The 142,975-nt window shown below is 46.1% G+C and overlaps 5 protein-coding genes across 10 annotated transcripts in view; 2 read left to right on the forward strand and 3 right to left on the reverse strand.

The window, feature by feature from the left end:
• The first annotated feature begins 309 nt into the window (after positions 1-309).
• Positions 310-19,972, forward strand: ace (angiotensin I converting enzyme (peptidyl-dipeptidase A) 1). Of its 2 annotated transcripts, XM_076034570.1 has the most exons (26): positions 310-487; positions 660-1,076; positions 4,549-4,716; positions 4,818-4,905; positions 5,734-5,877; positions 6,895-7,086; positions 7,617-7,714; positions 7,901-8,070; positions 8,306-8,529; positions 8,670-8,814; positions 9,112-9,210; positions 9,964-10,086; positions 10,175-10,380; positions 10,590-10,726; positions 11,310-11,468; positions 12,275-12,362; positions 12,728-12,871; positions 12,951-13,142; positions 14,626-14,723; positions 15,134-15,306; positions 16,539-16,762; positions 16,834-16,978; positions 17,084-17,182; positions 17,350-17,472; positions 17,966-18,168; positions 19,455-19,972. In XM_076034570.1, exons 2-26 carry the CDS (start codon positions 843-845, stop codon positions 19,637-19,639), a joined length of 3,861 nt encoding a protein of 1,286 aa, XP_075890685.1. In that variant the 5' UTR covers positions 310-487; positions 660-842; the 3' UTR covers positions 19,640-19,972. The 2 variants fall into 2 exon arrangements, with proteins under 2 accessions (XP_075890685.1, XP_075890686.1); XM_076034571.1 differs by lacking the exon at positions 310-487 and having other exon boundaries at positions 563-1,076.
• A 1,565-nt stretch (positions 19,973-21,537) lies between these two features.
• Positions 21,538-63,397, reverse strand: itga3b (integrin, alpha 3b). Of its 2 annotated transcripts, none has more exons than XM_076034580.1 (26): positions 63,320-63,397; positions 35,343-35,470; positions 33,466-33,548; positions 32,565-32,811; positions 32,039-32,143; positions 31,748-31,952; positions 30,957-31,150; positions 30,400-30,488; positions 30,160-30,296; positions 29,503-29,589; positions 29,349-29,416; positions 29,076-29,230; positions 28,839-28,985; positions 28,617-28,714; positions 27,650-27,818; positions 27,416-27,490; positions 27,242-27,321; positions 26,770-26,847; positions 26,567-26,669; positions 26,182-26,361; positions 23,871-23,993; positions 23,493-23,606; positions 22,977-23,075; positions 22,765-22,890; positions 22,046-22,201; positions 21,538-21,676 (listed from the first exon to the last, which is right to left on the reverse strand). In XM_076034580.1, the coding sequence occupies exons 2-25, from the start codon at positions 35,359-35,361 to the stop codon at positions 22,091-22,093; spliced, it is 2,892 nt and encodes a 963-aa protein (XP_075890695.1). In that variant the 5' UTR covers positions 35,362-35,470; positions 63,320-63,397; the 3' UTR covers positions 21,538-21,676; positions 22,046-22,090. The 2 variants fall into 2 exon arrangements, with proteins under 2 accessions (XP_075890695.1, XP_075890694.1); XM_076034579.1 differs by lacking the exon at positions 63,320-63,397 and adding an exon at positions 50,169-50,572.
• Positions 63,398-64,932: 1,535 nt separating this feature from the next.
• On the forward strand, positions 64,933-67,964 carry dlx3b (distal-less homeobox 3b). The gene is made up of 3 exons (XM_076034572.1): positions 64,933-65,484; positions 66,376-66,560; positions 66,954-67,964. The coding sequence occupies exons 1-3, from the start codon at positions 65,142-65,144 to the stop codon at positions 67,266-67,268; spliced, it is 843 nt and encodes a 280-aa protein (XP_075890687.1). The 5' UTR covers positions 64,933-65,141; the 3' UTR covers positions 67,269-67,964.
• Positions 67,965-74,193: 6,229 nt separating this feature from the next.
• Positions 74,194-77,528, reverse strand: dlx4b (distal-less homeobox 4b). The gene is made up of 3 exons (XM_076034585.1): positions 76,942-77,528; positions 75,852-76,045; positions 74,194-74,606 (listed from the first exon to the last, which is right to left on the reverse strand). Exons 1-3 carry the CDS (start codon positions 77,261-77,263, stop codon positions 74,352-74,354), a joined length of 771 nt encoding a protein of 256 aa, XP_075890700.1. The 5' UTR covers positions 77,264-77,528; the 3' UTR covers positions 74,194-74,351.
• Positions 77,529-138,109: 60,581 nt separating this feature from the next.
• The window catches only part of kat7b (K(lysine) acetyltransferase 7b), a 9,776-nt gene continuing 4,910 nt past the window's right edge, over positions 138,110-142,975 (reverse strand). For 3 of the 4 annotated variants that reach the window (XM_076034584.1, XM_076034583.1, XM_076034581.1), the window contains 13 exons: positions 142,762-142,915; positions 142,424-142,672; positions 142,234-142,316; positions 142,011-142,094; positions 141,736-141,834; positions 141,501-141,611; positions 141,180-141,371; positions 140,957-141,046; positions 140,701-140,841; positions 140,516-140,609; positions 139,958-140,104; positions 139,759-139,865; positions 138,110-139,180 (listed from right to left, as the gene is read on the reverse strand). In XM_076034584.1, coding sequence (XP_075890699.1) covers positions 139,079-139,180; positions 139,759-139,865; positions 139,958-140,104; positions 140,516-140,609; positions 140,701-140,841; positions 140,957-141,046; positions 141,180-141,371; positions 141,501-141,611; positions 141,736-141,834; positions 142,011-142,094; positions 142,234-142,316; positions 142,424-142,672; positions 142,762-142,906 — 1,644 coding nt within the window. In that variant the 5' untranslated portion in view covers positions 142,907-142,915 and the 3' untranslated portion in view covers positions 138,110-139,078. The remainder of the gene's footprint in view (positions 139,181-139,758; positions 139,866-139,957; positions 140,105-140,515; positions 140,610-140,700; positions 140,842-140,956; positions 141,047-141,179; positions 141,372-141,500; positions 141,612-141,735; positions 141,835-142,010; positions 142,095-142,233; positions 142,317-142,423; positions 142,673-142,761; positions 142,916-142,975) is intronic. The other variant, XM_076034582.1, reaches the window with a different exon arrangement.

The raw sequence follows: 142,975 nt of genomic DNA on the forward strand, positions 1-142,975 counted from the left end.
TGGGGAGAAAAAAAAAACAAAACAAACACCGCCGAGACTGAGGTTTGATGTGAAACATTTATTTTCATACTCGTGAGCTAACGTGCGAGACGCGCCGTTGAGGAGCTGATGTTTCTCACGGGTTATGAATAGAACAGCTTCACCGTCACGTAGGCTGCGTTTCTGCTGCTGCCGCCGCCGACCGTTACGCAACTGTTGATCTCGCAGCCGCGCTCGCTCCTCTTCTTCTTCTTCTTCTTCTTCTTCTTCTCTTTACTCCTGTCACACACCCGCCTGTCTCACCCCCTACAACGCCCCCTCCCCTCTCTCCCGCCGCTGTCAACGATCTGACGGCGGGAGGGAGGGAGGCGCCTGCGAGGAGTCCCCTCCACTCGCTGGAGTATAGGCGGCTCTTCAAGGAGGCAGCGGAGCGGCGCTGCTGTGCCCGTATCTTATCTGCATAGAAACTTCAATGTTGTCAAGAAAGAAGAAAAATTGGATACTATAGGTAGATAGGGAGAGTGAGAGAGAGAGAGGAGGGTAGAGGAGAGAGTGGAACTTGGTGGCGGCAGCGGGGGTGTTGCTCAGTTACTGTAAGGTGGTGGTGGGGTGGGTGCAGGAAGGTGTGGGCAGGGTTCAACTGGCACTTTAAAAGAGGCGTCTGCTGGGCTCTCCTGCAGGCTGCTGGAGAGACGAGAGGTGCTGGACACAGCAGCAGCTCCAGGGGGAAGGAAGGAAGGTGCACAGCGCAGCGCTGTGTCTATTTTTATCCATCACTTTTCAGGGTTCTACCCCCCACCCGCCACCACCCCCAACCCAATTTGAGATCCTCCTCGCTCCAGTATCCGTGGTCAGCCGTGGAGATGGGTGTGGGCAGGTCGCCGTGCACGCTGCTGCTGCTGCTGCTGCCGCTGCTCCTGGGATTCTCAGAGGCGCTGCGAGAGGAGTGGAAGCCGGGGAATTATTCAGACACCGCGGCCGACGCGACTCGGTTCCTCGACGACTACAACAGCACTGCAGAGGAAGTGTTTTTCTACAGCGTGTCTGCCAGCTGGAACTACAACACCAACATCACAACGCACAACTCCCAGCTGCAGGTAGGACGTCCATCGGTCTGGACCCTCCACTTCCAGGGGGTGACACCTGCGGGGCGTGTGTCTCTTCTTTCTTTCTTTCTTTCTTTCTTTCTTTCTTTCTTTCCTTCTTTCTGTGCCTCACAGTTGGAGTAAAACTGGCCCGTTTTGATGTTTAGATCAGATGCCGCTGCTGGCATTTCCTCACCATGCATGCGCACGCACGCTCAAGTGTTTCTGTGGAGCTGCGCTCTGCTTGACTTGGACCTCGACCCTGTTACAGAACGACGCGCTCGGCTCCAGAATGGATCAGCTCCGGCGGCGTGATGTTTTTTCTTTTTCATTTCAGCTCTCTTTTCACAGCGTGTGCAACGCTGGGCTCTCTTTACGACCCATTCACCCGCTCCAGAACACATTCCACTCAACATTCCAACTCAATGATCATTGCTGCTCTGATGGCAGATGGGACGACATGGGCACACACAATAAAACACATAACCTCTGCTTGAATTTACAATCTGCCGTCATTATCCCAACAATATAAATGCCTCGCAGTGATTGTTCAGCTTCTAACAGCCTGGAGGATGTTTTTGCTGGATCAGTGACAGCAAAAGAGACGGAGTGGTCGCCGTCCCTGCAGAGGGTGAATGTAGGGCCGGGCAGAAGAGAACGTGCGCGTGGAGTCCACGTACACACGTCCAGCGATGCGTGCGAAGCATATGAGTATTACTCATGTAGGAAAAAAGGAAAATTACCCAAACAGCACACGTAGGCCAGAGCCTCTGGGCTGTTCTTCTTTCTTTCTTTCTTTCTTTCTTTCTTTCTTTCGCTCCCCCTCCGCGTGTGCTTGGACAGCTGTCACAACAGGATTTCAGCTCACTGTCCAGGCTCCGAGCCGCTGCTTCTCTCCCCGCACATTAAACAGGTGTAGCCGTGGCCCCCCCGCCACACTGGGCGCCGCAGGGTCGGGGGGGGGGCTGCAGAGTGCATTCTGCTCTCCAGGATACAGTGTGTCCGCCAGAATGTCAGGTGTAAGATGAGCGACAGTCAAGTTTGTGCGTCCGTTCAGTTGTTTTCTTTTTCTTTTTTTGCAGCTCAGGGACGGGATCAAAGCGGATCAGAGGGTTGAGCTCCATGCGATTTGGCAGCCTAGGGGGGTAGGGGACTGGAAGGGGGTCAGTGTGGCACTCTGGCTTGGTAGGAAGGAGAGAATTCCTAGCGCTGGCTGGCTGGCTGGCTGGCTGGCATTCCGCTCCTGCTTTCCTGTCATTAATTTGAGATTAGGTTCCAATGCTGTGCGCTCATTTAAAATGGACGTGCACGTACGTTAGCCGGGGGGGCGGGGGGGGGGGGTGACTTGTGGTGTCGGTGCAAATGAGGCTGGGGTGCTTTGGATATGAGGTGGATCAAAAAGAAAAAGCGATCAGCTCGCAGCCTGGGTGCAGCCGTGGATGAAGTGAGGAGGGAAAAAAGAAGAAAGAGAGATCAGTCAGTGAGTGACGCCCGTTGACGAGGCAGATGCCTGCAAGTGTCAAAGGCAGAGCGGCCGACTGGCTCAGCCAGTCAACTAGCGGTAGCCTGCAAGTAACAAATCTGAAGTAGTTCTTGCAAAGAGAATTTGTGTTTTAATGCATCTGCCAGTTTTTATCTCTGAAAGCTAAAAAAAAACCATTCCTCTGTTTTCTTTGTGTGCAGAGGTGATTGTAGGAACTGTGCGGCCACCAGGGGGCAGGAGGCATCTTGGCCCCCTGCTCACCAACCATCCACTGGCAGTGGTTCCGTCCAACACCTACCGATTATACTGAGAATACTGAAAGCTGCATGTAGCTGTGCCCCAAACACCCCGACAAACAAACTGATCTTCCACCTCCAAAGACTGAACTTGCTTCAGAAAATAACGCCAACAACATTACACTGAGATTATTATGGATGGAGGCCCTAGTTTATTTAATGTATTCATTTATTTATTCATTCAACCGTGGCTGTCAAAAAGATGGTTTATGTTGCCACAGATCAATAAGGGAGGGGCCACCAAGCAATCGCATGTCTTGGACACACTATTGTAGCATTCCATTCAGTGTGTGTGTGTGTGTGTGTGTGTGTGTGTGTGTGTGTGTGTGTGTGTGTGTGTGTGTGTGTGTGTGTGTGTGTGTAACGTGATTATCTGGACGGATGAATGGGTGGACCAAGACACGCTGGGAAAAACGATTGAGAAGAGAGAGATTGAGGAGAAGAGCGCAAAGGTTGGAGTTAATACTTCAACTGGCTGTCATCAGCAGCAGCCCTCCCACCCCCACCCATCCCCCCCAACATGCACACCCTTTATACCAGCTGAGGCTGGGGACGGCGGCTGATAAGAGAAGGCTTCACCGAAAACACGGCTGGAATGAGACGAATGTTCTGTCATTTGTCATCTTTTTTTTTTTTCAACAAAAACGTGCTCACCAAGTTAATGCTGAGCCGTTGCGTCCCCAGACGCTTTCCATCCTCCTAATTATGATAAAGCCAACTCAGTGAACTCACCAGCATCACGCAGAGTTTTACAGTTGCAACACAAGTGGGAGAGAAAGAAAACGTTGAAGGTGCACAAACACATTGCTGTAACAATGGCGTCGCTTATCAGGCTCAGCAGCAGTTTCATCACAGACTGAGTGCACACACTGAAAAAACCTTCCAGTGTGGCATAAAGTAAAGTGCGTTACATTCAGTAATGTCACATAGAACTATATCATCTCTGACTAGATCCTTTCTTGAAAAGCTGTTTTTTGAGCTGGTTTATTCTAGCTCTTGGTTCTCACCCAAGGATATCAGTGCTGAGTATCTCCTCCAGTAAGAACATGTGTTTGTTCATTGAGCTGTCAGAGGCACATGCTGCGTGACATATTAAAGAGCTAGTTACCGCCCCCAAAATAGACATTACAACCATCTGCTACTGGCCATTTTGTCAGTTCCATGATGACATTTTCCAACCTACGTAGCCATGGTGGCGTTTTGCAATCCCACCAAATGAATACCAGTTGTAACCACAGACGATATGAAAACAACAACAGAACAAGCACAACACGTCTCTATGCTCTTTGTGTCTAGAAAACACAGCCGCCCAACTTGACTTGAAACAGTGACTATTAATGCCAAGGTGTCAACAGGGAGAAGTTTAGGTGAACTGTCCCTTTAAGACACAACACTAGTATGAGTACATAACTGGATAGCTCAGTTTGTAGTATAGCTTGCGCATTATAGTGTTAGGTTAAATGTCTACAAGACCGATTAGCACATGCGCCAGCGAAGATTTCACAGTGGGACACAAGCGTTTGCCTTATTAAAAAAAATAAGCACGTTGATCATGAATTTAGGTCAATATTTTTCTTTCTTTTTTTTAATCACCTGGTGGCCAATATTTACATGATACACCCATAAAGCCATAATACTGGTTCGCCAACTAATTTGTGCTTGAACTCACTTTGCTTGTTTTACCTTGCCCTCTTGGCTTCCACAGGTGGCAGCATCCCTCGAAGAGCAGGCCTTTGCAGAAGCATGGGGCTCGAAAGCCAAGGCTGTGTTCACTTCGCCGACGCTCGACAAGCTCTCTGCAACTGATGAGAAGCTGATGGAAAAGATCAACAAAATTGGTGTTGCTAACCTGGTCCAGGCAGACAGAGAAAAGGTTTGTTTGCGTCCAATATTTTCTAATCAGGAAGTTTTTTTTTTTTTTTTTTTTTTAATCAGTCAGGTGCTTTATTTGAACATTATTTTCCTCTCCCTCAGTATAACACAATTCTCAGCCAAATGGAGAGCATTTATTCCACGGCCAAGGTGCATCCAGAACCAAATGTCACCTGGAGCTTGGAACCCGGTGAGATAATACTTGAATATCCAGATTGAATTTTAGAGCGGAATTTATAGGCTATCAGTAATATAATGTCTTTCATATATTTAGATTCATATAAATAAAGGCTGAACGGAACCAGGGTAATGTTGAGGGTATTTCTACAATAATGTTCTAGGGGAAGTCGAGAAAGAATAAAAACAAAAAAAATCCAAGAGGTTTAGATCTTAATCTGGAAAAGCAACCGGATGGGCAAAATACTTCAGAGAGGTCCCCAAAGGAAGTGTTGTGAATGGGCAAATGGGTTAGGAGCCATAGGAAAAGCATTTCATTAGCTCCCAACATAGGTTGGATGTGAACAATGACTCTTTTGTTGTTGCTAACAGTAACTGTGAGAGAAACAAAAAACATTGATGCCAACTCTAAGCATTGTGTCAACTTGAACACTTTGCCCTTTCACAATCTGTGTGCAGTGGTCTTAATGAAGATTACTGGTTTATTCATCCTGAAGACAGTAATGGGTAGGACAGGATCAAAGTGCGCACTGCATCTTCCCACCAGGGACAAAGTGCAATAATTTAAAAAAACACAAGCTGTCGACATTCTTATAATCTGAGGTTTTCCTTTTCCTCGCCTCAATTTCCTTTGTTTTGCCCTTGGAAAAACATCAATGTTGTTTTTGAATGAGGTTCATCTGAGCAGTTGCTGGTGTGTCTGTCCTGCCCTTTACCTTCATTAATTTATCTAAAAATGACGTCCGATTCTGCCGCTAGCGTCACTGCCTGTTATTGCTTGGCCCCCTTGACATGTTTCACAGCGATTAAGGTGGTGTTGATTTTATATTTAAATTTTCAGAACTCACGGAAATCATGGCAAACTCCCGCAGCTACAAGAAGCTGCTGTTTGCCTGGGAGGGCTGGCACAACGCATCAGGGGTACCGCTCAGGGAACACTACCCCAGTTTTGTGAAACTCAGCAACACTGCCTCCAAAGCAGATGGTAAGAATTTCACTTTTTTAAAGGCATGGTGTGTGCAATTTAGCGGCGCTTAGTGGTCAAAGAAGAAGAAGAAGAAGAAGAAGAAGAAGAAGAAGAAGAAGAAGAAGAAGAAGAAGAAGAAGAAGAAGACCTTTATTGATCCCACAATGGGGAAATTTGCATAATTACAGCAACAACAAAAAAGAAAAAAGAAATTGGCTACAGTGCAAAAGGTCAAGAATTATATTAACTGAAGATATAGACAAAAATAAAATATTTGTAAGTATGTACAGAAAAGAAAAGCGAGATAAAAAGCAAGATATTTACATATTAAACGTTTGAAAAGCATGCTGAAAGGGAGCGCCCGCTTGCGTGTGTCACTTTTGGTTACATAACCTGTTTACACTTTGGCTTCAGCTATTAAAAACTAAACTACAGTCACTAAATGACCAGCCCAGCAGAGAGCAGGTGACCTCAGTGTCACCCCCACACACATCATCACATCTTTATCTTACTCCTTAAAGTGGTCTCCATTTGGAAAATTGGTAGATATTTATCACTTTATCAGGATTAAACAACAATGGGTTGTGAAATTTGACAGAGGGGCCGGAGCAGGAGCAGATGGATGGAGTGTTTTGGTGAACCACCTCATAAGAGGGTAAAATATATGATGGGATACGTAGAAAACATGTGCTTTGATGTCAATTGAAATGGAACAAAAGCGTTATAACAAAATCAGTGTCTTTGAATCCCTATGGTACATGGCTCTTCATTAAAATGACTCTTAAAAGGCAGAAAAATGGAGGAAATACATCTATCTTATGACTTACTTAATATTAATATAATTTCTTCAAATTCGGCAGGCATGATTTTAATCTTGTTGTACATGTGTATAGTGACAATAAAGGACATTCTATTCTAAAAGGCTTAAGGGGCCACATATGGCCCCCAGGCCGTAGTTTGCCCATGCCTGGGGTAGCAAGAAGAGCACTAAAAACTTATTGAACAGAGCAAATCTTTTTTTTTTGTCTGCTTCAGGCTTTGCAGACACTGGAGCTGAGTGGCGCTCGTGGTATGAGACTGAGACATTTGAGCAGGACCTGGAGGAGATCTACAAGACAGTGGAGCCGCTTTACCAGCAGCTGCATGCCTTTGTGCGGCGGAAGCTCTACAACCAGTACGGCCCGAAGTACATTAACCTTAAAGGTCCCATTCCGGCTCATCTGCTAGGTACGGTCTATCTCTGTTTGATATCCACTGTTATGGTCTACTGGGATTGGGGCTGGAGGGAGCTGGAGGGGGCTGGAGGTGGTTGGGGGTGGCTGGAGGGGGCTGGAGGGGGCTGGAGGTGGTTGGGGGTGGCTGGAGGGAGCTGGAGGGGGCTGGAGGTGGTTGGGGGTGGCTGGAGGTGGTTGGAGGGGGCTGGAGGGTGGTTGGGGGTGGCTGGAGGTGGTTGGAGGGGGCTGGGGGTGGTTGGGGGTGGCTGGAGGGAGCTGGAGGGGGCTGGAGGTGGTTGGGGGTGGCTGTTCTTGCTGCATCACTGAGTGAAACAAACCTTCACCGCCTCAGTCATACTTGGAAATCATCAAGATGCTATCAGACAGGCATTAAGCCAACAGAGTCTAGGGGTGTTAAGCTTTGTGTCTACATGAGGGCAGGTCATTACATTATGTAATTGCATAGCCCTTATCTCACTACTGCAAGGCATCACGCAGCAAGTTGGGATTGTTTCTCAAGTGTCTTTTCTTCCTCACCCACAGGAAACATGTGGGCCCAGACTTGGAACAACATCTACGACATGATGATTCCATTTCCCAACAAACCCAACATTGATGTGACTGATGAAATGGTCAAACAAGTAAGTACACTACGCAGGCCGAGGTCCGAGCAACAGACAAGAAGAAAATGCTGAGCTTTGACCGCCATTAAATGCCCAGTTAATCTCATGGCAAGAATTTCCTCTCTTAACTAAACACGATCTCTCAAAATGTTATTGGCATTCATTGTGACCCATGTTTTTTTTTTTTCATCCACTCTTTTCTAGAACTATACTGCCGAGAAAATGTTTGATCTTGCCGAAGAATTCTTCACATCAATTGGACTGATGGAGATGCCTGAGGAATTTTGGAACGGTTCTATGTTGACTAAACCTGAAGGCGTTGAAGTGGTGTGCCACGCGTCTGCTTGGGACTTTTACAACCGCAAAGACTTCAGGTAAAATCTCTCTCTCTCTATATGTATGTGTGTATGTATGTATATATGTATGTATGTATGTATGTATGTACATATATATACACATACACATATATATATATATATATATATATATATATATATATATGTATATACACACGTATTCTTCAATGATCCAAAGTCCTCTAGTTCTTTTGCAGTTAACAAAATCTACGTCTTCAAGCCTTGAGTGGTGTGGTTCTGTTTCCCTTTGTAGGATCAAGCAGTGCACCGTACCGACGATGGAGCAGCTCTTCACAGTGCACCACGAGATGGGCCACATCCAGTATTACCTGCAGTACAAGGACCAGCCAGTGGGCTTCCGTCGCGGAGCCAACCCTGGTTTTCATGAGGCTATCGGCGATGTGTTGTCTCTCTCCGTGTCCACGCCCAAACATCTGCAAACCATCAAGCTCCTGGAGTCAGTGACCGATGACGACGGTAAACAGCTTGAGGCTAAAAGCCTCTGAAATACTTGTCTATTCATGAACAGTACATTGGAAACATCATAAAAGGGAGGGGGTCCTCCCTCACCCCCCCGCATACTCAGTATTTAAATGGTGATTTGTGTGTTTATTCAGAAACGGATCTGAACTACCTGCTGAAGATGGCCCTGGAGAAGATCGCCTTCCTGCCGTTTGGTTACCTCATTGACCAGTGGAGATGGGGTGTTTTCAGTGGTAGTATCCCAGAAGAGCAATACAATACTGACTGGTGGTACCTCAGGTAAGCTGTTTTTTTAACACAAATTTTTTACATTTCTTGACTATGCTTAACTATGGCATTACCCTCAAGTTGGTTGCAAAACATGACACAGAAGTATTTGTTTCATATTTCATTTTGTCCTTTTTCTTGTCTTTGTGCCACATTACGCCAACTGATATGCACTGATTAATTAAGTCTAAATCTAATATCTAGAGTTGTGTCCCAAATGTCATTTTGACATTACTATACTGCTATACATTTGTGGGAAGTGTTGACCCAAACTGTGCAATAATCTTTCACTTGTGTTCTTTTGAAAAGGACCAAATACCAAGGGATCTGCAAACCCATCGAGCGCACTGAGAAACACTTTGACGCAGGCGCAAAGTTCCACATCCCCGGGAACACACCATACATCAGGTACAATCCTGTTCCCAGTCACCTCTACAGTACACAGTAAACAGTAGAGCTGATATTGACATTATCTCTACTGATTGTTGATGCTTTTAATTACGTTTATTTCCAAGTAAATTAAACATTTGGTTATTAACTCTCTTGAAGAAGCAGATGACATTTTAAGACTATGAAAAATCTGGAGACAATTGTGACGAAACTAGATATATATCTGTACACTACACACACACACACACACACACACACACACACACACACACACACACACACACACACACACACACACACACACAAGATCCAGAGATCACAACATCCTGAACAGCACACATGAGAATGTTTGATGGGCTGGGATTTATATATATTAAGTATTGTGTGCTAAAAACAGGACTGAAATGCTGGACTGGCACTTGAATGCGGTTTCAAACAACACAAACCTCCTACAATAGCAGGAAGCTTTTTGCAGGCAGCTCGATGAAAAGATTCTGACCCCAACTGGTTTGTCTGATAATGTGTGGAAATGACAATTAGCCAAACAAACCCCCACCTACTTCAAAAGAGAAACTTGCACTGTTCTCTTGTGGCTGTTTCTTTGTTCTACTCTTGACTATTGAGGAATGATGTTTTTAGGAAGGTTTAAGCAGCACAAGGCTCATTGGGGGATTCCTTGTTTTGACACCACATGTCCAAAAGTTGCCCTGCCTAATGGATAAAATATGTCAAGGACTGGAGATATAACAGCAGCAACTCATTTCCCTGCAGATATTTCGTCAGCTTCATTCTGCAGTTCCAGCTTCACGACAAGTTGTGCGAGAAAGCGAACCACACCGGGCCCCTGCACAGATGTGACATCTACCGCTCCAAGGAAGCAGGAGCAGTTATGCAGTGAGTGACCAGAGTCGACATTCACTGTCCACCATGCGATGTGTGTGTGAGTGTGTTGGTGTAACGCATCCTAATGTCCCCTGTCCAGGAAAATCCTCCAGGCTGGCTCCTCCAAGGCCTGGACAGAGGTGCTGCTTGAGGCCATAGGCACCAGCAAAATGGACGCCAACTCACTGATGAAGTACTTTGCACCTGTAATTGAATGGCTGAAGAAACAAAATGTAAACGAGACCCTGGGTTGGCCAGAATTCCACTGGGTGCCACCCGTCCCGGAGGGCTACCCCGATAATATTGGTAAGAAGCATCGGTGCACTGAAAGGTTGTGCATGGAAAGAAATGCATTTGGATCACTCTGAGGGATGGAAAAAACCCAGACATGCTGAACTATGGCAAGGAGTAAAAGGAAGGAAGGGAGTGAGGGGAAGCTACCTTCTTGGCCTGCTGACGGTGTAGTTGACAATGTCCTTTTGCTGACCGAGTGATCTGTCTACCTGTTTACGCAGACAAGAACACAAATGAGGTCGAAGCAAAAGTGTTCCTGGACGAGTACAACAGCACGGCAGAGGAGGTGTGGAATGCCTACACAGAGGCCTCGTGGAGCTACAACACTAACATCACCGAGGCCAACAAAGATGAGATGGTGAGACCCTCTGACCAGACATCTGGCAGTGTTTCCAGGAGGACCACTGTCAGTGACGCACCTGCCTTGCTTAGTTTTATTCATTCAAAGTCAGTTGCAATATAACTAAAACACTTGCGTATTTTAGCAGAGTTCTGTGCAGGCCCCGAGAATCCAAGAAGAAGGCCCATTCATTTCAATGCTAACGCAAAAGCGTTTATTTGAAGGGAGTTTCATGGAGCCTGGATGTGTTTTCTCATGTCGTTGCATGCACGTGCTGCCGGTCGGGCTCTGTTAACAAAAGGGCAGAACGACAGGCAGAGAGGCCTGTGTGTGTGTGTGTGTGTGTGTGTGTGTGTGTGTGTGTGTGTGTGTGTGTGTGTGTGTGTGTGTGTGAGACGCTGTGCCCCAGATGAAATAACACTTACCAATTTTTCATGACCTCATATTATACAATAATGAAAATTGTGTATTGCCCATTTAAATATAGTCCAAGCCGGTCGTCGGTCTTTATGAGTCTTCATCCATCAGCCCGTTTATCTGTCAGACCAGCCTGCCTGGCTGAAAACACATCAACTAAAGAGCGTTCATTGTTGGTCCTCAGCTCCACAAGAGCCTGGAGATGTCAAAGCACACACTCGAGTATGGACTCAAGGCGCGGGAGTTCGACACCTCAGACTTCCAGGATGAGTCGGTCAAACGCATCATGAAGAAACTCAGCGACATCGACAGGGCTGCGCTGAACATCACCGAGCTGGAAGAGGTACGATAGCACCGAGACACACAGGCAGGATAAAGACACAGTGGCCCAACTGCTTTTGGCTAAAGGGTTCTGACTGCTGCCTTGTCACTCCAGGTAACTCTGCACTGTACAAATGAAGCTCATTTTGAGTTGAATTTTAAGAGGTAACCTGATGTGCAGGGCAGTAAACTCCCCCTGGTTAGCAAACGGTAAAGAAGCAGCTTTCACAAGTGGTGCAAATACACATTGGGGGTGAAAAGTCAACTGCGTGTGTGTTACAGGACAGTTAAGGTGTTATATTATTATCTTACTATACCTTTAGCCCTCAGTCCGGTTTGTGTGCAAAGCAAAACAACCTGCCAACATCATTATACTTTACGGGATCTGGAATGTTTTTGTTATAGCGTCACACAGCTCACTGAGATCATCTCTGTGTTATAATTCTCTGCTTTGCAACATTTGAATGTGTTTCGAAAGGAAGCAGCAGAAGCAATGTGGTCGCTTGTGAGATTTTTATTTATTTATTTATTTATTTATTTATTTAATTTATTTGAAGATGTCAGGCGAATGTTCAGCCACAGAAGTCTGCGTGAGGGGAACATTTAGTTTCGGTGCAAATGTTTTTAGCATCTGCATAGTTAAACAGAAAGTGGCTGGTGCACCCGTAAACAGCCAAACCAGCCGCTACTGTTTGCACTGGCGGCATGTGAATAGAGTCTCTTCACTTGCAGGATTCACACTGGACACTGTTTAAGTTCAATTCCAAAAAATGAGGAATAGTGAAGGTACTTTGGTTTGATTCAGAGCCTTTTTTTTCCTTTTTTCAGTACAACAAGCTCCTCTCCGAAATGGAGACCAAGTACAGTGTTGCTACAGTCTGCAGGGAGAATGGGACCTGCCACCCACTGGATCCAGGTAGGAATAGATTTAAATAATCCCTCCAGTCAAGGTCTGCTCCAGGTTTCCTCCCACTGGGGAGTTTTTCCTGGCTGCTGTGGCACCATGTTCAATCTGGAGGCATCAGTTGTTGTTTTTCTTTGACTGTGCAAAGCTCTTCGAGATGCATTTGGATGCAATTAGGCGCTTTTAAAATAAGTCAATTGATTGATTGAAGCAATCCGATGATAGTTGTTAAAAGAAGATGATGAATGAGACAATAAAAACTATGCCGATGCTGCAATAATTGCAACATGCTGCTCATTTGTAAGTGACAAGAACAGCTTAACAGCGGTGCCGGAGTGGCTTTGGTCGTTGTGCTAACAGGATGCGTCACTTTCTAGACCTCCAGAAGATCATGGCAGAGTCCAGGGATTACAATGAACTCCTGTTTGCCTGGAAGGGATGGAGAGACTCGGCCGGCACAGTCCTCCGCGGGGACTTCGAGCGATACGTTGAACTGGCCAACAAGGCCGCCACACTCAACGGTATGAGACTGGGGGAAGAGTCTCCCGAAGAGTCTGCCCTGCTTCTAGCAGCGACGCTAATCCTGTTAATTACCCACAGGCCACAGCGACAACGGAGCCTTCTGGCGCTCCCTGTACGAGACGCCCACATTTGAGGAGGACCTGGAGACCTTGTGGAGGGAGCTGGAGCCGCTCTACCTCAACCTGCACGCCTACGTTCGCAGGGCTCTCTACAAAAAGTACGGCGGGGAACGGATCAACCTCAAAGGGCCCATTCCAGCCCACCTGCTGGGTGAGTGAGGGGACCGAGGCGCACGTGCACTGTTCGATAAATAGGCCAAAGTACAAGATCCTTGTCATTAATCACGTTTCACTCGTGTGTGTGTGTGTGTGTGTGTGTGTGTGTGTGTGTGTGTGTGTGTGAGGTGGATCCTGAACTTTTCAAATTTTCAGGGGAAAAAGAGGATATTTGGTGTTTGGTGTAGGCGTATTTGGAAATGTTTTCATTTCACAAGATTTTTTCCCATGAGGCTGTGACTGAAAATCTGTTTTGCACTCAACACAACTGCGTGCCTCTACTTGTGGCTGGAGCTAGAGGCTGATAAGCAAAGCTGATAGCACACCAGCGTCCATTTCCCGTCATCAGTCACATCGTCACCTTTGCAAGTTTACAAAATAGAGGCAGACTTTTGATTTCTGGAGGAACTCGAGAACGCTGTCCAATTTTTCTGCCTCTATCCAGTATTTCTGACGCAGGTCTGAATGTCTGAACAACTTTCTTCTTCTCTTCTAGAAGGGCTGGCCGATTTTGGACAAAAATAAAATCCCGATTTTTTTTTCTCTCTCTCTGAAAACTCAATTTTCGATTTCAAATTTTTTGGGGGGGTAAAACTACAAAAGAAAACGGAATAAATTAGTTCAAATATTTTTTCTTTATTTTTAAATAAAAATAGCAAACAAATTTACCCATTGGGAATGAAGTGCAACTGAAAGATACCGTAAATCCTCCTTGGGTTTAGTAAGTGACAGCATTTACAGTCTTCTTGACCAAAGAAAGATGAATCCCTGGGGATTAATGAAGTGAGAACCCCACTTTCACCAAACTTCACTTGAAAATCAATAGGTTCTTCATAAACAATGATGAAATTCCCTTATTTGGGAGTAAAGTGCAAAACTTCCACATTTTGTAAAATAAAGGCGCACAGCCTGGAAACATGCAAGAGGAAAATCCATTTTTAGATTTTCCTTTTTTTTAACATCGTCTTGAATAACAAATCTGATTTCAATTTAAAATCGATTAATCGCATAGCCCTGCTCCCATGTTTTTCCAGCTTCCTGAACAGTACAACAATGACTACAAACTTAACTCCCAAACAAATCAAACCAGTCGTCAGTATGTGTCAGCATGTGAGAAAATAGACCAACTTGAAGCAAATTGCATTTCCGTATCTAAACCCTTCAAAAGTCAAACCGTCGTTTCTCAGCCTGGGCTCCACGATGGAATTTCAACGATCTGACTGGAGCTGTTGATGAGCAACCCGGCGATATTGTGTCTCTGGCTGCGGCTGCATTCGGATCAGGAGGATTAAATTTGCCCTCGGAGGAGTGAAGTGCAAGATAGGGCGCGACAGTTCCACACCACTGGGGACGGCACTGACTCACACCTCCAAATCCAATTTGGTTTAACGGCGGCTGAACAATGGAGCTCTTGTCTCATAACTGCAAGGCTCACTGAGCTCACTGATTCACCAGCGCTGTCCTCCGTCCTCTTCCAGGGAACATGTGGGCACAGACCTGGTCTGGGATAATGGACCTGGCAATGCCCTACCCAGACGCCACCCAGGTCGACGCCACTCCGGCTATGATGGCCCAGGTGAGCCAGCGCGGCCTCTGATTGGTCCCTTTTCAACCGTGGAGAAATCAAGCAGATACTCATGCATGCGTTGCTTCACTGTTGTTGTTGGAGCAGACCTTTGTTTGATACAGAGAGACTCTTTGAATTTGCTCCAAAGAGGATAAACAGGCAGAAGGAGACACTGAGTGCAAAGTCGTCATGATGCATTCAGACGTTGCGTACACGCGTTGAATGTTGAGACGAGACTCACTCCAACCCTTTCAGAGCTGCGCTCTGTTTAGCCTCTGTGTAGTTTTATTTCAAACACAGCCCTCTCTTGACCACGTGATAAAATACACCTCATGGCTGGCGTATCTGATAGTACATACACATGCAAACATAGGCACACGCACAAATCTTTCCACTGACACTCCCCTGTTTCCATGCAGAATTGGAACGCCACCAAAATGTTCCAGGAATCCGACCGCTTCTTCACGTCTCTGGGCCTCACGCCGATGCCACCAGAGTTCTGGGACAAGTCCATGCTGGATAAGCCGACCGACGGGAGGCAGGTGGTGTGTCACGCCTCCGCCTGGGACTTTTACAACAGGGTGGACTTCAGGTAAATCTGCCCTCTCGTATGGGAACCTTGTAGCCATGAGACATGAGAGGGAGGGTTTTAGTCTGCACACCAGACTGAAACAAGCCACAACATTGTCAAAAAAGAACAAATCACTCACAGTTCCAAATAGATGAGATGTCGATTTGTCACTCACTGTTCAGATTTCACAGTAACCTGCCAGTTAGAGGTCTAGTGTGTAAAATGTAGCCTGATGATTTTTATATTGGTAAAAGCTTAATATACTGCCTGAGAATATGTTGAGTGTGCACTCGCAGTACAATAACAGTAATTTGGTTTTCCTACCCTTAGACAGGTTCTAATTTATATATAAGAATATACATAGAGCAAGGGTCTTGCTCAAGGTTGCGCTGTCATATTTCAAAGGAAGCCTGGTGTGGACAATCCAGCTGCCTGACAGCACGTTTCCTAATTAAGATGACCGCTCGTGTCAGGCCACTGTAGTTCACTGGCTAACTCGGGAGCGGGAGGGTGAGCGAATGTGCGCTACATTTAAAAGTCCAACCACTAGATGGCAGAATTTTATATACACTGTACCTTCGACCCGTCACTGTGGCGTCAGCCTTCCAAGGAACTTGGCGTTCAAGTGCAGACGTGTCGGTTGATTGCTGCATCAGCTGCAGTGTCAGTAGCTGCGTTTCCATCACAGGTTTTGCGAAATATATCCATGTTTCTAAAATTGCCACAAGGGTACAATTGCGATTTGCAGTTGTTTCCGTTGAATGGTGCAAAGCGCATAAGCCGTATTTTAATTCTCTAGAGCCCACTTGGAGGGTGGAGGTACAAAACATTTTGCCATAAATCTGCATTTTGATGTTGTTTGCTGTCAAGAATGGCTGTTATATTTTTCTCTTTGATTACTTGTAAAAAATATTCAGTTTCCTCCTCCGTCCAAGCATAGCGCGCCATTTTCACTTGAAGTGAACTGGTCACGTGACCCCGTACGTCACGTCCGCTGACGCGTAAATGTGAAAAAAGTGTTTCCGTGACACTTGCGATATACCTCTTTATCGATACGTCAAAAAAAAAAAACACCTCACGAGAGCGTCAAAACCTTTTAGTTGAGAGGTTTGGTGAAATTATTCAAAGTTTAGGTGTTTCCATTTCCAGTTTTTTATTGCGTAATTTAGATTTGCGCAATTTTAGGGGTAATGGAAACGCAACTCGTGTCAGCCTTTTTCCTTCAACGCCCCCTCCGCCTCTCGTCCCCGCAGGATCAAACAGTGCACGGTGGTGACCATGGACGACCTGATCACGGTCCACCACGAGATGGGCCACGTGCAGTACTTCCTGCAGTACAAAGACCAGCCCGTGTCCTTCCGCGACGGCGCCAACCCCGGCTTCCACGAGGCCATCGGGGACGTGCTGGCCCTGTCCGTGTCCACGCCCAAACACCTGCAGAGCATCGGCCTCCTGGACAAAGTGGAGAGCAACATGGGTGAGTGTCCACCGCCCGCTCGCCCCATCGCCTGCACGACGCCGCGCTCACGTCTGCGCTACTTCTCCCAGAGAGCGACATCAACTTCTTGATGAGCATGGCGCTGGACAAGATCGCCTTCCTGCCCTTCGGCTACCTGATGGACCAGTGGAGGTGGAAGGTGTTCGACGGGCGCATCCCGCCCTCCGAGTACAACAAAGAGTGGTGGAACCTGAGGTGAACCTCACTTGTGTGTCTCAGGGCAATAAGATGAAGGCTTATCGTGTGGATACGGAGGGTTTATCTAGTTGTAGACGATGACCAGATTGTTCCTGGTTGCAGGATGAAGTACCAGGGTCTGTGCCCTCCTGTGGCTCGCACTGAGAGCGACTTCGACCCAGGTGCAAAGTTCCACATCCCTGCCAATGTCCCCTATGTCAGGTAAAAGAAATCATGATTTGACGATCTGTAATCAGTCGGTTTGACCGGGAACGGGGCAGATGCTGATAATTGCTGTAGACATGGAAGATACGTGTTGATGCTGATGTCTGAGCCTTAGAAGTCCGCCAGTTAATAGTAATAGTGGGCCGTCAACAATCTTTCCCCAGGTACTTTGTCAGCTTCGTCATCCAGTTCCAGTTCCACCAGGCTCTGTGTAAAGCCGCCAATCAAACGGGGCCTCTTTATACCTGCGACATCTACCAGTCGGAAGCAGCCGGAGAGCTGTTGGGGTTGGTGCACGCACGCACGCACGCACGCACGCACGCACGCACGCATGCACGCACGCATGCACGCACGCACGCACGCACGCACGCACGCACGCATGCACGCACGCACGCACGTGTTAAAAAGGATAGTTATCTCTGAGTTAATATTTATTCATGTTAACTACTTTTGTTGGTTTTAAAAAAAACAAACATCATAACTGAAACACAGGAACCTAGTGTCGGATTGCATTGTGGAAGCTTGAGTTCATAGTCAAAGCATGCCCGTGTTAAAGCATGAGAGACTTGTATTTTAAGACAATCCTACAATCGTGGCTGCATTAAGTGACGAGTCCATTTTGGCTTCGGTCCTTGTAGCCTGTACACACATGTCAGAAACAAGCAAAGCAAACTGTGCTCACATTAAAGGCTGAAGAAGTAAAAAAAAAAGGGAAAGACTGCGGAAACCAACTCTTTCTCTCTCTCTCCCTCTCCCTGTCCGCTGTGCCAATGTTCGCAGTAAAGTGATGAAGCTGGGCTTCAGTAAGCCGTGGCCCGAGGCCATGACCATGATCACAGGCCAGCCCAGAATGAGCGCCCTGCCGCTGATGGAATACTTCAAGCCACTCATTGATTGGCTGAAGGAGGAGAACTTAAAGAACGCAGAAATCCTTGGATGGCCCGAGTACAACTGGACACCTGGCAACGGAGGCGGCGGCGGCGGTAAGGAACCTTTGCTGAACGCAGAACAGACAGATTCATAAACCAAAAGGCATGTGCTCGACAGGGAAGTTGTGTTTTCTGGTGGATTTTTGTGCAGTCAGTTTTTCCAGACTGCAAGCCAAAGACATTTTTCTTTTTTCTTTTTTTTTTTTTTAAAGTTCCCCACAAAAAGAAAAGACTTGCCCAACGTAACAGCAGAGGAGCTCATTCTGTGCTTCTCTCTCCTGCAGCTTACAGTGAAATCAATCTGCCGCTGCTCTTGTTTGACTGATGAGATCCTGCTGAAGGGACGCGTGCAGCATATAGCCGACAGATCAGACTGATGAGATTCTGAGCAGCAGGGTGAAAAACAGCGAGGAGGAGATAATGGCAAACGCAGCTGGTGCCACGCTGATCTGGAGACAGTATAAGCGGGGGGGATGAAGAAAGTTGAAAATTGTTAGATTCTCATAAACCGCTGTGGCAAAAATAAAAATCAAACCAGACACATTTCTGTTTTTACTTCCCCGTTTGGTGCCAACAACAAACAGGATCCAAAACTTTTAGAGATGCATCAAAGTTATAAAGTTAATTTAGTTGAAAAGAAGTGTTGGAATTTTTGCTTGGATTTTGATTTGATTCATTTTCTACACATTTATATCCAACTTGCTAGTCCAGTGTGTAAGATGTTTAAGGGAGACGGTATTTATAGCAGCCAGGCAGGCTTCCTTGAAAAATGGCGGATCAAGATGACAGTTAGCTAGGAGCATTTATTCTTACATATATGAGAACCATTCTAAGTGTAGGAAAACCAAATTACTTTCATTGTACTGTGGGTACACACTTGTCTTCATGTATTTATGGACAGTATGTTAAGCTTTTACCAATATAAACATCATAAATGAAACCAAATGTTACTCTTTTCACTGGACCTTTAAAGGCCCAGTAAGATGTGAAAGTGGCCTATCAGCAGTGTCAATAACTAGACTATACACCCACCCACGCAGACACAGAGAGAACATGCAAACTCCACACAGAAAGGTGCCAGGCCTGGAATCGAACCCGCGACCTTTTTGCTGTGAGGCAGCAGCGCTAACCCCTGTGCCACCTCAATAACTACACTAATCGTTTATTGATCTAGATCAAGCATTTGTGTTGTCATAAAGAGCGACTCCACCAGTTCAGAGCGTAGGCCTGCTCACAGTTACTTTTTGCAATGCGGCTCCTTACCATTAGATGCCACTAAATCCGACATCGCGGCCTTGAAAGAAGCAGCGATCAAACTTTTCCGATTTGTCTGTTTGCAGCTCAAGATCCGGTTGACACAGTGGACTTCCTGGGAATGAAGGTGGACAAGTCTGGAGCTATGGCCGGCCAGTGGATCCTGTTGGCCATCAGCTTGGTCCTCCTATTGGTCACCATCTTTTTGGTCTTCAAGTACAGGAAGGCCAAAAAGTATAAGAAGTCTGCATCCTTGATGGAGCTCAAGTGAGCAGGACTGGAGGTAGCTGAAGTAAGGCCCAAGCTACCGTAACCTCAATGTGAACATCAGTGTTTTGTCTTCTGTACAGTACCATTGATTCAACTGATTCAGCCTCTGTGTCTGGTCTTGTCTATTTATTTTATGCACGTATTATTGATTTTATTTTTTTTGGCCCATGCAAAATAAGATTTATTGTAATTTATTTGCAAGTACCACTGCAGAAAATATTTTTCATGAATGTTTTTAAAATAAATAACTGCATAAGAGTTTATTTTAATGTTTGATCGTGTCTCCTCTGCGTTGGATGGACTGCATTTATATATTAAAGCCGTTAAAACCTCATTCATCTCATCTTGTGTGTTTAAAGGAGACAGCAAAACTGGATAGAATTGTCTACCTGCACCTGTTTAAACAACCGTGTAACACCCGTCATAAAACTTCAATGAACTTTGGTCACAAACTCAACTATCTGTGAAATTTCCGTGTCGTAATGTGGTCTCACTGAGAAAAACAAGCCGAGTGAGCGAGCCAGCAACTTGTTTTCTGTTTCTTCTCCCTTGGACAAGCACATTTTTGAAACCCAACAAATCAGGTACTTGGCAAAGGTGACTCACGAACCCAGACACACCCACACAAAACGAACTTTGACAAAGCACTCGTCACAAAAGTGTATAAAATACACGGATAAAATAAATGACAGGCAAGAATGGAACTGCGACGGGTTGTTAAAAACGCTTTAATTACACTGCAATCAAGCTGTAAAGAGAATCACCATCCACAGAGAGCAGAGCTGAGTTTCAGCAGCCCGGGATCAGGTGGCGGAGACGCTGCGGACGTGTAGCAAACTCTCCTGTCTGTTCACCGACTCTTTGTTCACTTTGCTCTCAGCGCTGCAGGTTGTTTCATCGCATTGGGAAATAATCCAGCTGTCTTTTGTTGAAAAAAAAAATAAAAGCGCTGCTCAGGAGCAATAAAACATACACACAGATAACATATCCATTCATTCAGTCAATCAAACATAAACCATCACTATGTACACTTATGTAAGCACGTCAAGGCTCACACGCCCTTTGGACATACATGGAGTCCAAGTATTATTTAATCCAGTGTGCGCGACCTCCTGTATCTGATATCTGATTTTATATATCTATAAAATAAAAAAAAGCAAAACAATAAATAAAAATCAAGTGACTTCGTTTCATCACATCATAAAAATCATCAAGAAGCAAAGAATTACCCCTCCCCCCCACACCCCAATGAGTGCTCAGGTTTCTGCGTACCTTTAACATTTTTCCCTTTCAATGATGTCATGTTGGTTTTGTGGCATACAAAGTTTTTTTTTTTTAATTTTGCATTCTAACCAAGATTCATGCAGGCAAATCTACTGGTTGAGATTTAGAGGCACCATTTTTTAAAGACAACAGAAGTGACAACTGGCCAAAGACAAACAAATAGAGAAAAATTCAACAGACGCAGCTCCTCCAATTAGCGAGGAGGAAGTGGAACACGGTGAAAAATGAAACACGGGTGGAAAATTAGAAAGGATTTCGAAAAAAAAAAAAAAAGGAAATTCATAAAAATATGACACAAATTACAATTTACTCACAAACGCAGCCCTAATGTCAATGTACAATGGCGCGCTCATGAAAAATACTTAACAAAATACAATCTCTGAATCAAATCAGTTTATTGCACTGAAAAAAATTAAGACAATTTAAAGAAGCTAAAAAAGAAAAAGAAAAAAAGAAACACTATCCACAGCTGATCCGTGCACTGGGCCTGTTGTCCGTGAGTCTTGACCAAGCCCAGAGGTCTTTTTAAGGTCCACGTCAAACCAGCGTGACAGCGAGTGCATCAGGGTCCCAAAGGAAAAAGGCCTCAGTAGTAATATTGCTGCATCTCCGTCCAGTTTGTGATCCAGTACTTTTTCCGTGAGTCCTCGGACTGAAAATCCAGATTGAACTGATAGCGCTCAGCCCTGCGAATTTTCACCCCCTGGTGCTTTGGCATTATCCGGTAGTAGACGGCCCTCCTGAAGAATCCGAGCTGTGGGCGGGGGGGGGATGGGAAAGGGGCGGGAGAGAGATGGAGACGTGAGAGAGATGAAAGAGGGAGCGCTAGCTATTGCTTGTCAAGGAGGAGAATCAGGATTCCATAGCTGAGAAGAAGAGTTAAAAACCCAGCGCTGAGGACACTTGAAGGGGGACAACAGCAGGCAGAGACGAGGGAGATATGAAAATCAGCGGCAGAACAAGCAGCCTGAAGTGAAGGCAGGAGCAGAGCCGACAAGAGAGGACAAAGTGGAGTGCAGCAAAAGACCCGAATCGCACCCCAAGCTCAGAGCTTTAGTTTGCAAAGAAGGATCCCAATTTGGATTTTAGTTTTTTTTTTTCGTTTGTTTGTTGTTTTTTTTACCCAGAAGCCCCACTGGTGTGTGCTGTCGGGGGACCAGTGGGGTCCTCAGTAGTCGTCGGTCAGCCTCTCTGTTTCAGAGGGCTGGATCTTCATCTCAGCCTTCTGGGCCTTGGCCTCATACATCTCCCTCCTGTTGGCCCTCTGGAAGAAGCCACACTGGGGGAGGAGGGTGTGAGGTTAGACCACCGGCTCCACACCAACGGTACAGATCAGTCAAAAGCATGTCAGCTAACCCACAGACAACGTGGCTGCTTTGGGTTCAAAGTCATATTTCACGTGGGGAGACTCTAAACAAGCTGGTGTGTTTCCAAATTGTCCTTCTGCTTCTGCGTGATGTAACTTCTAATCTGAGTGTGTAAGTGCAAAAACACACACACACAAAAAAACAGAAATCTAAAGTCATTTATAAATGAAAAAGTAAATTTGTGCACTCTAAGCTGTCCAAAAAATATTCAACAAATGCCACAATTGGTGACGTCTCAGAAGCAAACTATCAGGTTAGCTAGTAACCGCTAGCTAGCTAGCAAGCTCCAGGCACATTTTAGTGGCCATTTGGTTTCTGTGACAGATTTCCACTCTTGCTATTTCCTAACGCTACATTTGAACATTGCACATGATGTGTACATACGGTTTGGAACACAGCCCTTCACTCAAACACCCCAGTTTAAACTGAGTGTGGGTCTGTCTGACATCTGTACTCTGGTGTCAGCCAGCCTCACCTTCCACAAGATGAGAATGATTATTCCCAGGAGCACAATTCCTGCAACGGCCGCAGAGATGATGATCCACAGCGGGAGCTCGTAGGGAACCTCCACCCCCTCCACTGGCCCTATTTCTACTGAGAACTACCGGAGAGAGGGAGACTGTCATCATCATCATCATCATCATCATCACCACCACCACCATCATCATCATCATCATCATCACGCACCATGTGTGTCTGACTGTCCATCTTGATGGTGGGTACATCTGTAATGAGCTTCAGCGTGGCTTGACCTCTGACTGTGACCCTTAGAGCATTGGCATAGTCCTGCAGATACACAAACACACACGCAAACACACAAACAGCATTACAAAAAATCCAGATGTGCAAATAAACATGCAATAATGTAACAAATTAAATAAGAATTTAGATAATCTCCGAAAGTAAGTGGAAAAAATGAGTCGGCTTTCCCCTGTCATGCACATTTACAACTGGAGTCAATGGCCAGGGAGCAGGCTATGAATTAGATATACTTGGTTAGTTAGTTAGTTTAACGCAGGAGGAATTCAATGATGTATATTGTAAAAAAAAAAAAAAAAAGAATATTTAATTAAAAAACAGAACAAAACTGATCTGAGATCTTTATTGCTACTGTAAATAAACACAAATGTCCTTTTTTTTTTTTTATAAATACAGTGCACATCAAATGAACATGTGTGTTGCATTTAAACCAGGTGCGCTCACCTCCAGCATGGTGCTGTTCCACAGGCGCGAGCGGACGATGATCTTGGCCTCTTTAGTCATGTTGAGCAGCGGGCAGGTAAATGTCACACAGCGTGCCGTCTGTTTGGTGCAATCCTTTAAGAAATATCAATGAATTAAAACCTGCAAGTGTGCAAACATGGAGAGTGATAGCAATTTGTTTTCTGATTTTCTTCACAGAATACAAATGTAGAATTTTGGAGTATAAAGAAACTTGTGAGGGTGGCGTCCAGGAGCAGTAGTTGTTTTTTTTGGCTCTTTAGCAACTCGAGCTGTTGGGCCATTGGCACAGCTGTAGTTGATTTGCCCATTTTTGGCTCTGCTGGCTTTGTGAGTGCCTGTGAATCCCTCTTCACTCACCAACAGGTGGGTCTCTTTGCGAGGAGAGAGCAGGGTGATGGATTGCTGCGTCTCAGGATACGGCTGAGTGGAACCGTCGCCCAAGACCTCGCGTTTGCTGCGCTTCGGGCCGCTGTCTGACAACTGGACGCAGGGAGACACAAAGGAGAAAATGAGAGAGAAGCAGCGAAGACGCAGACGTGACATCACAGCGTCTGCTGTAATTACCGGTCCAGATGAAGGCATGAGCAATTTCTCCCTGACGCAGTGTTGTCATTTCTCGGGTCTATATGTGGCCAACATGCACCATGGCTTTCTATTTGCGGCTCTGTAAGTTTATATGTGGCGACACTGTAACTACTTTCTTTTCTTCCGAGATATATTTTCATGCCCAGCTGCGGTTTGGCTCGCAGAACGTTTCGACACAACTTTATTTCTGCTTGCGTTTGGTCATGCTTCCCCGGCTCTTTAGTCGGGATGAATTGCAGTTCATGTGACCGACCTGCTGGCTTTAAAGTTCGACAAGAGTTTGCTTGTTGGGTTAAATGAATAAATCTCACAACCTGGGAGGAAAATCAACAAAATGAGCTTCAATAGGCTGGCATGCCAGAACTCTGTAGGAATAATGGCATAATGCCAAAGTAGCATAACTTTGCTCAGCCTCTGGAGGTTCAAAACTGATGCGGCATGCGTCAAGAGTTTCTTCAAACAAGTGGGTTCCTTCTAGCATTAAAATAAGCCTGTGGTTTTTCTATTATTGGAAACTTTCGCAGTGTTTATGAGCAATGTGTGGGCAGAAGTAAAATAACAAAAAGACAAAAGCTTGTTTTTGTTGCAAAGTTTGTTAAACTAATTAAACATGAGAGAGTGTCAAGTATCAAAGGTCAGGTGATACATTACAGAATACACACATGGCTTTCAGCACACAAACATTCCCACTGTAGTTTACATTTTTCTCAGTTGCCTGTGTATCTGGTATGCATCTCTATTATATGGCACCTTAAAGGATAAAGGTTTACGCCTTGTCCACATGGAGAAAAAACATTCTCTGTGAACATGAAATCCTATCAAGAAATTTTTTGTCCACAAACACAAGGAAAAATAAATGTACATAATTCTCTTGGAATTTAAAGAAATTCATATAGACAGAGAAAAATAATAGGAAGAAGACAATGCTGACAAAAAAAAGATGCACCAAGAAAAGAGACGTTTTTCTGTTGCAACTACAAAGTAGAACTTTGAATGAATCCCACTGTGATTTATCATTGTTATTGTTTTAGGCATTGAACACAGTGTAAAATAGAGGCAGGGCTATGCTGTAATTTCTTAAAAAAACAACAACATGTATATGCAAGAGTAGCATTTAAAGATTTAGTTGCTTCATCAGGATCCACTTTCAAAAGATGTGTGCATTCTGGCTCACAAAACACCCATGTGAATGAAACACGCGTACAAGAAACACTTTGGCTGATCCTAAACTCTCCTCTACGTGGACATGAGCCGCGCATGTTGTGCAAGTGGACCCAGGAGGAGCTGAGACTAGCGGTGCGGGCTTTCTGACCACCCGCTGGTCCCGCAGTTAAATGATTTCACTCGTTATTGCAGCTTGTGTGATGTCTGCGTCGGGGGGCGTGCAGGTTACGTAACATATGCGTTTGCCTAACGTATCAATATTAGATCTCTGAGTCCACAATATTGTGTAATATTATACCCATATAAATGGATTTAAAAAAAATCCAATCATACGTGATTTCACCCGCCTCAGCCTTATAAAGTGAAAATGTCTTGACTCAGCTGAGTGGGTTAAAATTTAGTTTCTTTATAGGATATTCATAAACTTTATAGGTCATTTCTGTGGTTTTATATTTTTGATCTGATAGTGCACAGTTGTTGTTTTTTTTTGTTTTTTTTTAAATAAAGTTTGTGGTTTGATTATATGGTGTGCTTGGGGTTAGGGATTATTTTTCCTATACAATATTGCATTTGCTAGTCTGATAAATTTTATATTATCAAGATATTGAAAGCGTACCATTACTGTAGCTCAAAAACTGTGACGCATACTGAACAGTGAGAAAACTGTACCGTTGCATACATAATGCTAATGGCAACCCCTAACCCTGCCCTTAAACCTAATGCTAACCCAATCCCCAACCCTACCCTGACGCCCCTATCAGGACGATGATGGTGATGAGGAGGATCATTATTATTATCATCATCATCATCATCATCAATAGCCCTATGCAAGACTGCAATCACTGGAGAATGTTATGTGTAAATTAAAGACCTGAAAATTACATTGGGCCTTTAATACAGAGCCTATCAGAAGACTTACAGTGAGGTTCAGCAGGTTGACCATTTCTCCTGGAGGTCTGCATTCACTCTTGGACTCTCCTGATTCCACCACAATATCGGTCAGGTAGAGGAGCCACTTGCCGTTGGCGACCTCGTAGGGCCACTCAAACTCCACAGCCAGTGTGCCCAAGTCTCCAAGTGGATCTCCCCTCATGGCCACCTAATAGAGTCAGAAAAGGTTGCCAGAAATCCAGGACATAAAATAAAAGATGACAAAAGGACACTCACAGCTTTGACTTTAAATCTGCTAAATGTTCAGGATGCTAAGGCAATGAACCAGGATGGAGGTGAAATTTGGTTAAAAATGTGTGCATCTCATTGATGTAGTGTACAATCGTGAAGGTCTGACAGTGGAGGTGACTCACATTGAAGGTGAACTCTACCAGACTGCCCACGTCACTGGTGTTGACCATGGCTGACTCGCCCATCACCGTCCCACCAAACTGTGTCTGCACCACCGGATTCTCTCTGGTCAGAGTGAGGCAGTTTGTGACAAATGCTGGAAACTTTTCGCTCTCCGTGTCATTCGTGAACTCTCACTGCATTTACAATCAGAGAAGGAACTCACATGCTGAAGCTGGGTGAGATGATGTTTTCAATCAGCAGGGTGATGGGCAAAGTGGTCAGGTCATCCTGCTCGCTGACACTGAAGATGCGACATGAGCACAAAAGTTAGGGTTGTTTCCAGAACTAGAAGTTAATGTTGGCAACTGGTTGACTGGGTTTAGGAGCTGATCCAGACCACTCATTATCTGCCTAGTCAACAACTTCCCACTACATTTGATTCTGATTCCGAACCCGTGTCATGCTTATCCTTAACCTCCTTGCTCCCCCCATCGCTCATTTCTTCCTCCCCTTCCTTCCTATCCCCTTCATCCTTCCCTCAACTGTCCTCCCTTCTGCTCTTCATCCATACCTTCCTCATCCCTTTTCACCCTTCCCGAATGCTCTCATCCTAACGTCAGCCCTTCTTCTTCCCTCCCAATCAATGGCATTAATCTTGCTATCAATGAAGGTTCAGCGTGATTTCAAGCTCTTACGTGGACAAAAGCAGCTGCGACTGGATCTCTTTTGTGAACAGATCGATCCCAGTTGTCTCCCACTTGACGACCAGGGAAACCTGATGAAGGCAGCATGGTGCTCAGAGTACAAATCAATTAAAATAGTGAAAAAAAATAAAAAATAAAGATGAGAGATAAACCAGGGCAAGCTACCTTTTCGTTGCCTCTGAGTGGGTTTCCCAGCTCACAAATCACTATGTTTTGTCCAAAGCATTCCACATCATGATCCTGAACACATGGTCAAGGTAGGTTTAGTATTGAAAAAAGTCACAACATGAAAAGATAAACTAAGATAGACAGATAGACAGATAGATAATTGCTGAATGAAAATTTTATGAATGGCTGACAGGGAGAAAATGATGGGTGTGCTGCCCCCTGTGGACGTACCGAGGACCTGACACCCGAGTATACGAGTGCCCCTGGGACGGTGATGTTGAGCGTGGCCTGATGGGCGTCTTCGGCCAGTTTACCAGCAGCTGGAAAGTTGGTAACCTCCACCATCATCTTGATTATCTTCATGCTTTGGGTGAACTCAAGGACCTGGAATTTACCCTGCCTACACACAAGAATACATGATGGTTCTATTTCAAATAAGAAAAAAAACAAAAAAAAAACAGAAATTTCATTGTGTAATGTCATATGTATTGCTCTGTGTGGTGAATCAAAGAGTGAATTAGCATTCATCTTAAGCATTTTATCACCGCTTTCCATAAGTCATCTGCATTTGCAGATTCTGCCTGAGGGAATTACCCACAATTCATAGGCGCTGGCATGTCAGAATGAGGTAACCAGAGGCCAAGTCCAAATGCACAGAAAACCAACACAGTGCATAAAAGTAACTGGATTTTCATTATTAACTTTTATCCACTCTGTATAACTTGAGCTGAGCCAGCAGGATGTTAAAACCAGGCAGTGCGTCTGTGAACTTCCATGGCCTTGTAAAAAATAAACAAACATGACACATAGAATCCTGAACCCACAATGGAGCAAAACACATTGCTGAGTATTGCGTTTTTTTCTCGAAGCATTTTCAAGCCAACGATCATCAATATTTCTTCACTGCCACTCATAGTGATTCTGTCATATTGTTTTGTTTTCCTCTAAATCACAAAGTCAGCTCCTATGTTGCTATGTTATCAGCAATGTTAAATTGATACTGTGCTGTGCTACCCTTTCATGAATTCACACACCACCATGATCCTGCTGACCCAGTCAGTAAACGAGGAGCAGGAGAAAAAAATCACACACACAGAGGACATATTTACATATTTACAACAGCCTGGATGTGTCTTTATCAATACAAAGTTTTTAGTTTTTTTGCTGTGGTGGCTTTACAATAGAAACTATTACTTACTTGGGATACGGCCTGTCCCGTTTGTCAATAAACTGGGCCGTCATCTGCAGGTTGCTGCTGCATTTGTTATCCAAGCCACATTCCTTCAGGAAGTTAATCTGCAGGGAATGAAACCGCAGATGAAACACACGTCACAGACGGGAGTCGATCGATCAATACAATCTTCCTTCACAGTGATGAAGCTGGGATTGATGACAGTATTGATCATTTAATATTCCACACCTCATTTCTCTGAGTGAGTTTCTGCTCTTGGCTGAAAATTGGGAAGGAGTCCAGGTTTTGCAGCGCTCGTCTGGATTTGGGCTTCTGTTCATGGATGGATAAGTTGAGGGAAAAGACCACCGGGTCCAGTTTGTCCCTGACAGGCGCCTGGGGAACACGGTTCTCACATGTCTCAACGATACAAACCACAAGACTGTAAATGCAATACCACCAAAACTGACAAGCTCAAAATCGTACCAGTACAAAGAGTTGCAGAGTTTTACACTGGGCGTTTGAATTGGTTTTTGACGACGGCAAGCTCAAGAAGCCAGTGCTGGTGTCACCGTTGCCGTCCTTAAAGCGAACCCGAGGGTTTCTCCTCAACATGTCGGCCTCCACCGTGTACTTTATGGCTTTGCAGGGCAAAGACACAAAGCAGATTTCAGAGAATGTATTCACAAAAAAGATACTTGAAATAAAGATTTGAATTCAAATGATGAATGACGCGGTTTCAAAGTAATTTCAGCTCACTGATATTTTTCTTGAAGTCTTTGTTTCCATTACTCAGTGTGAAAGACAGACACATTTTTACCTCGATGCTGCAAAAAAGAGATAAAAGGACAGATATTTTTATTCCCAAACACTACAGATGATAAAAGAGACTGATTTTGTTAAGACATCTCACCATGGTTTGTTTTCAGGACAGTTGTTGGGATCTACAATCGGCGGCTCTACACTAAAACTCTTGGTTAAGTGGATGACTGGACGAGCCCTGAAATGTATGAAACAGACAATATGCTGGAATCAGTGTGCAACTAAATTATAGCTCAACCATCTGAAATAAACCCATGTATTACCGTCACAACAGAATATCTTCCCTGTTACGTTTCCTAGTTATCGTTTGAGAAAACATTTTTTTCAACAATATAACAAAATTAAAGGCCTGGTGTATAGCAGCATCTAGTGGTAAAAAAGAATATTACAAACATTTGCTATTTATTCTAGTCTGCTATCTACCTACCTACCTACCTACCTATCTAATAAGCTAGCCAGACGTTAATTGCTGTTTTCTGATGTCCCACTCATGCTCACATCTTTTCTCAACTCTCAAACTCAACCCATGCAACAAATTGACCTGCTCAACATGCAAATACAAATCATAATTATCAGTAAACAAAAAGTCTCCACCTGCTGTGAAAAGATGAAGCGTCACACACTTTCAGTATTAACAATGATTTGAACTGCTCTGACTTAATGAGTTAGAATAGCCTGGACCACTTAAAATGATGGGTTTTTAGTTTCCTACCAATGGTGCCACTCAGTTTATGTCCCGTGTTTGTACCTGAGCAGGGCTATGCTGTCGTCCAGGGAGCCCACCAAGATGTCTGGGTAGCTGTTGTCGTCCATGTCCAACCCTCCACTGATTGAGTACCCAAAGGTCTTAAACCCGCCGTTTCCCACCGACTTGCCCTCTATCACCTGCAGGGGGCAGTAAAGCAAAGGCGAGCAACACCGTAAACCAGACGCTTTTGGTTGCACCTTTAACGCGACGATATAATGTGCTGTATTGTGAGATATTCACCTGACTGGGTTCTTCTGAGATTCCCTTTTTACTCCCCACCCATATGTAGACCTTCCCTGTGTCGTGGAACGGAGCTCCCACTGCAAAGTCTGCACATGGTGGGGGGGAAAAATTGAATGCTAACACACAGGCAGGTGTGAGAGCAGGCATAGCACAGCTGCTTCACTTGATCCAATCACACACATGGCAACAAGGTGAGGTTAAAAAAAAAAATCAAATGACAAAAATGACAAAATCATAACTGTCTTCACGTCAGTTTGTTATTATGAAATAATAAATGGGCCTTTAAAAAATAATAAGAAAATGAATCCCCTAAACTCGTTCATAAATTAAAAAATGTAACTGATTGTTAAAGTATGAGATCTCTAGGTGGCAGCAAAATGCTACTTTGAGACAGGAGGCAGCACTTGCATACGAAACCACACACTAAGGCGGACAGAAATGCCATTTACCTACCCAAAATGTTGCTTTATTCTGCTGTGATTCATTGAAAAGAACAAGTTTGAAGGTGTGTGTTTAAATTAGTCGCCCCTAAACTGTACAGATGCTGCTCATACCCTGGAACCCGTCCTGGTTGATGTCACCGATGGCCGCCACCGCCATGCCGAAACCGGACGTCGTGGGGCCTTTCAGCACCACGGTGGCGCTCTTTTGAAAAGAGCCATTCTCGTTCATGAAGATGTAGACGGCTCCTCCCTGGAACTCCTTGCGGTCAAAGTAAAAGGGAGCGCCCACGATGAGGTCGTTCCAGCTGTGCGGGAGAGTCGAACACGTTAACATGTCGGGTCATGCAAAGCAGAGAATTTTTTTGTCTGATCAGAGATCCCCAGAATTCAATGCAGCAACATTTCCAGTGCTTTTAATTGCAGATCTTGAAGAGCTTCAAAGATCGTAAGTTGAGAGACGGTTTGTGTTGAGAGGGACCTAAGATGCAGCCTAAACCCTATCGCTGTTAACATCATGCAATAATCAGGTCATTCTGTGTTATTTATTGTTATTTGTTATGTGTTATTTTATTATTGTAAAATGAATTGTAAATTCAAAGAAGTTACTGTTAACTGTTACTGTTTGTGTTGTCTCACACATCAACAGCCGCAGCTACATGCTCCTCACCGACACACGCGTGCATCTCTTTTCCCTCCGTCACTGCTGTGTATTTGTATCGCGATCGGTCATGATGGGAAACCATTTCCCAGTTAAATGACTCTCAAGAAGCATTTCAAGTCACCCCGGAGTGAAAAACACGGGCCAAAAAAAGCTACTTTTTATTCAGGCCCGACCCAAATTTTCACTAAAAACCAAGAACACGATGAGAAGGAATAAATGGATGAGGGACGAGGAGGCTCACTCGTCGTTGTTGAGGTCGGTGACAGCCAGGCTGCTGCCAAAGTAGGATCCAACTTGTTGCCCAGGGATGGTGAGCGTCGGATCGATAATCTTGTCCGTCTTGGTCCCCAGTGTGACGGAGCCCTTGGCCTCGTCCCGAGGAGACCCCGTCACCACCGTGTAGGCGTCCCGGCTCAGCAGCTTCTTCTCCTCCAGCACGGAGTAACCTGCGGAGGAGAAGCGACTTAGGTTGTTTTCAAAAAAGATCTGAATAGAAATATAGAAAGAAAGAAAACACATGCGGCGTGTTTACCCATGTAACTGTAGCGTTTCTGTTTGGTGAGCTGCTCGAAGTCTGTGTCCACATAGTCCCAGGCGTTGGCTGGATCGGGGTCCCTCCACGTTACGTGGACGTTTCCTTCAGGAACGAGGCACAGTTAGAGGACAACCTCGCGTCTCGAGCAAAGCTTTCACCCAGACAGAGATCAATCCCAGCGGTGCGCCAAGCCGACACTAGGATTTAGCAGATTCGTACAGCCGGTGGAGGCGGAGCAGTTGGCTCGGGAAAAACCCCCAACTGATATTCAAGTAAAGCACAGAGTGCTTTCTGATTCTTTGCTGGTAAATGTTTGCTGAAAAGTCAAATTTGAAAAACTTAATAAAGAAAATGTTGATTTTAAATAGAGATGATGTACGGTCAAATTGATAAGTCAGGGCTCAATGAGAGGTCCGTCTCCCAATTTATCTTATAAATGAGGCAGGTCCGTTGTTTCTACACTCCGCAGGCTAGTGGAACCCCCCGCCCCCTCCCTCCCTGCCATTGGTGCCTCAGTGCTCACCTTGCCACAGGTAGCTGCCGGGGGAGCCGATGTAGACGTCGTTGTCCGTCATGCCTGCCGAGATGCCCATGTTGCACATGCCCTCGAAATGCATGTCCGAGTTGGGGTTGCACACCTCGTAGCTGGAGGTCTGCCAGTGGTCGTTCTGGTCGTAGGTCAGGTCGTTGCTGCGGACGTAGCACTTCCCGACCATCCTGCGCTGCTCTTCGCCGCCGCGGGTGATCTTCACGTAGCGGTGGCCGCACGCCTGGGATTAGATGTGTAAAGATGTGCAAAAAGATGTGATTGTGCAACAGGTTGAATGCCATGAGCACGATGACGATACTCTTAAAGGATTGTAGTGTTTTGTGTAGGCCTAATTGACTCAATAGCTGCGGCAACCTCTGCTGATGAGTTAAAAATGCCTTTGCTTTTGCTTTTATTCCATTATTCAAAATTGTTGAAAATGCAAGTGGAAATGCAAACAAAAAAAAAAACAAAGAAATTCATTGACAGGAAATTTGAGCAGAGAACAATTCAGTTCAGGTTGCCTTCAGTTTTCTTCTTCACTCAACTGTCATTCGATCGGCACAATGGCATGAAACAGGACATTTGAGCTTGTGTTGCAGTTTTACAGCAACAAACAAATTGAATCAGCTGATATTTATTTCAAAATCTTATTTACAACCTTTGTTAATTTTGTTAGGCCCGGTTATCTTGAGAGCGTCTTTGCCCCACAGTGCAACATCTGCTCGCTTCGCTCTGTAACAGGCGGCCCGGTGAGTCACGCTCGACAGCGAGATATTGGACCATAAAGCCTTTGAAACTCACCTACAAGCCTGACAATAAATGCAAGGCCACATAATGTGCCACCTGCTTCCTCCGGCTAACAGAATAAAACAAAGGGGGGACGTCAACTCACCAGCACGCGGCCCGCCGACAGGTTCCTCTGACTGGCCACCGTCACGCCCAGCCACATGCCCTCCACCATCTCAGACGGAGTCGCTGCGGAGGGATCGAGAACGGGATGTTGCATTTAGAGAAAACCTGGTATCCATTTCTGAACAGCGACTATGAGAAAGACAAACAATCCAGGAGAGCTCATGGCCAGAAATGTTACTGTCATGACGCGCTACGAAACAAAACAAAAAGAGAGTCCCCTCTATGATTAAGGCATAAGAATGACTTCTTCTGACTTCGGGAACAGTAAACCGTCATTGGGGCTGATAACACCCAGACTAGCCACAAAAATGCAGGCAACTTCAACCTGAACATCACAAGTGACGCCGAATCCTGTTATTACGCTTCTTACTTTTAGCCTGAGGGGAAGCCTCTTCACCTCCAGCTATAGCAGCCAACTCTATCAATTCATAGCCCCATAACCTTTCATTAAGAAATAGTTTCACCACAGGAGCTCCTGTAGTGACTGCAGTAAATGTAAAAGGATTTTTTTTTCTTTGATTTGTTTTGTGTTGACACACTTTAGCCTGAAAAAAGGAAGTAAGTTATATTGATTTCAGCCTCTGTCACAGATTTCATCACTTGGTTGTGTTTTTATGCATCACGTTTGGGTCAAATAACTCGCCATACTGAGAGCAAGTTGGCCTGTTAAAACTCATGAACAGAAACCATGTTGACTTCATTTTCCGTGAGGTTCAAATTCATAGTTTTGAGGGATGACTTGTAACCTGGTGTGACAGGTGAGTTGTCTCACATTTGTGGTACAGAGTAAATCGAACCTTCACATTCAACAATTTCAACTTGAAAAAAAATGTCTTCAGCGTTGATCTTTTAAGGCGGAAAGTCGACTGTAGCATTTAAGCTAATCATATTAGCAGCAGTCACTTCCTGTCTTTCTTCTTGGGTTTTTTTCTAGGATTTTATGGGGCAGCTGGCAACCACATATAAATGTATATGCATTTACACTAACAGTCAAACGTTTGGACACAACTTATGAATTGAATGTCTTTTCTTTCATTCTCATGACATTGCAGTTTCTCACTGAAGGCATCAAAACTACATATAAACACACATGGAATTATGTAGGAAACAATACATTTGAAATAACTCAAACACGTTTTATATTTAAATTCTTCAAAGTAGCCACCTTTCATAAAAAGCATATTTAACAGGTTATTTAACAAGTTTTTCTTTGCTGCATAATTACATATATCTTGCTCATGTATTTGATGTCTTCAGTCTCTATCTGCACTGTAGAAGGATGTAAAGATAAAAAAAAATGCATGAGAAGGTGTGTCCAAACTTTTGACAGTTAGTGTATACAGTACATATATATATATATATACATACAGTATGTATTTGTGTGTGTGTATACATATATGTACACACACACATACACACACACAAACAAACAAATGCACACACAACAATACAGTGCTACAATTGAAACAGCTCTTTTCTTTAGTGTGGCAGACGAGCCAAAGTTCAGAAACTTTGCCACCCTCATGAGCCGAATGAAATCTGGTCCCACAGTCTTCTCAAATTATAAGTTCCTGCCCAAATAGCAGCCTCCAAATCAGCTTAAACAGTTTTTGTTTGGTGCCAAGTATTAGCATGTTTGTACTCTAAACTGGGATAATTAACAGCCGTGCACAGCGTGACATTCTCGGCCTGCTTTTGTGTGTGTTTGCGTGCGTGTGTGTGTGTGTGTGTGTGTGCATGTGTGCGTTAATTCCTTTCTGTCCTCCTTTCCCTCGTCCTGTGTCTGCAACCTCCAGGTTCACATGAACGACTCACGAACGAGACCCAGGCAAGGAACGACTCTTTTTATGTGCTTACTTGAGGTGACCAGGTCCATCCTGGTGCAGTCGCTCCTGTCTGTGGTGATGGGGCAGGAGTAGACGGCGCCCGTTTCGTCCACATTCTGCAGCGACAGGGACTTTTCTTTGGGCGCTCCAGCCAGCAGCCTGAAGAACACACAGACAGGCAGACGGGAGTTAAGATAAAAATCGTGAGATCATATCGGAGCTTTTGTCAGCATCTGGGCCGACGCAACAGGCCGACGCTGCGCTGAAGGCTGATCCTTCCAGACTAAACAACGCTGCTGCTCCGTCGAAGTGAATCTGAATTGCAGCATTTCCTTAAATGTGGTTCACCCGGCTGAGCCACGTCATGTGACCTGGGAGTGAGTGGAGCCACCCAAGACAAGACTGAGGCCCCCCCACCACCACCACACACACACACGCGCTATTTTTTTTGATGGACAATCGGCACCTTTTGACACGCAACACAACTCCTGAAGTGGGAGGATTACTGCGGCCGCCATGTTCACTGTCAGCACAAGACGTATTAGCTCCACTTCTCGAATGGAGAGGTGCCGACAACCGTGATCGTGCAGTGCGGTGCTCGACTCGCTCCAGGCTTCCTGGAAGCGACTTCCTGGTTGGTGTCGGGCTGGACGTGAGGCTGGCGGGCAAACAAATGGCAGGAGGCGGCGACTTTACTTGCATGAGCTGATTAGGGAGGATTAATAAGGGCGACGGTGCCTCACTGATAAAATGACACTAATGAGTCACAGCTCTTAAATTCCTGCTCGGGGAGTGATAACGTGACGGGATGGTGATCTCACCGATGCAGTAGCGACATAAACATCCCAGATATTTCACCCTGATACCTTTGCCAGCGCTCACTGGATTGGCAGTGAGTCTTCTGAATCAGCGGTTCCAAACCCCCAGGCCACGGACCGGTACTGGTCCGTGGGTCATTTGGTACTGGGCCGAACGTAAATAATAATTAACTTCCGTTAAATTAACACCGTTTTATTTACTTTCTGAATCTGAACAATTTTATTTTGAAAAATTATGGATTTCTCTCTGTTACATCCATCTATGGCGCTTGTCTCGGTCACGTGAAACGTTACCACTAGATTAATCCCACAAACCAGTGAGCTAGCTAGCAACATGAGAAAGAAAGCAACATTTAACAGACAAGACCAGGAGTCCTACCACTAACTTCACTATCTTGACAGAAGATTTCTATGCAACAAGCCCACTCTGCTTAACATGCGCCGACCGGCTCTCTAATGAGGCAAGGAAGCCTTCAAAGCAGCTTCGCCACACAGAGACCGAGCACCTGCATTAAAAGACCGGCAGCTTTTCGAGTATTGAGAAAGAAAAGCGTACCTTGCTCATGTTATGTTGTTGTCGCAATGTTGGACGCTGCTAATAAAGTTCCAAACGTGTACACGGTGGATTCATGTTTATTATTATATTTAGAAAATACCATAGTTTTTATGCAGGTCCATGAAAATATTGTCTCACATCATGTGGTGCAAAAAAGGTTGGAGACCCACCGGGGCTCTGAGCCACGCAGACTGAGTGAGGCTCTACTCAACCTGACATGCACACTCGCTGCAAGCACGAGAAACAACCTGCGCGGCAACACACACGTTTCCCCCCTTTGATGCGCGGCATGGACACGGGGAGGCTCGGAGGGTCGGCCCGGGGTCGCCATCGCCCGCGTGTCATGTGATGTTGTTTCCGCCCATGATTGAGTTACTGATTTAAAACTTCCACGTGGGAGACGAGCAGAGCGCCGTCTCGGCACGGATTTCTTTGCCCTCATTACGACCTGGTAAAGAGGTCATTCAGGCCGGGGCTCAGTCACAGAGGCCTTCTTATGTTGTTACAAAACAGCAGCTTAACCGAGCTGCCCGCTCAACAATTCCTTTTTCCAACCCTGGGGCTGGCAGCGTCCGCATCGTGCGAAACGTAAAGGTGCAATTAACCCCCCGCCACGCCCCCACCACCCGACCCTGACACCCCGCCCTCCTCTCCCTCCTTTATCTGCTACCAGATGGGCATCGTCAGCAGCGAATCAATTATCTTGCCACAGTGATGACAAGCAGGAGGAGGCGGGATGCCCCCCGGGGTCGACAGTGTGCAGGAGAGCTGGAGGAAGAGGCCCTCGGCCGAGGTAATGACGCCGTGACGTTGACAACATCTGAGATTCTGCAGCTTCGTCTTCTCGGGGCTGACAGACGTGCGCGAGGAGCTGAGGCCCCGTTCTGCACTCGACAGTGAGAGCAGACACCAATCTTCTTGTTTGCACAAATCTTCTCCTTTTCCTTCTCCTTCTCCTTCAGCTGCAGCAGCATTTGCAGGCCGAGGTCAAGGCCCCTTACGGTGTTTTTCAGCTGCAAACTGCACAGCGGCTGAGAACATTCCCTCACAAGGTCAGCCAGTCCAGGGCTGGTGGGAACACCTTGTCGCGTATCTGAAGCGCTTTGAAGTGAAAGAGGTCGAGAGAGAGACAGAGAGGGGGGGGGGGGGGGGGGGGAGAGTTGCAAAACTCTTGGAGGCGAGTCGGCATGAACTTTGCACACTTGGGGGAAAAAAAAGAAAGAGAAAGAAAAAGTAGGGCACACACACACACACACACACACACACACACACACACACACACACACAATGATGTCACGTACATCCATTCTGCCGCCTTCACAGCACCATGAGTGTCTTTATGTGAGTTGTGTTTGCGTAGCAGCGCCATCGGGCCTGACGGACGGCGGGGGGGGGGACCTTCGCGGCAGCCGGACTGCTCAGAGTTCCTCAGCTCTCTGGGATCTGGCTCGTTCTGACCGCTGAACTTCCCCTCGGCCCCGACAGAAGCAGGAAGTTCAAGTTCAGGAGCCCAAGGAAGATAATCAATAAATACGCTGACGAGATTTGCTTACTTTGCACTTCTTTTTCATTTTCTGAAGTTAAATGTTTCACTAAAACATTTTTTTCCTTGACGGCTGTTGTGGTTTTCCTGTAGAGAGACTTGAGAATTTGGTTGGAGGTTGAACTGCAGTGCTAGCAGCTGCGAGGTGGTGACGCATGGCTCATGTCGACATTCGTGCCCCAGGGCTGCAGAAACCTGCCCAGGCTAGCGGCAACAAATTATGAACCGGCCTACTTGACTATCTCAGGCAGAATGTTTGTCTAGTCACCATCTGACTTTTCTCCCCTTTTCACAAACTCCTTAGATGAGATGAAACCATCGCGACCTGGCCCGTTTGAGCAGAAAACCCTCTTTAAAATGTTCTTGTTGGCTTGTCTGCAGGCGGAGTCAAGCCAGACTGGTCGCATGTCTAAACATTGAAAATGAAGGCCACCGCTAGCTGCTCCGGCTAACAAACTTGAGAAAGGTGGCGAGCGAGTGGCTTGAGTCTGTTTTGAAATAATAAAAATGTCAGTTGCTTTTAAATCAAATATGTTGAGCGCTGTTTGTTTAACCAGCGAGAGACTTTTAACAGCCTCGCAGTAGTAAAACTCCAAGAACCACTGGAGCTGCGAGACACATGCCAACGTTTAGAACATCCTGCAAGCGTGACGGTGACGAGCCAGAATTGAATTATTGTTTTTTTTTAAATATATCTGCGTCAAAACCTCCATTCATGACCTCAATTTTCAAAAGACGTCCTCAGTCCACTCTCCGCCTCTCAAAATGAAAAAAAATTAATCACCTGTGGTTGAGTCACACGAGCGTCAACTCGAGCATGCAAACACACCTCACATCCTGTCCCTCCCCGACTGCAGCAGCACCGTCCCTCCAACTCCAGCTCTGCTCATCACCTCCTCATAAACAGGCTGTCAGAGGCCCCGGGAGGAGAGAAAAGACGGGAAGGGAAGGGAAGGGAAAGGGAAGGAGGGCAAACGCCATCTGCATTCCTCCTCTGAGGACATGTTGAAATCTGCCCCCCCTTTCTGCCGAGCGACTGATCTTGGTGAACATTCACCCTGCCGTCGCTGCCGCCGCCTGGGAAACTCTCAGGGGAAGAGAGAGCAGCAGGAAGTTGTGTTTATACCGGCGCTGTTTACCAAAGCAAACAGGGGACAAACTATCTGCAAGTCTTAATCAGGGCTACACACAAACACACACACACACACTCTCGCGTCCCTCACTCTCTCACCCCCTCGTCCCTCACTCTCTCGTCCCTCACTCTCTCACCCCCTCGTCCCTCACTCTTTCTGTTCCCTCACTCTCTCTGTTCCCTCACTCGCTCACTCTCTTGTCCCTCACTCTCTCTCTTGTCCCTCACTCTCTGTTGCCTCACTCTCTCTGTTCCCTCACTCTCTCACCCCTCACTCTCTGTTCCTTCACTCTCTCTGTTCCTTCACTCTCTCTGTTCCCTCACTCTCTCACCCCCTCGTCCCTCACTCTCTCACCCCCTCGTCCCTCACTCTCTCTGTTCCCTCACTCTCTCTGTTCCCTCACTCGCTCACTCTCTTGTCCCTCACTCTCTCTCTTGTCCCTCACTCTCTGTTCCCTCACTCTCTCTGTTCCCTCACTCGTTCACTCTCTCACCCCTCACTCTCTCTGTTCCCTCACTCGCTCACCCCTCACTCTCTCTCACTGTCCCACCTGACTTGCTCCTGACTCACGATCTAAACCTCCCCCGCTTTGCTCTCAGCTCCGTCCACCTCTGACTCACAGCTTGGCCCTGCATGATGGGGCAAAGCTCAGGGCCTGTCGAAACCGCCGGCCTCGTCGACCTGCAGCTCCTCGCCCTGTCGGCCTGCTGCTACTCCTTCTCAGAGGAGGCTCTTTGAATTCTTTGACAGAAAGCTTTCTGAATTCTCAAGTGTTCCGGCGTGTTTGACTACGCCACACACGCTTGGAAGGCTGATGGATCACCGGCTCAGATAAAAGGCTGACTGAGGGCTGTTTGTTGCCGAGGGTGCGGCTGCAGGCCTCAGGGCAGGGAAAAAGAACAAACCTCCTGGTGCAGAACTTCAGGGCCTGTTTTTTTTTTTACCCCCCTACCGGGTCACTATTTCACATGTTGTTTATAAAAAACATAAAGGCAAAAAAAGGGGTTAATTGAGCCCCAAATAAACGCAAAGAGTGAGCGATGGGCATACTTTAATTCTATTGTCTATTAAATTGACACCTGGAATGACCAGTGCACGCCACATTTGTCAGCACACAGTTTTCAGTCAGATACATCCGCCTCAACACTCAAGTTCCAGGATGTGGTTCTACGATGTTTCAGCCTGGTGCGCAATTAGCAGTGACACGTCAGATGTAAAGAGACACAACACGAGTAGTGTTAAACATAAAAATAGAGACGCACACATGTACAGAAGCTGCTGTGCAACAGTCAACAGGCGGCAGTACAGGAGAGGAGTTGCTGACTGGTGAATGTCTGGGTTGAAATATTCACAAGGTTCAGACACATCACGAGTGCAAACTGGTTTACACAATAACTTGAGGTAAAAGAAAGAGTTTGCACAGGAAGATGTTTGGGGGGAGAGACGTCATCTGAAGAGATGAAGGTCATGGTGGCTGCGGTTCAAAACTGAGCAGGCAGCACTTTGCGTACTTCAGTTGAGGTCAGTGTGTGTGTTTCTTTTTAAATTGGTGAGGGCCCGACGTGAAGAAAGGAAGCCAGATAGGAGCGAGGTTGGCGTGATCCCGCTGCGATAGCCGGCGGGCTGCATGCCGCTGAGTCAGTTAGAGACAAAACACAATCAGGAGCAACATTAGCAATCAAGTGCAGACAAGAGCCGGTTTTTAAAAACACAATCAGCTCTCACGCCGACTGCAAAACTCTAGTCAATGGGTGACACACACACACACACACACACACACACACACACACACACACACACACACACACACACACACACACACACACCACTGTCTGTGTTTGAAAACCACACACACAGCGTCTCAGTAACACTCATCCAGTGAACGGAGATCACTTTGAACGCAGCCACTGGGTTTTCAGACTGACTGGGACGGTTCAACTCCCCTAATGAACTTCATGAAATGACTGAAAGCATGTTGGAGGTGAAAGACACCCCAGCCGCAGTGTTTTTATGTGCAGTCGGTGGTGCTTCACTTTTCAATACAGCAGCTGCCCCCCCCCCCCCCCCCCACACGATAAATCCGTCCTTTGTACATGAGGGAACAACGAGCACGCACGTTGCTATCTCATTATTCAGAGGGAACACGCCCGGCTGTTAACACACGCTGTCTGTGTGTGTGTGTGTGTGTGTGTGTGTGTGTGTGTGTGTGTGTGTGTGTGTGTGTGTGTGTGTAGCGGGGTGTACAGAACATGGCATGAGTGTTGTCCGGACAAACAGTGACACACCAACCTACTGCCAGTGTTGCTCACAGAGACCTGCACTCAAAGGAAGTGTGCGTGTTCCTGAGCCCTGAACTAGCCTAAAAAAAAAAAAATAGGTAATGCACTGCATGGTTTACTAAACTTAATGGTTTACTCATTTAGTTTGAGGTTTTGAACAAAGTTCTCCACGGTTCCTGAAGTGACCCAGGCAGCCACATTCAACTAATCTCGATGCAACTCTTCATTTACAAATCACTCAATAAGTTTCTGATTAAATCAGAGAAAGCACCATCAGGCTGGGTCATCCGTGTTTATAATGCCACAACTTTTACAGAATTCACAGGCGAACAGAAAAAAGCAAGTGACAGTTGGTGGTGAAGTCGGCAGGATGCACAGATGGTGGTAAATACGCAGCCTTGCATTAAGTCATTTATCACAGTTTTACAGCTGTAAGGCAACTGGCTGTTGGAGAGTGTTCACCTTTCATTATCATATCATTATCAACATCATGTATTTTATGACAAGTCTTTCCAACTGCCATCGCCAAGGCAAACAAGAAGTGCCCTCTTGCACTGACAAGTGATTCTAGGACAGCAAAAGGGAGAATTTTGGACAAATGCATTCATTCCATCATTCTATATAGACATATGTGGTATAGATATTCAAGAATAATAATTACAAATAATAATGAAATAACAATAATAATAAAAATAAAAATAATAATAATAATAATAATAATAATAATAACAATAATAATAATAATATTATTACAAAACACTGCCCACTAATTACAGTAAATCCTGTTAGTGACATTGTCTGTTTTGACTTCATTTAAAAATTGATTAAAAATAAATAAATAAATAAAGGTAAGAAACATATATTATTCTGAAAAACTTGAAAAAATGATTTGAAACATGAAACTTTAACGATGCCTGATATGGTTAAATTCTACATCACAGAGCTGTGACCACAGCCCCCTAAATGTGACCATTCTGTTGCCACAAAAAAACACTCGGAGAAGAAGATCCAGACAACAGCAGCAGCCATTTGCAACGATCAACAGAGGGTGTCAACAAAAGCAAACGCGCACAGAAAAAAACAAGTGAAGGATAAAAACACGTCGTCTCCCCAGGCCGTTTGTTGTTCAGCCACGTTTTCATCTTGCCGGCCGTCTGCGGGTTCACACAGCAGACAGTCGTTGATGAGGCGGGCTGATTGCCACATCAGAATGGGGAAGGGTGGAAATTAAACGGCTGGCGTCACTGTGATGAATGTTAATTTAGCGAAGGAAAAAAAAACATCCCTGGGAGGGAATCGCATACATTAGTGCTCATCAAAAGATGAAGGAAAGTGGCGGAGCGGGCGAGCCGCACCAAGTGAAATAAAAACACAGTCTGCCTTTGTGTTGGCCAGTGCACGCAGCGGCCCAAACAGGGCATCTCAGCTGGGCAAACATCCTGTTTGAAGACCACCATCTGCCCCTGGTGAAACAGTAACGACAAAGCAAACTCATTTGGTGGCGCGCCGGCAAATTAAACACAACGAGTCATCTCCCAGAAATAAACACACACTCTTTTAATCAGGCAGAACAAAAAACTTGTCCGGCGGGTTTTTGTGTTATTTCCCCCCTCGGGCTGCACTCAGCTGACACAGTACCAGGAGTGTTCCCTGGAATCCATTTGGACTTATCTTGCATATCAATAAAGGAAAACAAAAATGTTCATATTGTTGTTAAAAATGGAAGGTAAAAAAAATGACTCTTGTGAGGCCTGTGTCCTGCTGTAGCGTTGACTTTAACTGCACACTTGCTTTTTTTCTGGTCATTGCAAAGATGCCACCCAGTTCTGACGAGGACGACGACGAGGACGACAATGACAACGACAACAAGTATGACTACACTGGTCAGAAGCAGCTTGGCTTGCACTCATGTCCTGTGCTTCATCGTCTTCCATATCAGAGGAGTCGCTTCCTGCTTCAGATTCACTGAGCTGCATGGCCTGCCATTCAAACCACACCTCCCTAAGCTTCCAAAAGCCCCACCAATGAGGCCTCACTTCCTGCCTGTTCCCTCCAAAACCACCCAGAAGAACAAAGGGTCAGCCAGGATCTGTACATTCACTCCATTTGATTCGAGGAAACCCCTGATTGCGACTGTATTGATTATATAAGTGTTATATATAAGTGTCATTTTACTGAAGTTCAGTGAGCTACCAGCTAACCTAGCTTTTTCCCAAAAGACGCTGATTGGTTGTCCTCATGTCCTACAACGCTTTGGTTTGGAGCTTTCCAACATATGTTGGCAAAACTTTTGACTTGCAGTTTCAGTGATTTAGCTGCAAGGTTATAACCTGTGCGGCTAACCCCGCCTACCCAGTTAGCGTTTGGTGTTGCTACATGCATTACGCTGGGCTCCCCAGCTACGCTGCGCATGATTAACACACACAAAAACACGCTAGCTACCAAAAACCCAGCCTGACACAGCTGGACGGCGCCTCGACACATGTTTCTCAGTGACCCCTGTCGATGCAAACATCTGTCCCCCGCAAACTCCCACGGCATGGCTGCTCACTGGAGACTCATTGTATCAGCAACAGCATTTGACATTCTGACCCCAGCTCCAGGTGGGTTACCTCACAGCTGTAATGAACCAGGCGGCTTCGCTGCTAACACGCTGTCGTCGCACCATGGTTTCGGCCATCTCATGGTGAACCAGCGCAGCCAAACATTTTTAGCTACTTGCTCAGGCGAGAACATTAGCAGCAGTGAACCAGTGAGACAAAATTAGCATTTCTTTTTGCACTTTAAAAAGTTTTCTGCACGTTGCAGACCACATCTAACCATTTACAATGACCTCCACATACCAGGTGTAAAGCAATACTCCCCGTCAAGGATAGACAGATAAATGACACGAGGAGAGAAAGGCATTGAGCCAGATAGTTTTCCTAGCTCCAGGTAGCCCCTCATTAGCCCGGAGGCCAGAAAAGGCAGCTCCTGCTTTTTTGTCATGCTCTTGCAGGGCATTTATACAAGCCAGGGAGGAGGAGAGGGGTCCTCTTTCACTTGTGAAAAGGTGGAAACAGTCCTCACTGCCGGTATCTGTGATGAAAACGCCACCGTGGAGAATCTCCTCTGTGGAGATTAGCGGGGGGCACCGAGTCCCCGTTGGGATCCATTTCAGCAGGTTTATTAGGAGCCGTCATTCAACTCTGCGGCTGCACAGGCTGCAGCTGGAGTCATTACCACCTAATTGGATTCAAGCAATGAATACCATGTATATTAGGCCCAGTAACTAAGGACTAACTTGCACTTAACTTTAGGGAGGTCCTCAACCACAACAATGAGTTGACTCCTGATCCAATAAAGAGCTTTCAATATTATATTTTCGAATGTGAAAACAAACAAGTTTCTTCTCATTTCCATTAGTTTTTATGACTGTTACTATTTCTTAAAGGCCAGCTGGGTCAGAATTAGTAGCATTGAATGGTAAGAAAGGATATTGCAAATGATGCGATTGTCAATCACTGTTTTCTGGCGCCTCCCTCTATGCCAGGGTAAAACCTCAACACACCACAGTTGTTTCAATTTCATGACATTATCTACCTAAAAGAGACAAATATGCACTTTCGAACCAATTTCATGCCAATAGAGCTCTTTAAATGCCACACACTCTAAATTACAAGGCATTGAAATTACAAAGTGGATTCTTTTCGTTACAAAATTGGATACAAGACACTTTGGACTAATACCGGATACGTTGCAAGTCATTAAAGGTCAATTTTCAACTGCAAAAATGTATTTAAAAAGCCAAATGTCAAAGGGGTGTTTATATACCTGGGAAAATAAAATGTCCATTTATAAAAACAGTACAATTGGTGCATCCAACAAGAGGAACTCTGATGACAGAAGTTTCAATTTAATATAAAAATGGCAGGCAGTCATTACTTTGTTTTGAGCCGAGGAGGTGCTCCATGTAAACTCTGACTCAATCTGTGGCCCTGTTTGCACTTGGTCATTTCATGCGTTTTTCATATTCCGATCGGCAAAAAACACACAAAGTAACCAGGTGCAAACAGTCCAAATCCGTTTTGTCATCCGACTGGTTTTCGCATCGCATAAAACGCATTCGTCACGGACGTGCGAACAGAATGCGACTTCAGTCCACATTAACGACCGCCTACTCCACCCACCTCTCCCGTGTACGTACTTGGTCGGCACCCCACCTCCCGGCGTCGTCATTATAAAGTTACAAACAAGAAGCCAAAACAGATTAGACTTAGTTATAGACTCTTTTATTAGGATGCTAATAAATGTCATTCCGCATTAGCGTATTTTGTCAGCCGAGCAGCGGTCGCAGTTTCCCACATATGAGATTAAATGTGCGACGTTGCATCCGAAAATTTGCCAGCCACTGTTGATCCGAAAATAAAGTCGTCACCACTCTGTCCCACCAGTCGTTACTCCTCGTTCGGATCCATACGAGCTGCAGTAGAATTAAAACCAGTGACTTGATATAGTCCGCGAACAGGAAGTTGATTCTTATTCGCCGTCATGTAAAACTCGCCGTGGTTTTGCGCTTTACTGCCCCCAGTCGTTAAAAATGGAAATGACGCATGTGTCATTTGCATAGGTTGGCCGGGGGGGCGGGGGGGGGTGTAATGCGATCACAAATGGCACGCTCGAGACGCATGTTAATGCTACGTGCGAACAGATGCTTCGAGATCCGTTCTCGTGAATCCAATCACCCAAAACAGTTACAAGTGACCCAGTGAAAACAGGGCCTTAGATTTGCTGCCACAGGACACAGAAGGCTTGTTGTATTGTGCTTTGAAACAGGCCCTGTTTTCACTTGTGTTTGCCGTGTTTGCACTTGGTTACTTCGTGTGTTTTTTGCCGATCGGAATACGAAAAACGCATGAAATGACCAAGTGCAAACAGGGCCTTAGGTCTGAATGTATGCTCTTTCCAGAGGCGCATGAGGAGAAGAACTCAGGGCTGCTTTACACAGGATGCATGTTATCTCACTGCGCCTCACACTGACACAACTCAGCGCACTGATAGGGCCTGATCCACAGACCGGGAGTAGATCTATAAGCGGAAATATGTGATCACCAGCATGCAGACACAGACCCTCATCCGTTAGACCTACAGCAAAAACATCCCCTTGGTGAATTGAAGATATATCAAAGAGGTTCTTAACTCTTCACTGGATGGTCCACTGATAAAGGTTTTCGGAAAGCCCAGATCTATGACACATTAGCAGCTGTAAAACCGATCGTATCTCCAGGTCGCCTTCACAGGAACGAGACAGAAAAGCAGCCCCTCAACTTTGACGAACTTACTGGTCATCAGTGAGAGAAATGAAACCCTTCCTGTCTCCTTTCCCCCCTCGCTGTGCCTGATGTTGTTTTAAATTTTGCCGGGTTCTCCAACCCCAGCCCCCGCACCCCTCGCTCCCCTCCCGCCCCCCACCCCCTCCAAAGTAACGTCCTCCTCTCTCGCCTCTCTTGTCTCAACCTGAAACCTGGCAGGTTGTGACTGTGCACAGAAGGGCAATACATTCCAAGCATACCAAGGGGTCAGGGGACTAGAAGAGCCAATAGGTGGCCAGCTGACTGCCCAGTCCCCCCACCCACCCACCCACTGACAAGAAAGCTCTCTTAGGAAAAGAAAAAAAGGGGGAGAAGAAAAGTGGCAGGGAGGGCTGAGTGGTGAGTACCCTGTACAAATTGGCCTCAGGTAGCTCTGAGATTGCTCAGGTGCAGTCCGTCTTCATGAAGAGACTTGCTTCTTCAGTCAGTGTAACCCCCCCACCACTACTACCTCCCCCCGCCACCCCCACCGCCTCAATTTACAGCACATTTTTGGAATTGCTTCAGCTGAGCCAAGATACACTGCGAGATTTAGACTAATTAGATAATAGGCTGCATCTTAGGCAGGCTGAGGGATGTTTATTGCATTGAGGTGGGTGTGGAGGAGGCCTCTGTCTTTTATCCATGTGTAAAAAAAAAAAAAAAAAAGAAGGAAAAAAGAGAGAAGAAAACAAACTTGCACTGCCATGCATGTTAGAACCGGTTTTCATCTTGCAATTTTTTTTTCCTCTCCCCTAAATATTCACACCCCAGTTTACTCCGTTAATGAGGAACAGGGTAGCACGGAGCTGTGTGGTGAGGTGGGACAGAGCTGCAGCCAGACGACGAGGAGGAAACAGACGGGGCAGTAAAGTCAGTGCTGCTCAAACACGGGACACAATGTCTGCACGCTGCGGTGCTTCTTCAGAGAGTCTGAAGACTCCACAGCTGCATGGATTCGACCGCGGACGACAAATCTGCTGTTACTTTTCCGTTTACCTTTTATCGTAAATATACTAACGCGCCTTGCAAGAACTTGGACCAATTACCTAAATATTCAAAGTGGGAAACGGCTTTTAATGCGTCCATTTCAGTCAATGATCTCAAACAGAGAGAAGCATCATCGTCTCTCTTCAGATTAAAGATTCACTTCCCTAAATTCTGAGGTAAGTGTGAATGACTAAATACATCCAAAAGCAGTCAAGTGCAGGAGCTTGAGACGGTCAGTGTAAAACATTGCCGCAAAACATTAACTGATGACCCAAGTAGGTGGTTCTTATAGTGGAGAGGTTACTTTTTTTCCCCCATCAATGACCTCAATGTGTCAGGTGAAGGAGGAAGTTCAGACAGTAAAAGTGACTGACAAAAATAAAGCAAACACTTCTATACGTGCCAACATTCTGGCCCATGTTTGGTGTTTCAGACTTCTTAGTAAGAGCCCTTGATGAGCGGAGATGACTGAACTTGCAGAGACAGTCACGCCTTTTGGGAGAGACACAACTTGGTGACAAATGAGAAGATGGATTCAACCTCAGAGCTTCTGAAGTTACACCTCCAACAGACAATTAGACCTTTTTTCCAGGACTGAAACAACCAGGCAGAGCCTCGCTAAGAGCAGACGAGTGCACCGACCCATGAGTGGAGCCATAATGAGCCCCTTGAAGGTGAGCTTGCTGAATTTCTATCCTCAGGACGGCTTATCTGCTTTGTTTTAGTGCATCCTTTGGTTTGACCCTGTAAACGATATCTCTGCTTTTATCTCTTTGTCCCCCCATCTTTGCCACAACCCTGTGGAGCCGTGGAACCCTTCTAGGGTTGCCTACTGCAGACGGTAACTTCACCCCTCGGGAGACCTAGTGACGACCCCAAATTGATCAAGTGTTGGCTTGGTCAGCGCTGAATTACCAGCCAATCAATCGGGGAAATCAGTGAAACGCACTCAAATCTCTGCCGCTTTGGACGGAAACTGCAGTGACCCCCACACCTTGGCAGTGCCGGCGACGACGCGGAGGAAGTGTGGCCCTGTCAAAGTTGCAGGTTTTTTCTACCAGCACCGCTGCTTCAAAGCCAAGCGAGCACAGATAACAGCGAGTTATGTGTGCGCCGTGTGATCGCGGATGCGGAAGGATGAGGAGTGAGGGGCACTGTAATTGTCCCAGGGAAATCCTACACTAAGCGGTGATAACCAGTCTGGGACACTTTCATTAAAGAAACTACAGGGCGGCGTGGCGAGACAGGAAGTGCATGTCACATACACACTTGGAAGCTGCAAAAGCCTTGACACACCGACAATAGGTTTGGTTGAATAGTGAGTTCCAACAAATCAAAGTGGAGTTGTTCACGGTTTTACTATACTTGCTGTCGATAAAGTGCAAGTGTTACAGGTCAATGAATGACTTTATGGGGAAACACAAACCCACTTGTGTCTTGGGTGATTCGGAAAGTGGAGCAAGCTGAGCCATAAAGTGATGCTGAACTCCACAAATTTAGAAATAGGAAGGACGTCAGAATGTTTACCACAATGAACCATTAATTAATCCAGAGCATAGGAGGAAGTTCAAAAGAGGCTGAGAGCTGATTCACTGTATCTCGCTAAGGACTGAGAAATATTTAACTTCGTCCCATGAACACGGAGCTCGGACACCAGAGTGTGCAACCAATTTGTTGGGAGTCTTAGTTCAGGCAATAAAAGGCAGAAGTTAAAAGAGGAAGCTGCGCGAAAAAGGAAACATATTTTCTGAAAATCCTCAAACTGTCACAATCTGACAATCGTGTAATTTAGAGCCCCATCAAAACATTTTTTTTTTAAATATTCGACCGAACATAAGTCAACACGCTTTGAAAAAGCCCCATTTCGACACTAACAAGAAAACGAACAGATGGAACGAAAGCGCTGCGCTTTTTTTTTTAAACACCTGCAGAGCACCGGGTGCTACGCTTGGAGGTTAAAAAACAAAAACAAAAACAAAAACACACACACACTAGCAGGAAAACACCGCAACTGCTCAACAGGTAACCCGAGAGCCGTCTGCCGACAGGCGATGAACGCAGAATTCCGCAGAATCTCAATAATCGAATTCTAATGGAGCAGCAGCGGTCGTGGCGACGCTCGCGCCGAGGCAGGTGCGCGACGCGCTCCAAGTCGAAAACGCGGATGTAATAAGTTTGTCTCTCCGGACGCGAGCAGCCTTTACTTACAGGTACTTTTTGGAGCCCTGCGTCTGTTGATGCAGCGCCACGGAGAGTCCGAAGAAGCTGCCTTTGGTTGGGCCTTCTTTGAGGACGGGGAAGCGCTCGTCGATGTTAAATCCAGCGCACGGCGGCGTCCCGTGGTACACGGCCAGGAGCGCGCAGAGCAGGAGCCCGACCGGCGTCATGCTCGGCCCCGCCGTCATCCCTCTCGACTGGTCGGCGAGCGAAAGATCCGGAGCCGCTGAGCACCGACAGGTTGGTTTCTTCTGCTGCTGCCTCTCACAGGACCCTCCTTCCCATCGGAGAGGCTCCGCTCGGCCCGCGGCGCTCTGCGTAAATGGCGAGGTGTCTTCGGTCGGCGCAGTTCTCTGTTGCCCCACTCCTCCTCCTCCTCCTCCTCCTCCTCCTCCTCCCGCTGCTCTCCCCACCTCTCTGGCCCGCTCGCACTCGCTCCCGCTCCGAGGCAAGTGCACGTCCGCGGAGTGTGTGATTAGCTGTGACAAACCTCCGCATCCCCTCCCCCCCTCTTTCTCCCCTCGTATTTCTTTAAGCACTCACACGTACCTGTTCTGCCTGACAACAGTGAAAACACACACACACACACACACACACACACACACACACACACACACACACACACACACACACACACTTCCCCAATGTTTTGTGGCAGAAAGGTTCAATATCATCCAAAATCTACTACAGTTACAATCTACCAAAATTATCTACAATCGACAGTCAGCACTTTGTGATGTCACAGATGGAGGGATGGTTCATCAATACCTCTTCCAGGTAAGTGACTACACCTCCTCCAGACTGACATTGGCTCCACCCTCTGAAGGCCTCCTTGTTTTTGTCTCGACTTGGAAGGTCCAACAAAGCAGCAATTTCCGTGAAGTATTGCAGAGGCTCTAAACTGAGGGGTAAATACACTGAGTTGTTTCTGGGATAAGACGTCAGGCAAGGTGAGGTAATAAGATGCAGAAATGAGTGTGTTATGAAACCTTTCATTTTTAATGCAGAAACTGTGGGGCCTGAAAGTTTTCAAAGAAGCTGGTCCACAGACCTTTCAGTTTCGAGATGCAGAACATCAGTCTTGTAGAAAACTGAAGAAAGCAAGATGTATCAGCTTATTGAAGGAATCAATTAACCATCAGTTGTGGCAAAACCAGGAAGTGATTACTGAAGGCTTTTCTTAAAACAAACCACACACACAAACATTGATGAAGAGGGGAAAGAAAAAAAAGGAAGCAACAGGAAGTCTAGCTAATGCTAAAGAGATTAGCACAGACTCTGCAGTCAAAGTTGTTCTGCCAACAGGATGGAATTTTAACTTCTTGCAAAGACACATGGCGGAGGATGTTCTCAGTCCGAGAAGATGTTTTTCTTCAAACTTTTGCAATGTTTTTGTTGAATACCACGAAGCATCCCATGGGGCAAACACACACCTAGCGTTGCCTCTCGCACCAATTAGAAGCCAAGCGCTGTTGCTTATCTGATTCGATTGCTCTGAAAGTTACAGACAGACGGTTTGAGACTAATCACCTATTTATGGGTCTTGCCTTATCACACCATATACGTAAATATCTAAATGATGGCTTGGCTTTAGCTTAATGCAAGATAGTATTTGGGATTAAATGATCACAGTCTGACCTCCGTGCAGAGCTCGTCCAGGCCAGGCGGCCTACACCCTCTCCAATACCAGCTCCCTTGTGACAGCCACTCTCTTGTCCTTCGCCCCAGTGCCTATCACCTCCGGCTCGCGGCAGGCACTTCATTAAACCCTTAATCCCCACACAGAGTTCACATAGCAGGCCACAGCCAAATCCCTTCACACCCCTCCGCCCCTCAAACCCCCGAGGTTGCGTTTCATGTCCCCAGCGATGTCCAGTCTAAAATCTGCCGTCCCTTGACCTCCTCTAATTGACTCCCACTCTGGGACGCCTCATGCTTGGGGAGTTCCCGAACTATCTTCCCCACTGCTGAGAAATAATACCCATCAAATGTTTCTATGTGTCTTTAACTTCCCACTGGTCAAATGACTGACCAGGGATTCAAGATATTTTGTTTTGTTTTAGTTTCTTTTAAATACCCCTATACACAATACGATTTTGAATGTATCATGATACGAAGAAGCGTCGAATGGACAAACACCTCAACCGACTGGTCGGAGCACATTCCAGAGATCGCTACAGGACTTTATCTTGTCATCTTTGATGCGGCTCATATCTGTGTCTGTCACTGCTCCAAAAACATGCTGCCTACTCATTCAGAGTCCGACGGGTCAATTCATCTCAACATAGGCTTTGTGTTTGCCCCATTTTATTTAGTCCTAGTCAGCAAGAGTCTATCTATCTCTCTTGCTCTTACTTTTTTTTTTTAAGCCCAAAGGTGAGCGAACAACACGCCAGTGTGTACATTGTCAACATCCTGTCGTGGCCTTAACAGGATAGGCATCTGTCGCCGACGCTGAACAGATCAGGTGCGGTTGTGCACCGAGTGCGACTTCACCGCCTGACCGCCTCCGATGTGACACAAGACAACAAAACTTTCTGTCACAGAGGAATTCAAAGGAAGAGTGCAGTGGCCTCCTCATTCTTTTTTTTCACGACATGCTTGATTTTGAATTCCCTTGGGAACCCCGATAAAAAAGTGTCCCCTTGGGAGAAGTAACAGCTGCTCCTGGCAAACATCTTTCTCTCTCTATTAAAAGATAAAAAAGTTTTGCCTTCAGTTCCTGCGCAGCCTTACAGTCTGGAGACAAACTGTTCTGCCCTTTAAAATGTGTATTCCCCAGACCCCCCCCCCAACCCCACTGTAAGCCAACACCAGGCTCTGTGAACCCGACGGGACAAAGACCTGGGAACCGTCCGCAGCTCCGGGACCCCAACCCACAGTACACACAAGGAGGGTAATTTACTGTTTATCTGGCCGCTTCCTGTATTTTACCCAAAGCCACCGCCGTCCTCCTCCGCCGTCACACTGGCCCCGAAATTAGAGGAAACCCCTCTCGTCTGATTTTACATGTGTTTCCCTTTTTCCGCAACGCAACGCGCGTTTATTGTCAGAGTCTGAGCCTTCATGCTAATGCAGCTTTGCTTTGTGGCTTGTCAAATATCCAGCGTGGTGCTGCAGGCTCCTCTCAAGGCGCCCTTTGATGTGCGTTGGGACGGGATGGTTTGAGTGGGATGCTGTGCAGCATGCGGCTCCTGATGAGAATGTGCGATAACCCAAATGGACTGGCGATGAGCAAACGTAAAGACTGACGCCGTCTATAGGCTCCATTATTGTCCCATTAGCCTTATCTCCCGGCCTTGTTACTGCCCTCACTCAATAGGCTTTGTATTAAATCCTCGGCTAATAACACATATATAGAAATTTTCTGCCTTTTTCGGCGTGAATAAACACTTGTCAATAATAAAAAACAAAGAATCAGTGGCTGAAAATATCCAGATGCGAGCTTCCTGTTGAATTTTTGGTGAATCATGAATCGTGTTCGACCCCCAGGCCTGAAAAACATAACGCGGAGCAGCAGCAGCAGCAGAAGAAGGACATTGGTTGAATATGAAACACAGCACGCTCTCACAGCGAGACCTCGCCGTGCGCTGACGACAGGCCAAGGCGTTGCCATGGAACCGGGGGTTGCAATGAAGCCGTGCGATAGGAGTGTTGATCGCAAGACAGCAAGGTCTGTTTAGACTCCTGCCGAGGCTCAGATGACCTTTTCCCAGGAATTAAACATGACAAGCTCGGCACTATTTACTGAAACTCGTAGTTTATCAGAGGAGTTTATGAACATTGCAGCTCCCACCTCCCACTTATTTTCAGATCTTTAATTCTCTCCCAGTGGGGCAGTCAAAGACAACATTTTAAAAAGTACATTTAGCCCTTTGTTCAAAGCCACCCTTTTTCTTCTTTTTAAAAAAAGCCCAGCTTTAGTCCTCTGTTGCTTTGCCAAATCTTTCTAAAACTTCTGAAACTAGACAATAAGCAGGCGGTCTTGAGGCGGCCTCAGTAAGTAAAACTACTTTGGGCATTAGATGAAGTGTCAACGTTGGCAGCGCTGTCAAGCGCTTACAAATGAACAGCATTTGTAAGAAGGCTATTAAATGTGTAACATGGCTGCAAAGTAATAGCATGCTGCTAACAAATGTTTTTGCATGTTGGGGGTATAACCCCCTGTTGCCAGAGCTTTGCAAATGATGCACATCTCAAAGGTGTTGTCTTTACAAGTAAAGTAAAGTCACGGTTTGAGGTGCTTTTGTCTTGCGGCCACGAAGACTCTTCATTCCAAATCAAACAACGGAGCGTGCACCCGACAACATCTGCCAAAGAATCAACATGCGGAATTATTAGCTGAGAAGGAAAACTATTCCAAGGAATCCAGTCACTGGACCAGTTCTAAATCCCCATCTTGTGTTGGACATATGTTCCTGCTAATACTATACATGTAATGTGGAACAGCTGTCCTGGTGGTCATATGATACCTCTGAAACAAAGCTTCTCCATGCGAAAATTCAGTTTTTTACGACTTTTTGTGTGTTTCCGCCGTGTGATGGAGTGAATACATGTGTGCAGTGTGCCTGTCTGTATAAGGAAGGTCTGAGACACACAAGTCTCCAGTTCGTGCAAAGTGTAGGAATGTATAGCCCGGGGGCTGGGGTGTGTGGCCACCAGCTCACTCGCTCGCTCGCAGGAGTCTAGTGGCACCTGTTTTTCCGCCTGGCTCTGAGGCAGACTCAGCAATTGGGAGACAGCGGGTCGCACTCGCTTGTGTTGTGGAAACAAAACAGCTGCTACACAAACTCACGCTTTGGTGTCACCTGCGCAACAATGAAACCTCCACAATGTCTTTATTGCTGAGATGGACCTGAGTTTAAAGCTGGGTAGAGGGTGGTATTAGTTTTATGAGACACTGACAGCACAAGGCAGTGTTCATTAGCCCAGTTAGCATCAAGACTTGAACCAGGTGACGACTGCCCCGCCTCAATTTTAGCCAATTAAAATTACACATAAGGCTACTGGAATGCCTCACAAACTAACAGGCTATGAATTGGTGTAAAACGGTGTTGCATGTGTGGTTGGGCCGTCTAGGTAGAGTGAACTAAATATCCAAATAAAAAAATAAAAATAAGAAATAAATTTGATTTAGTGAATTCGCAACACTGTTAAGTATGTGATTAAGCCTTTAATAAAGGGATTTCTCATTAGGTTCGTAATTACAATGCAATTGGTTTTTATTTATGTTTGAATTTAACTTCTATCTGTTACTTCTATCTGTGAGTATGTGTGAGTGTGTGGACATATAGAGGAAAAATCTTTGGTTTGACCTGCTAGTGTCTGGTGTCAAGGTGCAAGAATAAACAAAACAACAAACAAGCACATATGGCTGAGCGTTGAATATTTCAATACCTTGGGAATCTACTCCCAGTTTTTAAGCACACCTAGGAACAAAAATAAGTCACTGGTGGCAAGGAAAATCTAGAACCACTCAGAAAATAAAGCACCCTCCAAAGCTCTTTGCATTTTTTTTTTTTAGACATAGCTTTAAATGTGATGGGAAGGCACAAAAGAGAAAATAATTCATTGAGGGCTGAAAATGAATCCAACTAGAGTGCCGTACAGGGGTGCCCTCACAGCTGTTTAATCATTAAAGAGGGAGTCACTCCTCGCAGCATTCCTCCATAAACACTTTTGTGCAGAGAAGGTCGGAGGTAAAGAAGGACCTTTGAAGGGAGGCCGAGTTTGATCTGGCTTTTTGCCCGGAGGACCGATAAACTTGGGCACAACCGTTCAGTCTGCAAGATATACTGTAGACACAGTAACTACTGAAACAAAGTGACTAATTTTCCCTTCCCTCCCTCCCAGGTAGCTAACATGTCAGCCTGGAAATACACCCCTGTTGGGGAGTAGGCGGGTTGAAAGAGCCGTGTATCTCTGGGGAACAACACCTGACTGACCTTTAGCCGCAGCTCAACCACAACAGTGTTGTTTTACTCAGACAATGCCTCGTATTCAGATAAGCTGCAGCTCGTACTAAAGGTCAGCTGCTCTTTTCCCCTCCAGTCAAGACACATAAAGTCATAACTTGATACTTAACCAAGTGAAGCTGAAAACCAACACCCACGGTTTACTGATGGTGTAGTTACCTCTTCCCAGGAATCAATTGAAGGAATCATATCAACGTTTTACTTCCGTTGCAGTTACCACACTTTATTCGCCACAGCCTTGTTCCTCAAAGGTATTAATCGTTGTGTGTTGGCAATATTGGCTAACAATTGTTTCTGCATGTTTCTGCATGTTTCAGCATGACAAAACAGGAGATTATGTTCCTATCTGCGTCAGCTTGATGTGATTTTTGAGAGTGCCGCTGTTATTCAGCTGGGATAATGGGTGAACTCGTGGACCTGTGTGTGTGATGCATTGTGGGCAGGCGGTTGGGCGAGCGCTGCGACTGGGCCTAATGCAATCGGGTGGACAGAGAACAGAAAAATGGTGCAATCTGGAGGACGATGGCAAGTAAATCTGAGCAGCTCCCGCCGCCACTCTTCCTCCCTCCCGCGGCAGTGTGAGCTGCTGTGATTTAAAGCGCTCCCGATACAGAATCCCTTCCTGTCTGTCGAGAGTACCGTATGCGAGCGGCTCCTCTGGTCATCCCTCAGACCTCCTGCAAACACGGATTTCTTTTTGAGTCTTTTTCTGCCTTTTTTGCCGGCTTGTACAGCCTGCAGATCAACAGCATGGACACGAAAGAATGGGTTTGTTGTCTCACGACATGTGTGCTGGGTTGTCACACTGTCAGATTCAACTGGCAAATGTTGTGATGTTCAATACAGCGAAAACTTCGAAACCGTCTTTGAGCACAGAGGCAAAGTTTTCATGGCAACAAATGTGTCTGGAAGTGTGTGAAAACTGCTGGGTCGGTGCACGCTGCGTGTCTGTGTGTGCCCTTCTCAGCCGCCTGTGTGAATGCAGCGCCAGGCTCTTTGTTTCCTACCACAAGCGGGGCTGCGCTCTACCGACCTGCACATTTTCCACTCAATTGAATGGCCCCTGCAAGATCATTAAATGTCCATTCACGGTGGCAGGGACTCAGCAGTAAGGGCAAAGGCAGAGGGGCCTGTTGTAGGGGGGAGTGCGGTCCCTGAAGCAGTGGGTGGTACAGCCTTCAAGTGAAGCACCTGAGACCAGCACTGTCATGATTTTAAAAAGAAAGAGTCCAACAGAGTAAACCGGATTTTGTTCTTTTGGTGGACATCAGAACTTTCATTTCCTTTTCAGGTTATTGAAAGATGCTCTAGATGCCAGTGGTTTCCCAAATCCTCTTGGCTTTATCTCACATATCCATCGGACACAGAGCCCATAGAATGCATTTGATACCAGGAGGCAAAACTTGGAAGACGGTAAGGCGAACCCTCTTTGATGTCACGTTCAGATGAGATTAGGATTGCCAACTGACAAACCAGATTTAGAATCAAAGTAATGTATCCCGTATTGAGTTTGTCCCATATTTCCTTGAGAATCAAAAATAAGCAGTAAACTCTCCTTCCCCCATCGGATGGATGGAAGGATGTACAGATTGGGAGTTGGGAGTGTTCCAGAAAAACAGGACGCAAGATAGGCAATCCTAGATGGGACGAGTGTTTTGTGAGTTTAGCTAGGTGATTAGCTAGTGCAATTCCATTAGCAGCTATATTAACCCAACTCCTGCCAAAGTGCAGATATATAGAAATGACATCAGTTCTCATTCTAAACTGATACTGCAAAGTCAACTAACCTCTTTCGCTATTTAATTATTCTTAAGGTGTGTTCACTCTGACGTTTCTTTAGCCGGTACTTCAAATTGTAAACGTTTATCTACAGATTAGGCAACACATTGTGAACTGAACTCTCAGCTGACTGAATACATGGAATTTTATTTCATTAAAGCTGCCTCTCTCTGTCTTTTCAAGCCTCTCCACATCTGTCAACAACGCCCTGCCTAGGGGAAATGAACCCTCACAAGTTGGCTACTTCTGGCTGGTGTATATCCCCCAGTTTCCTGGGCTAAAGCTTGTGTCCTCATCACTTCCCCGAGGACACAAGCCAGAACTAGAGAAAGAAAGAAGCGAGGAAGGCAGTGAGAGGAGATTCATCGCCTGGAGGCAAATATTTAAAGAGAAAATTAACTTGTGGTCAGCCGGATTGGCAAAGTCTGGAATCGGCTGTTTCAAAATGACTTCAGGAGACGCCTGACTCACTCGGCTCTGTTTGATTTGAGGGGATGGGCAGGCAGTCTGTGTGAGGTGGAGGTGAGAGACCACGTTGGAGTTCTTGTGTAAGCTGAGCAGGCGAAGAAGGTGGGGAGGGTGGAAGATGAGCGGGAACTCCCAAAATCTGCCGTGCTCGGGCATGCCTGCAGAGATGACGGCTCTCTGGGTTTTGTTAACAAGCCCACCAAATGACTGGGTGGATGTTTCACACAAGAGTTTTCTGTGATTTTCTGCTTACACAAGATTTCCACTCAAAGGCACATGAGCACATTTGTTCTCGGCACTTGAATTTGGTTTATTGCTAACAAAAGTATCAGATACTTTTTCCTTATCGTAAATTCCAAAGTTTCTAACTTTTTTTTTAACTTTTAAAATGCATACTTTTATTGAATAAAGAAAATCGTTATTCATTTATGAAGATCACTCAGTACTTCTTTTTTAGCTCTCACCTCCCATAATGACAGAGCGTAAGATCACACAGATTGCGTGAAGGTCTCCTGACATGGACCACTTTTTGCTCCTTGATGGAGATGAACACTAGTGTCGGAACGGCTGTGGATTTAGTCGTGAGATAATCAGCAGATTGAGGGGAGCAATTTCATCCCGTCCTCACTGTGGTTTTTGGTCTGAGCCAAAACAAACATGCGCGGATCAGGGTGGAGCTTCCTGCTTAGAATCCTGGGAGAGGGCATCTCAACCCAGCAGAATGGGGACGAGACTTTCTGTAGCCAAGGATACACGGCTGCTCCGCCGTGATAACCGCCAACAGTGACGGCAACACAGGGGTGAGAGGTCCTGCGCCATGCTGCTCTGTGCCTGCAAATGTTGAGGTTGCAACATTAAAAAACAAAAAGAATAGTAATAATACTAATGAGTTGCTTCTCTTAAAACACAAACAACTATTCAAACTTATTTCCAGAGCACAAAGCGTGCCATTGCACTGTCTGGCAGCCCCGCGAGAGTGCAGCCCGAGTGAATACGCAAGCCTGAGAGGAGGGTGAACAAAGGGGCGGTAATCAAAGAAGTCCCTCTCCTTCTTTTGATGGCTCCCCAAACAGCTGTTTCCACGGGCCGCTCTTACCCATCCACTCTTGGCAAAAGTGGGCCCGTAGAGAATGAGCGCATTCTTGTCGGCGGGGCCGGGGTTGCCAGGACGAGACACTTGTGCGGATGCCTCAGTTGCTGGGGTCCTGCGTTGGTCTGCCAGCTGAGTGGGGAAAGAGATGGAGAGGAGTCGCAGGAGGGGATGGGGATGGTGCTGCAGGAGCATGGGAGTGTCATTCAACTTCAGAAAGAGAACCAAAAGGAAAAAGAAACCCTGACCAATCGCAGCAAAGATACGAGTAAAAGTTGAAAATACGGTCCACTTATGGTTACACTTTGGCGGATTTGTGTAAAAGAACCAAACGCACAGACCAGTTGGTTGTCCCGATGCCACTGTCCGCCCACGCTCCAGTCGGGCCAGACCGCTCAATTAGCAGAGTGCACTGTTGCAAATGCTGATTGACATGGAATGCCGAGCAGGTCAGAGGACGGTTGTCTCCATCCAGGAGCGTGTTTTGTTTGTGCTCAGCCGTTGCGTGAACGCACGGCCGGCTGCAGACTGAGTGCACGGTGAAATTTGCAGCCACGGCTGAGACGCCTGACTTGCACTGACCATGAAGGTTGCATGTTCAATACCCACCCGGGGCCTTTCTGCATGGGTAGCGCTATAGCACTTTCTTGCCACTAGATGGTGCTAAATCTTACACAGTGGGACTTAGAGAGTATCTTTCTTTAAAACACCATTTCAACAAGATGCCACCACATTACCTGTGCCAGGCTTTCATATGGACTCAGATCAGCCAGCTCATTTTTGTGTAACCATGGGATGCGAAATACAAAAACACCCAGAAGGGTTGCTGTGGAAGACTGAACCTTTCCAACCCAAAGGAGAACAGCTGCCATCAAGATTGGAAAAAGAAAACATAATCTCAGACGATCTGAAGGGACACCAGTGCAGAGGAAACAAGCCGTACTCGGCGGGGTGCACACAAGGACTGCTGGCTACGATGACAGAGAAACGGGGGCCATTGGTTCTCCTTTGAAAGCAGCAGCAAGCCGATTGCATTGGATCCAGCAGGAGAACCAGCGGGGGGTGGAAGCAGAGCTGCAGGGAGCTCGGAGCTTCAGAAGGTGTTTGGACTGTGTTTGTGTGCATTTTTTGTGCATTTGGTGGGAAGAGGGCATGCCCCTTAACATCTGGCAACATGTGTCTTCCATTACAGTTTGGACTCATTCGACAGCTGTGGACCCTGGGGAGCGTATTACCCAGACCTTACCTGCTCTCTTTCCTGTGCTCCCCTGCAAGTGAACACACACACACACACACACACACACACACACACACGTTTGTACAGGTCGCTGACCTGACAAGGAGCAGCCTGAGAACAGCGAAGCCCCAATCGCATGTCTCTGGGCCAACTTACAAGTCCACCGGGAGGCTGGAAAGACCATTTGTCCTGGAGAAATCCTACATCTAGTCAAGTATTTTTAGTCTGGAGGGATGGTAAATTGGAGTTATACATGTTAAGCCAGTGCCTGGCTGATGTGTTTAGCAGCTTGGGCCTAACAGAGACAGAAATCCGGAGACATTCAGATGTTTACGAGAGTAAAACTAATTTTTTCTCTTGGTTGACTTTTCCTGTCTGCACGCACAGATCTGCGTCACAGATGCGATTCAGGGACATTAACTCGTTGGCTTTTTTCTCTTGTTATCTATAATCAGCTTTGAAGATTGAGGAAAGCAGGGAGGAATGGCAAAGCGCGGAGTTAGCAGTTAACAGACTTCCAAGCCCTCCCGCTCTGTGAGCGGAGCGGCCATTCAGTCGGGTCGCCACAACCTCTAGCCGGTGGCGCTTTTGTTATCTGGAGGAGCCCGGCCTTGAAGTTTACAAAGGCAGATTAAATTGCACTGATGGTTGCGGGGGCGTAGGAAGTCGTGAGGAGTGGTTTACTTGGTGATGTCAGCACAGACCCCACCCCCAAAAACCGCCTTCCTCTCCTAATTAAAGTTTAAACATCCTCGCCAGTGTAGGTGTGCATGTGTGGGATACCGTAGTCATTATTGCAATGATGGAGCCCCTGTCACATGTTTATGTGGTTAGGGAGCCAAACATCACAATCAGCGAACCTATAGATGTCTCCATGGTCAGGTTAGTCAGTGTATATAGTAGTGTATAACTACAACATAAGGGAATACAAAGGAAGGGAAGAGGAGAATATGTCACGGCCTCAGCCATTGTCACCCTCTTGAATTTTTGCCTCGTTATCCACGAGATGACTGACCAGAAAACTTGACAAGTTGTCAATGCAATGAAAAGTACTCGCACTGCATGCAGCACAAAAAGAATGCCTCTAGTGTAATGTACCGGATGTACATAAGAGATCTGGCAACAGAGTAGTCCCTGCTTAGTCCGTAATTATCATTGTCTCCTCTTCCATGTTGGAACCAGGCCAGTTGCTCCACTTTTACTCACTGCAGTAGGAAAGTACAAAACACATCCCTGAAAGCCGTCTCACGTTACCGTGTTCCATGGGTTCAATTGGCTGGGCGTAGAGAGTTCATCTGACCGTGCGCAGGATCGATTTTCACGCGCCAATAGAACATTTTCTGAGAGGACAAAAAGGAGTCGAGAACACTAGACATTTAAAGACGACGAGGGAGGTTTTTAAAATGCTCTGTCTGTGAGTTTGTGCATACAGGCTGCCGGGGGGTAGTCTCCCCCGGTGTCCGGTGTCTGGAGTGAAATGTGTGAATCAAAGACATGCAGATTACGGGGTCTGGCCTGTGAGGGCTTTTCCAGGGCATAATCGGAGGATCTGACCCTTCTGTGCAGCTGGATCGCCAAGAGGTTGCAAGCCACAAGACTCACGCATCCATCTTACCGGCCTCCAATCCAGAAATGTGTTGGAACTTCGTTCAGTATATCATAATCCATCACATAGCGAAAACAGGAGGTGGCTCCTGCAAGCCACCCTTGAAAGGCAAAGACAGAGCAGTGACCCCAAGACTGACTGAAAGCCATAAGTCGCATAGTGGCATAGATGCATTTATACGAGAAGAAAGAACGGCTTTGAAAGCATTTCTTGGTAATACGGATGATCACACTTGAATGTATTTTTTCCATTTTCAGGCCTCAGACTGGCCCACATTAGTTCAAAAACAATTATAATAAAACAATTCACCAAGAAGAAATGCACTCAATATTCAGATTATATGCTGTCCAAAATATTACAATTTTAATATCCATATGTATGGACGGGGATTGTGCAACTTTGCATGTATTTTGTTACATGTGACAAATAAAGGCCTCGTTCAGTCATTCATACATACATACATTCATTCATTCAACTTTTGGACAGAATGCGCATACGTTCATCAAAATCAGAGACGTGGAGATGCAGGAGGGGGAAAATTTACACAACTCTGCCACCTGCTGCTTGTGATTGGATATTACAATCATGTGATCTATCGCACAGGACCTGGGAGGTCAAAGCCATTTTAATGACGATGATGATTAAAAAGTAACTGGATGTGCTCGTTCAGTTGAGAGATTGTTGGATATATATTGTTAAATTTCACTTTGGTTGTGCTGGTGAAACCATAGGTTAGTTAACAAATTGGGAGTGCGGTCACCAAGTGCCTCCGAGTTCAGGATGCAGTTCAAGTTGTTTCAATTCAGGAGAATGTATGGCTGATATGGGTTGTTTCACTGGTTTTTCCTTCTAGAAAAAAAGTAAACCCAAACATATAAGGCTTAGCTTAGCATGGTTAAATTGAATTCCAAACGATATAAATATTACAAATTAAATCAACCAGAATGCCACAACATTAACAAACAAATATATGAAACAAGAACTTACGAATAACACAGTGCCAAACGATTTGGTAGACGGCTGCAGGTGCAGTGAGAGGAAGACACACCTGCAGCCACTCATATTTATGCCTTCCAGCAGGAAGGATCAGATCCACCTCTTCCTGTTCTTCCTGCACCTCTTCCTGTTCTTCCTCCTAATCTTCCTGCTCTTCCTCCACCTCTTCCTGTTCTTCCTCATCTTACTGTTCTTCCTCTTCCTTTTCTTTCTCCTCTTCTTTCTCCCCCTCTTCTTTCTCCTCCTTTTCTTCCTTTGACTCTTCACTACATATATTTTGAATTAGAATAAAACCGAGGACAGTGCAATACATTTTCTTCCAGTTCCAGATATATTTTCGAGTTCGAGATAAATCAATTTAAAAGACACTTGTTTCTATTCAAACACTCAGCTTCACGTCTAATTCGGTCAAAACGTGCTTTAAATAAACGTCTTACTTCCATTATAATTTCACAGCAGCAATGCACAGAGCGACCGAAAGAGGGCGGTCGTTTATCACACATGGAGCTCCAAATAGACAATTTGTTCCAGTCTTTTATATATGTCGGAATATACGGATTCTATTCTGTGAGAAGAAATAATTCTTCTCATGGTGTGGTAAGAAAAAACGAGCTCTGTGAAACCTTGTCCCTGTGGGCTGAGTTCTGGCCGTTATAGAAACTGTGGACATGACTAATATAAGTAGATGGTCTGTGTGTGCATGAGCACAGCAGGGGGCACTGCGTACCGCGTTTTCAACTGACTGCGCCGCAGCATTAGTAAAATTTAAACAAGTTGGTAAAATACAAACCAAAAAAACAACTACTTTTCTGTATTTATCTTGTCATTTATTTGAAAGGAATTTGTACATTTAAGATCTAATGTTTTCACTGCTGGCCCCTGTCTTCCCTTACCAAGGGTCTAACTTAGTGCACTTAGTATACATTTTTCCTCCAACAATGATTGCAATAATGCACGCACATGCGCAGACGCAAAACACGGAGCGTGTCCGTGGAATTTACCCACTGGCGCTATCAGTTGAGCGAGTCTTTAACCTATCTCTGCCATCTCTTTCACATCCAGCTCGCTGTCCGCCAACACCTCTGAATGACAAAGGGGGCCTATGTGGGGGGGCTAGGGGCTGGAGGGGGCGACCCCTTACATATGGTGAATAAAGTTCTGCTCTTAAGGCGCTGTTAAGAAAACATTGCATTAAACACAAACGCACACACACGCGCTTCAAGGGGGCTGCAGAAACAGGGCTTTTCACGGTGCTCCTGAAGCAGCTGATGCTGTATTGTCTCTGTGCGCCGACACTGTGACATGTCAGATGCAATTCCTGTACGGCATTTACGGGACAGGTGATTTGACCTCGCAAGAATGTTCATACAGCAAATGCAAATCATGAGAGACAGGGAGTGGGGAGAAGAAGAAGAAGGGGAAAAAAAAAACACAACACTGAGGAATTCTTGCGTACGGACGTTCTGGGGCTGAAGTTTTAGCGGCCAGGCTGCTGGATGGAGGGGGATGAGGTGGAGGGCAGAGTTGGTTTGGAGGGGGGAGGGGTTGCAGCCAATCAGAAGGCAGCTCCCTGTCCAGCGCTCTATAACTGTGTCACAAGGACTGAGCGATGCCACAACCGAGTTTCTACAGCCGGGAAGACTTTCAGAGGACTATATAGGCTGCGCCTCCGAGCGCGCACACGCATACACACACATACACACACATACACGCACTTGTGCTTCTCCACTGCGTTTCCTGCTCGCGCGAGGAAAGAACACGCCAAGTGGACTTTCCCTGCGCCCAACTTCGGAAGGAGGGTTTGCCTTCAACCATGAGCACCGGACAAACGTACGAGAAGAAGATCGCGTGTATTCTGACCGACCTGCCGGGATCTATGAGCTGCCACCCGAACTCCAAGGACTCCCCAACTCTGCCCGAGTCGTCGGTGACGGACATGGGCTACTTCAGCGGACAGACGGCGCACGGCCAGCACGAATACTACCAGAGTCAGGCGTACGGACAGCCCATGAACTCTTACCACCACCAGTTTAACCTGAACGGAATGGGAGCCGCGGGAGCGTACGCCACCAAATCTGAATACCCCTACTCTAACGGCTACAGACAGTTCGGACATTACAACAGAGACCACCTGCAGGCCTCGCCCCCCAGCTCAGGTAAGCGGTGACTGGAGACGTGCGGCCGGGAATATCTGTGGCTGTGTTTACGTCCGTCGCGCTTAATGTTATGTGCGCAATTCGGTTCAAGATAAAGAGTCGATGAAAACAAAGAAAACACGAGCCACTGTGGGAAAAGCAAATAAATTAAAATACTACTCCCGGGTAAAGTTTTTTTATTTTATATATTTTTTTAAATTATATAAAATCAGAAATAGTGAATTAGTTAGTCTCAGGTAAAAGGCGTGAGCAATTCAAGTGAAATGGGGTCAAGTTAGTTTTTAGAACTTTTCACGTGTTCGCCTCTGCTTAAATCACATCACCTTCAGTGAAATATTCACATGTACATATTCTCTTCATTTTTATGCAATTTGCAGCTAAACAAGACAAATAAACAAATAAATAAATAAATAAAAATCCACGCTCTCTTACTGGAAGCCTGCCGCCAGCATGTCTGGGAAGAGTGGGAATTACCAGCTGGCCATAAAACGATGATGATTTAATCAAAGCCAGTTATTTTCGCCCCATCGATTTTAATGTCACGCCAGGCTTTTTACGTTAGTAATTTAAGAAAAAAAAATAATGATACAATAATAAAACTACCCTGTGGGAATTATTCAAATCTTTAATCATCCTGACGCCTTACTTACTCGTGCAAGTCATTAAAAGTTGTCGTTGTTTGTTTGTTTGTTTTTTTAACAAATGAACATCCGAACATTTGTGAAATCACTAATTTTTACAATTGTTTTGCCAACATTGAAATATGAGGGTCACTTTAATACATTTTATCGTTGCGGTTTCGCTTTTGAAATACGTTTTTACGATTTCCCTGCTACTTTCCTCACTTCAAACAAATTCCAAATGTTCTGTTTTTTTACTTGTTTATTTTAGTGAAAGAGGAGCCAGAGCCTGAGGTCCGCATGGTGAATGGAAAGCCAAAAAAGATTCGCAAGCCGAGGACCATCTACTCCAGCTACCAACTCGCTGCGCTTCAGAGACGCTTCCAGAAGGCGCAGTATCTCGCCCTGCCCGAGAGAGCCGAGCTCGCGGCCCAGCTTGGCCTCACTCAGACGCAGGTAAGCGGACTCAAAGTAGTGCGGTGCCTTTTAAAGCAAAATAGAATAATGTCAGTTCTTAAAGAATCAGCGTTTCAATATGACAAACCAAGCAGTTGTTTGGTGCCGTGCGTCCATGCGTAATTACGCACAGAGACGAAGATATTCCGTGCCACTCGGACACATTTTAATCATCCACTTTTAATACAAATATACCGATACCAAGTATTCAGTTTTATTTATAAATATACGTATTTTATGTGAAAAATATCCCTAGTTTGTTCGAATCTTTAACTACAACATAAGACTTTAACCAATTAAAAAAAATTAGAAATAATATTTCATCAGGTGTTATTTATTCATTTTAATTTTTTTGCACACAATATCTAACGCTCACACTCTTTGCGCTCCCAGGTTAAAATCTGGTTCCAGAACCGGAGGTCCAAGTTCAAGAAACTGTACAAAAACGGCGAGGTCCCGCTGGAGCACAGCCCCAACGCCAGTGACTCCATGGCCTGCAACTCTCCGCCGTCCCCCGCAGTGTGGGACAACAGCACCCCGCAGAGCACCCCGATCAACAGAGCTCAGGTCCCGCAGCCGACGCACAGCTCGTCTCCGCCCTACCTGGAGGACTATAACAACCACTGGTACCAGCAGGGATCGCACCTACAGCACCCGGGCACCGTGCACCACCCAGTGCCGCAGCAGAGCGTGGGAGCTGTTTATTGACAATGACTCAAGAGCAAAATCTCCAAGTTCATATTTTATTTGAAACGAGGTCTGACCCACAGTGACTCTGCAGAGCAAATATTGAGTGGACAGCGAGCAGGCCTAGAAAAAAAAAAAAAAAACAGCCAGCTTTTGGTTTTTGGATGATCAAGAGTTTGTTTTTTGTTTTTTTTTTGCTTTTTCCACCCAGAGCTGTTTTTCCTATTCTCAAAAGCACATAAGGGATTTTTCTGATCACTTGTGGCCACGTGTATTTAACGGACAACCGGCGTGTTTATTTTTAAATTATTTATCTCTCATGTTCTACTTCTTTTATTTCCCTTTTTTGTAAATGAAACAAATATGCAACTTTTGAAAAACAAGTAGCCTGAAAAAAATGAAACAAATGTTGACAAAACTGTGCAGTTGATCCGTGCTACGCTCAGAAATGTGCAAGCGAAACTTTTTCGCCCCAAAATAGTAAACATTGAAACCAACAAACAAACAAACCGAGAAACACTCAGGTCAATATTTATATGGATTTGTACAAAAAACGTCGAAGGCTGTAAATACGTGTTTATATGCAGAACCACTATGATCGTATGAGTTTTAAAACGGAACGACTGCACTGTGGTGCTTCCAAAATCCTTTTTTCATGCTCATGTAATTTAGTCCACTTGTTGCCTTCTTGTCAAACGAATAAAGGTGTTACTTGCATGAAGTGTGTCTTAGCGCATTTTATCGACTGGCGTGTGCCCAGTTGACTTTACTTGGACGTCGTGGTCGAACCCGAACTGAAGGAAACTGGCGAAGAAGAGAGAGAGAGAGAGAGAGAGAGAGAGAGAGAGAGAGAGAGAGAGAGAGAGAGAGAGAGAGAGAGAGAGTTCAGGATTGAATCCGTGTCGATCCAAAACATGAAGCGCAACAGTTGTTTTTTTTTTGTTTTTTCTCCTTTTCCTTTCTGTCTTTATTCCGCAGCAGCGCTGTGGAGAGACTTCTCTCCCTTCCCTCTGCCAACGCCGGGAGCTGCGTGCGAAGCGCAGCAACGGGAGGCGTCACACGAGCAGACATGTTGGAGTCACTCGGTTTTATTACTATTGTGTTGCCAGATAGCGAAGACAGAGTTCCCTCTGCGCGCGCGCACACACACACACACACACACACACACACACACACACACACACACACACACACACACAGTGGTGGAGGAGGGGGTGGGGGGGGGGGGGCGGCGAAGACACAATACAATGTTGCCGGGGGGGGCAGAAGCCCTGCCAAGTACACAAGACAAGGCGGGAGGTTTGAAATGTTTTACATTTTTCATTGACTGCCTTATAAGTTATAGAGGGAATGTAGTGGCTGAGGAGCACATTTTTATTTTTTATTTTTTTGATGTAAAGAAGACAGCAGCAGCAGCAGCAGCGTCAGGGAGGCGCGAGCACCGGACACCACCGTCCGCGTGAATGAGCTAAAAGAGATGTAAGAGGAACATGACAACTGCCCCGGTAATGACTGTTATGACAACCGCAATAATGAGACGGTGACATAAAACCTCCCTTCTTCTGCGTCTGCACAACCAGCGGCTAATGACAGTGGGCCGTAAAGCCGCGTTCGGCGACGCAAAGCCGCGCATGCACGTATTAAATGTGCTGCGGAGGAGGAGGAGGAGGGAGGAGGAAAAAAGGCAGGCTGCGTGATGGAGAGTGTGCTGATGATGGCTATCGCCTCCAAATGGACCACCACGGCCCGTCATTACGCACCCAGAGAAAATGCAGTGCCGCGTGTTTAATGCAGGAGTCAACTTCACTACTGAGTGGAAGCAGCGATTGAAAGTGTTGATGGATGAAAATCTGTTGAGATGCTTCACAGTGAGGTTCTCTCAGTACTGAGGTTTGTGTTATCAGAAGATGCAAAGATCTCATAGGTGTTCTATTTGATGTTATTATATATAGAGACTTTTCATTCTTACCTTATTATTCTATTCTTTAACATATTACACTGGCATTGAAACATAATGACGCCAAATGCTTCTGTAGAATTACCTGCACAAAGAAAAATTCTTGATATTGTGTGTAATGAATATAGACTTTGACAATATAACAATGATGTTGTGATAATGTTTTTATTCTCCTCATTCTTTCAATAAATTGGATTGATTTATTTTTTTTTGGACGTGGCTTTTTACATTCTGAAATTTCCATTTTGTCATTTCACATTTGCTCACATCTGTTCGACAAGTACAAACAAATGTTTGTGGACCGCCCACTTGTTGAGAAAGACAATGCACTCATTGTTTCAAACATGAACATGGATTTTGAAACAAACCAAATGCTGAAAGAGTCAAAAGATGTTAAAATCTAAAAGGCAAAACATGGAGAGAAAACATAATGTCATAGATTTGACTCCTGTTCTGCAGAATTTCCAGTTTACAAAAATGAGATTGTTATTGCAGTCACCTAAAATTTGATATACATTTTTTGGGGATTTTTTTTTAATTCTTCACATCAACAATAACTCTTGTTTTATTTTCAAAAAATGGTTTATTTGGAAAAGAACAACAACAACCCACTTTCCAGATTTGTACAGAAGTTCATTTAACACGCCTCCAACATTTTTTCCACAAATCACTAAACGTGTCACAGTCCCTAAAGAAGAGTTCTATCCAGGCTCGTCCCTCTCAGAGCCTCTCCAGTTGTCTGCAGCGTCTCTCATCGTCTCGGGCCACTGTGCTGATTTGACAAACGCAGCATGATTACTATTGCAGTTTTTTTTTTTTTTTTTAAATATCAATGAAATCTCACCAGGGGTCCGTGTGACCTCCCCTCGGTGGCTCCCACAGCTTGTGTGGCCCCTGCAGCTTCACTTGTCAGAGGAAACACTTGTGCCGAGGACAACCGCGTGCATTCTGTTGGTGTGTGTGTGTGTGTGTGTGGGCTGTCGCTGGACTCGTCCGTGTGTGTCATCTTGAAACATTAACTCATCCCAGCCGCCATGGAGGTGAACTGTTGAACTTGAATGTGATCCTGCGTGGCACGACATCACAGCAGCCCTAAATAGAGCCGGGGCCGAGTCCCCCCCGACCAACCCCCACCTCACAACAGCCACCAGTGTGTGTTGTTGTCGTTGGTGTGCAGCGATACGGCAGGAGGCGCAGGCCATGGAAAGAGCTGGTGGGCAGCAGCTGTCCAAGTCTCTGGCCGGGCATTAGCATCACTCACTCTCTCCATTTCTGCTCTGAAGCAGGATGAAATGAAGGCAGAATGGCATCCCTGACAGCTGTGGACTCCTGAACCCTGGCTGACCTGCAGGCCAGGCCTGGACCGGGCAGTGTCATTTCCCTGGTGTGAGTGCTGCTCCTGTTAAGAGCTCACCTTTTGCCAAAAAACGAAAATCGTCTCCTGCGGACGTGAGAGTTGTGGAGAAACAGACCTCAACAGCCCCCACGTTGAACCCTTTCTTTTGTTTTTTTAAACCTTGATGCCAGTGGAGAAGCATTGCATGATTCATTACAAACCAAAACAACAAGGGGAAAAAACTACACTTGAGATCTCCAGAAAACAACATACCCCAATTTAGCTGTCTGTTTACAGCCTCCAGTGAAAAAAACTGGGTTTCGGGTTGATTGTGGCTGCCTTGGACTTCTGCATGTTTGGGGAGAGACAAAGACCTAATAGTGTGGAAGCAATGTCTCAGTGGTGGTCCTCACAAACTCGGGAGATGGACGGAGCCTCTTTGTGATGTCACAAAGGGCGTTTTCATGCACCTTTGTATGTCAGGACTGTTTAATCTACTGTTTTGGCTCTAATCTGGTATTTGCATAAATTCCACCTGTTAGTGCTGTGTGTGTGTGTGTGTGTGTGTGTGTGTGTGTGTGTGTGTGTGTGTGTGTGTGTGTGTGTGTGTGTGTGTGCCCTGTTGAAGCCCCTCCAACAGGGTATAGGCTTCTCACAATTATGCCAAGACGTCAGATTGCTCAGGCTAATCACGATCATTTCCCCGTTGATGGTCCATCCAGAACCAATGTGGGATTTAATCGCTCAGCACTGTCCTGCCATTAACACCCATCAAGGTCACCTCGCATCTGATAAACCCCTCAACGTTCCTACAGTCGGGCTCGACTTCATCGTCACCCTTCAACTTGTCCATCGGCCTCCGATCTGCTTGTTTGCTCTGCACGCGGCCTTTACTGCCTGTGGGATAGTTCCCCCCCCCGACCACCACCACCACCACTGCTGTCTGGAAGCTTCTCCTGCGACTCGGCCAGCCATTATTCTAATCTAGAGATGTGAAATTGCCTACAATTTTCCCAGAGTAGTTCTCACCTCTTCTGTCTCTGCTAACATGGCACGTAATGGTCAGGAATTAGGGGGAGAATAAAGGGGGGGGCACAGCGTATTTCGTGCGTAGATATAAAAGGAGATGCTAATGTTGTGCCACATGTGTGTGTGTGTGTGTGTGTGGATATGCAGGCACATAGTCGTGTAGGAATGAAAACTGGAGGCTCTGCTGAAGAAACACCACGGGAGGCATCCCATCTCCTGAATGAGGCTGAAGGTCTCCAACCAAGGTAGGATCAGAGTGTGTGTGTGGGGAGGGGAGAGAGTGAGGGAGAGAGTGAGAGAGAGAGGGGGGCGGGGGGGTCACTTTACGTCAGGCACAGTGATGGACAGCATGGTCACCACGTGGATGATATATCCATAGGTTATTTGTACATTTATAAATAGCTTCATTGTTTTTTCAAAAGGCATAAAAATTGCTGTGTTGTATTTTGTTTTACTATCATCAACACCTTGCGTATGTGTGTGTGTGTGTGTGTGTGTGTGGCTGAACCTAAAGTGAAGCAACACCAGGAGTCTTTGCACTTGAAGAATGCTGCAACTGTGGCCGACTGTTGCTGTCAGGTTCAAAGCAGATACACAGAGCTGCTCGGCATTGACGATGCAGGAGTGGGAGGCTGGAGTAGAGAGAGGAGCTGGTTTTGGATATTTGTCCAGAGGAAAGGTGAGGTAAAGCGGACATTGTTAAAGCTTTAAAAAGCTGCTGCAGTCAAATTGAATTTGCCTTTTTTTTTCTCTCAAACTCTGGTGTATTTTTTGATGTTATTTTGTTCTATATAACACTGTCTAATGTGTTTTCAGAACACTTATAACCTTATTATTATTATTGTTATTATTATTATTATTATTATTATTAATAATAATAATAATAATAATAATAATAATAATAATAATAATAATAATAATAATAATAATAATGTTATTACATGTGCATGATTTAAAACTGCCATCCAATTTTGTCAGAGATACCTGTGCACATGTCATGCAGGTTTATATAAGGCCAGATTTTACCATCAGACGTCCTTTCAGGCTCTTCTATTTAACTGAGCCAAATTAAAGACATGGAATTGGATTCCCAATTTAGTATTCACTGTTGTTTCGTTATTCTCAGTGCTGCCTGTGCCTGCTGGCTGGGATTTAACTGAAGTCGGGGTTTTTAATCTCAATGGGCCTCCTCCCGGGGAAACGTTAAATCAACATATAGAAAAACAGAATACATGAGTGAGACATGATACATTTGGACGCATTGTCATAACCCTTGCTCTCATGAAAGGGCATGTTTATAAATTAATCCAGATGGTTTTAATATAAAGGTCAAGGATTTGACTTAAAATACAGGCTCTTGTTGCATCACAGATTAGTCAACATGTCCTTTTAAATAAAGTGTTTAAATAGATTATATAAATAGATATTTCGTGTGTGTCGTTCACATAATATTTTTCCCCAAAAAGCCATGGTGGCATGCGAGTAATGAAACAGATACATAGAAGAAGAAGAAGAAGAAGAAGAAGAAGAAGAAGAAGAAGAAGAAGAAGAGGTCGTGTCGTGCTGCTCTCCGGACTCTACGCCCTCATTAATCAAGGAGCGTCGTGTGCCGCCAAGACTAGCAGGACGTGCTCCCAAAGATACAGAGGACCAATTCTCCGTGTTTGAACTGTGAGCACGCCAGCATGTGCAAATCAGCCCAGACAGCGATAAATCAGGCGCAGTTTACTGGCGGAAAATCACGGCCATTTGACTGTGTGAGCCGGTGAAGGTTTGTGATGGAGCCTCACATGACACACGAGTGAACGAAAACGTCGTCCAGTCGCTTTGTGTGGATCCTTTATCCTCACGGCGTTGCTTTAAAAAACAGGTTTTATTTCAAAGAAAACAGCTGCCCCCCCAAAGTCACGTTTAATTGCGTCAGTGTCCGTCTCTCATTCTCGCCGCCTTTGCCAATTTATTCGTGCGTAAAAGCGCAGAACTGCTGTGCGTAAAGGAAGGGAGGGATTGATTACAGGGGCTATTCCTCTGATTATTTTTCGTCGGAGGAAGGTATTCTGCTTGATTGTTACTTCGATATCTCCCTCAATAGGAATAAATGCATTTGAAAATAATTGATTTTTCAAAACAGTGAAAATTCCATCAAGAATTTGCTAAAATGAGAAATTTTCTCACATGGAAAGAAAAATTATGTCCTCGTCACTGCAGTTGATTTTTGTACCGTTAGTAGAGTCAACATAATATAGTTACCTCCACATAGAAGCAAATACTCGAGTGGGCAGGACTGGCTGCTCTGACAAACATTTAAACATCTCACGGAAGTAAAATAAAAAAAATAAATAAAAAAAATCTAGCTACTTAAATCTTAAATGAAACGTCATGACGCCAAATCCAAATGATTTTTTTATTTGTTAAAATTCTCAACAAACTGTCGCATCATGCAACTGAAACTTGTGTGGTAATTCAGTAGACTCACGTACACTTTGAGGACTCGTTTTAAACTCAACACGTAAAAAAAAGAAGCACATTTTAGTAAGTTTGTAGCCGCGCACCTGAAGTTGAAAGGACATTATGCAACCCTAAAAAATAAAACGTATATTTTCATGGCTACTATTTTTTATATATATATATATAATTCACACGATTAAAAAGTTAGTCTCAGATCACTCGTTAAAAAACAAAGCAAAAAAACAAACAAAATAAATCCCCGAAATGTCGTTTTGAGATCAAGTTCAGTCGAGAGCCGAGCAGCAGCTGCGCGGCCCCTCCAAAACAATCCAACTCACATCATCTGAGGCCTTGGCATGGCGTCCTGGTGAGGCTGGTGGTTCGGGTACCAGTGTCCATAACTGTTCATGTAAGTGTTGGGATGCATGTGGGCTCCCTTGTTGGCCATGGAAACCTCCCAGAGCTGCGGCAAGCCTGGCGAGCAGGGCGAGATGGAGCTGGTGCTGTGGAGATGTTCCCCCTCCGAGCCGCTGCCGTGCTTCATGATCTTCTTGTACTTGGAGCGCTTGTTCTGGAACCATATTTTCACCTGGAGGAGAAAATACGGCCACATGTTCCAGAGATTTATTGTGTAAAACAATTATGTAAATGGATCTTATTATGCTATTGCCTATTATACTTTACGGGATACGCTAAAAGAGATAATTTGAGTGCAATAAAAATATATCCCCCCCCCCTCTCTGTTGTTTCTCCAAATCATGACGCGTGGCACTTGAGACTCGTAGTTGAGTGACATTTACCGTCCACTTATAAGATTTCTTTTTCGTTGTTTGGTGCGTGAGTGTGACGGCAGCAATCCCTTAAAGACTCAGGGTTGTGCTGCTTTTCGACTGAGATCAAAAACGTTATTTTGAAGGGATTTATTTATTTGACCACGGAAGAGTGGCGAGGGGGACGAGAAAAGCTCCGATAAAATACCAGCACGGGAAATATGGGCGTAACTGGCAGATGACTGCTTAGATAAATGTGCGATTTTTATTATTATTATTTTTTTTTTACCCAAGTGCAGTGACACATTATCAGTCAATCAACTTGTTTGGGCATTGGAGGAAAAACAACAACACATTTATAAAGAGTGAGTAAGTAAGTAAATATAGATTCACAGTTGTTCTCTTTGAGATAAGCACGTGTTTTTTATTTTGTTTCATTTCCACATCGCACGTTCCGGATATAATTTTAACTCCCTGCTGAAGAAAAAAAGAACTGCCGTCTGAGAAAACACGCACGTGCACGCCAACAAATAAATAAAAAGTTGTTTTACACTTGTAATAACATCTTATCAACTGTACAGTAGCCTAGAATGTCCATCCTCCTCCCCCATCCTTTCCCCTTCTCCTTCTCACGCTTCATTCACCGAGAGATCTTCGGGGATGAGGAGTGACAAAGGAAATACATCCTTGAAATTAAGCACGGTAAACAAGCCTTGCATTAAAGGATCGGCTTGCAAATCACGACAATTTGGCGCTCATTTGATCTCCACCAGCGCCGTGATCCTTAAAAACACACCCCGAGCAGCGGACACCAAGTTCCCCCAACCAGAGTCTTCATCCGCGCTCTGCGTACCAATATCAGGCCCTCACCTGCGCCAGTAACCGACCTTATCTAAAAGGGATTAATGCGAGTTTAAAACATTGGCAGCGGAAGTATATTAATGATACTCTGGTGCGAGGAACAACCTTTTGCTTGCACAATTCTTAGCCTGACCCCTATATTTCCCTGCTCTGACCTGACCCACCCGGGATACATGGGTGCAGCGTGGCTCTCGGAGTCTCACCTGAGTCTGGGTGAGTCCCAGTTTGGCCGCAAGGTCGGCGCGCTCGGGCAGGGCCAGGTACTGGGTCTGCTGGAAGCGCTGGTGCAGAGCCTGCAGCTGCAAGCTGGAGTAGATGGTTCGAGGCTTCCGGATCTTTTTCCCTTTGCTGTTCAGACGCAGGTCCCTGTTCTCGATCAAGGTTGACCTGTCGCGATCTAGAGGACACACACACACACACACACACACACACACACACACACACACACACACACACACACACACACACACACACACACACGAAGAAAAAAACAATTAGATAAAATATGCCGACTTTTGACTGATAACAAATGTTAAGAGGCTGCAGGTCAAACGTTCAAGGGTCTCAGAGGGGAAAACAAATGGGCCTAAAAACACGACGACAGTGATAAATGGTTAGAACGTTGAAGAAACGCAGTGGCCGCAGACTCCCAACCAACAGGCTGCGCATTACATGCAATTAACGCGGCGGCAGGCTCTGAAAGGCAGCTTCAGCTGGACAGCTTATCATTAAGAGGTCATCAAGTTCTACGACTCCAAATGTCCTGATTACTGCGCCAAGCTCGCTTCGCTTTATTAGCTCGGGTGTTTCACGTGCTTTTTACAGGCTGTTTACATTCGTCCTGGTTATATCATTTAGGACAAAATACTTTGAGGGACTCTGATTTAAATCAGGCCATAACCACAGTAGTGACAGGTAAGACGGAAACTCCTTGTCACTGTGCGCAATGCCAGAAAGTAGTTTATGAGAGGTGTATTCTCCACGTCCGTTCGTTTACGTAGATTTTGATCAAATAGACTGAGGTGCAATCAAATAATCTACTGCCAGGACGCAAGAGAGAAAGAGAGAGAGTGACCCTGAAAGAGGCAGCGGCGGAACTTCAGGCCTGGTTTGGACCCTAATTAGCCTACACAGACTTCAACATTCATTTTGAAGTTCACAGAAAACAAAAGCAACTAACATCATTTACGCTTTAGCTTAGTTTCTTATAATTCCCTCACGCCGGGCAATATGGCGTATTTTGCAGCACATCATTTATTTACTGTACAAGTGGCAGAGAGGTCGCACACCTACCCGAGGCTTCCAGCCTGCTGTGGGTCAGACTGCTGCTGTTGCTGTGGCTGCTGTGCTGGTAGGACATGTACGCGGACGACGGGTGCGTGTTCACCGTGGCCGGATAGGCGTAGCCCAGGGAGCGGCCGTAGGACGCGCTGCCCGAAAAGGGACTTTCATGCTGGGCTTGGCCGACACTGTGCAAGCTGTGGACCGGGTATATGTGGGACAGGCCCGAGGAGTGCTGCTGGTGCGCCGGGTGTCCGTGGCCGAACTCCAGAAAGGCAGATTTGGAGGGATCCGAGGCATTCAGACTGTCAGGCATGAAACCCATAGACATCATTAGCTAATAGGCGAGTCCATAAAGCCGTCGCTCTGAAGGGGGTTTCATGAGTTGCGCCGGGCAGAGAGGAAAACCTGGAAGAAATCCACACGCGGGTCCGACGCGGCGGAGATAATTTCGCGGGTTTCTGCGTTCATGGTCGAGCACCGAAGCGAAACCTCGAGGGCGAGCGAGAAGCTGAGAGAAAAGAGACAGATATCCTTCTTCACATCAGTGAGGGAGCTGACATTGTTCTTCAAACACCTCCTGCCCCGCGCAGCCTCACAGTACACGCTGCCTTCCCCTCTGCGAGCTCGCTGATTGGTCGACAACAGCCAGCTGTCACGGGAGCTCACCTTATTAACATATGAGGCAGACTGCCGCGCTGCGGCCAGCGGGGACCTGCATGTAGGAACTGATCCCCGTCTTTCTTGAACAATCGGCGTTTAGTTCTGCACGATGCTATAATAATAATAATAATAATAATAATAATAATAATAATAATAATAATAATAATAACAATAATAATAATAATAATAATAATACGTAAAGAGCTTTAACGAAACAAACTGTACTTTTCAATAATAAATGGCTGGTTACAATGTTGTAGTTTTTTTTTATTTTTACTAAGACCAAACTTTAATAATAAAAGAAAGAATCATTAGAGTATGTACAAAAGCCTAGCCTCCATAAAATAGCCACCAAGAAATGAAATTTGTTGGATATTAATTTACAACACACAAATAAAATTAGGCCGTTAAAACAGACCGTTATTTAATTTGAAAAAAGATAATTGTGTATTAAATTATATATCAATGTAAGCTGCCAAAATGTTCTGAACAAAACATATTTTTGAAAAAAGGAGACATTTTTTTATCCAAACGCGGCAGAAATCTGAAATATCACACAGTGGATTTTTTGATATAACAAAAAGAAAAACGCATAAAATAAAACATCGATTGGTAGGGCAAATCATTTGGTTTCGGTTCAGCTAAACAGCTTCTCAGTATCCCAATATTTCATTACTCTCGCGAATTGATGTTTTATTCATTAATAATTCAGCACTCACAAAACACTGAAGGCAATGCTGCGCTTTACAATTTACTAATTAACGTGAATAATATAGTCAACAGCTCACCTGTTTAACAAATGTGACCTCCACTGCACCTGCGAGGAATAGAATTTAAATTTTAGATTTTACGCTTGAATACGATTTCAAAGGGATCTATTTCATTCAATTGAATTTAAAGTCATTAAAAACTAATAAACGTGTGTGTGTCCCTGATGTGTTTCACTCTGGTGTGCGTTTCATTTGCTCATAACCGTCATTTGAATTAAACTTAAGTAGGTTCACTTGCAGGAGGCCCCTCCCCTCCCCCCATCTACGGTGGTATTATTGTCAATAATTGATAAAAAAAAAAAAATACAGTATATACAGTACAGATATATGCATATATGTTGACAATAATACCACCGTAGATGGGGGACGGGGGGGGGCGCCTCCTGCAAGTGAACCTATGTATATATATATATATATATATATATATATATATATATATATATATATATATATATATACATATATATATATATATATATATATATATATATATATGTATATATACATATATATATATATATATATATATATATACATATATACATATATATATATATGTATATATATATATATATATATATATATGTATATATATATATATATATAAATATATATATATATATATATATATATATATTTATTTATATATATATACATATATATATATATATATATATATATATATATATATATATATATATATATATATATATATATATGCTTTATTATTCATATTTACCGGTTCAATTATTTACACCATCATTGAATCTGCTTCTGTGGTTGCATTGCAGTTAGATCAGTTTGAGTCTAGTTTATGATTGGTTGGATTAGTGGCATGTGCCTTAGAGACCAGGAAGTGGGGTTTTTGTTAATGATTCGGGAGCAAAAGTTCTGATTAAATGCCATCTGTCTCCGTCCTGTCGTTTCTCTTATGAAGAGTGTCCAACTACCACTTATCAAACCCTCATGTTACACAACCAAATCCCAAACGCTGAACTGGGCCTTTAAATTATGCAATATAATTAACATTTAGGATACAATGTGCATAATATATCATTAGAAATGTCGAATGTCAGGATTTCATACATCAATCAGCCCGTTTAACCGTCGATTCTTGCTTTATTCATATTCAATCGGCAGGTTTGTTTTTCACCGCGGTGTCTTTCCTCCCGCCATGCAGCATATTAACCGGTGAACCCGCCTGCAGCGTGGGGCACAAATACTCACGTCTGCTCGTGTCATTGCAACCTGCCAGGAGTGAACGGACGCTTGGCCCGCGTACAGTGCGGCGTCAGCACCACCCGCCAAGGTGCGCGGGGACACAGAGCCTCGCTGTACTCACATTTCAGCCTCTACGCACACACACACACACACACACACACACACACACACACACACACACACACACACCCTGGCGGAGTTGAACACACCGCAGGTAGACGGAGGGAGGGAATCGTGCGTGTTGATGTGTTTGCATGCACACACACACACACACACACACACACACACACACACACACACACACACACACACGAACGCATGCACATAAATAACAACAACAACAGCCCATCCTCTAATGGCAGCAGCAGCAGCAGCAGCAGCAGCAGCAGCAGGTTTCATTCAGCTGAATAGGCCGCCGTAGGATTTAAAAAGCGTGCGCGCGCGCGTGTGTGCTTGGCGGCTTGAGCGCCGTGCTGACTTACCGTCCCAACCCCGTCATTTTGGTCATGTCCCGCACCCTGCCTCTGCAACTACTGGGAAGCCAGCAGCAGCAGCGCTGCAGCCTGCAGGCCTGCTGAGGGCTGGACCGCTTCCCGACTTCCCCCCACAGAGGCCTCAGCCCAGAGAGCAGCCAGCCCGCCAGAACACAGCCACAAATTATTATCATAGTAACAGTTTCGCTCGCAATAAAGAGCGAAAACGCGGCTCGGCCTGCATCTCGGCCATCAGCGGCTGTAAATCCTCACTGGGGTGGGGGAGGGAGTTAGGGTGCGTTTTGCGGGGTCACAGGGGGGAATATGGCAATTCCACTTTGCCACTAGCGCTGGGCGCACGCGGAACAGGTGTTGCGTTTTTTTGTTTTGTTTTTTTGTATTGCTTTGTTTCGTTTCAAATCCGCACGATCGAGGCTCGCCGGCTGCAGAGGATCGAGCGCATTGCAGAGAAGGTGCGCAAGGTGAGGGCGACGAGGCGCTTTAAAAGGCTTGTAATTATCCCTGCGTTGGCGGCGAAGAACAAGGACGAGCCCTGCAGCAGTCATGGGGCCGGTCGGGATGAGTCCTCGCCTCGCCGCGGCTGCGCGTCACGCACGCAAATGTGAAGGGGAAGGAGACAAAAACAGTTAAACTCCCGAGCGCAACCCAGACTTACTGGCGTCTGCAGCATGGGCATCCGCCTGCAGAGGTGTGTCTGATAGGTGTGTGCGTGCGTGCTTGCGTGTGTGTTTTCTACCTCTCAGACACACACAAACACACGCCTACTCGCAGCAGCAGCAGCAGTAGTTGAGTTTGTCCGTCATGCAGCTGTGAGGCAGAATGACAGCTTCTCTCGGATGGGAAAAAGTGCCCTGGCTGTGATCTTCTTCTATTGGCGCACCGTGTTTTACAAGTGGTCCACTGTAGCTGAGGGGGGGGGTCTCTCTCTCTGTGTCTCTGTGTGTGAGACACTACCGCTGACAGTCCACATCCCCGACAAGATACCACGATTTATTATCCCAGGCTCACCACATAATAGGCTACGCATGAAAAAAAAATATAAGGCCACATGTCCCATTTCAACAGCGCGCCACGACGGGCCTGGAGATCTGCGGTTTCACACAATCACCCGCGCAGAAATTGAGCACAGAATGAGAGGACTGGCCGTGAGAACTCACTCCAGAGGCGGCGAGTCGCCTTTTTTCCCTTTTTAAAAAGTCACTTGTGCCATCAGCGCTGCCGCTGAACCACTGGCCCGTGCACGAATGTAGTTTTTTCTTCCTTTCTTTGACTGATTTGTGCCGCAGGTGAGAGGACGAGCAGCAGCAGCAGCAGCAGCAGCAGCAGCAGCAGCAGCAGCAGCAGCAGCAGCAGCAGCAGTCTTATCCCTCCTGCAGGCATCGAGCATCTCCGAGGTGAACCAATGTGTGCGCGGCCCGCGTCTCATTCCTCAAGTGCAGCCTCGTCGCCGCGTGGCCCCCTATGCGTTGCAGCGGAATCCTGTGAAGGGTCCCGCAGAGTTCAGCCGTGTTAACTGATCAACATCACTCATGTGTGAAGGTTCCCGTGGATGCACAGGCTCACAAGTGAAAGCAGCGCTGAAAACTCACTTGCAGCGCTGCTTGTTTTTGGGTGAATGGTTTAAATACGCTCCAGCCATAAACTGGACTGCCTATTTTACTGATAATTGGATGCTGCTAAAGTGGACTGACAGTTTGAAGAGGAGTGAATCAAATTGTCAGAAATTATTGACGTGTGGTGCGGATTTGTAGCTTAATACCTATGTGTTTCTTCAATTAATTTAACATTTTTTTTAGTTAGTTAGATCTTGTGTTTTACTGAGTGTGAATGTTTTATGTGTTTTGTTTCTTAAACATTACGAATCAAATTTAAAAAATACTTTCAAGAATTAATTATACAAATGATTTAATTGTTTAATGTTTTCTGCTAATTTATCTTTTCCAATTGTGACATGACGGAAACAATTAGGATATACAGTAATTAGAAAGCAGAAATCTGCCAGTTAATTTTAACTTTTGTAAAATACCATTTTCCCATTATTATTATTATTATTGTTATTATTATTATTATTATTATTATTATTATTATTATTATTATTATTATTATTATTATTATTATTAGTTGGTGCTGCTCGTTATTAAAACAAACACCTGAAAAAATATCTTGTGTTCATGGTGACAGTTAAAGTTTTGTTTGTTTTAGGATCCTCTCAAAGCGACTTTTTGTTTTTACTCCGCAATTGATATTGCGGATCAGATGTCATGTCAGAGCAGAGTTACCGCAGCGAATTAATCCGATGCGTCATCATTTCTTTGGAACAAATAAAGACGCCACTGGCCGATTGCAACGACACATTGAAACAGCAAATAAATAAATAGATACATAAATTACAATAGTAAAACAAAGAGAAAGGAACAGATTAAACGGAAAATAGAGGATGTAGAGGATGAAAATAAAAATACAGTATAAGACCTGCCGAGCGGCTTGGAGCGAGCAGAAGTGCGTGGGAAATGTGGGAGTGTGTTTGCTCTTTTGGCTGCAGCTCCGAATTCATCATTGGCATAATTGTTGCCAGACAGCGGATGACAGCAACATCGCCCACTGCCGCGGACTGTTAGACTTTTAATTCATCGCTTGAATGTAGAAGCCTTGGCAAGTCGGGAGACAAAAAAAAACGTCTGGAATCCTTTTGCAGTAATACGCGCGCGCATGCAGCAGCGCTGCAACCTGAGCCCGGTGTCACACGGGGCTTCTGATTTAAAACGCTTAAACGCAGTTTTGTTTTTTGCCCCTCTTTCCTCCCCTTTCATGAGCCGGGAGATCCGATGCACATTTGGTTCCAATTCTGCCAATGCGGGAGCTGGCGTGCACCGCGCGCACACTCACACGCTGCCAATGCACACACACACAGTTTCTGCAAAAAACGGCGCATGATCACGCAGTCGGATGCGGGGGAGCGCAGCTGATGGACAGGCAGTGGGGGCGGGTGGTGGTGGTGTGTGTGTGTGTGGGGGGGGGGGGGGGGGCATCCTGGTCTGCAGCCGTCTTGTGCGCAACATCAGTGCGCCTGCGTCACATCTGGAAACAAAGAGGCCAGTCTGGGTGTACCAGTGGTGTTTACAGCTTTGTTGTTTTTTCACACTGCTCGCAAAATGTTGCCCAAACACACATTCCAGTCTCACCAGCTCAACAAGGAGACAGAACGCAGGGAGTAATGGGAGGGGGATGTTGGGGGGGTGGGGTGGGGGTGGTGGACGCTATATTTTTCCACTGTAAATCTGGGCCCTTCAGCTGGAGGAGGGCTCCAGAGGTGCAGGCTGGCACTGGTGAGGCAGCTTGTCTCCGTGTGAGCATCCTGACCGCCCCGCAGGCCGACATGGAATATGAGTTCAGCTGAGGTCAAGAGCACACAGGGAGGAGTGGCTTTATGAGCTGTCAGAGCTGCCCGGTTTGTTAACTGTCTGTTTACGATCATGCAGGAAAACAAAAAAAAAGAAGAAGAAGGAGGTGGAGGAGGAGTAGGAGGAGGAGGAGGGGGTATCTGATGTTACATTCCTGCAGCATCTCAATGCGGTTGGCTGAGATGAAGCAGGAAAAAGTGTACAGACAATGTGTTTTTCGGGTCATAAATATCCCAGAGAAACAATAAAAAACAGTTCACAAAAGCCCATGAAGCCACCACAGAGAGACATGGACCATTCAACAAGCTGCAGATGTTGGGGGGGGAAAAAAATCCAAATATGGAACGTCTATACAGTATATTGTGTTTTCCTGGAGTGTTTAAATATACTGGACAATGACGACTTGCCCCGAGGTGGGGTTTACACTCACACACACACAGCCAATCAACGCACAATGACACGGGGTTCAGGCCCGTCGCGTTAAGACAGAAGGTCCCAATAAAAGACCGGTTTACCCGGTCTGGGGATTATCCATCTGGAGGGTTAGGGTTACCTGCCCCTCCGGGTAACGTAAATCCCCCCTTTTGTGGTCCGCGGGGCAACAGTTTTAGGATGCCAGAGGTGATGGCAGCGACAAAAAAGACAAGAGTTTGTCCCGCTGGGGAGGCCACTTGGCCCTGGTTGCAGGTTAAGTGCCAGCGCAGTGTGTCATCTCCTCTCAGAACAAGAGAAAAGGTGGAATCAGGTCCCTGCTATAGACAGCCCTCCAGTGTCAGTTCCCTCCTGGAACACAAAGTTGATATTGGTCCTGATGCAGAAGTTTGCAGGGCGGCGAGGTCAGAGCCCTTTCTTTATGGCCCCTCAATGGGAACAACTTGACGGGATCAAGTTCGGCCGCTGACAACAAGCTTGGGCTCTGTCAAGTGTTAAGTTCCATTGTGATCAACATCGGGACACAAAGTCCCTGCAGCTCCCAGCCAGTGCGGCTCTATCTGCCTATCAGATGACAGTGTCTCTCAGGGAAAGAGGAAAAATACTTGGCAGAACTGAAATTAAGATAGGAACCTGCTGGATTTATAATCCAGCAAGGATGTTTGTAAAAAAAAAAAAAAGAAATAAAAAAAGACAGAAAGAAAAAGATGCAGATTTTGTACTGTAAAGATTTTTCAGTAGATGGCAAGAAAAGAAGAAAAATATATTCTTCTTTGAAGAAGCATGTATAAAACATAAAGAGAGGGGGAATATTAGGAGAATGATTTGATTTGATTAGAGTGCGTTCACTGCTGATTTTGTTGAGTGGGGATTAAAAAAATATGGGTGAATAGATTTTTTTTTTACCCTAGAACAAATTTACAAAGAGTCTAATCATCATAAGTGGTCGGAAGAACTTATATAAAGAAACAAAATGGCATTTACTTTAAACTAAAGTTCTTCAGGAAATCTGCATGTTTTGGAACTGAGCAGCAGTAATTCACTTGCACTTTCTGCTTATCCCTGGCACGTTTAATATGAAGCCCAATACTGTATGAACGGGACAGAATAATCCTTGAATAGGGTGGAAATAAAATTTTGAAATGTCCTGTGGGGTCCAGATTAACTGCTTGATGAGGAGTTAATGTGGAATATGATTATGTTACGTATGGTCAAACTCAAAGAGAGGTGCATGAACACTGCCTTCACAAAGGAATAGGCCTGCACATTTTCAACCGACATAGGTCAGGTGCCATGTTTGCACATCCAACACAGCACTATCAGCTAATGTGTGCACCATAATGTGTAATTCTTCTATTCTATCTATCTATCTATCTATCTATCTATCTATCTATCTATCTATCTATCTGTCTGTCTGTCTGTCTGTCTGTCTGTCTGTCTGTCTGTCTGTCTGTCTGTCTATCCTTGAAACACGTGACAGCATTGGTTGGGAACACCGTGAGCATCTCCTGCAAAGAGGAGCGGCAACATTTTTTAAAAAAGCAGCCGTCACCTGAAACCGCAGCGCGGCCTCGTGTTTCAAGCCTGCTCCCCTGACGTCGCTTCTGTCATGAGCATTTTGCAGCAGTGCTTGGGGTGTTTGACCTTGTCATATTAGAGCGTTTGTCACTGGAGGGCTGGAAGACCAGAGGGGGGGGAGGCCGGTGGTGGGCACTGGAGTTGAAAAAAAGAGAAAGAAAAAGAAAAAGAAAGGCTCCTCCGCGGATCATGGGATTGTCAGTGTCTGTCTGAAGGCTGCCAAGAAACATCAAAGCCTGCCAGACTCGTCTCGTATCATCTTTGAACCTTGGTGCAAACACGCCCGGCCGCATTCTTGCCCCGCGCCGCAAGTCACTGTCACGGAAAGAAAACAACAACAAGGGCGATGAAAACACGAGCTCGACCGTACCAAGCCGAGGCCGAGAGGAGACGTCCGTTGAGGAGGCTGCGCTCGCAGAGTTTACCGGCTCGTCCGATGCGTCACACTCGGAGCCTGAGTCTGAGTAAGCCTGCCAGCCCGCCCGCCCGCCTGTCCATCAGGTGAGGAGTGGTGGAGAGCAGAGGAGGAGAGTCCGCCTCCCGTCAGATCCCCGGCCCGGGATTGATGGCTATGAAAGAGCTACCTGAGGCGCACATCAAAGTCAGACAGGATACATACGCCTCGGCGTATTAGCCTTTCATCTGCCGCCCTCGCTACATGACTCATGACCCTTCACCCGTCTATCTGTTTGACCTCTGGCTGACGAATGACACTGTCTGCACCGCTTGCTTTTCGTTCCCCCTCCCCCATCGTCGGAACAAGAATGAACAAGTCCTGCGAAACCTATCGAAAAAAAAACATTGAAGGAAAAGAAACGGAAGGACGGTGAGGGGGGGGATGAGGAAGAGGAGCGTATTTTATCTTCTTCATTGTACAAGGATCTCAATTGCCCCACACACGCAGGACTCTCCTTGCAGAAGAGGGCGCCTTTTTTTCTTTTCTTTTCTTGGAGGGCTATTTGCATTCCAGCAGTGAGAGTGAGGACAATTAAGCCATTTCCCCTCCAATCTATCTCCCTCCAGCCTGCCATCCAGGCCAGGCTGCAGATCAATGGCGAGGTGCAGCTGCGCAATCCATGTGTGCCAGGCTGCAAGGAGAAGATTGGGGTTAAAACCCCTCATGGCCCTCAGATTGACTCCATACCTGAGCTAACAGCGCAGGCGGGCCGGCCGGCAGCTGCTGTTGCCGAAGAGAAAGAGGCGGGAGAGCAAAGTTCCTGCCGCCATGTGCAAACGCATTACGCCCTGCCGTCTCCTGGCTCCGGGTCACTGTTTATTTTCCTAACAATCTGAAGCGAGGTGTCTGTATTTTGTTTCCGTGCCTGGGCCCGCGGCCGCCGAGGAGAGAAGTGGAAGTTCGCTGCAGGTTCATTTCAGCACCTGCGCACGTAGAAAACGAGGCTTTCCATCACACTCACACATACACACACACACACACACACACACACTGGTGCTTTCCCCTCCACCTCAGGGCTCCTCAGACTGGCCACTCCAAAATCAATTAGCCACGTCACAATTCACACACACACACACACACAAAAAGTGGCGGAGTTCTGCTTTCAGTGACCGGGCCGGGGGGGCCCTGAGGTGTTGGAGTCGTCTGAGCTGAAAGATGCGGTTGGAGTTGTGAAGGATCAGACCAAACAAAGAGTCACAGATCTCCGGCTGCACCTGTGCAACTGGCTCCTCCAGCAGCGCCGCCAGCGAGAGTCTTCGGTCCAAACGGCCGTCCCGCTCAGAACTTAATCTCGCCGCTCTCGGGCCTTCGCGGGGATCCGCTTGCACTCTTGCCCACAGCAGAGGCCCAGGCCCCGATCGTGGACGTTAACGGCAGAGCGCCGCCGTGTGACATCCCCGCTGCCGCTGCCAGGTCCAGGTGATCAATCATTTACACGCGTAATTAGGAGCGGGTGTCAAAACAGAAACCGTACACGCACTCGGGGGGGATCCCGAGCGCAGCGGGCTGACATCAGACTTGCCGGGTGGTGGCTGACGTAGCCACACACACACAGGGAGTGAGAGAGAGAGGGCGACAGAAAGGGAGGGACGGACGGACGGAGCAGGGAGGAGAGGGATGAAAAAGGAGATGCGCAGGTTTGCTGACACGGCACTACTCTCTCCAGGCGCATCGAGTTCTGTCAAGAGCATCCTGCGACAATAACGCCTCTAATGCCGCTAATCCCCGGCCCTGATCCCTGTGTTTTCAACACAATCCGTGCACTTCTGAAGGCAAACGCAAACATCCTCGGTCGGGGGAAAGCCGTGTTGACTCGAGCTCATCCCAAAGGGGAGCCCGGAAAACAAAAGAAAGAAAAGCGGGGGAGGGAGGGAGGAGGGAGACAATGAGGTTTTTTTCTTGAGAAGAGGGGAGTGGGGGGGAGCCACAGACGCCCTTTGATAGATCTCCTTCCACAAACAAGTCAAATCACTTGTGCGGAAGTCAAGTGGCTCGGCGCTCTCCGGAGTGGCCAGATTCAGGTCATAACAAGGGATTACACTGCGACAGCAAACACATGCCGGTGTAAAGTGACGCTTTGAACACACACACACACACACACTCACTCACATGCACGATAAAAGGGCCAAGGTTTATGGAGATGGAGAGAGAGAGAGAGAGACGCCATGTATTTACTTTTGTTCCAGTGGCTCTCATCTTCCTCCGACCTCTCCTCCGTGGGCTCACAAGTGGAGCACAGCCAACTGGTTTGGCACCGGCAGGCGGAGAGAAACGCGACACCGCCGCAGTTTTAATTTGCGGCCGTGACAGACGTCCTTCCCACGGTGGTGGTGAACCGGGCGTGCGCGGAACCGGGCAGAGGAAGGCAGAAAATACCAATGCCCTCAATAATCCACCTGTCACCTGGGGGCCGTAGGCGTGGCGCCGCGAGGCTGTGTGGGGGTGGTGGTGGGGGGGCCGAGGGCGGGGTGTGCAGGCCACCGTGACTTATGTGGACTCATCCAGCACACACCTCAGTGCCCAAGGGGTGAGTGGGTGTGTAAAGAGCCTGTCTGGAGGCCTTTTCGTTTCGAGTTTCCCAGCACAGAGCTGGCTGATCTTTGAAGAGGCAGGTCCAGTAATGAATTAGAGTATTGTCTGCTCGGAGGGAGAAGCCCCCTGGGTGGGACATCACATCAAAGAAGGTCCCCGTCTTTATTACTTACAGCGCCGGGTCAGGTATGCAAGTGGACGGAGCAGAGGGCAAACACACTGACCCTTAAAGAAAACACTCGAGGTGACTGTCCGGGAAGAAGCGCTTCTGTTGTTGTGATCTGGTGGAGACTAGGCTAATGCTACGCTAACTCACAGGGTGGACAATGATGGCGTAGAACCATAATTGTTTATCAAAACCTCAGTCTGATTTTTTTCTTTCAGTTTTGAAAAATGTTTTTTCACTTTTTCTGCCTTTACAAAATTAAATTGCAGCTGAACTGGGGAGCTGCTGGAGGGGTTGCTGCTGCCTCCACCCTGCCATGTAAATTCATTCACGGAATAGAAAATATCTGGAGACTGAACAGGATCAAATCCAATCTGAGAACAAACAATGGTAACGAAAGACACTTTCAAATTTAGCTGCTCAGCTTTTTTGAGGAGATTCCGTGATGACCTGATGAAGAATTTATGGATAAACACACACACACACAATGTATTGTTTTCACTTGCTTGCCTGGGATTAGAGAATCCACATCACTCTCCCGATTGAAACGCGTCAACGTAGCTGCAACCGGCGGCCAAGACGAAGTACAATTGAATGCAGTCAGTCAGTGCTCAGTCCAAAGCTACGCACTGTATAATAGCTTTGGACAACACTTCCCCCATGTCAAATCATATTAGTGTAGTTGTGTATAACTCAGAAACAAATCTATCTCCACGGCTGACTGACAGACAAAGGTGGAGGCCAATGAAGGCGGTAAAAATATTCAAAACTATTCCTTTGCCCCCTGGTGGTGCTGGACTGCAGTACAGCCCTCTGTCAAAGCTGATGTGTGGCCAAGTGTTCTTTGACCTTTCTTTAATAACTAATTTTAAGGATTATAACAGGTTAAACTTAGTGAATGGTCACTCTGGAATTTTAGATCTGCCCAGTTTGGGTTTCTATTCTTTCACCGTTATGGAAACATGAGCAGAAATGTGTCAGTAGTCATACTTTGTTCCAGTGCTTTTCATGCAATAATTTGTGTTCATTTGCACGTCATAACTTTTCCTGTATCCTGTGGTGTACCAGTTTTGAAATGTTGCTCGTGTTAAACAAACAGCAGCGTCCTCTGCCTTCATACCTCAAGCAACACAATGAACCCACCTCTCTCTGAGGGACTCTTTACATCAGGAAACTGAGTGTTTCCAGTGTGGGGACAAGCAGGAATGCACTGACCGCTCCTCCTCTCGGGTGGCTCCACAGCGTCCTGAGGCCGGGGCAGCCAGCCTCTCGCAGGGTCACTCTCCCATGACAGCGTGGAGCAGGGAGAACGACACGCCTCGGCTTTGATGTCCAAGTGGTCGGCTTAAGAGGATGAGGCAGGGACGCAAACACCTGGACAGAGTGGAACCAAGCAGGGGGGCAGGCGAGCAGTCACACCTGAAATAAACAAACACAGGCAAAAATATACAAATTGTACAATGTCTATCATGAAATGTACATATCTATATATGGATAGATAGGTAGATGGACAGATACGTATATATGTTTAAAATGTCATATCTAAGGAGATTCTGATCCTGAGCAAGCTGACCAGCTTTTTAAAACATAAATGCTTATAATTATTTGCACTGATGCCTAACAGCAAGAAAGCTGTGGGTTTTATTCCCACCTGTGGCCTTTCTGAGTGGTGTCCATGTTTTCCCTGTGTCTGTGGAGCGTCTCTCCAGGTGTTTCGGCTTCCTCCCACAGTCCAGGGACATAAATATTGGGCTGATTGGCAACTCTAGAATGGCCTCAGCGGTGAAGGTGGATGGTTGTTTGTCTTACTATATGGCCCTGCGATAAACAACCTGTCAAGGATGTCAAGCGCCTTCGACCCAAGATGAGTTTTGATGGAGTCCAGCACACACACACACACACCCCAAGCGATGATAGAAAACCCCAAGATGAATGAAATATGGATGGATTATAACTAAATACATAGAAATGTGACTTCTGCACCATTTTTTCCCCAGTTGATCTCTATAAGTCGTCCACGCTGGGCCTTTAATGCCACAGCTGGCTTCAGTTCTGGCAGAAGACTTCAACGTTTCAAAGTGCAGTGTGGAAATCGCAGATATCCCGCAAAGCACAGCATGTTTTGAAAGATAGAACGAAACCACAGACGGGACGTGACTGGAGATTTTGTGATCTAATGATGAGGTGATGATGAAGTGAAATTAAATCCAGCCCCAGACGGCGTTGAGTCAGACCTCCGCGGCACCTTGGCCTTAACGGAACCGTCCCGGCAGAGTTCCTGCCCCCCCCTGCGGACGGGATGGACACACATCGCAGTCTCTCGATGTATTGGATTGTTTTGCTCTCGGGTTGCCCATTCCTCCCCTCTGCGTCCCGACAGCTGGGACTGCTGCTCACTCACCCAACCGTAATGTTATAATTGCCCTGTTCCTTTGGCCCTCTTCAGCCGCCGAGGCACAATGACTGACAGATTAAGGGTGGAGGGTGGAGGTGGGAGGGGGGTGGGGGAGGGCGAGGGCGAGGGGTGGGGCAGGCTGACAGGGTGGATCTGGGATTATTCCCACACCTGCCGCACTCACCTTGGCTCTGGGAATTACTGACCTGCGCCAGAGGGAACGGCTGAAGTGTTCTTAAGAAACTCAGAAACTTTGCATTTGTCAGGTTTAAAGGAGCTGCCTGGAGGACTAATACAGAGATGATGAGCTGCTAAACAAAGTGACCGATGTGAGCGAGTCCTCGCGCCAGGACGCTGCTCACTGACGGCGACTCATTCCAGAAACCTTCCTCGGATATGAAACACTGGAGCGGGACTCGGCTGCGCCGCAACACATTTCCAAACTAACATCATCCTCCCTAGGTCTCAATTAGCACTGATGACTTGCCTAAGGGGAGCCCTGTGTTTAAATCAACCAAGGAAATTATTGCTGGAGAGGCACAATAATTGATTCTGCGGGTCCCCAGAACCACAGGACAATTACTCATTACCGACTTCTGTTTGTCAGCTATGACAGCAGGCGCTTCAATAAAGCAGCGGGAGGGGAAAACAGAAGCCCTCGCAGGGGATCCGACCGGAAAAAACGGCGGCGAGTCGAAGAAAGTCGGCGGAGAGACTTTCATTCAGTGTTGAACGTATTTGTGTGCTTGTTATCAAAGTTTGCAAAATCCAAAAGTTGCGAGAAACATCTGAAGTTACGGCTCCTCTCTTGTAGGAAATAATCTGTCTTGTAAAAACATGAGCCCTCAAAAAAACAAACCAGAAAAAATTGCTGGGCCACTGGGAACCAGGACACAGGTGTTCTGCAGACATGTGTCACCTCGTCAGCTGGGACTAACGAAAGCACACACACAACACTGCACCCTCATCACATGTAGCATCTCTCACAGCTGCGAGCAAGTCGTTTGGATTTTCTGTTGGCAAACAAGCGAGATTTCCTCTGAAAACCAGGAACTAACCACATTTTTTCCCCCACTGATAAATAAATACTGGATCTCAGTGGGTTTCAACCTGAGTTTCTCCTTCAGACTTCCCAGACTGAAAGTCACCGTTTTTGCGGTGGACGTGGCCGGCGTCAGCCGCGATGTGCTTCCTGTGTGTTTGCCTCCGTCTGGAACCTCCAGCAGATCGCATGATAAAGTCTCGAACTGTGGCCTGTTTCTGTACCAGCTGCCTCCTCCTGGTCAAGCTGACTTGGACCTCATTAGACTTAATCTGCTCCCTTGGGCCTGCCTTGAAAAGAAAGAAGAAAAAAAGAAAAACAACAACCCTCCACTTGGCAACTGAATTTTAAAGAAAAACATGTTCGCAGTGAAATGTTCCTTTTACGTGCCGGAGCAGAAAAAGGCAAAACATTTATCAGATGTACGGAGCTCTGGCAGTTCTCCTTTGTGAATGAGGCAGAAAGGAAAGTCTCCTTCTCCAAATGTGGACCTTTCAGATAACAGGCCCCTTGAAAAGTGCCTGTGCAGACAAATATGCCTTGTGGTGGGCGGGGAAGCCGAGTAACTGCGCTGTTTTTCTTTGGGCGATGAGAGCTGACTGGGTTGCGGACCGCAGAGCCAGCCAAAATCATGCATCTGGAACCCACAGCTCCACCGTTAGCATATTTGTCGGTGGCCGCGCTGCGTACAGAGGCAGAAACCGAGGGCTGTGACCCGAGGACGGTAATCGACGGGCCTCAAGGAATTTCACCTGAAGCTGGGCAGACGCTACGAGCCGGCGAGAGATAGCGCAGGCAAAGTGGCCGGTTCCCGCGTCTAAAACCCCCCCCCCAAACACGCAACCCTGTCCGCTGGCCGCGTGGCACTTCAAACGCCACCATATTTCAGTGACAATAAGGCTGCAGGGAGAAACATCCCTTTTATCTGTAATCAGGTTTTAAAAGCAACGCAGGGGGAGTGAGACAGGCCTGTAATGATGGCAAATCTGCCTTTGGGAGACGCCGCCAAGCGCTGAAAAGCAAAGAGGAAGGAGGACGCAGGCGAAGCTCCGTTTGACCAGAGCTTGACTCCATTAGCTGCAGCTTTGTCACTTCAGGCCGCGGAGGAATGTCTGTTTCTGATGTTGGTTGTTTCAAAGAGGAGACACACCTTTAAGTGGACTTAAAACAAAACAACAACAACAACAACAAAAACGAGTTCAAAACACTTACGGCCAGATTAAAATACAAGAAGCGGTTCTGCGTTTAGCTGTGGTCAGAATGGCAGATTATGTAATCAAAGAGAGGCTGTTTTTAGCCGGGAGATTTTAGAGAATAGCCCCCCCTCCTCCCACCCGCCGTACCCTGCACCAGTTCACAGTTCGTCAGGAAGGCAGAATGGGACCCAGATAAGAAAATTGCCTGAAGGAGGCGGTATACAACGGGAAAGGACGCCTCCTGTCGTAAAGCACACAGGAAGAGGAAGAAGAAAACTTAATCATGGCCGTCGGAGAGCTGAGCCTCTGTGTAAAGCGCGCCGTCGTTCGGGTTGACACAAATACTGTACACCTCATCCTGTCATCCTATTGGTCAACACAAGTTATACACCAATACAGAGGAACAAGCTTGACTTCTCATCGAGCGTTCATTTATGATGTTGTCCAGTTCTAGACGATAAATTAAATCAGCCTGATACTGGAAGCCAAAACCAAATCGCGCGACCATCAGCCTTGATTTGTTCAGTGCTATTCCAGCATTTGCCTGTCAAAATGAATTCAAGCATTCAAGGAATTGGTCTTGTGAAAATCAGACTCCAGGAACTCCAGGCACAGGTGACTTTCCTCAGGACGCAAATGTTTTCCCTGCCCTGGACGGTGATTGTCATGCAGTCTTCAGCTCGGGGCTCTCCAGGCCTGGAGGGCCGAGAATGGCTCAAACAGTTTGTCTTCTATTGTTTCCCACAAGATTTAAAAGAAAGAAAAAAAACCTGTCTGTTTTGTCGTGTGTTTTCCCCTCCAGTACGTACTGACTAGAGCGCCAGAAGGAATGTCGTATCAAGAGTGGCCAACAATGGCGACAAAAAACGTCAACACAAAAGCCAAAAGGGCCAAACCCACGCAAGGTCCCTCCCCTGGATTCACAATGCAGCTTCTTACCTACATCCCGGCCCAGCCCGTGCCCCCCTGCCAAGTCAGGAATGCTGCAGGAGAGCGACCTTTTCACCCAAGGGTCCCACCTTGCTTTTCTCAGGAAGATTAGGAGGTGGAAGAGGAACTGGGAGTGACCGCTGGAGGTAAGCTGCAGGTCCCAGTAGGTGGGGAGTTCTCTGGTGGAGATGGACCACATACTGGATTTAGAAAAACCAGCAGGGTTGAATTTCATGTCTGTATCGCAGCGAGCTTGTAGGCGTTTTTATGCTTCAGTGGTTTGGCCATTATTCAAATATGTGAAACCAATGCGAGCTCCCCACAGCAGTTTTCTATTACCGAGCCATCCATTGTGGAGAAATGAGGGCAGCCTCATGGAAGCCTCTGCTCAGTCACAGCAGACCGTTAGCAAACATAAAAGTGGGATTGGTGATTTTATGGCCCCTCGCTTTAGAAGCTGGTTTCCGTTGACGGCTGTGTTGCTGTTGGAGAGCCGCCCGAGACCGGCATTTAGAGTCGTCTGTGTGAGCTTCCCCGGAGGAACGAGCTGCAGGAAGCAGCATCAGGTGTGTTCATCATCGAGAGGTGCTCATCAGGAGGACTGATGCTCTGCAGCAGCTGTCTGGCTTTTTTGAACAGTGGCTCAGAGACAATTTGTGGACTCTGCTGATTAAAACTGACCTCAGTGCTGTGACTACAGCATTTGGAGACTGCGTCCTTTTAAAATTTAATGGAAAAATGGTAGCTTTTATTATTGTGTGTTTTATATTCTTTTTGAGGGGTTGACTTTAAAAATGCATCATCATATTTAAAATATAGATTTACGGATATTATTAATATTTATTACTATTATCATCATTATTATTATTATCATTATTATTCAAAAAGTCACTTCACTGCTCCATAAAACAGTATTTTCAGCCCTCTGTTTTCAGCCTCCCAGAAAAAAATCTCAATCTCAGTTAAAAGTCCAGCTCAAAATTGTTAAATAGTTTGATTTTGTTTCCCACATTTTTTTGCATTGTTCTGAAATAAAAATAAAAAATCAGCATTCTCAGAGTACTGGCTAGAAAAGTTTGAGGATTCTTTCAGCAAAACAAAACCAAGAAAAGCACCACTGGTGGCTTTAGGAAGCAATAATCCACATCATGTCACTCTGATAACCAGGGTTAGTGGCCATTACCACAAAATGGTTCCACATGTTGCCACGTCTTGATCACGCGTCTGCATCTTACGATATATACTATATATTCCTATAACCTGCCATCTATCCATTTAAAGGTGTACACAGTGAGACAAATGGACAGAATGCTGATTCTTCATATAACCATCAGATGGTAATTCATTCTGCTTTATCTAACATGGAGATAAGACGGAATGTTTGCTTTTGTTGGACGCTTCACTTTGGCGGCATCAACGCTGCTCAGCTGATTTTGACATATTAAATGAATGAACTCGCTCGGATAAAACATTCAACCACATCTCGCCGCAGGTCTGGGTGGCTGAAAGCGCCCACCCCCCACCCCCTCTGGTGGATATCTGCCCTCCCCGCACCCCCACCCCCCACCCCCCACTCAAACAGTGATTCATTCGTGCAGGAAGCAGCAGGGTTTTTTGTGAATCTTAGGTGCGGCGGAAACCCAATCCTCCAGGACAGAGCAAGGCGGGTGGGCCGGCACTGCCTGACATTATCCAGACACCTTCCTGGCAGCACGGCACACGTGTTATCAGGAGCATAAGCCAGCAGAGCGGGCGAGCGAGCAAGGAACAAGTGGCTGCAAATCAGAGCGAGGTGAAATGGAAGAGCAGGTGTGTTGCTGAGTGGGTTTCTTCAGTGCTTTTTTTTTCTTTGCTTTTTTTCTCCAATATGCACAGGCTGTATGTTGTTAAAAGGGACAGTCAACCCAAAATATTTACTCACCGTCTTGCTGATGGATTGCAAACCCAGTGCAAGTCTACATAGACCGTGGCAAAACAAAGCAAAACACAACATGCCTCAGTATAGTCATTTAAGTATCCGGAAGACTCGACAATCCAACAAAACTCACATTGTAGTTTTTAGAAATAACATCCTCCCACTCAGAAGCATTTTTGCATTTGGCTGCTGTGGGTTTAGTTTAATGCAAACATGAATGTGGCTGCTGTCTAGATCGTCATCATCATAAAGCATCCACGCCATCATCTGGAGACAAACTGGACGCTTGGATGACACCGATTCAGCACCATGGAGACAATAGTTGCGTTTTGGAGAACTCAGCCACTACATTTTTCCATTGGATGGACTTTTGCTCCCTGTAACACAACAATGTTTATGTGTATAAGAAAATTGTGATCAGATCCTCTGATCTGGACCATATTATCCCTTTTTATTGTTAAATTCTGTTGAAGAAAAAACGTGTTTGTTGACTATTGAGATGCTTCTCTAATAATTTTCATCTCATGGATCTTTAATCATCATATCAACTGTCCAGCAGCCTCGACAGTTTGTAAGACTAAACAGGAGCGCGCACCCTCTTTGCCCGGGCCCATCTGCTAATCCAAGCAGCCAGTTTCCTGCAATCAAACCTTTGTAAACTCCACAACTTGGGCACGATGGCGGATTCTGCTGTTTCATTTCAACCTCCCTTTGACCACAAACAGGTCTAAATCGAGCCAATTACTTACTGCTTCCTTAAATGCCCGCAACACATTCGCATACTTGCCAGCGACGGCTCTGCGCTAACGTTCTGCACCGTTTGTGTTCCTCTTTTTTTTTTTTGCATCCTGGAACATCAGCAAAGTACATTCAAAGCAGGAGGAGATGTGAACACTGACCACAGCACCACCGCCACAGCAAAGTGTGTTGGGTAGTCAGTCTCTTATTGAATCAAACATTTATTTTTGCCTCGAATGCTGGTTTTGTCAAAAGACCCTTCCAGGGACACCTCACCCTGTTGCACTACCTGAACAGCAAAGCCACTGAGAGACAGGGAAGGTGACAGATGAGACTCTCCTCTCTGAGAGGGCCAGCATATGGCAGCAATCAGGGAAAGTGAGGGTCTGCCGGCCCAGCAGTAATTAGCAGACGGCCTCATGTTCACGTTTCTTTTAATAGCTCAACACGGACCAGTGTGGACTAAAAATAAACAGGGCAATTATGGGCAGCGAGGAAGGCCATCATTTGAGGGGTGTGACCTTTGAACCCAGGTCAGAACCCATACAGAGGCATCCATGTGGACCACCTGCACCCCTCTGGGCCACTGGGGAGAGGATCCATGTAGTGTTTATGTTAAGGGTCACGTGCAGAGTTGTGCTGTTGTTGGGTAAACTGGATGTTTGAGCAAATACGCTCTGTTTATACCATCAAAAGAGTCAAAATGCTTCCGTTGTATCTGTTGATTTGTGTGTGTGTGTGTGTGTGTGTGTGTGTATTTTTTTAATTACCGTATCATTCTTGCTTGCAGCGTATGTGTTCAGATTTTTTGTTCAGAAAATTAATAATGTTTTCAATTGATTTACTTTTGGATTTGACAATGCAAGAAAAAAAAGTCAACACTCTGGGCCTGATTTACTAAGATCTTGGGTAGCTTGCACAAATGTGAATGCCTGCGTGCGCAAGTAGTTTGCACGTGCCGAGTGATCTGCTAAGATTGTACATACAAACAAAAACAGGTGCAAAAGTGGCGGAGACCAGCCTGTTTGAATGAGGGATCTGCAGATGCTACAGCTTTTCGACGGAAAGAAGATGGGAGAGCAGCGCGACTGCAGGTGAAATATGACTGCAGCAACACAACTGCAGGCAGCAGGCATCACCTACAATTGGCTGGTTAGCTATTAGTGTTATCAAGCAATTAAAACATTTTACCTCATAAACTGGTGAGTGTAACTGCTTATCCATATTTTTCAATGTACACAATTTATATATATAAAAAAAGCCTTCACAGTTTAATTCAAATGGACCAGGGAAATTTTCTTCCTCTTTACTGCTTTTCACAAAGCACCACAGTTATTTATAGCAGATTTACACACTGCACCACAACCAGTAATAGCAACAATGAATACAACAGCCAAAATCAAGTCAACAAAAAAATCATATTGCATTGGGTTCCCATTAAAGGGTAGGAATCAGGGGATCCTGTCTTTACTGTATATGGCATTAAAGATTGTTTTTGACTTGTCAAAACTATAAATACCATTTTAGTTGTTTTATTTTGCTTATTACTTAGTTAAATAGACCTGCTTTTGAGAAACCAGTAAGGACTTTTCTAAGCTAATAACTATGTGGGCTTCTAACAGTTACGTGAACGTCTGGATTTCCACCTCTTTCTGCTGCTAAAGCTGCAGAACATTCCGTAATACGCCAATTCCTTTGCACAATGTCTTCTGAAAATGATGTGTCTCAGTGAACTCCCCACAAATGATGTCACAAAGGATACAGACACCTCTCCCAGGTTAATGTTAACACTCCCGGTCAAGGATTCATTCCACCATACGATTGCTCCTGTGGTTTTGGCTCCTTTCAAATCTGTTGACGGTCCAACAGGGTCGTAGTTTTAGCAGAAAATGGAAGCTGAGCGTTTTTGAAGAAGGCTGTTAACAGAGGGCTAATTGGGCTATATTGTAGAGCTCTATGAAATGTTTTGAATAACCATGTTCATGTACGTAACTTAAAAAGAGGATTAATCGAATTGAAGTTTCTTTTTGCTCAAGTCACTTAAAGTGATCTTCACAGATGCAAATATACCTCGAGCTAGAGATGCTGCCAGTAAATTGAGAGGTAAAACCTTTATAGCTGAACATTTGACTCCTTTAAGTGGAGGAGTGTGTCCTTTTTAGTTCACAGTGAGACCTGCCACCCATTGGTGTGTTTTTGCCCGAAATAAACTGTGTGTCTGAAGCCTCAGTGGGGAACTTCTCCTCCGAGCCGGGCAGCCGTCTGGCACAGATGTTCACATCAGCCCAAGAACAACATAAAAAGCCTTTCACACCTGGCAACTCTCAAACAGAACTTGGCATTAAAGAACCAGAAAGGTTGTCCCAGCGTGACCTTTCACCCCGCGTGATGTCAACGAGCCTCTCGGCCAATTAGAAGCTGGAAGCCGCCCTTGGAGTTGCCTGGCCTGAGACTCAAAGACAAATGATTCTATCAGATTAAAAGGTTTTTAATGGCAGACAGGGCCTCGCACTGGAAGCCACATGTGCATTTCTCTCGTTATCATTCCCAAATGAATCTCGTTTGTAACCGACGTGCGAGCGGTTTGAGGCCGAACTCTGGCAGGCACGCAGGGGGAAACGTCTTGTTTGCGGCGTCAAGGAGAGCATGGAGGAAACACAACAGTTATTTCCCTGTGTCAATATCGCTCCATCTTCGCCGCGCTCTCCGTGACTTGATTGAGTGCGAGAGTAACCGGTGGGCTGTAACAACACGGAATCGTGTTATGCAGCATTGCATGCAAAGTGGATTATGGGCAGGAGAGATTCCTGCTCCGGCTGCTCTCTGCCAAGAGAAACAGCCAGAGAAAAGCCGTTCCAATCCAGAGGCCTCGCTATATTTAAACACGCATTTGGACTCGGGTGCTCGGCGGCACGTACCACAGCAAAGGCTGCCGGGGACGTCCTCCAACCCAGCATCAAGGCATTGTCCCAGCACAGAGAGCTTCAAAGGAGGAACAAGGACCAGCGCCGTGTATTTACCCACTAGCTGGACCTCGTGCCTTGGAAGGACTTGATTATTTTCCGGCAGTTGGCCTCACAGAGCTCTGATCACTCGCCCAGCGTTTTGAAGGACGGGCTGTGAGGTCCTTGGCCAGGTTATGGCTTGACCTGGTCATTCTTACGGCCCCCCCACTTGTCAGTGGCTGGGTGCCCCCCGCCGCCAGGAGAAGAAAGAACCCTGCAACACTTATGAAGCGTTTGTTCTTCCTGTCAGCCTTCAATTGAGGATAATTGTCTCTTTTAGATGTCAAGCGCCTGTGATCTGCCATCCATTGAGCCCGAGAGGAGGTTATGTTTCACCTCGGGGTGTGTGTGCGTGTGTGTGTGTGTGTGTGTGTGTGCGTGTTTGTGTTTGTGTGGAGCAGTAGGGGGTTGATACATATTAAACAAGGGCCGCATTGATGTTGAAGTAAACATGAATTTAACATCAAAGGTTAAAACTGGATTTTTTTAAAAAAAAACTAGGTCAGGCATATTATGTTGTGTGCATTGCTCAAACCTACCAAGTGCATCCAAGTAATTAAAGTCTTATTGAAGGATCCACATTATGCAAAACTGCAAAAATGCTTTTTAAGCAATAATATTTGTCTCAGTCTTTGTTCTGTCAATTACGTTTTGCTTACGCTCGCTCCACTGTTCAGAAAGTGTGTGCTAAAACCTTTTTTAGCACAAATTCTGGAAATAAGAATTTCTTTGTGATGTCATAACGGGCATCAACAGCTTTTTCAGGTAAGCAAGTCAGATACTTAAATCACAGTGTTTTTTGAAGGAGGCTGTAAACAGAGGGCTAAATATGCCTATTTTCTGTTGATGTATGCAGGTTTTTGTTGTGTGAGGCTGCTCCACCAGAGTCCAGGAAGAAAATTAGAGCTCTGAAAGTGGGGGGAATGTCACATTTAAAAATAGGATGATTGATGAAAGTCTATTTTGTGCAACAAGATATATGTGTATTTTTAAAAAGCAGCGCACCAACACATCAGTCATCCTCTGCAGCCCTTCCACCAACAGCAGGCTGCAATGGTAAAAAAGTCACATTTGCATCACCTATTAGGAAAGCTTTTTTTCCCCCTTCTTTTTCCTCTTCCAGCCATTTCCTCTGCACCAGTTACACCTGCAGCTGCTCGGGTCACATAATCAACTCCCACTGCCTGAACTCTGGCGCAGCAGCTGTGCAGCAGCGGGGCCGCATCACCGTGTGGGAAATTAGCATGGAGCCGAGCCGCTGAGTGCGCCTGGGCCGCCGTAATCGTTTTTCGGAAGAGTCTGAAAAGCGGCTGGGATGTTGCCGCGGCTCCCGGCTCACATGCATCTCTCTCCTCCTTTCCTCCCCCAGCAGCCCATAAACACAGTGCCCCTCCCCTCTCTGCCTCTCTATCTCTATATCTGTCTCTGACACACACACACACTCAGACACGCACACACTGAATTGTGGGTCAGTTCCTCATGTGGTGACAATGTGTGTGCTGTGCTGTGGCGGTGGAGGCAGCAGCCTGTCTGTAAAAAGAGGAAGTGGTGCTGCAAGCCCCCGAGGAGCAGGGTCCCGGGGAGGAATGTTTATCCTGTCAACTGCCTTTGATGTTTTACTGTTAATCACTTCCTGCACACTGTATATGAACGCAGAGGCTCCGGGTTGCTGCATCGGGGGCCTGCGCTGGTGACACCGGCAGAAGGAGAAGAGGAGGCGCGGCCATTTTGGATCAGCCAAGCAGAGTAGGACCGACCAGCGGACCCCCCCGTGTCCTCTCCGGTCCCCGTCCCCCCCAGAGGTCTGTTCATGTGAACTGCAAGTGGACACAAGTTGCGTAGCGACTTCCAGGAAGGAACCGTGGACAGAGTCAGAGTTACAGTAAGGCCACCTGCTGAGGACTCAGACCAAAGTATGTGGGTTTGGACGTCAGGGGCAGTTTGGTTCCGGCCGTAAGTTGCAAAACGCTGCCAGCGTCACTAAAAGGCTCTGAACGCTCTGTGACGACACTTCTAGCTTGAGCTCAAATTTTGCTTGAGTGACTGATTGGACCCTGAAAGGCTCATCAAATGTGTCAAAATTATTATTATTGTTATTTTCATTAGTGATTTGCACGAGTATTAACTCATTTTTAAATTTGTGTCTCCAAGTTTATTTTGTGTGAAAAAAACAGGGTCCCTGCAGTGGGTCATGCAACATCTAAATCAAGGATGATGATGATGATCATCACGACAATGTTCTCATACACATCGACCAGCAGAAAGCAGCTGCCTGGGTTTTGTTTTTCATCTCTCCCCTCTCCCCAATCGCGTCCTGGTCTGAGCAGATGGAGGCCATGCCGGCTGCAGGAGCCGAACCCAGCAGCCCTCACCTCTGGCTGGGTAACCCCTCCAGCATCTGAGAGCGTTTATACAGTTTGGGAGCTCAGAGGGCCTGAAGCCTGCACCTGGCAGCTGAAATTAGGCTCTCCAGCCGAGGATGCTTGGACTTAAAGAAGACATTGTCCGACCTTCACCCCAAAACTCCCTCCTCCACGTCTGGTAGGGCATTTATGTGCAATACACGCAGACTAAATAACAAAGCAAATATGTGACAAGTTGACTTCAAGCGTGGACACATCAATAAAAGAAACAAAAGAAAAACAAAAACAATGTTTCTTCAACATGTATTTTTTCCCCCCTTATCACACGATGAGAAGACAGACAGGGGAGGCGTGTGTGCGCATGTGTGTGTGTGTGTGTGTGTGTGTGTGTGTGTGTGTGTGTGTGTGTGTGCGTGTCTGAGACAGGGGCTTTGTGCGAAAGGTCTCTGCTATCAGTCATTCAGCGATGCCCTGCAGCCTGTTCTGACGCATACTTCCTGCTAGAATAGGTCCCGCCCCCTCACTGCTAATCCCGGCAGCACTCTCTCACATACTTCTTACGAAATGAGTGAAATAGACAGAAAGAAGCACACAAAGAAAGAAGAAGAAAAGAAAACACAGTTTGTCAGAGTCCCTGCTGCTTTGTCGCGCTCTCCTTGGAACAACAGTACAACTACAAATTGAGTCGTGGCATTGAAAACTTTTTAAGTTCATATATATGTATATATATATACATATGTATATATATATATATATATATATACATATACGTATAAGAACACTAAGCTGTAAAGCAATACTTACATACAGAAAATGTGGCACCATGAAACCCTGAAAAAAATCCAAATCAAACAAAAGCAAATGTGAATAAGAGACACACCAGGAAGAAACACTTTGAACTTGTGGCCTGATTCATTCTTCTATCTCGTTTTTTTTTTTTTTTTTTCCTCTCTCTCCTTTTTGCAAAGGGTGAGATTTCCGTATGTGTGTTTTCCAGTCACTGTGTGTGTGTGTGTGTGTGTGTGTGTGTGTGTGTGTGTGTGTGTGTGTGTGTGTGTGTGTTTGCCGCCAAGGCTTGCGTGACTAGTGCCGAGTGTGAGCCGAGAGTGGAAAGGTTTCTCTCTGCCCCGGGGCGGAATAGCAGTGTGCATCTAACCTCCTTTAATTCCGCAGCAACTTTTAAACTGGCACGTAAAGCAGGATGGCCCAGAGGTAGCAGCGCAGCAGGGGACAAACACAAACAAACCACGTCCACGTGCACCGACGCATCAACACCTCCCACTGGGGGCCACCTCGGTCAAGAAGTGGAACAGACAGGCGACCTGGTGCGCGCACTGACGTGCACGCTCTGTGTTAAAGCTGGGAATTTTTTTTTTTTTTTTTGCCGTGCTGCTAACCGTCTCTGTCTCGACTCATCACAACAGGTTTCGCCAGCCACCCGTGACTCACGCTGCGCTGCGCAGGGTGACTCACCGCCGCCGTCCTCGCTCTCTGCCAAAACACCACTTATTATTCTAACTAGTTGAGATTTTAGTTATGCAAGAGTGCTCTTTGCTGCTGCACAGTTAGACAGAGGCACTGCAGGACCCTGCGTAATGAGCGGTTGGGGCTATACAGCCGCTGCCGCTGCTGCTGCTGCTGCAGGACGACTTGCCGGAGCAGACTGGTGCCAGTGGGAAATGAGACTTTTTCAAAAAGTTTCGCAAAGATGGGAAGTTTGCAAGAGTCTTATGATGTTTCACGAGTTGCGTTTTGGATGCAACAGAAAATGTGGATTTTGAAATGCTTCTGAATAGGAATCAGGCTTATTGATTTCACATATCAGCTTTTTAAACTACGATAACTATCTGCTGGTTTAATTTTTACTTTGTTTAAAAATCAAACTAGTTTTTTTTTTTTTTTTTTTTTTTTTTTTTTTAGCAATTTATACAATTTTAAACTTGACAACTTTCAGAATTAATAGGGAAGGTGGAAGAAAACGCTGCTTTTCTGTCTGTAACCCAATGGACAGAACCAGTTAAGGCTCATTTCAATGTGAAAGTTATGTCATTTGATAGTGGTGCAGGGTGCAGTCGTCTCCTGTTCAGAACTAAACGTTGATTGGTTTAGATTACACGTGAAAATCCTCATGCCAATGTCAGACTGGATAAAGTGAAGGAATGACGTTGTCAGCTCGTGTTATGCTCAACCTGTGTCCAACCTCTCTCTGTGTCATTTTTCTCCCTGAAAGAATGTTGAGAGCGCAACAGATTTGACCAAACGAGCTGCACAGCTCTTTTTCTTCAGTCAAGGCAAACCTTCGGTCCCAGACTATTCAGACCTGAAAAGGCCCAAATGTTCCTTTAATTCAGTGTGAAAGAAATGACTACATAAATTCACTGCAAGCGCATGTTTCTTAAATTATAACGTCTCCTCTGCTCTATTTGTTATGATGTGAAGTTACACACCAACACTCACACAAAACAGCGTTTGACTGACGCAGTACGAGGCAATTTTCCTATTAAAATCATTTGAAGACAAAATCAAATGGAGTCATGTCTGTCAACAGCCCAACACCTTCAATGATAAAATGATTCCCCGTCTCGGCCGTGCCTCTGCCAGTTAGTAGCTGTGGTGCGTCTGAGCTGCCGTCATTAGTCGCTTGTTAAGCCGAGAGTGCGGCCAGAGCTGCGGTGTCTTTCCCCCCCGATTTATTGTTAATGTTGTTTGCATTTCTTGCCTTTATAAGTGGCAGATGGTGCCACTGCGCCTTCACCCAATTAAATCCCATGCAGTTGTCACTGAAAAAAAACAAAACAAAAACAAAAAGTGTGTGGCTGACGTTGTTTGGGTTTTGTTTTGTTTTTTCAACACAGTTTTGTGCATTTTTTGGGGGTTGTAAATATAAAACAAAGTGTCAGGGGTGAGGAGATGCAAGCTGAGGCAGGGTTCGGGGGGGGGGGGGGGGAAAGAGAGGCACCCTGCTGTTCCCAGCCTCAGTGGCGGAGTGACAGGTGGAGGGGGCTGGCCTCAGTCTGTTTGGGTGTGCAAGCAAATACCAGCAGGGGCCTTGGGGACGAGGGGCTTCACCTGTTCCGCTCATGTCCTGACAGGTAGGACCCTCCCTCCTTACCACCACCCCCACCCCACCCTGCCAAAAAAAAGAAAAAAGAAAAAGACGACCCACCCCCACCCCCCACCCCACCCAGCCCCAGCCACTGATCTCCCAGCCCCCACTACTGCAGCAGGGCTCAGTCTGGTCAGCGCAGACCCTCCAATGCTGCTGTCTGTGGGCGGATGTGTGGCGGCTTAAAGATTCCCATCTGCCGTCCTTGACTCGGTGCCAGAGGAGCTGGGCGCCTCACACTGTCGAGGCTTCTCCTGTCCTGCTTGACTTTCGCGCTCAGGGTTGGACAGTCAAATGTTGAGAGAGAAAAAAAAGATGTCGCAGATGACAGTGAAATTGTTTTCCCAGTTGAGTTGGTATTCACTGTAATAAATGTCCTTTAAAATTCGGGGAACGGTAAGAATAATTTTTCAGAAAGTAGTTCTGATCATCCAAGCTTTTGTTGGATCGTCTATAAATATATGTGAAATTCAAAAGCTTAAAGGCCCAGCGTGCAATATTTCAAGTGACCCATTGATATGAATTAAAATATTGAAAAATGAAAAAAGACACATAAATGTGGGGGTGGGGGGTACATGTATATGATTAGTTCTGGAAAGTCACAAATATTAACTTTGTCTTTTCCTACACTACCATGTTCATATTTATATGAAGAACACCTGGAACGACCCAGAAAATGTGAAACCAAGTGGAACATTAGTGACAAACATTCAAATTGCTTACAATATGAACTGTTCATACAGAGATGTAGCACAGTGTTAAATTAAATAGCCCACAGTAAAGGTCCAATGTGTAAGATTTAGTTGCATTGGGAACAACAGGCCGCTCTAATCTTACTGCCTGATTTTTGATGTTCCACTTGATCTCCAAATTCTGACTGGATGGACCTTTTGGATGAGTGTAGATACATGGCAGTGTGTGGTTTTTGGTTGTTTGTGCAAGAAAACAAGTTCTTATAGTGAGTTTTTTTTTTTTCTTGTGACTTTCTGTAACCTCAAGAAATCCACATGGACTTTCTGTTCATCCATTTTCTATGGATACTTCTCCTGCACTCACAGGGGTCTGCTGGAGCCAATCACAGCTGTCTCTGGCTGAAGGCGGGGTTACATCCTGGGCAAGTTGGCGGTTTATAGCCGGGCTGCATAGGAAGACAAACAACTCACACTACAACCAATTTAGAGTTCCCAGTTTGCCTCACGTGCTTGTCTTTAAAACGCTTGAAGAAGCCGGAGAACCTACAAAGAACATACAAACTCCACATGGGATCGAACCCGCAACCTTCTTGCTGTGCCAAAAGTGACCACAGCGTTGCACCTTTCCATTCAATTTCATGCGAATACATTGCATCAAATATTGCGCACTGGGTCTTTATTCAAGTCTGTTTTTTTGTTTGTTTTCTTCTTCTTCTGCTTTCTCTACCGCCTTCTGTTCCAACCCCTCCTGCTGCTGGAGACTGGGAAGTGGTGGCCTGGTGCCGGTAAACACAGAGCTTTTGTTTGTGGGAATCGGCCTCAGGTGCAGTTGACCCCTGACCTGTAAGCCCGCAGATTGAACAAAGGGCCATTAAGGAGAGCCGGGCATGTCTCCACTGCAGAACGAGCGAGACAGAGAGGTTTACAGAGAGGGTGCAAAGGGTCGAGGCGGCCAGGAAGACCAGGACCTGAGCACAAATTGATGCTTTTTGAGCGTTCAGAAAGAGAGAAAAAAAAGACTCATCACGGAGCCGGTGCCAGACGGCTGACTAGACAGACTACACAGATGAATCATCATCAAACATGAAGGTTCTAATCAAACCATGGGCCACAGTTGAGGGACGGCCGTCCATCAGAGCGCTGACAGCCCACATCGACACTTGTGAATCCACACCAGGTCACTTCTTAGTCACCTGATCGCAGAAACAAGGTTCTGCTGAAGGTCTCCCCTTGTCCCGCCGCCACGGACATGACAAAGTGGAGACGGGGGGGGGGGGCTTGTCCTGCGGCCGATCGCTGCTGACAGGTAAGCCCCTCGGATTTAGCGGCGACGCACAATGCCTTCAGTGAGTCCGCGGGGCCAAGAGGGAACAATGGCTTGACTCAGACCCAGCAAGGCCGAGGCGCGGCAGAGGCGCGCTGTCTGCTGGGCGCCTTAATGCCGAATCACACCATGTTTACTCAAGCTTTGCTCTCATATCTGCTTTTGTTTTGTTTCTTAATGTTTATGCTTTATGCACAAATCCAGCCTGTAATCCGCTCTTTGCACTGTGTCATGGAGCCGAAGAGCTCCAGGCCCCGCTGCTGCTGCTTCAGCTGCTGCTGCCGCTGCTGCTGCTGTCCTGCTGCACTTCTCTGGCTCAACACTGCCACCCAGTGATACCCCTCAAGTAAAATAAGGCACTCATCCCACACGGCCTCAGCGCTGAACGCTGCGGTTTGGTAGACGGAGGGACTTGAGAAGGACATGAGGAGAAGTTCTTCAAGGTATTTCTGCCCCAGATGCCTTGATCTCTTTCCAGCAAAGGCAAGAAAAGCTGACACAGTGAACACTGAATATCCAGTAATGCATGTAAATATCATAAATTATTCATTTACCTTCATATATACTGATAACTGCCTTTCAATGAAAAATGAAAATGCCTGGAGGAATCCAGTGACATGGTGGCAAATCCTAATAAAAGACATCAGTAAAGACACACAGTGCGTAGTAAAAGTTGCTACAGTTGTTTCGCAACACAAACAAATCAGAGATAAAAACTGATTGATTACATGTTTACAGTGCATCAGAGTCAGATGTGGTGGAAGTTGCCTGCAGTCTTTGACTTTGAGTGGGGATGACAATATACTGGTACTTTTCAATGTCAAGGCCTTATTAAAAGGCGCAGTGAGTAACATTTAAAGAACCTATGACTTAAAAAGGAATAGCAAAAATACATTGGTATGTTTATAATTTGATAAAGTCACCAAAAATAATACATTTTTTATTTGCTAATAGTATTTGGATAAAGAGCAGGTTTAGTTGTAATGAGGTGGCCGTATATCCACAGTAGCCCAGAACACAGATCAGCTTTAGGTTGACTTTTATCCTGACATCACAGCTGCTAAAACAGAGATTAACCCAACAATGTCTTCTCACATCCGACAAATAGGACCTTTTAGGTTAAACCTCCACAGGACGGACTGGTTCCTAACCCCTGACTTTAGTCCTGAGAAATCCTATTTGGGACACAGCACCAGAAGAATCCAGGACTGCACACTTGGAAAGTGGATCAGCACGCCTGCTGTGTGCCACAGGCAGCCAAGTATTCCAGCAGCAGCGGCCAAACCTCAGGGGCAGGACTGAGAAAATGACTGTCCTCTGCAGTTAAACCGCTCATTAATTCCCCACGACTTGATTGGAATATGTCTGCTGAAAAGCATTTAAGGCATCATAAAATAAAATAAAGTAAAATAAAAAGAAGGGCATTAATGCCTGACTTCATCTACACAGACACGTAAAACCAGGTCGGAGCTGAAAGTCGTTTGGTGTCAACAAAGTGTTTTCTGTCCATTAGGCCAAAGTAATGTGCTATTATCCTAATAGAGGTGGTGGTGGTGGTGGTGGGGAGGTGGGCTTCATTAGTGGCTGTTCTGACAAGATGTGTGGCCTGTCAAAACGGCGGTTTAATTGTGATGAGGAGGAAACAGGAGCTGATGGGAGTCCATCACACCTCAGAGATATCGGAGCTACTGTAAACACGGCTGAATAATTCAAAGCGGAGGCGGGCGGAGCGGACTGGCCACGTGTCGCATCGGCCCCGTTTTTGTAAACACAACAGTGTCCTGAATGACGGGTTTGAAAAACATGAAGGGGGAGGGGGGGTAATTGTATCATAAACAGTTTTCCTAAAACCAGATGGAATTATCACCCCGTCCCCAACACCTCTCGGCAGGGATTCTTCTCTTTTTTTTTCCCCAAAGAATTGTTTGGATTTTATGGCCTACATTTCCTGGCAGGAGCAGCTTGTTTTCATCATGAAAAAACAAAGGAAAAAGAAAAACTGAGGACCAAAAAAAAAAGCTCTTGGTACACAAGTGCCAAACAACAGACCTGAGGTCAGCAGTTGCTTGTTGGAGTGCCTGATATTTTTTACAGGAGTTTGAGCAAAACAAAGCGAAAACAAAAAGGGATTTTGCAGTGAATGCCCATAAAACACACAAAAAACTGTAAAGAAAGCAAAAAAACCAACAAAAAAATTCAACATTATACATTATATTATTTAAATTATTGATCGTGACACCAGCATTTTATTTGACCATATTTATAAGGTGTTAATTTTCTCCCCCAAAAAGTCTGGAAGATAGAAAATACAATTATTATTATTATTATTATTATTATTATTATTATTATTATTATTATTATTATTATTATTATTATTATCTAAATAAAAAATGCCTCCTTGCTTGTTTGTATGATTGATGTACTTTTATTTTCTTAATGTATTATGAAACATACAAAACAATATTTATCCTTTTAGTGCATAGAACTTAAAGATTCACTATCTCCTGACACACACGCATTGCGAGTTAAAACCTCCCACTGCTGCTCGACACCTGTAGGGATTACAGGTGTTGGTTTTCTTTCCACTCTGCAAGAGGAACCAGGTTCCTGATCCCGTTTGCCACGGCATTTGTACATACACAACATGACGGCGAAGGGGGGAAACCTGAGCACGATCCATAATTCATGGCGACTCTGAAACCCCTTGGCCCGTGTCCATTAGCTGCTCTAAGACCTCCGGCCTAGCGCTACTTTGTACCTTGTTGAAGACAAGAGAGCGTGTCTCCTGGCCGCGCCTCACACGTGTCACAGCGGCGGCGGCGGCTGATATCGGGCCGGGACACGCGCTCCGACTGCGGCTGACTTCCCGCAGGTCAACCAACCGTAGCTTCATCAGTAGCTTGATTCGTCAAGCTTAGTCAAGTTTAACTTTTTTCTTTTTTTTTTTTTTTTCATAAAGCATGCTGGAGGTGTCACCGGCGGCCAAAACCACTTAATTCAAATTTACTTAATTAATGAGCTCTCATTGGCCATGACAGTCACGCTGTGGCTAGGAATCCTATCAGTCATGGACACGGCGGGGGTGGAGGGAGGTGGCGCTGTGGAAGTGACGGACGGCCTGCTGGTAAATAATGCACACGGCAGACCTCAGAGTGTGACTAATCCAGACCTCTTGACACAAGATGACCGAGGCTTAGCCACGACGTGACGCCTCCTGCAGCCTCTCAGCCCCCGGACGTGTCCTCACCGTGTGACTGTCTGCCTCAGTGAGTGCGACAAACACAATGCAGTGCGCACATTTTCTTTCTTTTGTTTTTTATAAAAAGATCACACACAGTAAATCAAATGCTCAATTTGTTTTGCAAGTAAGCTGTAAAAAAGGAGAGACAGAGAGAGCAGAAAAATGGGCGCGTCCGACTCGGATAACATGTTGGCAGCGGCACAAAAGTCAGAGCTGCAGTTGGCAGTTTGCCTCGAGCGCATGATAAACTTAATAAGTTAGGGTTTGCCTGAGGTGAGGACTTGATGACATTTGGTCTTTGTGTTGGTGATGATCCAATCTGCCACTCTGCACCATCTTCTGGTGGAGACGACGCTGGAGGAGAACAAACAAAGAACCGCACACAGGTGAAAAAACAACAACAACAACAAAGGGTTGTAAGTTCAAATTCCTGCTCGGACCGATTCGGAGCACTCACTTTGAAATAGCAAACATTTTCCTTCTTAAAATAAACTTGTAAAGCCGTAATTTCCACTCTCCCTTGACTCATGCGAAAGGCCGCGAAAGAAACTGAGCTCCAATTATGTGCTGTTGTAATCTAATGAGCGGCTAATGGCAGCGGCGAACGTCAGAACGCTCAGCTGATCCCTGCGCACACTCTACCACCTGCTGGAATGCAGTTTCCCTTGATAATTGGGGCAATTAGAGATTCCCCTGCTTTACTATCCCTGGCCGTGGGGGAACCCTGCTATTACTATTACACAACGTGACCAGGAAGACTCACCTCAGGGTCTCTGCAACCAGCTTATCTCAATTATCACATCATGTAATCATCAGCTCGGCTCAGATTGGATGACAGGCCGGGGCCCCGGACACGGCTGGCGAGAGGAGCAGGTGGCACAACGCTTGCATATGCATGAGGCCGCTAGCGGAGAGGCTAACTGGCGAGATAAAATGCACTCGGCGGGGCCTGTGCGATGTGCGTGCGTGCGTGTGCTCGTGTCCTCGCGTGCACCGGCTGCTGCTGTGTCTTGGTAACACAGCAGTGACAGCGAGATCAAACAGACAGGGGAGGCTTCAGGTGCGGCGGCAGGAACAGTGGGAGTTCTCCCCCGCCGCCTGTCTTGAGCAAGCACTCCAACCCAGCGCCTTGTGACAGCTCACTGCAATCACCCGCTTTTGTTTGCTGCGCAAACTGGCGGCCGGCGGCGGTGGTGGCGGCGGCGGCCCTGCCGCTCTCACACGCAAGGCCTGTCATTTATCACCAGGCCCCTTTTGGCTTTTGTCTCGCAGATGACAGAGAGCGATTAATCCCGCCCTCCTCCTCCTCCTCCACCTCCTCTCTCTCTCTCTCTCTCTCTCTCTCTCTCTCCCTCTCTCTCTCTCCCTCTCTCTCTCTCCCTCTCTCTCTACCCCCTCCCCACGCACCTTTTACCTCACAACAACCGGCCACCTCGAGTGTGTTGCCTGAGAGACTGAGCACATGGGAGAAGCAAAAAAATTCGACAAAAAAAAAAAAAAACAGTACAAGAGGAATATTGTGAGCGACGCGGCGTCGATTCAACACCAGCTAAACTGAAAACAAACATGAGATATGCAACAAAAGGCTCGGTGGTGGTGGTGGTGGGGGAGGGGTGGGGTTAGCAGGTACCCCTCTTGGATCCAGTGTCTCCACCAAAGCCCTTGTTTTCCAGTACACAGTGACAGAGACAGCAGACACAGTAGCTAAGTGTTTGTGTCGGGCCGGGCCTAAGCCCCTCAGACTCCGTTAGTCCCCTAACGTCTACTCAGGTTCCTCAGGTTCTCAGGATTGGACCTGTTCTGTTCCCCCGAGCGATACCATGACATTGGCCTTCAGCGGCCACAAACATAAACAGCAATTGAAACAGACCCACACAAACAGGCAACATAACACGCACTTGGCGCAAACGGGCGGAGGAGGGGTGGGGGAGAGAAAGATAGGATGAAAAAAAAGAACGCCCCTCCCTTCGCTTAAAGAGCATCCAAGTGGAATGCGGCGGTGTTGCGCGTCTGACGCCATGCTAAGCCACCTCAGTCCTGCTGAGGAGTCGACTTTTGCAAGCCCTGTCGTCTGCGTCTGGCCATCACAATCATGAGAAAATCACTGGTTGCCTGCAGGGCACATCTCCCAGGTTACAGGTATGCCTGTTGACACACGCCAAATCCCCCCTTCTTTCTCCCGGGGCTGGCGGTGAGCGGCGCTGGAACGCCCTGTCTAAGCCGCAGACATCACATAGGCCGCCGTGCAGGGTAGAACACGTTTGGTCACATGACGGAACCGCTGGCTGGCTGCGTCCGCGCCTCGTAAACACGTATGAGCGCAAGAGCTGCTATGGCGCTTTGGTTCCGTGCCAGGGCGCCGCCGCGCGCACGCAAAATCCACCTCCCCAGTCAAACCGCCGAGAAGGCCGAGGTGTTGCTTCACCCCGGCCCGAGGGCCTCGGGCGGGGGGCCGCAGCCCGAGGAGGCTCTGCCTGCTCTGGTCGGGCCGCTGATGGATGGGAGCGCCGGAACATTCCATTGACAGGTGACGGGAAGCGCTGCTTTTTGATCTGGCGCCGAGTGCCGAAAGAAGAGGAACAAGCAAAGAAAATAAAAAAATGCCCCACTTGCGTCTCAGGTGTCAAACCTGCTGGCGCTAACGTGAAGTGCAGGTTACAGTGATGGTTTTTGACAGTGTGGTCAATAACGCGGCTCTTGGTGTTTTTCATACGGGTTTGGGATTAGTTTAAAAAAAAATGTTTTAAGAAGGTTACAAAGCTGTTGGCTGATGATTCGAGATGACTGGAATGAATGGAGCAGCAATCTATGAAAAACTAAGACATAATGAACATTGTAGATCTACTACAGAAAAGTTACGGAGATAATTGGGTCAAGGAGTGGAACAGCCGATAAGGAAACGGCCAAAGAAACCACCTTAATTTCAACCTCCGATACTGACGGAAAGAAATCATACCGGCCAGTTTCAAAGTCAAAAAAATATCGGGAAAACGAAGACGAAGGAGCAGCACGAAAAATAAATTTTGTGTATTTGAAGAAAATTTCTCGATGGCAACCACACAAAGAGGCGTTGTCTGCAATTTAGGACAAAAGACGTTTAATTGGCATTGTGCACCTGCGGACAGTATTACATGATAATTAAGTTGATGAATCATTAAGTATGAAAAAGAGAATACAATAGACACATCAACAAATGACAGAATAGAACCACATATACGAGGTAGGTTTAGAAGTTGAGGTATTGTGTGTGTTGGGCAGTTGGTGGGGAGGTTAGTTCTCAGGAACCATAAACATGTCGCTGTGGACAAATGCATAGAGGAAGATTCTGCTCTGAGATTCACGAACCGTCTAAATAACTATATTTGCATTGTATTAATATCCAACTTAATTTCACACCCAACCAATCACAAGTGATTATTTTTCTTGTAGTCTATTTGATTACAGCTGTTTTACAGAAGGACTTTTTTTGCTCCAGGTATTTGATTTTCTTTTTCCTGTTTTCACACCTGCAGCACTTATTCCCAGGATAATATTCCCAGGATAAAGAAATACAAAGAATTTAACACGGTGGCTCTCCAAGACAAACCATCAATATGCAAATCCATCTGTGTCAACATCAGAGAACACTCAAACATCAAACATCTTTCCTGCACTCCGGCTGACATGTTGACACACAGCGACCATGATGTCCTGCACAGTTGTCCTTAAATAACTCCTCTAACTTGGGGGCATTTGCTCAGAACTTGATATTCTATTTGCGGCCTGTTAGCAAGTTGACTCAAGTCAAGAGTTACAATCGCTCTTCGTCTCTACTGTGGATTGTGTGCGATAGCTGAGACGAAGAGGCGCTCTGATCAGCTCTGGGCCGGCGTGGGCTGACGCCACTTCCCCCCACCCCCCCACCCACCCACACACACACACACGCACACACACACACACACACACACACACACACACACACACACACACACACACACACAGACTCACACACATCACAGTGCGCTCCCGTTTACACTCAGTTATCCCTGAAACCACAGTGTGTGTATCACAATACCCCCTAAGACTACCAACCGCAAATGCAAACAGGCCCACAATGCATTGTGCGCACCTTCATCGACTTTCGTCTCCGCTCTGAAAGCTATGATATCCTTTAATGTGGCCAGACAAAAAAAACAAAAGGAGAAAAAAACAAAACAGGTTTTGTGTTGGAAATGCAACATTAGATGCAGGTGTTTGTTTTGCCACCATGGCGACAGAACTCTGAGGAGGGCGCGAGTTTGAGTCTGGAAACGCCGGCGAAGGAACTTTATTTACAGAATTATTTTGACAAAAGAAGAGAAAAGAAAAGAAGAGAAGAGAAGAGAAGAGGTACGAGGCTGCTATCAGCGCCCGCTCATGTATTTCCTGCAGGCTGAGGAGGACGAGCATCTCTCAGCACCGGTTCCACGTGTTTATTTTCCATTTTCCAGGTTGTCAGTCACTGCGGCGCTGGGACACAACAGCCAGGCTGCCCGTCACTGGATGTATAATGTTTCAAAAGGGCTGCAGTTGGCACTGAAGCGCTGTGATACGAGGCACAAAAAAAAGAAAAGAAAAAGAGGGGGAAAAAAAGGTCTCAGGCCGACAGGAGCCAGCTCGGCTCGCTGTGGAACCCGGCTGGCTGCAGACGGCTGCAGAGGTGTTTAATTAACTCGGCTCCTCTTGCGGCTCCAGTTTTTCTGGTGCGTCGCTGCTGCGTCACGTGCTCCACTTGTAAACAAGGCAGGCCAGTATTTCCTGTTTGCCGCCTCACACGCCATCCTCCCCCGGCCCGCCCGCCGGAAGGGGAGACGAGGCCTCGGCAGCGTGCATGCGCGGCGCCTCGACTCACATGCAGGAGGAGGAGATGGTGGGGGGGGGGGGGGGGGGGGGGGGGATGGAGGAGGAGGTGGGGACTGCAGTGTTGTCACAAGCACTTTGTGTTTTTGGGGGTGGAAGCTTTGCGGTGGGGAGGAAGGTGGTTCCGCCACCGCCCTCCACTCCCAGGTTCCCCGGCGGAACCGCGAGACGACCCCCTGCTCCCCCTGACTCGACCTCCCTCTCCCTCCTCCCCCATCCCTCCCAATGCCACATTCAACACAGCGTCCACCAAGCAAACACACACACAGCGCCCGCCGTTCGGGCCCGCGACGTCTTGCACAAGACGTGCCTGCTGCTTGTTTACAGCGCCGCCAAAATACGGCCCAGTCTACAAAGCGAGGCTTCCAGCCCACGTCAGAGGCTCTCAAAATACCACCGACCGCCCTCTAAACACTGAAATGGAGCCTCATTGCAACGTAAAGGTTTTGGGGCAGCGGAGGTTTGGCCCTAAACTGGGGAGCGAGAGGAGGAGGGGGAAAAAAAGTTCCCTGTATTTTCACGCTGAACAAAACTGCATCTCTGATGATGGTGCAGGTTTTGTTTCTGGTCTGGTGCCGTGAGGCGGCTGCTGCTCCTGCTGCTCCTGCTGCTCCCTCACCGTGAGCCTGTGATGCTGCGGTACGTATACGTCAGATTGGAAAAGAGGGCTGGTCCCCTGCGTGGTGTCCCCCCCCGCGCCCTCACACCCCTTCCCAGCCCTTCCCAGCCCCTCCAGCAAGCCTCCCAGTCTACTGCCACTCTGTAATTGTGGGGCAAACCACAGCACACAGCCCCGTATATAAATACCTCACTTCTCCCATCCTTGTCAAAATAAAGGTTGTATAGGCAGAAAAAGAAACAGTCTTTTTTTGGTGGCCCTCTCCCCACCTTTTGGAGCTATTTTTGAGCAAACTAACCCTTTACCTTTAGCTTGCTAGCGCCATGTGAAACGAAGACAAGTTCCTGGAGGTTTCTCTCTCTCTCCCTCTCTCTCTCTCTCTCTCTCTCCCACTCCCTCTCTGTCATGTCAAGTGTTTTTTTTTCCTTTTCTTTGAAAGCTCATCATCAAGAAGCTAAAAATACGACTGCAGCATTCTGCCCCCGAGGCTGAATTAGAATTAGTGACTGTCAGGATGCTGAGTGTGTGTTCACACAGGGCACAGGTGAGTCTTCACTTTAAGAACGGGCCCGGCCGGGTGTAAAGAATCGGCCTGAGCTGTGTGTGTGTGTGTGTGTGTGTGTGTGCACACAAGGCAGCCAGCCGGCTTTGATGTGTGTTTTCAGTGCGCCGAGACTTCCTGGTCGCCTGCGCGGCCCGGTCCCGTCTGTCTGCGTCTGCGGCAGGTCTCGTCTCCTCTGTACACACATAAAAATGCTTTGAAAGAGCTTTACACACCTGCTGAGAGCGGCCGTAAGTCTAGAGCTCATCACTCGACTTCCCCTCAGGATAATGGAGTACCCGCCGGCAGAAGGGCCGGGACTTATGACGGGGGGAAATATTGGGTTTTCATACAGTGAGGAGAAAATCTAGATACAAAAGAACACGTTGGGAACTCCTCAGGCCCGTATTTGTGTTATTATGAAGACGAAGGCAATGGTGTAAATAATAAATGCAAAATAACGTTTAAAAGTCACACATAGTGACTTTTAAACATTTTTAATGAACAAATGAATCACGGGAGGAAGATTCACTCTCAATATTACCTGCTGCCAATGGAAAATGTGGTACAGCTTTTTGTCCCTGGAGCAGAAAAACAGCCTTGCAACATTCTTCTAAACAAGCAGCTGCGGCCGGCGGTACAAACTGATCTGAAGGCAACTTCAAAAAAGGGTGTAAAAACCCTTTTCCAAATCAATTTTACATTTCAGGGCAAGCCGAGATTTAAATCTTGACAAGATGGTCATGCGGAATTTGTTTTTTTTTCCTCTCTTGATTGTTTTGTTTTTCTTTAAACACAAAAGATGATGTGAATTGCTGAGTTTTGTTCAGTCTCTTCTTGAGTCGGCAAATTTTGATTTCAGTCACACATTCATACGGGATATTTTTTAAGATTGTGCATGACATTCATTCACACACTTTATTTTTTTCCAGACTTCCAGGAGTAGCTTTTCACTTTTACTTATACAAAAAAAGTCAACAGATCATCTGAAAGGAGTATATTTAGCCCTGTGTTTATAGCCTCCAGCAAAACCCAAAAAATCAGGTTTAGCTTCTTGCTAAAACAGATCTTTTGGTGGCCAGTCGATGTGCTTAGGAGGAAAAACAAGGTGAGCATCTGGCTGGGGGTGTTGTCACAACCCATCAGTACCATTTGTGACATCATAAAGGGCTGACCCTTTTTGAAAAGTGCAGCCAGCCACAGACTTGAAGTGGAACTTTTTTCGGCCGTCAGCAGTTACAGAACTGCTTGGATTATTGTAAAAATTTGCAAATGAAGAGCAAAACCGCAGCAATAAATACACAAGTTAACAACTGTTCAAAGACTATTAAAAAAACATTGGAGCTTTAGGGAAATTTATTGAAATTTTTATGATTCTCCCTGCACATAACAAATGGTGGCCAGTTGGAAGTGACGAGCAAAAGTGACGAGTTTTAATTTTTCCTCGTCATTTCCACGGCTTCTCACTTCAAGGCTAATTGACACTTGTAAAACATTGAATCCTCACTGGATTCTGAACAGGTGCAGGAGATATCAGGCCCGTCCGGGGTGTCAAAAGCCCTCAGAGAACCACTTTTATCCATCAGTGCAGGCAGTTTCAACTGTACAGCGCGTCTCATCTCGCCTCGACACGCTGCTACTTCCTGTTTTGGGGTTGGCTTCTGCTCTTAATCCGGGCTTTGTTTGCTTGCGCTTGCTCACTAAAATCCATACAACCAGGAAGTGGGACCACGCACGCACACACACACACACACACACACACATGTTCTCATGAACATGCAAGCTGTGGCAGTGGCAGCGACGGAGGCGCATCCCTCGCACATTTCCTCCTTCCCCCGCTCTCTCTCTCTCGCTCTCTCTCTCTCTCTCTCTCTCACTCCCTCTCTCTCTCTCCGCCTCGCTCGCTCGGCGCAGGCAGCCCTGGGAGGAGGGGAATGCGAGGAATGCTCCAAACCCCTGGGCTGGTGTTCTGACTCGTCCCAGACTTTATGCCGTCACCGCCGGGGTCTGTGGCCAGACCTCCCTGTGCCAGACCCACTGGCTCCAACGCCCGCCCAGGCCAGCCGAGCAGCAGCTCGCGACCCATAATTAACCAGCAAGCCGCACTACAGCTCACATCCCCTCCCCCCCCCCTCCCTCCCTTCTCCCCACGCTAGCACCGGGGCCTCTCGGAAACTCAGAGGAAGAGCGCACGGCCGCGCTTCACGGCCATGCAGACGAGGGGCGGGGACGCTCCGGAGGGGAAGTATCGATGATGCGTTGCGACGACACCGTCACCATATCAGCGACGTCTGTCAAAGCTCTCGTGAATTCTCCAGTTCGCAGCACGGCGCCAGACCTTTCATGCATAATTACAGCTACGTCTTGCCAAAGATCGAGCCGTTCAAAGCGAAATGTTTTTTCTGAAGAGTTTATGAACCTTGAAGCAAGTGAAAACAAGATTGACGTCGCTCCTGATAGGGTGAAGTGCGCGCGCATCTCAGCGTAATGCCAGGTTAGCTGTAAGTCTCCCGGACTGGCATAATTATGGTTGAGACGTCTGGTGGAATAGTTTGGAAGTAAGCAGTGATCATCTTCATTCCTCCAAAGGCCGTTTCTCTTGTTCGGGCAGGAAACACCTCTGCATTTCTTGGGATCAGCCACAGGGGTCCAATGCCACCTAAATGGTTTCTAGGTATGCATTACCTGAGAGTGAAGTTGCTTCCCGTTTTTGACAGAAGTGCCAAAAGTGTGATTTAGCGCCACCGTTTGCATGCCACGGGGCCATACTGGAGGAGGGGGACAAGAAGAGTCAACAGACACAAGAGCCTTTTACCAGCGGCGGCGGCGCTGCTCCATCACACGCGAGACGTAAACTCGTAAAGTCGCTTCCAGGTTCCTTCCCTGACTTCTACTTCTTCTCCTCCTTCCCCGCTGGAGCAGCTCCGTTCCCGCTGATGTGGGGTCACGGCTTGTAAATTTAACAGGGCTTCCGCGAGTAATACCTCATCCTTTGAAAGAGAAACAGGAAAATTACATGGTGGACAGCCCACTTGGTTTTTCACCCCCTTCCGCGCACTGTAATTTGCCTCTGGAGCAGGTCGGCCTAAAATAACCTTAACCTTAATATTCGCAGCGTAGGGCGACTGGGAGAAGTGCTGGAGGTCTCCCCTTGGGTGGCGGCGGGCCGTCCTCGGGCCTGCAGGCGTGCAAGTTTGTTTACTTGCTTACCTCTCCTAAGATACATCAAGAGGGGGCGTGGGCGAGGTACTCATTTTCACTCCTGTACTTGAAACGCCCCCCCACCCACAGTTTGTGACACACTTATAAACATCTTGATCTGGCCGGTTCGTTGCCTACACACACACACACATTCACCCTGAGTTCAAATTCACGGAGTCAGACAAGGGGAGGAAAAGCGAGTTATCGCTAAGAAACGACGTTGGAGGTGTACGAGAGTTCCGCAGCGTTCCCGATGAGCGGCGGCCTGATTTGGCCGGCGCACCACGTGTGAGCTGCTCCGATGACACTAATTGATGGGCTTTGAGAGAGAAAAAAAAGTGTCCATGAGCTCACACGGGCTGAAGTTTCCGACAGGATGACCTCACATCAATCTGAGGCCACGCCGCTCTCCATGTACTCACAGCGTTTCCCTGCCACCGTCTGTTTATAGAGCCAAAGCCAGACAGGAGTGGAATCTAGGGCGCAGCAATTTTATAAACTCAGAAAAAAGAAATTCAGCCAGTGATGATTTTTGGTTTATGGAATATCCACTTGCTAATGATGTAACCATATTAAAAGTCTCCATCCACCACATTTTCAGTTGCCACTTCTCCTGCACTCCAGGAGCTGCAGGGGTGTCGGGGTCCATCCTGGCTGCCTTGGTCGCAGTCACCAGTTCATCAAAGAGACAAACAAACACCCACACCCACACTCACAACCTAAAGACCAGTTGGAGTTGCCAATTTAGCATAACATGCACATCTTTGGCTTCAGGGAGGAAGCTGGACAGAAGCCGCACAGACTCCAGGGAGATGAAGAGCTCAGGCTCGGGACTCGAACTCACAAGCTCCCAGTTAGAACTTGGTAACAAGTCCACAGCAATAGCTTTATGATTGTTTGTTCTTGCAGTTAGCATTATAGGAACAACCACTGAGGTTTGAATGTTCCAATAAGTGTGAAGCCAGGTGTTGGTTTTAGTCCAGCAGTATCTGCATTGAGTTTTCTGTCCATCCATCACTCTCCTTCTCTCTCATCGAAAGTGTATTCAGTCGTCAAATATAAAAGTCACCAGGACGTCCAACAGCACGGCATGGCATGGCGCTGAAGGTGTGGGTTCCATCCTGACTTCCTGTGTGCAGCTTGCATGTTCTCCCAGTGTCTGCTCTGAATGACTTGTCCAGGTTTGGAACTCCACCTCCAGCCGAAGACAGCAGGGAGAAGCTCCAGCACCACCACGAACCAGAGAATCCATCATTTCACAAGCTCTGCCTCATGGTTCTCTCTTGCAACTTTCACCATCCACCCATTCATCCATCCATCCATCAGTCCATCCAACCATCCATCCATCTCTCCATCCATCCATCCATCCATCCATCCATCCATCTCTCCATCCATCCATCCATCCATCCATCCACCCACCCACCCATCCATCCATCCATCTGTCCATCCATCCATCCATCCATCCACCCATCCACCAGTCCATCCATCCATCCATCCGTCAGTCCATCCATCCATCCATCCATCCATCCATCCATCCATCCATCAGTCCATCCATCCATCCACCCATCCACCCATCCATCCATCCACCAGTCCATCCATCCATCCATCCGTCCGTCAGTCCATCCATCCATCCATCCATCCATCCATCCACCCGTCCATCCATCCATCCATCCATCCATCAGTCCATCCATCCGTCCAGACATCCATCCATCCGTCCAGACATCCATCCATCCATCCATCCATCCACCCATCCATCCAGCCATCCATCCATCAGTCCATCCATCCATCCATCCATCCATCCATCTGTCCATCCATCTGTCCATCCAGACATCCATCCATCCGTCCATCCATCCATCCATCCATCCACCCGTCCATCCAGCCATCCATCCATCCATCAGTCCATCCATCCATCCATCCATCAGTCCATCCATCCATCCATCCATCTGTCCATCCATCTGTCCATCCATCCATCAGTCCATCCATCCATCCATCCATCTGTCCATCCATCCATCCATCCATCCATCTGTCCATCCATCTGTCCATCCATCCATCCGTCCAGACATCCATCCATCCGTCCATCCATCCATTCATCCATCTGACTTGCTGCTGGACGCATCATAGATAATGTGCTAATCATAGTTCGTCCCTCCATTTCTTTTCACTGGCCTAAAACTGCTCTAACTGGACGACACCATTGCCACTGTGACACTGTGAACTTCACCGCACTGTTACATCACGAGCATTTACACACATTTCTTTTGCTTTGTTTGGTTTGGTTTTCCAAGAGATGGCCTCCAAATAAAAATGCTCTCAGATGAAAATACATCTCAGAGGTGTACGCTCCCATTTTTCTCACACTTCATACTTTATTGGCTGCAGGCTATAATCAAAGTGAGTATAACGGGGCTTTAATAAACCATTTTACACGCGTGTCTTTGCGCGCCAGGACAAACCACACGCGCCTGCAGAAATCAGCTTTAAAGGCCGAGGCTCCTCATAAATGCGCGTGGCTCCACACACACACGCACGCCCCGCCTGCGTCCAAGCCCGAGTCTGCACGCACACACGCGTGCGCATGCACACCCGCCGGTTCTCATATGGAATATCGTGGGTGGCGCTGGACCGGTAGAAGGCTCTGAAATAGCTCCGGGAGCAACCCTTCCATTTGTGCGACCCAAATTTCCTTTTCTGAGGTCGGCCGCCTGGGGCTGGAAGTGCCGTGCAGCAAGCCTTCAGTCGCCACGGGGCACCGCAACAGCCACGCTGACAGCACTTCACAGGGACCACGGCCTGGCACGGCTGACCAGATGGCCCTACGCGCACATCGCGCTGGCACACCGGAGACACACAAAAACCCCACAGGCATCGCGTCGTCCCTCCGAATGCGCCCAGCGCGCTCGGCCGTGCAGGCGGATGCACATTACAGAGAGGACGCTCGTGCGAGTACACAAGTCGGTCGAGCGATCCTGGCTGTGTCTGTGTCTGTGTGCGTTTTGGGTTTGGGCCCTCGTGTGAAGGGAGGAGACTTGTTTTTGCTCCAGTGCTTGACTTTAAGTGTTTGTGACATTGGTTTGTGTCATATATGTGTGTTTGTTTGAAACCTCTGGTGGAAAAACATTGAAATGGAAGACGTCCGTGTCACCGCAAATCAGTTCAATTTCATGGCTGTGGACTCGAGGCTGCAGGTATACTGTACATCAGACGAGCTGTAACGTGGCCGTGTAAGAATTTGTTGTGGGACTGGTTTTGGGAGGGGTGGGTGAGACCGTGGGGGGCGGAGATGAGGGGCGGGGGGGTTAGATTACCGACATTCGAATCCGGAACGGCTTCCAGCAGCTCCGCAAATGTTTTGATTGGGAGATTGTGTCTGCGCTGATGGTTTACAGTAGACTGTGTATTTACTGCGGCGCTGAAAGCTCAACGTGCAACAAATCAGCTCGTTGGGACGCGCTCACTCCCTCGGACGGAGCCAAGCTGGCCGCCGCCGCTCACCGGTTCTGTCTTTATGAGAAGATAAACAACTACCGGCTGAAGCTTCAAACACCAGCGTCTCCCCCATGTGACAGAATGAAAGCGAGCGTCGCCCGAAACATTAAAGTTTTCCCAAAGACCTGCTTGGCTTCATTTTCCACGAGACATTTCATTTCTCCGTCTGAAAGTGTCTTACCAGAGTCTGGGAACTTCCTGGGAAGACACAGAGCGAGTTTTTTATGGCACGGTTACGAAAAGCCAATTAGTGTCTCGTTTCTCTAAAGCCTCTGTTCCACTAAAATTAGCGGGATGACACCATGTTTTTGGACACGGGACGTCGCGGAAGCAATCGGCATTGAGTTCCGTGTCCACGCACCAAACGCAGCGGGGTGTCACCCCCGCCGGCAAGCTGCACCCCCTCCCGCTTTCACCGCTGCGTGTCTGCTGACGTCATTGCGTTGAGATCGCATGATGAAGTTCTACAGAATTCAAGAGTCCGGCGGTGGCCAGTGTTCTTTGACGTGCCACAGCGCGGCTCGGTGAGCAGATTCCACCGCCACCAAATGCCGATTATTTTCAAAAAAAAAAACACGTTTTTTGGGCAGTGGAATTGGGGCTTAATTGTTAATGCCGCTACTGCCAAGCAGCTACATCCCGGCCGTTTATCACAACGATAATGCAACCTAACAATGTGATGCAGCACGTTTACTTTTAACCACAGACTCATTGAACAAATTGTCAAAATAAAAAGATTAAAAAAAACCCGAAGCAGTAACTCCCCAGATGCTTGCTGCTTCTGATCTTGGTGCTTCACAGATTCTCCTGCGAGTCCAAGTGCGACTGAGGCTGAAACATCAATACGCTCACTGTCATTTCGTGACACTTTACAACTTTGCACACATCTTTTTTTTTTATGTCTGAAAGCAACGGTGAATAAACTGTGAGTCATTTTACAAACATTTGTCTTGGGAGGAACTTTAAATATTATGCTTTCAAAATAAAATAGTCAAATTTCTGCTGCAAGGTCATTATTTATTTATCCAGTGAAATAGGGCAGGGCTGGATTTTTTTTTCCCCGAAACTGATAAAAAAAAAAGAAGAGATTTTTGGAAAACTGAGTTTGGCTAACATAAGGTTTCCACGTTCTGTTCAAAGGTTCATCTGCAGCAGTGACTCTGTTTTACGATGAACTGCCGTCGGTTGATAAATTGTTGTAAAAAGTCCGTCTTCACAGCCTGACCTGGTCTCTGTCAGGTTCTGACGTTGGTCAGTACAAGTTACATTGACTTGAGCTTTTTAAATAAATTCTAATTCTAAGAGTGGCTTTTAATCACTGCACTTTTACTTTTACCTGAGTTAATCTGTGCAGAGGAAATGGAGCTACTCTACTCTTACTACAATATATCGGGCTACAGAGAGTTTTTTTTTTTACTTTTTTTTTGCCCATTCCTTATCCTACCTAAATAAGAGTTTTACATTGTCAGAGAGAAAGGACTTCTGTCAAGACTTTGCCATATGACTGAGTTTCACCAATCAAACGTAGCCTTGCACATCACATGACCATAGTCAATCTCTGCGGCGAGCAGTTAACACAACAGCTCAAATAATAGCAAAACAAGGCCTGGCCGCAATAAAGATGGCAGAATCACCGTTGAGCAAAGATGACACAAAAGAGGAGGAACAGCCTCTGGCCGCATCCAGACAGAATGTTTAGCTTCCACGAGGCGCGAAACAACAGCTGCACCATGCGGTGTGTTCTGTGTCTGCCGAAACAAACCGACATTTCAGAATCTGGGGAGGCCAACTGCTGCCTAATCTGAACAGTCACCTCACTGACTGATTCTTTGTCGAGAATTTCTGCATGTCATGGCTCGGAAGTACCTGAGGTTACATGAAGATTATTTGAAATTACTTTATAAAGATGGAAATGATTTCTGTTTCAGTTATTGACTGCTAGTGGAATTCTAAATATCTAAAATCTAAAGATTATTGTTTTGTATTTTTGTCTGTCTGCTGAACTGCATGACTTCAACTAAATCGGATGTAACTCAACAGTCAGTACTTTTACTCAAGTAAGTGTTTGGACGACTACTTTTTACTTCTACTTCAGTCACATCATTCTGAAGTAACAGCTCTCTTACTTGACTTACTACGGTTTTCAGCTGCCCCACCCACCTCAGGTCAGTTTGCTGGTAGCACCGACAACATGAACGTTTGACGGCGTTTCTCGGGTCATTTGAAGCCGTGTGTCAGGGCCGAGCCAACAAACACAAAACAGATTGGCCTCAGAGGTTATTACACCATATCATCCATCAGCTCTCTGCCAGGAAACACAGAGCACTCACAGTGAACTACAAGAGGCAGTAAAACACGCAAGGACTTGGGCAGCGAACACTGAAAACAACAGCCAGCGAGAAACCCTGCCTTTCTCCTTCAAAGGCGGATGGGACAGAACGCTGCTCGGACGTTTTGTTTTTGTTTTTTTTGCTTCCCTTCCTCGGGACAATATTTTATAAGCTCTTCAGAGACGAGCCTGCGCTTCCTTTTCCTGTGGTTTGGCGCTGGGACGGCCAGTCGGGGAGAGAGAGGAACAGCCAAAGCCCAAAATGTAGATGCTCGCCTTGGCAGCCGCTCACGCCGAGTGTCCTGACGAGACAAAGGCAGCGAGAGAAATACAGCCGTTTTATTTATACCCGCTGTGGTTTTGCGTGTTGCGTCCTAGACTTCCAGACCCCGGGCGGATTCTGTCTGAGGGACGAAGACAGATGGACGGCTTTCCATCTGACCCACCAAAGCCCGAGCTGTCAGGATCAATGTCAGATCCATACGTGTTAATCGAGTGCGAGGCTTTTGTTGTGTGGTCAGCTCCTCAACTGCCCCCGCCCCTCTCCTTCCCCCGTCGTCTTAAAACAGAACGCTGGAGGTCCGACTTTCAGAACAGGTTAGGCTAGAAGCACGACTATCCTCCACCGTTGAGGCCTGACATGGTGCGTGATGGCCTATAATGAAGGGAAAGTATGAAATGTGAGCCGGAGCGTCGGAATCGGCAACTCAGGGTTATTCCTGCTGTCGGTGTGGGGGGATGACCTCACCGCTATCAGCCTCTGCATGGAACCAATTAGGGGCAGCACCACCGAAATTGTGCGATCGGATTTGCCCAGCACCGCTGCAATCTCCTGTCGAGCATGTGTGGCTTAACAATCGAGAAGGGTTACAAAAAAAAAAAAAAAAAAAAAAAAATGGAACAATCCTCCAAGAGAAACTGTTGTGGAGCCTCTCTGACTCACACCCAGGCACCGCTTCTATGTGGGAGAGCCCATAAAAATGAGTCCACTGAAGCTATTTCTATATAGACTTAGAAGTTAGGGGGATGGGGGTGAGGGCTATATACGTTCACATATACACACACATATATATGTCCACGCACACACACACACAGTGGCTGTGGCTAGCTGCAGCTCTCTGGTCAGAGACGCTTGCCAAGAGCGAGCCCAGCAGTGGAACACTGGGAGTCTTGTGCCTGGTTTTAGGAGCGCTGGCTCTCACCCGACCTCGCTTCAAAATACACTGCGGCTTCGAGGAACAGCACTCTCAGCAGTAGGGAGGCCAGGCACGGAAAATTTAGACAAGAAACAAGAAAGAGGAAGGGGGGGAAGGGCAGGATTTATGCGCCCATTCACATTTGCGGCAATGATTTTTTTTCCTCTTCTTAATGCCTTTAACACACTTCTTAGCGCAGGGGAAAGAGCGCACAGACAATTTTTTTTTTGTTTTGTTTTTTTGTTTTTTACAAATCTGAAAGTGAAAGAGAGGAGGAGCTGCTGCTTCGCATCGAACACTGTGCGACTGCAACGTTGCATTGTTGATGGCAAGTTGTGCAACCAAGAGTTTGACACTGAAACAAATGTGTTTCAAAAACCTTTTCTGCGAGTCTTAGGTTACCAACAAGACTGGATCTTCTGGACCTTTCTGATATTTTTCCATTGCTAGAGAAAGAATTTCTAGTCGGGTCAGTCAGCATCCAACAATTAATCTTCGACAAACCGGAAAGCAATGCTTTGTTGAAGCTTCCAAATGCAGAGGACGTAAAGCATGAACTTAATGTCATATTCAACATTGAACTCCAGTGGAGCAGATTTGCACAAGTTATCATCCCAAAAAACATCTGTAGACCTCCTAAAAGCAACTTTTAACCCTCTGTTTACAGCCCACTGCTGGGTTTTAGCTTCCTGAGTTTTAGCTTCCTGCTAATCCTGATACTTTGTTGTGGCTTCCACAGGTTTGGAGAAGACAAAAACAAGCGGGTTTTGGAGGGCAGGATCAACTCCGGCTGGGGGTGTTGGGTATGGCCCTAGTAAAGTACCCATGCCCATTGTGACATCACTAGGGGATGATTTTCATAAATACAAATTTGAACACATTGTGTTAAGTCGATCAAACAGAAGTAGTAAAGGAAGGACTTTTCATTGACAAGCTAGAGAGACATATAATAACAATAATAATATATTTTGGACAACATGGTACCTTGACAGGGCTTTCACTGCAAGGAAAATGTATACAGTGGTCTCCCTCTCTATAGAAATGTTTTGGATTACTCACATGTTAGTGTGTGAGCCTGCTGATCCAGCAGTTGTAAGCATGACACAGGCCGGTTGCACTGACACCTCGGCTGACACCAGAGGCATAATGACACCTTGTCTCGCTAATAGTGTGTGTTATTGCCACTATACCCTGTAATCTCTTCCCTTTCTGACGCTGGTAATGACTTGAAATATCAAACTGGCCGGCCGTGAGGCCGTCCACACAAAACACGTACAGACACAAATAGTATGTCATACGGTGACACAAACACACACGGAAGCAGCTTTCCAGTGAGCTCACCTGCGCTGGGAAAGGCAACTTACCCGGTTTGCTCCATTTTGTTTTCCTTTTTTCTCTCACAGTCGCGCAGCTATTTGTCTGCTGCAGGCGTCTTTGTTGACCTGAGAGTTGAAGGAGGGAGAGAGAACCAAATAAAAACCACACACTAATTAAAGGTAACACTAGACTGCTCTTGCTCAATCCTCGTCGACAGCATGGTGGAAGTTTCGTCTGTCTCTCCCTTTGAAAAGTACCCACGTGTAAAAGGCCCTGGTCTCCATTTCAGGGCTTTTTTTTGCAGCCTGCACTTTTCTAAGGGAGCCACGTCAGTGGCAAGCAGGTACGTTTGAAGCGCCGTCACGGGCCTCAATCAAAGTCGGTGGAAACTTTTTGTCGCGTTTTTCAATCCTGCTCTATTTGTTGTTTCATATGCATGGCTGAGGAAAATTACTGCATGCTTTGTGTGCTTTCTAAATCAGCCAGAAAGAGAAAAACAACACCCTCCACCTTAACATTATGAACAGTGTGCGTGTGTGTGTGTGTGTGTGTGTGTGTGTGTTTCTGTTTGTGTTTATGTGTACATGAGTGCGTGCATGTACGTGTGTGTGCAGGTTTCATCACGCCTTTATCCAATCACCCAACACAAACCATTACAAAAATCAAAAGTTAAAGGCAGAATGTGAGACATTTAGATCAGGGATCATTTGGCATGGAATTGATTTTTTTTTGTGGAAACATCAGGAAACATCTACTAAGAATAAAACAATTGGTTTCTCAGAGAAAGACAACAGCAAAACTGGGCCACCGTGTATCTGCAACAGCCCATTGGATCTACCTGGTTAACTTCTAGAACCATATACTGGTACTGAGCAACTGAGTGACCCATGGCCAGTCCCTTAACATTTCCACACAGGTCCAGTAAACCCAGAGGAGATCCCTGAGGGGTAAACCCGAGAGCAAAAGAAGAAACTATATCATCAACAAAGGTGTTTAAACAGGATCAATGGGGGAAAAAATATGCTTCCCCTGGCAGAGGGCACTGCACACATTTGCAGCTTGAGCACCTTGAATTTACTTCTGCATTAAACAGCCCATAGAGCATGTGCAGCAGTGACATTTCCCATCATGCCTCTTACTCCTAGGATCAATCACAACACACCTTAGACTTACAGAAACTATGCGATATTATACTTAACTATACTTATTCCAGAAAGATTTGTTATAAACCCTGCTTCAGGTCGGAGGTATCTTATAAACTGTTTAAATAAACAGCTGTTTATTTTTGCATTACAGTCTATGGAGAAAATGTTTTTTGGCCCTCAGGGGCTTTTGGCTGCAGTACCTCGAGTGGCCACTGGAAAAAGATTGCCACACCACCATATTGGAAATCTGGTATCGAGTTCTTATAATACATCCCTCCAAGCAACAGCCAGATTTTGACAAATTTTGTTTTTCTTTTTGTTTTTTGGTCATGTCTGATTAGCCTGTGAGCTGTGCACATTCCCTTAGAACGTTAGCGAGCAAGGAGCTAACAGCCAATCGTGCGAAGGCCCTGTGTCACATACAGTCATAGATCAGAGTTTAACGGCCGCCCCGCACCGCAGCCTGCCAGTGATTTTGCAACATATTCTTGAAGGGGTGCAAAGTGTCTTTTTGGAAAATTACCGCTGCTCTTCTGCCTCTGCCGAGAGGGTGACTGATGCCGTCAGAGGTGCCCTCAAACTTGTTTTGTCTGCAACTCACTCACACCTCGACACACCTCACAGCACCGAGTGAGTTATGGTGCACGGGAGGGCCACCCCCACGCCCCTCCACCACTAGCCATCACCCGCGGGCAACAAAAAAAAAACAACAGCGATGAGATGCAGGGGTTGTTGGGTACAGGGAATCTTTTTTTTTTTCTTGGTCGTGCAGCACTACAGAAACCGGCAAGGGGAGTTGAAGGTAGGGGGAAGTGGACCAGGCCTGAGCAGTGAGTGACAGAGTGAGTGAAGAGCTTGAGGTGGGTAGGAGGGGAGGATGAGGGGAGGAAGAGGAGGGGGGAGGCCACTTCCTGTCGCCATTCCTGCCTGCCCACATAGACAGAGAGAGAGAGAGAGAAGGAGAAGGAGAGTATCTGGGCGGACTGCAGGCCACATGACATTCTCTCTCTCTCTCTTTCTCTCTCTCGCTCTCTCCAGATCCCTCGCTTCTCCTCCACGCCGAGTGATGTGCTCCCTCCCTTCACCCTCCCTCCCTCCCCTTCCCGTTCCCTCCCCTCTGCTCCCTTCTCCTCCCTCCCCTCCCCCCTCCCTCCCCTGCCCTTCAAAGCTTCGACATGTCATCTCCCACCACAAAAACAGAGGTGGGAAGACTCGCTGGCGCTACCGCTGCCTCAGGGTGTCTGGCACTAAAGCTGCCTGCAAATACAGAAGGGAGAGGAGGAGGAGGGGTAGGGGGAGGGGGAGGAGGAAGGGGGGTAGACGGAGAGAAAGACAGAAGGCGGGAGGCAGGCAGGGAAGGAAGGAGGAAGGAGATAGAGACAAGGAACTCCGAAAGAAGGGGGAGAGTCAGCAAGCAGGACGGTGTGTATTAAACAAGACTCTTAAAGCTCCGGGCTTCAAAGTGTGTGTGTGTGTGTGTGTGTGTGTGTGTGTGTGTGTGTGTGCGTGTGTGTGTGTGCGTGTGTGTGTGCTATAGCTATACGCAGTGATTAAGGTGCAGATCAGCCCTGTCTCTTCTCTAAAGTGACACTGCTCCAACCACAGTGTCTGCCTCCGTCTGGTACACAGCAGAAGCTGACTGATTGAGGGGAAACACTGTGGAATGACGGGGGGGAGAGACCGGAGGCCGAGACGCTCGCTGTGTGGCCCGTCCCTCCGGCAGAGCCGCAAAAACACAATGACAGCCATTAAGGCTGCAGCGAAGCGGGTGAATTGTGCCCGGCTCAATGCAAAATGTTTGTAAATCACAGGCTCATAATTCAATAAATCTCCTCTTGATTTTCGTTTCACCCGCTTAAGCGCCGTAGCACGTTCTCCGATGCTAAATATGCGTCGCCAGCAGCCGGGTCCTGTGAATAAATGATTCCAGGCCAACTGTTTGCTGCAGGGATACCACGAAATTTGCAGATTGATTTAAGGAGCAATTATGCACTTGGCTTTTGGACCTCTGAGGCTTTGGGAATGAATTGGCGATTGGCTTGGCGACAAAGTAAGCACGTCTCAGCAAATGGGGCCTTGCCATAGGCTGAGAGCGTTGAAGAAGCCACAAGAGCCCAGCAAACAAGAAATGACTCGGGGGTGGGGGGGCGTGCTTGTTATAGGCCTCTTGAGGCTGGTGGGTTCTAACCTAAGAAGCAGCGGATGAGAGCTCTAATGAGGGTGGGAAAAGACACCGCAATCCTCCTGAAACCGAAGGGATCCAACAAATTGTTGACCAATAGATTAACATCCAGGCTGCACAGTTTGTGATTTCAGGAGAACATTTCATGGGCTCCTCTTTCCGTGATCAAAAAGAGAAGACTGACAGCATTCTAGTAAAGTTTAGCAAACATGTTGCTAAAGCAAGCCAGCATAGCTTCGCACAAATATTGACAAATAGAGTATAATGCAGCAGTGATCCAGAACACATGGGAGGTATTCCAGTGATAGCCTACAGTCTTTTTTCATTTCAGTCTGATCCTGTTTTCATATTGGGACAGTAAAAATATAGCTACTGCTAGCAAGTTTAGCTAAACACAAAAACTGCCACAGCAGAGGCACCTCTAAATCGTGTAATTCAGTTCAACATACTTAACTTTTAGTGAAGAAAGTGAATAAAGTTGTTGTTCACACAATGTTAAAGAAAAAGCTGTTTGCGCCCTTTATACAACTAAAACAAAATGCTACATCAGTGACCTCATGGATGTGGCATAATGGCATTGGCATGCTATCTGACCTTAGCATGTTTCATGTTTTTAGTTTTTCCATGCCATCTTTGCAAATCCCTGTTTAAAAAATAAGTACTAGAAAGTAAAGAAATACGAACACAGCAGCTTAAAAAAAATGTCACACCAGTAAGTGTGAAATAGCAGAGGGATCTGGGACAGTGCCACAAACATCGAAATCACTGTTCCACATGGTGAGCATTTAAGCACGCTTACATTGGAAGACAGTGTGGGTCACAGCCGTGAAGTATGTAGCTCCACTGGTAAAATAAACAACTGGGCCTAATCCCAGCAAAGTCTCTATTAAACCAAGACCTGTTTTGTCGCTAGGTAAAAGTATGAATTAAATCTTAATCTAAGAGCTTCTTCTAATCTCCAGTAGAGCCACTTAACCCTTGCATGCATGTGGACAAAAGAATACCGCAAATAATTGCGCTACTGCACGTCGGTGACAAAATAATCACGGCGGCGACATCTAACTCGACCTGGTCGATGAAACCGTACACGCACTCGGTCGTATGTGAAAGAATTCCACCACTGATACCAGAACAGTTAATGAGGAATCCATCTTTAAAAGATTACGGACTAATGCCGTGCACGCGGCACTTAATTGACTTCAAAGCGGCGTCAAGCGCAGGCTGCGGCCTCCTCTCTGCGTTCGAGGAATCTCCGGGGAATTTCAGTCACCTGACATCACCTCCAGAAGAGCGTGAGCCTGGCGACGGGGCGTCCCGCGGACAACCTGCCGGTGGGTCTGACTGGCTGGCGTCGCGGTGGCATCCGCTCCTCGGCAGCATTCTCACACTGGAGGCCTCGCCGCGGCCTTGATGTGGCGTTTCGTGTTTGGATGTAAACACACACCCGGAGCTCTTCACGGCCCGTGAAGCGGTGCGGTCAGTGTCCTGACCCCAGCCTGTCTCACCCGCTTAGGCGCTATGGAGACAGAGAGCATCGCCGCAGCGCCGGGCTGAAGCCCCCCGGCTCTGCGCATGCGACAGGCAGACGGCGGTATTTCATTCTCAGGGAGGCTTGAAGAGTCAAATGCAGGCCTCTGTGAAGAAACCACACTAAAGCACCACAGGGCACCAAACGGGAAAAACAACTAAGGAAACAGCAGAGTCTGGAGGCGTCCAGTCTAGCTTCAACAATTAAAAAAAAAAAAAAAGGCAAAAAGAATAATTAAAAAAAGTATGATAATTTAGTTTCATGAGTTATAATGTTCCTCCACTTTGTTCCATCTAGTAAGGTACAAATAGAGAGTCTGATCTGTCAGTCACTGTCTGTTGCCTCTAGTTTGTTGTTTTAGTTTTGACAGACTCAGGTATTACAAATCAACAATGTCATGCCATGTCTTGTAAGATATGGCACGATAGCAATGGATGAATTCCTTCATTACATAAAAACTGATGATTTCCCCCCATCTTTTCACGTAGACCTAGATACACGTGATTCTACACTTAAATCTGTTGCTTAAATCTTTAGTTTACAATAATTCCCCCATGATGTTTAGTATTTTAAATAGTATTTCTATGGCTGTGTGTAATGTGGTGTGAGTGAATGTTGTTGAAAACTGCTATAAATTTCTATATTTTTCCCTCCCCAAGTTGGAGCTCATTAATTTATGATCATCTTTAACTGGTGTTACACTGACGGCATCATTAATTCACTGTGTGGGACAACAAGCAGCCATGGCCCTGTGGTGGTTAAAATAAATAGCAAGCCAGTGCACTAAAATGCATTTAAAAGTGAAAATAAAGCAACGACACGAGTTATAACATGTCAAACCTTAACGTGAATTTCGTCTGTTAGCAATAAATCAGCAAAGTCTGGAATAAAGGATCAATACGTGAACAAATGTAAGTGAGCTTGGCCTCCTCATTGCGCTGTGGATTTTATATGTTTGACAATACTGCCACCTACTGGAAACTGAGCTCCCTGCCACAAACTCAATGGCTTCAAAGTACGTCATAAATTATTCTCTTTTCCATTAGGTTGTAGAAAAAAAACGTTACAACTGATTGTAGTAACTGGTGCCGCAAATCGTTGCTTGAATAAATATTTACTAATTTTATCAGCATAGAATAACAGATTTTTATGAAATCTAAACAACTAACACATCGGTTACAGGTACAACCCACGTATTCAACTTGTAACAAATCAAATCACTTGTGTCAAGATTAGATTTTCTTCTATTTAAACTTGTGGAACCGCTGCTTCTATTATAGCTTACTTTTCAGTGTCTGTTTTAAATCTGTCTTTCAAACGTTGTTTAGTTTAACTTAGAAAACAAACAAACACTTTCATGTTGTACACGTGAAACACACTGTTCTAATTTCCCTCTAACGTTATTCTGCCCTGTGCAGAAGAGTGTGGTGTTAAACATTTAATACTGTGGTTGTACTTTGTGAAAGAAAGAACGAAAGAAAGAAAGAAAGAAAGAAAGAAAGAAGGAAAGAAAGAAAGAAAGAAAGAAAGAAAGAAAGAAAAAGAGTGTCAATCTGCTGGACCAGAAACAAAGCGCAGCACCACCATGAGTCAGAAAAGTTATCTGGAGGAGATCTTTTAAGTCGGCCACTAAGGCCGTATGACTACATATTTGCATGTCCTTTATCTCTCCGCTTAGTCGGACTGAATATAAGCATAAAGCCCACTTAGTCGAGTGAATGGAGTCATTTGTCAGCGCGAAGGTGTGAAGATTGAAGGCAGATAGCGGCGCTCACAGCCGGCCTGTGCAGCCGCTCCGTCAGGCTGAGCAGTGATGATGCTATCAGGCCCTCAGACTGAGCTCACCACCGCGGAGCATCTGTGCACCACTTGAGTCATCTGATAACAAGGTGTCTGTCAGCAGGAGATTATGGCCCTCAGCTCCTCACAATAAAATCACTCCCCTGCCTGCTTCCCGGCTGACGCCACCTTGTGTCACTTGCCAGGGGAGGCCGCTTTGAAAGCGGCAATGAAAGGCAGGTGGGACTTTTTTCTTCTTATTATTATTCTTTTTCAGTTTAAACCAAAGAAAAATACGGTGACATTTCACAGGTGTATACGGAAGCAGTTGAAGCACTTCAGAAGAGATGTTTCATTTATTACCGGAGACCACAGAGGAATTATGCGCAGACATGGTTGGCTGCATTTGCACAATTTCTCTGCACCGTGATGCTGAGCAGGCTACACATCAACGCCTGAAGACACCAGACTGGATCAGTTAAGACAGCTTGCTAAAAGATGCCTGAAAAGCAACCATTTGGAAAATGTTTTACAACAACAACAACAACAACAACAATAATAATAATAACAATAACAATAATAATAATAATAATAATAATAATAATAATAATAATAATAATAATAATAATAATAATAATAATAATTTGTTGTTGTTTTTTTGTTTTGTTTTGTTTTAGCTAAATAGAGTCACTAAAAATGCTTAGTTAAATTAGTGATTTGGCAAACAGTGGATATTTGATTGTTAGCAGTAAGTGGCATTAACGAAATTATGAAAATATTTAAAAGAAGAGATGTGCAGCTATGCCAGTGTTGTGTCTGTCTACAACTTTTTGGACAGGGCTACTTTTCTTTATCATGTCGTTAAAGTGTCGTTTAAATGTTTCTTCGATACCGAGTCTGTTAGTCTTCCATAGATGAGATGGAAAAGCCTCGCAAATGCCTGTGACCTCAGTTGTTGTTAAAGAACTACAGACGGAAACGTAGAAAGAAATCAGGTCGCGTCTTTACTCTCAGTCTCCGCTGCTCGTTTCCTGTCAACTCTCCTCTGCCAACAGTAAAACAAAATCAGGGACGCTTTTGAGCAACACCAACACAATGCAAAGCTACACACAACTGTGACGTGATCTATGCAGAAGCACGTCTCTGTACGTCAGCATGTAAACCCGGCATGAGTCACTTCACATGCGGTATTGTCTACCGTGAAAACGAGTGGGTGAACCTGCAGCAGCCAACCTACGCCCGTCCTTCCCGACGGGCCCCGTTGCATCACACACAGACGCTGTCCCGTCATTACGCGCAGCCCTTTGTAAATGAGCCATTTCATGTGCAGATGATGCGCCTCGGATTTCTTTTGATTCCACGCACCCCGTTGGCAGCGTGGACGGCGCGCACACAAGGGCTGTCGGGGTGTAATTGCCTTTCAGGCCTAATTTTCCCCCCTGTCGGGCTCTTCTTGCTTTTAGAAGCACCTGTGGCCGGATCAAAGCTCTGGGTGCCTGTGTGTGTCAGCTCCGTTTCAAGTGGCTCTCCTTAGAACACAGTGATTGTCAAGTAATTGCCTCTCTAAAAATTTCAATAACCACAGTGTTGGCAAAGAGGGGAGGGGCGGTGGTGGTGATGGTGGGGGTAAGGTGCATTTTAGTTGCCGCCATTTGGATAGCCAAGTAAGTAAAGATCACGAAAAGGTTCAACAACAGTGTAGTTACGTCTGGGGATGGAAAGTAAGTGACTCTGCTGACTGATTAGGGCCTGAGAAAAAAAAAAGGAAAAAAAATTCTGATGGAAACTCTGTTTTAAAAATACTTCACTGGTATTTTTTCAGAGAATTTCTGTTACAATAAACATGATTTCACAGAATCTTTCTGTCATTACACAACCTTACAGCAGGCATTTGAGCAGGAAATGTCCACCTGACCTGAAGGTCACATGGTTGGTTTTGAACCAGATCACGGCCCAGTCCAGCAAGTCAACTGACTAACCAATAAAGTGCTGCCTTCAAAGGAGGCTGCAGTGTTTGCCAGGCGTCTCTCAAAGAGCCGGGGGGGCCGCCAAGTCCTGCCCTCATCCGCCACGACCATATCAAAGCTGCACGTACACGTCAAGTGCACATCAGGTTCACGTCATGTTCCAGACAAAGTGGAGTCCAATAAAACCAGGAGATGAAAGGCGACCAGCCGAAACTGTAAATATTTAGGCTTTGGCAATATTGGATATTTTATGTAACAAAAGTTGCATCAATTGTTGTTAATTCGCTCTGAAAGCAGCATCACTCAAAAACCGGCTGATGTTTAATGTGCGACAGCAGCCCAATGGGTTGATAGCTGAGAGAATAAAGAAAGCCATTAGTGTAATTTACCACTTTTTAGTAAATGCGACAGAACAAGTGCGCCATCATATTTGAAGGGAGGGGTCTGGCAGCTATAGGGGGTATAAATACAGCCGGGGTTCCGTCGGCGCAGCCAGAGAACCGCAGAATCACATCAGCTCCGTTTTGTCTGTAGGCTTTTGGATTTTCCGGTGAAAAAAAAACAGAGGGACAGAAAATTGAGAAATGGATAACTGGAAGATTCAGTTTATGGTGGTGACCTTTGTTGCCTTTTTGCAAACTTATGAGGCAGCGTCGTCTGCGGTGGCGGAGGAGAGATGGCTACCAGAACACTGGCAGGTAAAAAGTCTGTTTTTTGAAATCGCAAATAATGAAGTGCAGAAATATCAGTTCGGGTTAAAGTTCCATCTTTTCAAATGGAAATTTTCTGTGATTTGATGACAGCATGAAGCTTTTAATATGGCAGAAGTGTTTCATAAACGTTTTGAGTTTGAGGGTTTTGGGGGGTTTTTTTTGGCTGAATTAATAGGTATTTTTCTTTATTTTGTCCTTCAGAACGAGTCAGGGGAGGAAGGTCTGAGCCACCAGATGGTAAATCTAATGAAAAGAGCCAAAGCCCTTCGCTTCTATGGGCTCATGGGAAAACGTTCAGGTACGGAAAAGCTCATTTGTGACAAAGAAAATATGAACTAATATTTACAGATTATGTTGCCCTCTCAGGTTTAAAAAAGCCCTTCCAAGTGAACAGACGTAAGTAGTCAACTCCTCTGGAGTCAAACTATGCATTCACAACCTACAGCAACTTCTAGTCAGCTGCTGAATGCTTACATAATACAATTTTCCCATTACGAAAGACCATAATTACACTGTGACCACGGTGAATGTGAGCTCATGTTTGCAGGAAACAAGGGTGAGACGTTTGTGGGCCTGATGGGAAGAAGCCTTTCCAGCAGCGGTGAGCTCCAAAACCTCAAGAAAACAGGACGTTAGCAGCTTTTTACAAACACCAAGGCAGTTTTATTGATTTTAAAAAATATCAAATTGCGATGACACATTTAACGACTAGGACTAAAAGTACAAAGCGAGGACAATCCCGGTAAAATGTCTCTAGTTTCAAAGGTCTCCTGTTTTTTCCAGAATCATTCAACAGAATAAATCCATATGCAACAAGCAGTCCCATCGAAGTTTTGGAGAAACCACAGAATCAAGGTACGGCCGAGCCAGTAGAAAAACCTGAGGTTGCTTTATGTCCGTGTGCACTTTAGCAGTGGCTTTTTTTTTTCTTCCCACGTTTTTGTGATCTCAACACGATAAAAAGATCTGAAATTATTTTCTAGGTTCATCGGAGGAATGGATCCAAATCCTGTATTGATGGAGCAACGGAATTTAGAATCAAGATCTATACAATTTTACATCAACCAAAGACAGAGAAACCACACATCTCTCCTCAAATACACCCAGCTTATGGTTTTCAATTCATGCTTGTGATGCATGTGTGATTTTAGCATCAACCAACACAAAATTAAGTTGAAAAAAAAGAAAAAATGACGCATCCAAAATGTACAACTTGCAAATGAAATAAAAATCTATAAATGCTGCCAAATGTTTTCGTTCTTCTTCTTTTTGCGTACGGATCGCAAAACATTCATATTATCCACCACTTGGGACATAAAATCATGTAACATTCAAAGGTTTATAGAAGTTATTGGTGTTTGGTTTTTTGGTTGTTGGTTTTTTTTTTTAGACAAATGGGACAAACCAGATCCTGTAACGTCTGACAGATTTTCATGTTGCCTTCAAGGGAGGAAATTATGTAAAATAAAAAAATTAAAAAAAGAAAATCTGGGAGAAGATAAAAAAAATGTCAGGCTGATCACTGGTCTTAATTGACAGTTTGTAGGTCAAGGCTACTTGTGGCTGGTGAGGATGAAGTTCATTGAGTAGCCTGAGGTTTGTGGCGCTCATGTCCCCTTGGGAGGGGTCCATTTCAGAGAGGTGGGGTCAATGGTTTTGTTGCTGTTTCCTCGTTTAATCTCCTTCGCTTTCCATTCATCGATCAAGTCCTGCAAGGATGAGAAACAACACAACAGTTGGAAAAGTTTCTCAATTTTGTTGTAGTTGAAGCGGTTGTTTGAGTTATAAGTTAAAGACCTCATATTAAGCCCATTGTCAGATATTGTGTTGTCCAGAACTCCTTTGCACAACCTCACACTGGTGATCATCAAAGGAACTCTTGAGAAAATCTTTAACTCTCTGTTTACAGCCTCCAGCAAATACAATGAGATTTAACCTCCTGGTAAAATGTCACTTTGTTGGACCTTCCACATGAAAGGGGAACAAACAGAGGTAGGTGGCCATGACGGTGCGCCAAACACTTGGTAGATGTATCAGTAGCGTATAACTGCCCTTTGTGACATCACACAGGACTGGTCTCTAAACAGTTTTTTTGCTAGCAGCAGCAACAACAACTGGAGTTTCCTGTTTCTGGGAAGTTCATCGCAGACTAGAGGCAGATTTTATTGATCAAGTCAATTCCGCAGAACGTAAGATGCGTAATTTACATTTGTGAAAATGATCTCGAGAGACAATGACATCAAAAGGAGAGAAAAGAAGGAGAAGGAGAATTGCACAGGCATCCTACCTGTCGCTTCAACACCAAGTGCTTCCCCTTCCAGTACTTGAGCATCTGCAGAGACTGCAGGGTGCTCACAATGTCCACCGGGTTGACAGCCGTTTCCTGGCTGATCTCTGTGCACCAGGCAGGATCATGACACACAGGGTTAGTTTTGTTTTATCTTCTCACGTTTTAAGATAAACAATTCTCTCCGAGTCTCACTTACCTTTGATGGAGATCTCCTTCCCTTGAAAGTTGTACATGTATCTCAGTAACACTTCCTTCCAGTAGCTACGGTAGCTGATGAGGCCCAAGTCAGACAGGGGGCGCTCTGGTGAGCCCACTTTTTCCTCCACTTTGGATAGAAGATAGCCTGAGAAAACAAAAGCTCAGTGATTGCAGGTGTTGACAAAAATACTGAACATGGTTTTACAAACATCAGATATATGACTCCTTCACTTTGTCAGAGACATCTCACAGACATTCTGCAGAGAAGTAAAGACCTTCAAAACTTACCCAGAAAATATGGGACCTTTAAATGCGTTTGTCTGGATTAATTAGTAGTATTTATTGTACCGTATTATTTAAGTAGTGGGTTTTTTTTTAAGCAGGCTGGAAATACATCCAAATTGGAAAGGAGCAATATGGTCTAACAAAAGATTCAACCAGTGGCTTAGCCAGTATCAGTGTTGTTAATATAGTAAAGTTGTATCTGAGCTCGCACCTGGCCTTAAAGTTAATACAGACCGATTGCCAATGACACATCTGGGATAATTATACTTACTGAAGTCAATTAACATCTTGCCAAAGCCCTGTCTCATGTACTGTGGCATTGTCAAGATACAGGAGACGTTGTAGTTGAGGAACGAATTCTTCTCCTGAATTAAAATAGAGGACAAAGCTGGGTTAACCGCATGGAATCGTCACACACACGTGCACAAATAAATTCAAATATTGTTTCCCACCTACCTTGGAAAAGTACCCGACTAAATGGCAGCCGGTGTTGTCGGCTTCAGTCATGACATAGAAGAGAAAAGGCTCCACGTCGTAGTACAGTGTTTTGTGGTCCAGGAAAAGTTTGGCAAGTAAACACAGGTTCTGGCAGTAAATCTGCAGAAAAAAGGCTTATATAAAAAAAAAAAATCTCTTCGTGTATAAACTGCAAAGACTAAAAAGAAAAAAGTTAAAAAAAAAATAATAATTTAAAAGTATATTCAAATCTGACCTTATTCTTTTTGCCGTCAACCTCAAAAACAGATATAGCTCCTTTTCTGTACACCTCATCTCCTGGAGGATGCTTCCACACACACTTTGCCTGTCAAAGCCAAAAACAGCCAATGATCAATGATTTGTGTAAGAAAAAGATCATAAACACACATGAGCAGTTCTCAAGCCTGCAGTGTTTATTTATTGAACCTCGTTGGCTTCTACATCCCACTATCACTCACCATGTGTCTCCGGAGAATAGTCTGGCTCTTCATGTACTTGAGGCAGAACTCGCAGACGTAAAGTCGGCCCAGGCGTGCGTATTCCTCAGGATAAGGAGAGTGGTACCAGGTGTCCAGCTCATAGCGGCCAAACAGAATTGTCTTAATCATGTTGCTGCCCTCGGTTATCTGACCCTGAATGCGCAGCTTCTCCTGCAGGAGGGACACAATTCACATGTCAGCACTCCCATTATCCGACTGAAAATAAGAGCTTCCTGGAACCTGACAATGTGCTGAAGAATGCTGCTCGGACACGCGGCCAGATTTCAAACAGCCGCTTACCAGATCTTCAGATGCGCGAGCCTGTGCTTTCCTGAAGAGCTCCAGGTCATAATCACTGGTGATGTTGTCCAACAGAGGCTCTCTTGTGTTGCCATACGTCTGCCTATGCTCCTGCAATGCAAATTGAAACGGAAGAACGCAATAAGGCATCGCGTAACCAAGTGCGGAGACAGACTAGTGGTTTGCATCTGGCAGCACTTAGACGACTGCGTGTCAGCGAGCCAAGGCGATGTACCATGTGCTTCTCTTTCTGCTCCTTCTGTAGGCCAGAGTTGCGCCCCTTCCTCATCTCTGCAACCTGCTCCTTGTATTTGCTCTGTTTTGACGTCGGTGTCTGCAAATTGAAATCGACACACTTAACTTCAAGTTTCACAACTACACAAGAAATACTAGTGTATCATTTAAGAATGCTGTGGGAGTATCAACATTCGGGTTATCTGATTCCAGTTTCAAAGTTAAAAAGTTAAACTTGTGTCACATGATTGTAGGTGGGTACGAGTGAGGATTTACCTGATGACGAGTTGCGTGTCGTGAGTTGCTGTCTTCCTGCACCTTTAGCTCCTCCTCTTGTTTGTCACGGCTGATAGCTTTGACCTAAAAATCAGACATTAAGAACAGAATAAAACTTCAATGCCCACAGAGCTAGAAACTTGTAAATGTAATTGTGACATAAAGGAGAGAATCAAAGTGCAAGGCAGTCTAGGATGACTGGGAGTTGTGTTTGAGAACTCACCTTGCATTCATCAGCAGAGAGATTGTGGTACAGAGGGCACCCGGACACAGCGAAGTGGCGTTCATGCTTCCCTGTGATGTGTCCTGTCCAAAATGCAGGTTACAGCAGTGCTTGAGGTTATTGGATATCCACTAAATTGGCAAAAACATTTGAAAGTGGGGATGATTTTATATCTATTTGAAGGTCATACCGAGTGAATTGCACCCTGGTGTAGGGCATTTCATGTTGAAGTTATACGTCTCGTGACAGCGCCTGCGCTTGGGTCGATGAGAGAGATCCTTCTCCAGGTCCCCTGTGGCCTGATCTTTGGCCTGGCTTTCATCATGCGATGCATTAGGGCTGGAAATGTCTAATTCTGATTCAGAGGAGGGAGCATTGCCCGTGGGGGTCAGTGGTGGGGATTCATCGTGGTCAGCGGCACGCTTTATCTCTGGAGTATCTATCAAGAAATGGAAGCACTGTGTGGGTTTAATTGTTTAAATCAGGGACAAGGTCAAATCTTTCAATTGACATGCTGTCTGTACTGACCTTGTGAACTCTGGCTGAGGCGAGTGGACGCTCTGGTCAGCCGCTGCCTCTTAGGAATGTTGCCGTCACTTTCTGAGCTGTTGGTCTGTTCTCTCTCAGCAGAAGAGTCAGAGTCTTCTGTTCCATCGGAACCACTCCCAGGCATTTGTCTCTGCTAATGGAAAAAGATGATAAATATTTAGGGAAATTTGTGAAATTTTCCCACATCACAGCC

The sequence above is a fragment of the Nelusetta ayraudi genome, unplaced genomic scaffold, assembly GCF_046127955.1.
Source record: "Nelusetta ayraudi isolate G7.1 ecotype Tasmania unplaced genomic scaffold, CSIRO-AGI_Nayr_v1 ptg000042l, whole genome shotgun sequence".
Classification (NCBI taxonomy): domain Eukaryota; kingdom Metazoa; phylum Chordata; class Actinopteri; order Tetraodontiformes; family Monacanthidae; genus Nelusetta; species Nelusetta ayraudi.

Bases quoted from the DNA above. Each gene is read 5' to 3' on its own strand.
- itga3b (XM_076034579.1), bottom strand. From the start codon at position 50,365: ATGACGGCGGGGCCGAGCATGACGCCGGTCGGGCTCCTGCTCTGCGCG. The intron at 32,812-33,465 runs GTGAGTTGACGT...ATCTAATCCCAG, and splicing joins TGTCGGCGGGCCGCGTGCTG to GCGTGCGGCCACCGCTACGT. The intron at 27,491-27,649 runs GTACGTCCACAG...CCATGTGTTCAG, and splicing joins ACTCGGGTGTCAGGTCCTCG to GATCATGATGTGGAATGCTT.
- ace (XM_076034570.1), top strand. From the start codon at position 843: ATGGGTGTGGGCAGGTCGCCGTGCACGCTGCTGCTGCTGCTGCTGCCG. The intron at 10,381-10,589 runs GTAAGAAGCATC...CTGTTTACGCAG, and splicing joins GGGCTACCCCGATAATATTG to ACAAGAACACAAATGAGGTC. The intron at 15,307-16,538 runs GTAAATCTGCCC...TCGTCCCCGCAG, and splicing joins TACAACAGGGTGGACTTCAG to GATCAAACAGTGCACGGTGG.
- dlx4b (XM_076034585.1), bottom strand. From the start codon at position 77,263: ATGATGTCTATGGGTTTCATGCCTGACAGTCTGAATGCCTCGGATCCC. The intron at 76,046-76,941 runs GTAGGTGTGCGA...TGTGTCCTCTAG, and splicing joins CAGCAGGCTGGAAGCCTCGG to ATCGCGACAGGTCAACCTTG. The intron at 74,607-75,851 runs GTGAGACTCCGA...TTTCTCCTCCAG, and splicing joins TGGGACTCACCCAGACTCAG to GTGAAAATATGGTTCCAGAA.
- dlx3b (XM_076034572.1), top strand. From the start codon at position 65,142: ATGAGCACCGGACAAACGTACGAGAAGAAGATCGCGTGTATTCTGACC. The intron at 65,485-66,375 runs GTAAGCGGTGAC...TGTTTATTTTAG, and splicing joins GGCCTCGCCCCCCAGCTCAG to TGAAAGAGGAGCCAGAGCCT. The intron at 66,561-66,953 runs GTAAGCGGACTC...TTGCGCTCCCAG, and splicing joins TTGGCCTCACTCAGACGCAG to GTTAAAATCTGGTTCCAGAA.